Genomic DNA, 111,173 nt, shown 5'->3' on the forward strand with positions numbered 1-111,173 from the left:
AAGAAAATAAAAGATCCTCGTTTTCAAGTGAGGGCATTGCTAGAACTGCATTAAGGTACTGGATTATTAGCTGAAGGAAAAACTGATCTGACCTTCTGTCCTATCCCTTATACTGGAAATACCCCACCATGCTCATCCCAGACACACTTGTACATACAACCTTTTCTGCCATACCTCAGGCTGCATTAAACACACGTACACCTTCACACGCTGTACTGGACACCACCATGTCCAAATCCACTCTGCGTCTTCAGTTGTACCCCACACCATAGTCAATTTGCACGCATTCCTATGATACACTGTCAAAGTATGCACTTCCTATACTAAGCCTTGTATAACAGCAAATGCACAAAATGTACCAGTCCAATGGTGTTCACCTGTAGCACATAGAAGCAGAAGGGATTTAAAGGAGAGAGTGTTACACACTGTGCACTTAAAGTGTAATTCAACTCCCCACATAGGTAACATCTATGTAAAACACTGTGGGAAGGAAAGAAAAAGGAAGATGCATGCACGCATCAAATATGACACTTCACAGCCCTGGAGTACAGCCACTCCATCAAAATATAGTGTATCCAGGCAATCAAGAAAGAAATATAGCAAGATATACACCTGTGCACACTGTTTTTCACCCAGCCCTTAGGATATCATTTCTCTACTGCTGGGCAAAATGAGATGTGGAGGTGTGGACTGGCTAGCCTGAAGGCCACATAATGAATTACAAGTAGAGTTAAAAGTGTTCTTCCCCCTGATCTCTAGCACCTCTAAGCGCAAGAGGGTATTCATTACACAGTAAAACTTTAAATGTGGATTCTGTAGTATCTTTCAATAATGAAAGAAACTCTTCATTATCTTTGGAAACACAGCATTGTAACATTTTGATGTTCTGCCATTTGCAGACTAGAAAAGCTCTGATTTCTTTGCCAGAACCAGCAGCAAGAAGGTAGCTCCTAGTCTTGACATACTGCCAAGAAAACACTGCTGAATTGTCTTTGAGCAACAGCTCTCTTCAAAGCTCATGGATACATTTATCAGTGCCTTCTTTCTCTGAAACAAAATCCAAATCACAACGCAAGCCTGGAAAAAAAATGTGCATTTTCTTCTTGCCATTTGCATTTTGTTGGATTTTCTGGCAACTTACAGCTATTTAGTATCTGCTCCTCTATTCTATTATGAAGATGTTTCATAACATTTGCAAAAAGATTCAAATTATTTAGAAGGCTGAAAAGAATGGTAGTCATTTAGTAATCAGATCTTCAGGGCTAATTTCAAGTCTCATTCCTGAAAATGCTGTAATAAACAACACTGTAGCCACTGTTTTGTAGTATGTCTAAAGACATAGTCACGCAACTAAGCAGAAAGAAATATTGATGAGTTTGAAAATACACAGCTGTAGTTATCTAGATAAATATAAGACACTTGTGGAAATGTGATCTATTTGGGCTATCATTTCCTGGCTGCAAAAAAAAAAAAAAAAAGAGTGGCAGAGTGTTTCGCTGTTAGAGGAAAATGTCATACATTGTCCTAGGCTCATAATATGAGAAAGCACTTATCCAGTGGTAGCGTCTTACGGCTACCTAATATAATGGAGAAGTGACATGAAGTTAAGATCCCTGCAGTGACTTAGATATCTTATTTTATTATAAATGTTTCTAGCTGATTTTGCCCTGAGGATGTCCTGAAGAAACCAGTCACAGGTCAAAATAACTTTTATTAAAATTTCAACTATTCCAGAAGGCTGGATCAAGTGCATATTTGCACCAATTTCCGAGCTCTGGAAAAAAAATCACAAAGTTGGTAAGGCAGATTAGTATTTTAGCATGTTCTTATAATATATTATAGCATATTCTTCTACTGACACATTCTCCTATTTTCCAGAAAGCAGAAAACACAAGCAAGTAGTACATCCCAGGTAGTATGAGCTGCAATTCTCTGTAGCATGCTGACACTTCTTTTGACTGAGGTGCTGCAGCTGGGTTGCTCCCACAACATGGACATTGCCCCCTCATTCTGCAGTTGGTGTTAGGTTGTCCCAAATACAAAACTCTCCCCAAATGCACCTCCTTGAAAACGATTCCTGTTCAGGCTGAGAATGGATCTGAGCATGCCACCTGATCTAGCAGTGTATTCTTGGAAGATACGATAAAGAAATAATTTAAAAAGGAAGGCAAGTTGGATAATTTAGGGTGAGATAGCCACAAGAAAAGAACACCACTCAGTGACTGGAGGTCTAAGATTTATTTTCTAAAGGTGATTATATTAGCAGGTGGCTGGCAATTTCTAGCTCAGAAATGTGTCAGAATGAATGGCATCCACACATGGGATTATACACGTGAGAAGACACATGGAAAAAGTTGTTGCTAGGGTCATGGCTGGAGATGCTCTCTCATTAAGTAGAAGCTCTGTGCCAGAGCAGGGACACCCATGAAGGACTGTGGCTTGTGGGTGACCCACACCAGAGCAGAAGAAAATGAGTAAAAAGCACAAATGAGCAGAGAAAAACTTATGTACCAACCTCAGCCTGCTGCATTGCCCATGGCATCACTGAAGAGAATGGCAAAGACTGTGATGCATGACAAGAACAAGGGAAGTTGGGACCAGGAAGGCTTGTGAGTGGTGTTTGACTGATGTCGAGCTGGGGTAAGAGTGGGGAAAGGTGCTTCCCTAAATGTTTATTTACTCATTTACTTTTTTTTTTTCTCTCAGTATCCAAATCGGTAATATAAAGCTTGTGCTAATTGGCAATAAATAAAATTAAATAAAATTCCCCTAGTGCGACAACTTTGGCCATGACAAGTGCAATTACTCCAGCTGATGAATTGTCCAAATCCTGCCTGGTGACCTAGGTTTTACAGTTCCAGCTCAAGATCAGCCTTCTGCAAGATGCTGTATACTGGGGATGTAGTTTCTTCCCTCGACGGCAATTGTTTTCACTTTTTTTTACTGTCTAACTGTCTTATAAGTTACAAATCACCTCATTTTCCAGTCAGCCCAGGATGCTTTAGCTTTCTCCATGTGTTGAGCCAAATTACAGTCTTTTGCAGGGTCAGTAGGGTGTTAGGAAGATTTAGAGTTGATAAAGAATTCCTCTGTTCTTCTTTTTTCTTTCTGTTGCATACCTGAATCATTTGCAACAGGGCATATGTAGCTCAGAGCTTTGGCTGAGCTTCCCCCCTAACAGCTATTAGTGTTTTCTTTGGTTTTCCCAGTAAATATCAGAATCATCTAAAGTGATAAAGCCAGCAAAGTGGTTCAGGTCTCATTTTAAGTGATAGTTTGGGGCAAATTTCACCACATGACAAGCCTTGCCTCCAATTCTGAAGGCTCTCAAAGCAGTCTACAGAGTTCAATACTAAAATGGTCATCCATCTATGGAAAGGCAGCTGTTCTTTGAGCTGCAGAAAACAATCATAAATCAGCTAGCTACAGGGTAGAAGAAACAGAATAACCTCAGGTCTCTTAAGCAGAAGGTGGGGAGATTCTGTCTGCTAGAACTGGATCAGCACTTTCGACTTTCAGAAATACTGGATATCATTTGCTGTTATTCATAAGCTTAATCTGAAAATAATTTTGTATCTCCAAATATCATGGGGTTTGATTGGAAATATGAAAGATGTAACCCATATGTAGTGTGGGAATTTTAAAAGCAGAAAAATGGAAAACTAAATTATATCATGAAATAACAGAGAAAAATGATATCTGCTGGCTACAGTTTGGGGATAAAATGTTTTAAGAGGAGTTTTGTAGTACTTCTTAAAAAGTGCAGAAAAAGAGATAAGGTGAACTTGTCTAAAGCAGTGTAAGTGAGACAGACACCTCCCAGCTATCCCTATTTTCCACTTTCAGACAACGGATAGAAGAATTTTTTATTAAAAACTCATGTTTCAGACAAAGAATTAAAATATTCACTGTTTATGTAAGGTATTTATTTATCTACTTGATGAAGTGTGAGAGTTTTGAGTCTCCAAATTTTAGAACAGAGATTATAAAATCATCTGATGGGGCAAATTTAGTAATGTGCAGGACTGGAGACCACCACATTAAGTAGGTTTCACTGCTATGAAGTTTAGAGGCTGTAATCAAAACTGGACTCTTCTGGGATTACAATGTAAAGGAGAACAGTCTTATTCTTTCAGCTAGATAACAGTCCCAGTAACTAATAAACTCCTCTGAGGTAAGAAGTAGCAATGAGTCTCTAAAGGATAGGAAAGAGCATTAAAGGAGACATAACGGACTTAAACTGGAAGAAAAATATTACATATTTCATCCTGCTTCTACATGATTCCATGATTGTAAAACTTCAGTTTGATTTCTATGACAGCAGACTCTGCATCCAAAAGCAGGAACAAGATTCTACTCTAGGAGATATTTATGGCACTGAGATAGGTAGATTGCACAGGGTTAATTGACAATAACATCTTCTCTTGTCTGCAAGCGACACGCTAAAAATCTTGCTGCTTCTCCAGTGTAAGAACAAGTAATTTGATAAAAATCAAGTTTTCTTTATATTAAAGACTATTCTAAGCTACCTTTTTTTTTTTTTTTCCCCATCCTGGAGACTGTAACACTTTTTTTAACAAAATCAAATACACTTGCTTCAAAATACTAAGGAATCTCTTCTGCCAAACCTGTGCATTATTACTAAATATTATTCAATTTAATTTTTGTACAAGGAGATGTTAACAGATTTCATAATAATCTCATTTCAGTAGAATTTGCAAATAAAACCAGAACAACAGAATTAATTAGCAGGTCTGACTCATCTGTGTACATTGTTTGAAGACAACTGACAAGAATCCGGTCAAGGAGTAATAAAAAAAATTAAAATAGAATGATTTTAGCCTTCTGCTGAACCAGATGAAGAAAACCAAAAGGAAATTAATTAAAAAGTCCAAACTACAAATCTGCAGAAATATTATGCTTAATTTGAAATTTATTTGAAATAAATTACTTACTGTTAGTTAATTTCTGTTGCCAAGCATATTTTAAAGGTTCAAAGTGCTAAGAACTGCCAGATCTGGCAGAATAGTCCTCATTCACATGTGCTCCTGTAGGAAGCTGATAAGCCAGGGTTATTTTATGCACATGATATTTTCTTCTTCTTTCCAAAATAGATGGATAAAATAACACCTACTCTGAGAAGTTCTCAGCTGAAAATCAAGTTGAAAGTTGCACCCCAAACCAGAACCATGAGTAGTGAAATAAATTGATATTTTGCCCTTCCAATACCCAAACTGTTTTGTTTCCAAGCAGAAAAGCTGCTTCTCTCCAAAATTCAGGGAAAAAAAAAATCCTTTCTTTCTTGGTGGGAATGTAAGTGAACCCAAGAAAGCTTTGTGGTGGTTGTCTGCAGGTCTCCATTGAATGCTTCAGCATATGGATGGTGCCACTCTCCTTCGCTTCTCATTTCAGTGATCATCACATATATTGGGCTGGAAAATGTTGTTGAAAGGTGATTGATACTGGATTTCAGACTTGATAGATCACACTTCAGGGCAGCTAGCTTGAAAGAATATAAAGCGAGGTTGCAGTGACTTTGTTTTTGTGTTGTCAGTGAACCCAGCTGGGAAATGCAAAATTCAGAAAGGAAACTGGAGACTAGATGGGAAAAATAAACCAATCAAATGTTCTGATTGAACTGATATTTCATGACAGATCTTCTTGGCCAGCAAAGAAGCAGATATGAGACACTTGTCTGATTCTGACATATATTACCATACCATAGAATCATAGAATCATAGAATAACCAGGTTGGAAGAGACCCATCGGATCATCGAGTCCAACCGTTCCTATCAAACACCAAACCATGCCCCTCAGCGCCTCATCCACCCATCCCTCCAGGGAAGGTGACTCAACCACCTCCCTGGGTGGCCTGTTCCAGTGCCCAATGACCCTTTCTGTGAAAAATTTTTTCCTAATGTCCAGCCTAAACCTCCCCTGGCGGAGCTTGAGGCCATTCCCTCTTATCCTGTCCCCTGTCACTTGGGAGAAGAGGCCAGCACCCTCCTCTCTACAACCTCCATTCAGGTAGTTATAGAGAGCAATGAGGTCTCCCCTCAGCCTCCTCTTCTCCAGGCTAAACAACCCCAGCTCTCTCAGCCGTTCCTCATAAGGCCTGTTCTCCAGCCCCCTCACCAGCTTTGTTGCTCTTCTCTGCACTCGCTCCAGAGCCTCAACATCCTTCTTGTGGTGAGGGGCCCAGAACTGAACACAGTATTCAAGGAGCAGTCTCACCAGTGCCGAATACAGAGGGAGAATAACCTCCCTGGACCTGCTGGTCACACCATTTCTGATACAAGCCAAGATGCCATTGGCCTTCTTGGCCACCTGGACACACTGCTGGCTCATGTTCAGTCGTCTGTCAACCAACACCCCCAGGTCCCTCTCCTCCAGGCAGCTTTCCAGCCAGACCTCTCCTCGTCTGTAGCACTGCATAGGGTTGTTGTGCCCCAAGTGCAGGACCCGGCATTTGGCCTTGTTAAAACTCATGCCATTGGTCTCATCCCAGCGGTCCAGCCTGTTCAGATTCCTTTGCAGAGCCTCCCTACCCTCCAGCAGATCGACACTTCCACCCAGCTTAGTGTCATCTGCAAACTTGCTAAGGGTGCACTCGATGCCTTCATCCAGGTCATTGATAAAGACATTGAACAGGGCTGGACCCAGCACTGAGCCCTGGAAAGCCCCACTTGTAACTGGCCTCCAGCTGGAGTTAATGCCATTTACCACCACCCTCTGGGCCCAGCCATCCAACCAGTTCTCCACCCAGGAGAGTATGTGACTGTCCAGGCCAGAGGCTGACAGTTTCTGAAGCAGACTGCTGTGAGAAACTGTGTCAAAGGCTTTACTGAAATCCAGGAAGACCGCATCCGCTGCCTTTCCCTCATCCAGTAGTTGAGTCACTTTGTCATAGAAGGCGATCAGGTTAGTTTGGCAAGACCTGCCTTTTGTGAACCCATGTTGACTGGGCCTGATCACCTGGTTCTCTTGCATGTGCTTCATGATAGCACTCAGGATCACCTGTTCCATGACTTTCCCTGGCACTGAGGTCAGACTGACAGGCCTGTAGTTTCCTGGATCCTCCCTCTGACCCTTCTTGTAGATGGGCACAACATCAGCCAACCTCCAGTCCAGTGGGACTTCCCCAGTCTTCCAGGACTGTTGGAAGATGATGGAAAGGGGTTTGGCCAGCACATCCGCCAGCTCCTTCAATACCCTAGGGTGAATGCCATCTGGCCCCCTAGACTTGTGGGTATCTAGTCGGTCTAGCAAGGCTCTGACCACCTCCTCTTGGATCACGGGAGCCTCATTTTGCTCCTCTAGCTCCTGGGTTTGTACACAGATGGAACAACTTTCTTTACAATTAAAGACTGAGGCAAAGAAGGCATTAAGTACCTCAGCCTTTTCCTCATCCCCTGTCACTGTTGTTCCTTCTGCATCCAACAGGGACTGTATGGTCTCCCTAGTCCTCCTTTTATTATTTATATATTTATAGAAAGATTTTTTGTTATCTTTCACAGACTTGGCCAATCTGGTTTCTAGTTGAGCCTTAGCCCTTCGGATTTTTTCTCTACACAATCTCACTTCCCTCCTGTAGTCCACCCAAGAGGCCTGTCCCCTCTTCCAGAGCCCATAAACATTTCTCTTCTTCTTGATATCCCTCAAGATCTCTTTATTCAACCAAGCTGGCTTTCTCCCCTGCCGGCTTTTTTTCCAGACCACGGGGATGGCTTTTTCCTGAGCTGCTAGGATTTCCTTTTTGAAGAGCTCCCAGCCCTTATGGGCTCCCTTGCCCTTAAGTACTGTCTCCCATGAGAGTTTGCCAACCAGCCTTCTGAAGAGTTCAAAGTCTGCCCTCTGGAAATTTAATGCTACCGTCCTACTAACAACCCTCTTCACTTCACCTAGAACAGAAAACCCTATCATCTCATGATCGCTTTGTCCTAGGCGACAGGTGTTCACAACCCTCAAAAGCTCATCCATTAAGAACCACTGAAAAATGTAGCAGATTATTAACAGATGTCTGTGAACAGCTCTTGAGAGCATCCTCCTCTACATTTCCAAGCAACTCCCCCTTCAGTGGACATGCCTGCATAGCATTAACTGTCATAGGTGGTCAAAAGAAGTCAGACCATAGTGAAAAATTCTCTTCTGCCTTTGTGATTTGTGTTGTTAAACAAAACAGAATGCACATTCTAAAAGAGAATCAGGTTATCCAAACGTTTTTTTCTTTTTTTTTTTCTAGCCAGGTTTTTTTTCCTGACAGTATGTACATAGCACGACTGCTTCTAATTATATCAAATACTCTAAGAAAACTGCAGACCCTTTTAGGCATTTAACATACTGCATAGAAAGCTAACAAGGTTTCCACCAAGTCAGTCATTAGGAGACATTGTCAGATGGCACAACGCTTGAATGGATATTGTCAAAAAACATCAGGGTTTAGATGTCAGTCTTGCAAAATTACAAATAATAAGCAAGTGTGTGGTAGACCAACTTCCCATCTCCTACATGTCTGTAGCAGCACAATTCTTCTAACAATAGCACGCAACTGCTTTAGAAACCAAATGAACTAAATTTGTGTAAATCCTCTTCTGTGGCCCACCCTCTATGGGTTGGGAGCACTTTTTCTCAATATAGCACCGTCTTTCTCACACCGATACTTTCTTAAAATTCATTTTGATCTCTGTGGCCTCTGAAGCACTGTGTACTGGGGGTCATGCACTGTTTTAGGCACAGCTATACGCTTTCCTCAACGCATCCCTCTGAAAACCAGTGAAGCACCTCAGCAATGCACAGTGCTTTAAAGAGAGGCTACGCTAAAATATTTGGTTTTGTCTCAGAATGTGTAAACACTGGTTTTCATTCCAGTGCACAGATAATTTACAACCCCTCCAGTGCTGTCAATATAGTTTGTTGATCTAACAGTTGATTATGGAAAAGTCACTAGTGATATATTCTGCAAAAGTAACCCAAACACATTCCTTTCATTCCTCAGACTCTACAGGGACAACAGGGCAGAAATTTCATGCACTGAGAAAAGACTTGTGTATTCATGAGGTACTGTCATACATATTAAACAGGAGAGTGCTCCTCAGAGGCTGAAAAGATACCCAGATGAGAATTTACATGCCAAGAATCCTGCCTGATTTTCTTTATGTTCTGCTAGGAAGAAATACAGAAAACAATAGTGTTTAGGAAAGGGTATTTGAAGCCTCTCTGCTGTTTTTCTCACATACTGTGTTATGACTCAAAGTGAATAGCTATTAAAGCAAACAAATGAGCACAAATGAGTAATATATGCAATTTATTTATTAATTGCTTCTGAACTGACTGAGTTTTTAAAATAAACTCCATTTTTATGCATACAATAAGCATGGTCACAGAAGATTTCTCTCATTGGAGAGTCAGTTGCAGCATGTAGTGTAGGACTGAAGCTGCTGATTTTTCTTTACTGTAAGGCACAAAACATCCTGGAAGATTGCTGTGTTGGCTGCTGAAAATTTCAAAATCCTCATAAGGAATTAATATGAGTACTTTGCAAAACTAGAGCTTACATATAAGGAATAAAGGTCTCCTGTTCCAAAGGCAGCCTGCTATCCTATGTCGTCCTGTTTTATTTGAAATCTGAATCTTACCATAAAGAGCAAATAAAGAAATGGGCTTTCATTTGCTTCTCTGGGTACCCTCAGATGTGCTGTGCAGAGGTCTGCACTCAGAGGAGATCACCTTGCTCTGCTCTGGCTTCAGGGCTCCCTGTTGCTGTGTAACCCCCTGTCTGCCCCATCCCACCTTCTGGAAGCTAAGCAAATCCAGTCAGCTGCAGGGCAAGTGCCACCAGCTCTCTCCTCAGTGGGGTCCCCTTGACAGAGCACGCTGCGGCAGGGATGGAGTGACAGACCAGTCTTCTTGCCTCTTCCATTTCTGCCACTTGATTTACCTTCCTGTCTTGTAATCCATGGCACTTCAGCATACCACCAGCAGAGACTGCATATTGTGTGGCACCAGTGTATGTGGGTCTGGGACTACATTGGAGAGATTTCTAGACTCCCTGTCACTTAAAGGTAATACAAAGTCTGTATAAGGAGTGTTCCAGGCATCCTGAAACAAGGATTTCTTCTTCAAACAAATACCCCTCTGATATACAGAAATCTAGTTATGGTTCATCTCACGTGTTCACTTAATTCTCCAGCTGTGCCTAGGCTCCCAGCTCTACATGATGTGTGGCACCTTCCAATAGCCTGTCTATCCTCACCTTCCACATAAAGTTAGCCAACATGAGGATTGGTGGTGTCACATGCCCTTCTCACCTCCTTAGGTTGCTGCTTTGAATGGTTAGATAGCTTCCTGACAACAGTGTCCCAGATATCACCATTCCCACATTTCCAGTATAGCACTCTGCGGAGATTTCACAATTTCTCTCTGCTCACACCTCATGGACTGAACGAGAACGTGTTTACATCCCTGAAACTTTTCTAATTCTTGGAAACATTGACTTCTTTACAGGGAAAAGGAAATGTTAGCAGCTTTCAGAACTGTGAGGAAACAAACTGCCCCTCAGGGTGCATTTTTGGTGACTAGATCCCAGGGAAAGGACCCTGAGTCCAGACCAGAACCCGGATTTTTTGACTGAACTAATGATTCTCAAGGCCTCCTAGACAGAAAAAAATCAGGAAAGATATTCTGAAGGGAATATGTCCTCATTGATATCAGTGGGAAAAGTCTTTTATAAAAAACCACATCCTTGAAAAGCCACTTTTACTAAAGTCTTAAAAAGGTACATGAGGTATAGAAGAAGTAATACAAATTATAATTATGAAACTATTTGTGTTGTAAAATGTGCTGCACTGTACCAGTGTAAGGGCCTTGTGATATTTGAAAGTGCCTAGAAATGTTTGAACTCTTGAGAAAAGCAGCTGAATATATACCTAAATAGATTTTGCCAGAATGTATTGGAAAATCATTTTCTTTCTTCTTAGACAGGGACTGTGTTCTCCTTATGTGGGGACATCTGGTGTTGCTGTATTAATATTCTGAATAGCAAAGGGCACCCTGCAGACTTTCAAATTAGTAGAGAAAAGAATCATAGATACAGGCTGTATGTTATGAACTTTCACAGGATTTTCCTCACCTTGCTCTTTTGCTGGAGCTTCGCTTTTTTTGTGCTTATGCAATAAGCTCCCCCAAACTGGCACTCACCATTCCACTGTGCAGTCACTGTGCATAGCAGGAGAAGGTTGATTACAAAAAAATCCTCCAGGCAAAGCACTGAATTCTTTTGTATCATTCATAGTTTAAAAGTTATCACAGAATCATAGAATGCTTTGGGTTGGAAGGGATACCAACAGGTCATCTAGTCCACCCCCCTTGCAGAAGCAGGTACATCTTTAATTAGATGAGATTGCTCAGAGCCCCATCCAACTTGGCCTTGAATGTTTCCAGGGATGGAGCCTCCACTGCCTCCCTGGGCAACCAGTTACAGTCTTTCACCACTCTCATTGTGAAAAATTTCTTCCTCATACCCATTCTAAATCTACCCTCCCTTAGTTTAAAACCATAACCCCATGTCCTACCACTACATTCCCTGATAAAGAGCCCCTCCCCAGCTTTGCTGTAGCACTCTTTAAGTACTGGAAGGCTGCTTGCCATAAAGTCTCCCTGGAGCCTTCTCTTCTCCAGGCTGGACAACTCCGGCTCTCTCAGACTGCTCTTTTAGGAGAGGTCTTCCAGCCTTCTGATCATTTTCAAGGCTCTGTGATTGCTTTCACAGACCTATATGTGAAGATTTCTTTAAAAGCTTCATGGAACAATGGCTGAGAGCCTGCTCTCATTTCTAAACCTGGGTATCAAAAAAATGAATAACTGGTGGTTGCTTATTAGTCACTACAAACTATTTGATCAAAAGATATATTTTTGCTAATCCAGTAGATGATTGTACAGAAATTGTTGGTTTGGGGTGGAGGGGTTTTTCCCTCATAAGTTTTATAATATGAACATAAACGAACGAGTATAATAGAACATTGACATATTCTAGAGTGACTGGCAATTCATTCAGTAGTCAGTGTTCAAAACACATTGCTCCATCCTGGCAAATTTTAAAGATATCTGGTGTGGCATAGACTGTTTGGAAAGTTTGTGCATGAAAAGCTGGAATAATAGTCATATTTCTATACCTTATAAGAAGATGTGTGCGCATGCGTTTTGAAAAATCCTACTCCAAGTTCATCTTTGTTTTGTCTTCTTTTGTGATAATTTTCATTCCCTGCTTTTCAATACTTAGGATCTCACTGGTGTTTACTCAACCTGAATTTGATGTATACTCTACATACTATTTCTGCACTAAGTATTTACACTACAGCAAATGCTAATTAGTCATTACATACGAATACCGTAACTTTTTCATCCTTTATATTGACATAATTGGTTAAAGTCTCTCATTGTGAGATGCACCTTGTGAACCTCTATTAGATCACTTGGTTTCTCACTCTTTCAGATTAGTACTGGGGCTGGAATCTTGTTACAGTGTGTTCAAAATGCAAACCACAGAAGAATTTAGGTTAGAAGGGACTTCTGGATATTATATGAACGAACCATTTGCAAAAAGCTAGCTTTCAGCCTTGGTGCATGTCACCAATATTCACAAGAGAGAGAAATTAGCCCAGAGTTTGCATGGACTCATAGATTACAATCCCATCCCTCCCTGAGATTTCCAATGACAGGGCAGCATTCTTGTGACAGTGCTCACGCATCTCTGAAAATGACTTAGAGTGACTTAGAGAAATCTCTCCTTTCCCTTCTCTTTCATTTTTAAGACTGCCTGTCACTAGCCAAAGGCTATGAATATGCACATCACCAGTGGGATCCTGAATGGAGCCAGGATTACCACTCAGAACGTTTCCAGCTGCTTATGCCAGGGTTTTGGCTGCAGATGCATTGCACTCCTCACATTATGGCAGGTGTCACTGCAGTAAGGAACACAGCTAGGAACTCCCTCAGCGAAGCTTCTCGAGTCACCTTCACAGAGATCAAGTCTCAGCATAGCACTCCAAGGGACACTTCCCAACACAAGATCCATAGAGGTCACTGGAGAGTTTTCTTGCAGATCCATGGGGCAGGGACTTCACAGCTGGAATCATGGATGTCATCTTCCAGCAGAACATCACAGTTCTGCAAAGGGATGTTGGGCAGGATCCTGTGGGAGACATGGGCAGAGCACGCAAGCAGGGGGACATTAGAGAAGGATTCTTACTTTGGCAGCAGGATGAATACTTCACAGCTTTAGAGATAGGAGACTCACTGCAGCTGGACTTCATGACCTCATATCATGGAAGACCCATCCTGGGACACAGAAGGTCTGGCAGCAAGGCTTGCTGTGCCCAGAGCTCACTGTGAAACTTTCAGTTACTCAGTATTATTCTTGGATCTCAATTTGGCCTCTATTTCCCACCTGTGATGAGGGAAATGTTCTGTCCCACAAGGGATATTTTTTGCTCTTCCACTTAAGGTATTTTGAGATCTTGGGGCAGAGACTATTACGTATTCCAGAACAAACCTGTTGTATGGCTATGCAGAAGGCATATACTGAGGCTTGACATCAGAAAAAAAGTTTCACGGAAAGGGTCATTGGGCATTGGAACAAGCAGCCCAGGGAGGTGGTTGAGTCACCATCTCTGGGGGTATTTAAAAGACAGGTGGATGAGGTGCTGAGTGGCATGGTTTAGTGATTGATAGGAACAGTTGGACTCAATGATCCAGTTGGCCTTTTCCAGTGTAGTGATTCTGTGAAGGCAAAAGCCTCAGCTTCACTAAGGTTATCCAGTCAAGGGCCCTTTCAATGCTAACGAGATAATAAGGAAAAAAATATTTAAACAGAAATCTACAGAGATGCAAACTTGGTGCCCAAGAAATAATAGAGGCAGTGGCAAAGACGAAAAGTCTTCAGCCGCTAATTGATGGGCTTTAAAAAAAACTCCAGGCACAGCTTCACTGGTGTTAGTTAAAAAAAATCTCAGCCACTTGGGACAGATCAGCAGCACTCCCTGGTCTGGAAATAGGCATTTTCTCTGTTTCCCAATAATTGGATCAGGAAAGCAAGTGGAAAATTTTCTTATTTCTCCTCCCTAGAATATTCCTATCCAGGCTTCATTCAGCTTTGAATGACACCTGCCTTAGCTGTTCTGTATTAAAATTTGTAGTGATCTTTGTGACCTGAGGTGGGGGAGTGCCTTTGTCTCTGGCATGTGTCAGGAATTGCAACATGGAGATTTAAATGATAGGGTACAAGGAAGCTGTCTTATCCATATAATGCTCAGGTAATGCAGTGGCCATGGAAGACCTCAGAATCAAAGTAATCCTCTTGATTATCAGTTTTCAGTATATTTTTCTTTCAATGATCCCATTCCCTGAGACTGGGTGTGTATGCTCTTGCTCTGACTGTTGTAAAGCCAGAGGTCTAAGGTTAGTTTCTATAATAATTGTCAGAATAATCAGTTCTTATCATGACTCTGAGATTCAAGGACAGCTGCTCTAGCTCACGACAAAGCATTCTGAGCTTAGTGAGTCATAGCTTGAAATAAAGTGCCTCTGGCTGCTAACCCCTCTGTGAGAACCTCTATGAAGGACACTTGCCTGCCTTTACTTTAAATTTATGATTCTCCTACCACATCTGAAATTCTGCCTACAATGTTTTCATAAAATCATAGAATCGTAGAATGGTTTGTGTTGGAAGGGACCTTAAAGATCATCTAGTTCAAATCCCCTGCCACAGGCAGGGACATCTCCCACTGGACCAGGCTGCTCAAGGCTCCATCCAACCTGGCCTTGAACACCTCCAGGGATGGGTCATCCACAGCTTCCCTGGACAACCTGTGCCAGTGCCTCACCACCCTCAGCATGAAGAAATTCTTCCTAAAGTCAAGTCTGAATCCTCCCCCTCATCCTGTCAGTCCATGTCCTTGTAAAATGTCCCTCCCCAGCTCTCATGTAACCTCTTCATGTACTGGAAAGCCCTTACAAGGTCTCGCCAGAGCCTTCTCTTCTCCAGGCTGAACAACCCCAACCCTCTCAGCCTGTCTATGTATGGGAGGTGCTTCAGCCCTTTGAACATCCTTGTAGCCTCCTCTGGACCACCAGCTCCATGTCCTTCTTATGTTGAGGATTCCAGAACTGGACACAATACTCCAGATGAGGTCTCACAAGAGCAAAGCGGCAGAATCGCCTCCCTCGACCGCTGGCCAAGCTTCTTTTGATGTAGCCCAGGATATGGTTGGCTTTCTGGGCCCCGAGTGCACATTGCCAGTTTATGTCGAGCTTCTCATCAACCAGCATCCCCAAGACTTTGTCTGCAGGGCTGCTCTGAACCACGTCATCCCCCATCCTGTATTGAAACATGTGAAACATGCACAGGTACGGGATAGAAAAACAGCTGTTAACCAAGAATTTCAAAATATGCTCATACCACAGCTACTAGCAGCAGACATGTAAATACTGATCTTGATGTGAAGCTCTGTGTTTGCCTTCCCATGACTTTCTGTTTTTCATCTTAGAATTTTCCTTTCTTTCATTTTAGTTTGGGTGATGAACTGCTGTAACCACAGGCATCCTCTGCCTACTGTTAGAATCACAGAATCATAGAATCACCAGGTTGGAAGAGATCCACCGGATCATCGAGTCCAACCGTTCCTATCAAACACTAAACCATGCCCCTCAGCACATCGTCCACCCATGCCTTAAACACCTCCAGGGAAGGTGACTCAACCACCTCCCTGGGCGGCCTGTTCCAGGGCCCAATGACCCTTTCTGTGAAAGATTATTTCCTAATGTCCAGCCTAAAACTCCCCTGGCAGAGCTTGAGGCCATTCCCTCTTGTCCTGTCCCCTGTCACTTGGAAGAAGAGGCCATCATCCTCCACTCTACAACCTCCTTTCAGGTAGTTGTAGAGAGCAATGAGGTCTCCCCTCAGCCTCCTCTTCCCCAGGCTAAACAACCCCAGCTCTCTCAGCCGTTCCTCATAAGGCCTGTTCTCCAGCCCCCTCACCAGCATCGTCGCTCTTCTCTGGACTCGTTTCAGAGCCTCAACATCCTTCTCGTGGTGAGGGGCCCAGAACCGAACACAATATTCGAGGAGCGGTCTCACCAGTGCCGAATACAGAGGGAGAATAACCTCCCTGGACCTGCTGGTCACACCATTTCTGATACAAGCCAAGATGCCATTGGCCTTCTTGGCCACCAGGACACACTGCTGGCTCATATTCAGTCGGCTGTCAACCAACACCCCCAGGTCCCTCTCCTCCAGGCAGCTTTCTAGACAGACTTCTCCTAGTCTGTAGCACTGCATAGGGTTGTTGTGCCCCAAGTGCAGGACCCAGCATTTGGCCTTGTTAAACCTCATGCCACTGGACTCTGCCCAGCGGTCCAGCCTGTTCAGATTCCTTTGCAGAGCCTCCCTACCCTCCAGCAGATTGACACTTCCACCCAGCTTAGTGTCGTCCGCAAACTTGCTAAGGGTGCACTCAATGCCTTCATCCAGGTCATTGATAAAGACATTGAACAGGGCTGGACCCAGCACTGAGCCCTGGGGAACCCCACTTGTCACTGGCCCCCAGCTGGATTTCACACCATTTACCACCACCCTCTGGGCCCAGCCATCCAACCAGTTTTCCACCCAGGAGAGTGTGTGCCTGTCCAGGCCAGAGGCTGACAGTTTCTGAAGCAGACTGCTGTGAGAAACTGTGTCAAAGGCTTTGCTGAAGTCCAGGAAGACCACATCCACAGCCTTTCCCTCATCCAGCAGCCGAGTCACTTTGTCATAGAAGGCGATCAGGTTAGTTTGGCAAGACCTGCCTTTTGTGAACCCATGTTGACTGGGCCTGATCACCCGGTTCTCTTGCATGTGCTTCATGATAGCACTCAAGATCACCTGTTCCATGACTTTCCCTGGCACTGAGGTCAGACTGACAGGCCTGTAGTTTCCTGGATCCTCCCTCTGACCCTTCTTGTCGATGGGCACAACATCAGCCAACCTCCAGTCCAGTGGGACTTCCCCAGTCTTCCAGGACTGTTGGAAGATGATGGAAAGGGGTTTGGCCAGCACATCCGCCAGCTCCTTCAATACCCTAGGGTGAATGCCATCTGGCCCCCTAGACTTGTGGGTGTCTAGTAGGGCTAGCAAGGCTCTGACCACCTCCTCTTGGATCACGGGAGCCTCATTTTGCTCCTCTAGCTCCTGGGTTTGTACACAGATGGAACAACTTTCTTTACAATTAAAGACTGAGGCAAAGAAGGCATTAAGTACCTCAGCCTTTTCCTCATCCCCTGTCACTGTTGTTCCTTCTGCATCCAACAGGGACTGTATGGTCTCCCTAGTCCTCCTTTTATTATTTATATATTTATAGAAAGATTTTTTGTTATCTTTCACAGACTTGGCCAATCTGGTTTCTAGTTGAGCCTTAGCCCTTCGGATTTTTTCTCTACACAATCTCACTTCCCTCCTGTAGTCCACCCAAGAGGCCTGTCCCCTCTTCCAGAGCCCATAAACATTTCTCTTCTTCTTGATATCCCTCAAGATCTCTTTATTCAACCAAGCTGGCTTTCTCCCCTGCTGGCTTTTTTTCCAGACCACGGGGATGGCTTTTTCCTGAGCTGCTAGGATTTCCTTTTTGAAGAGCTCCCAGCCCTCATGGGCTGCCTTGCCCTTGAGTACTGTCTCCCATGAGACTTCACCAACCAGCCTTCTGAAAAGTTCAAAGTCTGCCCTCTGGAAATTTAATGCTACCATCCTACTAACAACCCTCTTCATTTCACCTAGAACTGAAAACCCTATCATCTCATGGTCACTTAGTCCTAGGCGTCCACCTACTGCCACATCCCCCACAAGGCCTTCTCTGTTCACAAACAGCAGGTCCAGGAGGGCGCCCTCCCTTGTCGTTTCATTCACCAACTGTGCAAGGAAGTTGTCTTCCACGCACTCCAGGAACCTCCTAGACTGCTTCCTTTCTGCTCTATTGTACTCCCAGCAGATATCAGGAAGATTGAAGTCTCCCACAAGAACAAGAGGCATTGATCTAGAGATTAACCCCAGCTGTTTATAGAAGAGCTCATCAGCTGCTTCTCCTTGGCTGGGTGGTCTGTAACAGACTCCCATCACAAAATCTACCTTCCTATGGGCTCCTCTGATTTTAACCCACAGGCACTCAACCTCCTGATCGCCACAACCCATCTCAACGGAGTCCAAGTCCTCCCTTACAAAGAAGGCTACCCGGCCTACAAAGAGGGCTACCCTGCCTACAAAGAGGGCTACCCTGCCTACAAAGAGGGCTAACACAAACATGAAGATTTTGAGTACATGTGTCCACAGTAAGACACAAATGATGTGTTAAGACAAATGAGACAACATGACAAATGAGAATATAAGACATTCTTGCCTGGTCTCAAGACATACCTTCGACAGCGTGCCACAAGTCTCCAAGTCTTAAGTGAAGAAAAGCAACCCTCTCACTATTTCATCCCTTACATTTTCCTAGACCTGTTCTCTGGAAAAGGAAAAAGAAGATATAATTGAAGCTCAGAGGTGGGCAATCCGTGCTGCAAGAAGACTACAGCTGTGGTAAGCCTGCCTGGGAACACCCACCACAATTACGTTGAGGGCAGGATATAATAGCAGGACTATCATCCATGAGTCTTGCTTCTGTCAAGTACAAGGCAAACACTGAGCAATCCCACTTCAAAAAAACCCGAACCAACATATGCCTGCAGGCCACAAACAGCCATCTGGAGTAACTCAGCATGTACAGTCAAACTATGCCAGCCTGAATGACAAGACTGGACAGGAAACAATCACCAGGCATCATCACCCTTTTATTTTCACAAATGGTGCTTTATTTCAGGTCCCAGTTTCTGCCAAAATGATGCTAACCATGGCTTAAAAGACAAATTTGATCCTGATTTCCTCATCTATCACCACAATACAGACCTGATTCCAGTCTGCCCTGTCCTCCTGCAATCCTCCCTGGCACCATCACCAGGTACCCTGGTTGCAGGGCAGTATCCCAGTGCAGGCAAATGCTCTCGTGACTTGGCAACTTTACTTCTGGAGTAAAAATCAGGCTCTGTTACAGGCAACAAGGTAACCTACATTGGAATTACAGTGTGGTGCCTGGCAAAAAATAAACTATCAGCTAGGGAGTTATTTTTCTGGTTTAATTTCTTCTGACTTAGTTCACTGAATTCCACAGAAGAGAGCTTTTTCACAGAATCACAGAATCACAGAATAACCAGGTTGGAAGAGACCCACCGGATCATCGAGTCCAACCGTTCCTATCAAACACTAAACCATATCCCTCAGCACCTCATCCACCCATCCCTTAAACACCTCCAGGGAAGGTGACTCAACCACCTCCCTGGGCGGCCTGTTCCAGGGCCCAATGACCCTTTCTGTAAAGAATTTTTTCCTAATCTAGCCTAAACCTCCCCTGGCGGAGCTTGAGGCCATTCCCTCTTGTCCTGTCCCCTGTCACTTGGAAGAAGAGGCCAGCACCCTCCTCTCTACAACCTCCTTTCAGGTAGCTGTAGAGAGCAATGAGGTCACCCCTCAGCCTCCTCTTCTCCAGGCTAAACAACCCCAGCTCTCTTAGCCGCTCCTCATAAGGCCTGTTCTCCAGCCCCTTCACCAGCTTTGTTGCTCTTCTCTGGACTCGTTCCAGAGCCTCAACATCCTTCTTGTGGTGAGGGGCCCAGAACTGAACACAGTATTCGAGGAGCGGTCTCACCAGTGCTGAGTACAGAGACACTTATGTCCTTACCTATTCCATGTAGACCAGTTCACTGAGTAATCTCATGGCTGTACTAAAGCCACATAACTCTGGATGTGCCCTGAGTCAGAAGAAACATACAGCTCCTCTCACTGAAGATGCAACTGTCATGTTTACATTCAGCAGCTCTTGGAAACAAAAGTTGGTTTAATTAATGTGAATCACACTAGCACCTCTTCCTACTCTGAATACTCCTGGAGGAGTTAGTCACATCATAGCAGATGTTACCTGAAGACAAATTATCCTAACACACGCTAGCATGAACAGATGAAGAAGCCAGATATTAAAAACTAAGAATGAAGAGGAAGCATTTTCCATATTATGTCCTGATTTAAGATTAGCGTGAAGAACAATTCCAATCCAGGTACTGTTCTAATATCTCAAATCAGGCAGCCATGCTGAAAATCAGTGCTTTTTGAATAAATTCAGTACAGTCTTAGCTTGACTATCTTGACATTACTACCCCACAATGGTGAGCTCTTCCAGGTCATATTCTGATATATCAAATTTTCCCTGAGCAGTGCACTAGAGAGCTCTAGATATCATTCCAGGAAAGAATATATCTCTCAGAGCAAACATGCTCTTTGTTACTAATGAAGACATAGGGAAAAATAAGTCCACAGTGATTAGCAAGAAAGCAGGAAGAAAGGCACAGCATGGATCTTGCAATGGGGCTTGGTCTTCTGCTATCATCTCAACACCACAGACCATGTGAGCTTCCTGATAAGCAGATCTGGCACCTTTGGAAAGTACTAGATGGAGCCAAGGGTCATCCTATGGCATCAAGAAGATGCCAAGTAGCTTCTTCCTCTGCAATGTACATCTCCTCAACTTCTTTAATCTCACCTGTGTTCTTCACTTCCTCTTCGAGAGTTTTTAAATCCTGAACACTGATGCTTTCACTTCTACCAAAAACCACCCCAAGAAGAAAAACTTCATGTTTAGAGCCTGGGCAGAAATCATTTTTTTTTGACCCATATGCACCAATTTACATTCTAATCTGAAGAGCATTCTGACACTTCATAACATGCCTTGTTGGTAGCATTGTGACTCGAGCCTGGCACTATTAAACACTGATTCCTCACACCACAGGTCTGCTACAAGTTTCCCAGAGTCGGAAGTAGTGATTATAAATGAAGCAGAAGGCAAAAACAGGAAGGAGAGGGTGAAGCAAGTTGGTTTGGTTGGAAGAGATTTTTGTGTTGACCAAGGTAATCCATCCATGGCAAAAAGATAAGTTTCCCATTTCCCATTTTTCTTTTTAAATTTACACCACAAGATGGAAATTGGCAGTCAGAGTTGAACAGAGATAATTGGAAGGGAATAATTTCTGTGAATGCAATTTGCCAGGTGATAAAACAGGACATGCTTAGAGGCAGCCTTCAGGAAGCTGGCTGGCTGCTGGGAATGTGGAGAGTTGAGAGCTGTATTTCTGTGCACAGGCTGGGGAACTCCCCATGCACACGTCCATGTCTGACAAGACAGTAACTATAAATACCATGATAGAGGTATTCTCAATACACAGAAAGAAATCTCTAAGACAGGACACTGCAAAAAAGCATCCAGCATTGCTACGTAAAAGAGCAGCAGGGGAGAAGAGTTTCCAGCTTAAATAATTCTTACCCAGGCACTCACTTGCCAGTGAAGCCTCCCCATTCATACTTCATCTGCAAGCTCAGTCAGTCATAAGAGCTCAGAAACAAGTCCAAGGTAAACTTTAAGCCTATCCCTCCAACGGGAAGAGGAAAAAAATCAGAGCTGAATAAGAGAAAATTATCAAACCCAAGAGGGAAGTAAGAAGGAAGATCCATGAGTTGTGAGACTCTTGGGACAGCTGGAGTCCAGAAATGTGTGCTTCAGATTTATAGGAAACTGTATGGGATGCATTTTGTAGAGAGATGTGTCATCCTTACTAAGATCCAGTGCTTCAAGACCTTGTTGCCTTGTCTGATACAATACGGTATTCCACATACCAATTGCATCCATGTCGGATTCACTCTAAACATACAGAAGCATGCAGAAGAAAACACTGTGGTTGTGCTTTCCACACAATATGTCTTTATCTCCTGTTTACTGGCTGCTCACCTATAGCTCAACCATACAGCAGGGATCTTACAACCCACAAAGCAACAACCATCAATGTTAATTTTAGAGAGGCTATAAAAGTAGCTGTGCAGCACAGCAAGATTTTAGTAATGATTTTCTGAACAAATTATTCGTAACTCTGGTGCATCCTGTCACTTACAACAACAAAGGCTAGGTCAGAAGCCATTAAACCATCTAGAATAGACAGTAATTTGCAATAGGGGATCATACCGGATTATCAGCACTTCTAACAGAGCAGCAAAGCCATGGTGGATAAGACATAACAGGTATTCAGGAAACATTCCCTAACTCCAGTTTATCACTTGGCCAGAAAAACTAGGTAGCTATTTGTTGTGTCTCCCAAATGATTTAATGTCACTGTGTCTTCCAGGCATTTTTATTTACCTGATATCTATCCTGAATCAGACTCCAAAACTATGCTGCCATAACAGATCTGAAGTCACCCAGAGCCACTCACATCTTTCATGCTGTATGCACATCTTCAAGAAAAGACTGTGATCTCCTCTCCTGGTTTCACTTGACTTTAGCACCTACATCAGTTAAAGTCCACTCTTTCTCTGCAGCCATTAGCTGCATTTAGCAACTTTTATAACCTTTGAACAGAAAACCTACTGCCACACAGAACAAGGCATGCAAGCACACATTTTGGCTCCAGACAGTATTTTAAAAATACCGGTTATATCTGCCCTACAAACTTTTTAAAGCTTTTCTGTTCAGTCTGTATGTGTTCAGTCTATTTTAACCACCTCTTCAGAGGATAAGACCTTCAAGACTTCTGCCTTCACTTCATTTTTGCAACACATTCCAGCAATATGTAATTACTTTAACATGTGTAAGTCCACTCATCAACTATACTAAGCCTGTTTCTCGGTCATCTTTGCTTTCCTGGTATGTTTTGTACATGAGTCTTATTCAAAAGTACTTAGATTACTGACAAGCTAAATGAAATCCAACTATTTTGCTGGGTATTGAATAACTCCATTACACTCCACTGGATTGTGCATGCCAAGCAAATTAAGAGTTACTGTATTTATGTGCATGATATCAAAACAAGTATTGTTCTGATAAAGTAATCAAGTCACTGTTGGTAAAACTCAGTGATAGCAGCTCAGGCTAACTTACTATGTACTCAAATGAGATTCTTGGGAACGGGTTCTGCAGAGGAGAATTGTAAGAAAAAAAGTTATGGAAATAAACTTCCAATGGCAAAATGGGGGGAGGGAGGAACCCACCAAACCCAAAACAAAGGGAAGTACAGCATCCTGAACAGAAATAATTTTTACAGCAGATGGAATTCGAGCTACATTATTATAATCCAAAACAATTTATAATAAGAAAACCAAGACAGCATTCATTGATATTTGGAAAAAAAGTACTGAATAACAAGCTGTAAGCCACAAAAGAGACATTTACATTAACATCACCAAACTGGCAATTTAAAGTTTTGCATATGAGTTATCAGTTTTTTACACAGAGCAGAAATCTACCAATGGCCAAAAGCATTTGTTAGAGAATGCTCCGCTGAATCAGTATGTATGTGGGACAAGCCAGAAAGAGAAACAGGAACAGCTCAATTCTTGCAGGAGTTTAGATGTGGCAGGCTTCATCTGAAGGCTCAAAGCATATTAGAATACAGATCCTACTGTTATCTGAAATGTATGAATCGGCTACGTATAGAGATGTTTTAGTTGTATTTAGATTCACAGTTGCATCTAAACTAAATTAGAAGCACAGTCAAGTCCTCCTCTTGCATCATAGCATTAATTCTAATTTTAAGGTAGACTACCAGAAGGAAGATGTGGTAAGGCCAGTCAACCCGGCCATACAAGTGACTGCAGCAACTGTAGGGAAATGAGGGCAAACACTGCAGCCTGTGAGACAAGGCTTAATTTTGTCACATTGCTTCCTGTGTCTTATACCAGAAACCATGCTGGCATCCTTTATGAACCTGTGTGAAGTAAAATCACCCATAACCCTGTAACAAGGAATTTTTTATATACATTTGGTTTGACACCTGAGAAACTTCCCTTGCCTTAGGGAGCACGGCTTCTGTGCTGAAGCATGACTGATCTTTGTTACTATGATGTTACCTAGGAGCAGCTATGACAGCAAGGGCAAAGAGCAAAATATGCAGGGTGATCACAGCAGGAGAAAGTAAACTGGATCTAAACTGACGGTGAAAAACTGGAAATAAGCTTGCAAGATGAATGAGCAAATAACTTCCAAGCTATGGTTATTATGTGCTTTGTGTGAAGCTAAGCTGACATGGAACAGAAGAGCAACACCTCTAAAGTAAAACAGAAAGCTACAGAAGTAAAATGCCACTTGCAGAAGTGGATGACAGTGAGACCTGTTTAAAAATGAGGAAAGAGGAAAACCTCCTCCTTTTGTCATAGGTAGAAAGATCCATTAAGCGTTCTGTAAATATGAGTCTAACTGATGTGAAAAAAGCCAGCACTTTTATGTGTCTTGGAGATTTTGGGAGGGGCATGTTTGTGAATTATTGCTATTTCTTGATGGTGCAGTACCTGCTACAAATAAAACCACAAGCTATAGGAGGCAGCATAAACAAATGCACTCTCACATCCTCATGACTAAATCACAGCCCTCAAAGCAAATCTGTGAGAACAGAAGAGGAAATGAAAGTATTGCAATATCTCTCTTCTATGTGTTTAAATGGGAATCCTTTGCTAAATGCTCACTGTAGCAAGAAAAAAGATTTGTGGAGCCTAGAGAGTTAAAAAATAACTCTTAGAAAACTAATAGCTTATCTGTGGTTTCGGGAATTTCCAAGCTTGTTGAAGCCAGATCGTACCGTGAATATTTAGTATCAGTCCATCCTGTCTGCTGTCACTTTTTGGTCTCTAACCTTTTTTTTTTTAATTATTCTCTGCATGCCCTGGACAGAAATTCCTTATTGTTAAGAAATCTGTTGCTTTTAATTCAGCTTCTCACTGAAAAGATGATCAAATGGCTGAAGAAGCAGGTGGCAGAGACAAACCTTTTACCTGAGGCAAAACATATGCCACATCTACAGCTCAGAACTACAATGAAACAATCCACTTGTTTTTAACTTTCGAGTCCTGTATAAGTAGGTGGATTCAATGCTAGTCAAATAAATACTCAGATGTATATGATTTACATGCTGTGGTGCTAAACTGTTTCTTCCTTGCTCTGTCAGAAATGAGGCCGGGTAAACACACTCTCAACTGAGCAGTAGAGAAGTGAGACAAATGATGCTGACCCCAATCCTTGCTACCTCTCAGCAGATCTGATCTGCTCAGGTACAGGTTCCCCCTGTCACAGCTTCAAATATCCAGGAGACAACAAAGCAACAGCTGTGTTGGTTCTCTGCCTTTGTTCCAGATGGAGGAATTCTTCTTCTAATGTTCTAGAAAAGCTTCCAGACTCATACCCAAGCCTTAGGGCATCACTATGTGGAAAGTAAAAAACTTGTTTTAAAGAAACAGGAAGCTTGTGCTTTTGGTGATGGAAAATAGTCAAATAGAAGAGCTGCATATCAGAGAGCTAAAGTCCAGGTGCAAAGGCCATTCTGTCAGTTCTGCAGGAATTGTGGGTCCTCTGCTTCACAATAAGCCAGCAGGGACTGAATGAGTTATATAGAGGGCCTGCCATCTTGGGGAAAATTTCAATGCAATAACAACAAGTCAGCATTTTTTGTGGGAACAAGATATTCCAATTAAAAAAATAAGAAATGTCTGTCATTGAAAATATGTGCTTCTCCACAATACAACTATGAAAAATTTTCATCAAGCCCTCAGTGGTTTCACCAAGGAGAAATTCAAGTCTGCACTGATCCTAAAAATTCGGATCTGTGCATGAGTGGAGACTACCACGTGGAAAAGATTTCTATATAGACTATTTTAATGAGCATGAAGTGTAGTAAAACTAAGTAACTCCACATGTAACTCCTTTTATGCCACTATAAAACTTAATCTGATCTAGATTCAGTCACTTCCAAGCCTATATAAGCTAGCCTGGAGAAACAACAGTTGAGCGAGAACAATAACGCTCATGTTGAGCTTCAAACCACTTAGTTGAAAGGAAATGAAACTTAGACCTTATCATACAGCAGGAAAATATCTTTCTGTGGAAAAAATCATAAACAGGGTCTTAGCACAGACTTGTTCTCAGGTGAAACTAAGGCAACTATTTTGTTAGTGGCTGTGAGGTGCTCAGCATCCTGAATCCCCATAGATTCCCTTGATTAAAGCTTTGATAAGAGAAACATAATGAGGATTCGTGTAAACCAGAACATTGCTTTCTGCAATATAACAGGATAGGGCACTTTGAGAACAGTGATTCATTTGTCCCATTTATCTCTCTGTTTAACAAAGCTCCCTAGGAACCACTGTGCATTCTTCATCAGGTCTGCAGAAGCACTGGGGATGCTCTTCATGGTTCTGAGATTGTATTACATATTTGAAACATACCCACCTTTCACTGGCAAGATCTTTGAGAATATCCTGTTCTTGGGTGGAAGGTTTGAACCAAGCATTTGGTTTTCTAATGAGTAATTCATTCACCAAAAAAATAATTGGCTGACTGGTAATTGTGAATTTGACTTAGATTAATCAGGTGTTCAAACCTGTTTTCAAGAAAGGGAGAGAGAAGAGGATGGTGTTATAAATACCTGTCCTAGCATTTTGAAAATAAGCTGTTTCAGTTCTTCAATCCAGATTTACGCCAACAGTAGGTACGGTTATTACTGTGGGAATTATTCAAAACCATAAGAAAAGTCAGAAAGCTAACTGAGCATTCTTTAACAGTTTGCAGTATTCCAGTACATAGGGTTACTTTTGTTTCTGCTTGAAAACGGTTTCTCATAAAGCCTAAGAATATATACATAGCAAGACCCACCATCACCTTCACATTATTTTGTATTTCAAAGAGAAAACTTATTAACATTGTTGTTGGAAGAAGATCATTAAATTTTCCTTGAAAATAGAATTAAAGTCATTTTTTTGCAGCCATATCTTTTTAATATCTAAGGTAATGGTTGAAGACTTCCTTCAGGGCAAATTCCCCTTTAGAACAGCTATCATTTAGCTTTTTTTCGCATCTTTTTTCAGCCTTGCATCCTGCATGGCTAACACATCTCATTTTGCCCTTGTTAGGATGCTACAGGCCTGCAACTTTTTCTGAAATTACCAGGGAGTCAAATACATAAAAGACTGAAACCCAATGGATCTGACTTCAATTGGCCTTTTGTGAGTCACTCTGCCCTTCATACATGCACAAGAGTCATGTTAATTGAGGGGTATTGAGTGAATCCACTCTTCACACAGAACAGGAAAAATATTCCTTTAATGTGCATTTCTTACTTTTCTTACAAGAACCTTTATTACTCAAAGTGCAAAAATAATTAGAGAAAAAAAAGCAAGGCACTGTTAAATCAGAAATCACAAACAATAGAAGGCAGAGAAGAAAACTTGTCTCGCAGATGGGTTCTGCTTATTTTGAAATGAAGGAAAAATGTTTGCAGCTTCAAGTGCCTCTGATTTTTTAAAAAGTTTGTGTATTCATTAAAATCTATGCCCAAAAATTTTCAGATAAGCTTTGTGTACCTTATATCATAAAAAAAAGAGTACTGAAAAAGCAAAAAGATCACTTTTTTTGGTTGAAGAGCCCTGCCTCTGCTCCAGGCAGGCACTGAAGACATAAGGGTGTATTTCCACTGGGACTTTGAACCCTCAGCTGTCCTAGGGCAAGGGGGTGAAGTAGTGCCTACGTCCTTAATAAAGGCATTACTGAATTGTGGGCAATAACCTCACAATAACACTCACAACCTGAATAGTCAAATTATGTGCACTAACATAAGTCACTAGTGCAACAACCCTAGTCATTAAAATCCTTACTGGAAACAAGTCTGAATCTCACATTAAAATGTATCCACTGATCCATGCATGGCATATAAATGGCTTACAAGAAAACTAAATGCATAGAATTTCTCATACTATTATTTTAAGCTGAATCTTGAGTTCATATTCAGCTCACTGGGCACAAACTCATAGCCTTCATATGATTACCGAAGTTATCTGTGAGACCCTGAAGTACTGTTACCACCACAATATTCACCAAATGCTACACTGTCACACTTGCCATAGGGCAGGTAACGTCCAATATCCAGAATCTCACTGTCAAAGCCATGTAGCAAAGGTGTCACTACATACATAAATACAGGCTATAGTATGTTCTTACCATAATCACACAATGATGTCACTACGCATGCTTGTTCTCATCATGTTAATGTAGATTGACCTTATTTATTTGGTGTACTCTTAACATTTCCATACTGTTTTCATGGTAGCTGTTATAACTATGGATAAGTGTCCCCCAAAAACTAAAATAACCAACCCAGCATTTAGCAACTCTAAAGATAAGCATATAAAAAATGACGTTCTGCTCAAAAGAATGATTGGTTAAGGATGATCTCTGAGAACTTCATGTCTGTAGAGACTTTTTCCTGAGATGAGGATAAGATAATATGCCTTTTGTCTTGGAGTGCTTGTCTGATCCGAAAGTTACTACTGGAAAGGTACCCTCTACATGAAAGGTGTTTTACATTAATGTAACACCTTCTACACCCACAGATATGCAGATTGGTCGCTTGTTTGTTTCTAAATACAGTACCCACTCTCCCATGGGAAGCTAGAGTACCAAGCACTGGAGAAATCCCAGATGTTTATTGAACACTTAAAAGGCAAGTACACAGCTGTCTTGGAATAGATCCTTAGTGAATGGACAGGAAACTATCCATTTGTACCCCCTACTCTGTACACTTTCTCCTAAAGGGCTGTGTGCCAGTAGCATTCCAAGACACCTCCTCTTTTGAATACCTAATTGATGCAGATTCCTGGGACAGAATGGATGGGGAGAGATTTCCAAGAAACCTCTATGTGGTATGTTGACCTTGGTGGGCCAACAGGTGTCTACCAAGCTGCTAAATCACTTTCCCTTCTTAACTGGACCAGAAAAATAAAATATGATGAAAAAATTGTGGGTTGAGATAAGGACACGGAGAGATCATTTACTAATTATAGTCATGGGGAAAACAGACTCAATTTGCAGAGATTAATAACTTACGGCCAATCAAAAGCCAGACTAGGATAATAAGAAATAAAATTAAATCTTAAAACACATTCTACCCACTCCTCACTTCTTCCTGGGCTCTGCTTCACTCCCAGTTTTCTCTACCTCCTCACCCCAAAGCAGCGCAGAAGGACAGGGAATGGTGGTTGCACACATTGCCTCTGCCAGCCCTTGCTCATGCTCTTCTACTGCTCCATTGTGGGGTCTCTCTCATGGAAGACAATCTTGCAAGAACTTCTCCAATGTAGGTCCTTTCCATGGGCTGCAGTTCTTCACAAACTGCTCTGGCATGGGTTCTTTCCACAAGGTGTGGTCCTTAAGCAACAGGCTGCTCCAGTGTGGGTCTCCCACGGGGTCACAAATCCTGACAGCAAAGCTGCTCCAGCATGGGCTTCTCACTTCATGAGGTGACAGGTCCTGTCAGGAGTCTGCTCCAGCATGGACTCTCCCCATGGTCACAGCCTTCTCTGGGCATCCATCAGCTCTGGCATGGGGTCCTCCACATGCTGCAGGTGGACATCTGCTCCAGCATTAACCTCAATAGGCTGCAGGGGAACAGCCAGCCTCACCACAGTTTCACCAGGGGCTGCAGGGGAATCTCTCTTCTGGTGCCTGGAACACCTCCTTCCTCTCCTTGTCGGACCTTGTGCCTGCAGAGTTGTTTCCTTCATATATTCTCACTCTTTTCTGGCTGCTGTTGCACAGTATCTTTTACCATTTTTAAAATATGCTATCACAGAGATGCTACCAACATGGCTAATGGACTCCTCTTCGGTCAGTGGCAGGTCCATCTTGGAGCCATCTGGAACTGGCTCTATCAGATGTGGGGGGATCTTCTGGCATCTTTTCAGAGTATCCATCCCACTACCAAAACCTTGCCATGCAAACCCAATACACTCAAGTTTCTCATTACATTTCTGACAGCTTTCTAAACCCACTTTGCTTTCAAATCACCACCAGCACAGTGGTATCAACAGGTTGATTTAAAAATACTGATGATAATAGTTTGTTTCAGCATGGAGGAGAGATCTGATAAATATAACGTGTTTGAAAAACAAAGGGATCCCTCTCAGCATACACACCTCATTCTGAGCTTGCAAAGTGTTGAAAAAGGGCAAACTCAGAGAATTCTCCTTTACCAGCATGTGAAAGGGTCCTTCAGAGTATAGTGTATTCACTTACTAGACTGTGCACAAGAACACCAGCAACACTAGCATAGAGTTCAGGCACCACTAGCTCAGGCACCTGCAGTACAGCATGATCATTGCTGGTCTTCATAGCTCTATTTAGGGATCGGATCAGGTCTGCTGGAGAAGGTCTGTTAGCTGCATTCCACTGCCAGCAGGACTTCATGATGCTGTACCTGTAAGATGGAGAAGGAAGCAGGCACTGAGAGTGAAAAGCATCAACACAAACTTTTACTACAGTCAAGTCATCTCATATCTAAAATGTCTGGAGACCTCCTCTTTTTCTGCTTCAGGTAAAGTTCTTTCTATGACCCCTTGAAGTTCATAACCACATAATAATGTGTGAGGCATGCAGTTGTTTGCCATTATGTCAACTGTGAGTATGGGAAAAGGGAAGAAGAGTGCTTGGGATTCCCTTTTGAAGCAGCAACTGGGAATTCTTATGGGAGAAAAAGCCTCTGAATATTGAAAGAAATTATATCTTCACAAGAGGAAATATAATGGCTTAGGTCTTCCCTGTGGATGGTTTGTTCATTTCAGGAAGAATCCAGAAATTAGAGGAGAAAGACAATAGCCTTGCACCTTGCAGGGAAGCAGCAGAGCAATAAATGCAAGGGTAGACATGGAAACAGAAACAAGACAAATTTTCAAACGCAGGAAAGAGAGGTTTCTTGTAGCAGAATCCAGTAAGGAGATGTGGCAGATAGGCGAAAGCAAGTCTCTTCAGCTAACAGGTTACTATTTTGTATATTTTTGTATATGCTATTTTGACTTAGAGATCTACTTTGAGATCTAGTTTTATCTGTCTCGCTTCTGTTTAGCTCTGCAGATCACAGGTTCAACTGTCCACAAAGCAAGTGGCTTACATGGCTTGTTGGCAGCTTGAGGGCTGCTTCATAATGTTCTGTCTCTGCAGGTATGACAAAATATCAGAAGGTGGCACCTCAGGATACGGTGGAGCACCTGGAAAGGCAAAAAGAATTAAGGTAATGCTTGCAGATAGCAGCTTCTGCAGAAGAATGCCTTCCTTCTCTACCAAAGCCTATTCTTACCCTGCCACAATTCACACTGACAAGACATCTAAAAGGAATTGTCGAGCCTTTGTAAGTTGAAAAAAACAGGATGCTTATTTAAATGGTCCAACTTTAGATTCTGAAATTGGAGACTTTGGGTCTTGCTAATTTGCTGCTTCCTTACATGTTTCTTACTATCCTTAAATCTTCTTACCTAATGTAATCATTTCATACAGTAGAATTCCAAAAGACCATCTGCAAAAAGAAAGGAAACAAAGTGATGTCAAGTTTCCATTCTGGCTGGCTAATTTAAAAGATACAAACAACAAGGCATGACCTGCAGAAATGAGAAGAGCAGCTATGAGCTGTAAAGTGGAGCATTACGCTGAGAATAGATATGTCTCACTGTGAACTTCAGGATGTGACATGATATATAAAGGAGTGAAAGAGACAGGCCTGACAGACAAATGAACTTTTAGTCCAAAAATCACATCATACATGTCTGCCTTGATGCTGGGGGATTTCTTCAGGAGCTGCTCTGGAGCCTGCCACTTGACTGGCACAGTCTGTGTGACTGAGTTGGCACCATATATGACAGTTTCATAGGCCAGACCCAAACCACAGAGCTTAGCAGTGAAGTTGTAATGAAGGAGAACATTCCTGGCAGCAACGTCACCATGGAACAACTTCTTCTGTTCAAGGTAAGCCTGAAGAATCAGAAAAGAAATAAACCATGGTCATTTTAAAAGGAATTTTAATTGATATAAATTTTCACTTAATTTACGCCTGTCTTCCATGCTGTGGAATAGAGGTACATGCTCACCAAAATAATCATAAAATATTTGGCTCCGTTTTAACAAAACACATCCTCGGTGCTTACGACAAGAAGATTTAGGCCACCAGGCAGACTTGTATTGCAATCCATCAAGAAAGGAAAAATGCAGTGAATGTGAGCGGACTTACCAGAGCTGCTGCAACTTGCTGTCCAACTTTATACACTTGCCTCTCTGTGAGGTCATAGGGGATACCATCCATTGTCATTACATCCTAGAAACAAATGAGCAGACCTTGATGCAAACAAATACCTTAGCAGTAGGGTACTGGGAATATTTCCTTCTAATCTAATAAAACGGGTACTGTCTAATCTTATGCTCCGCCAGATAATTTCACAGTTGGTCATAAATTGCCTGAAATATAAGTATACTTGGATGGGAGACGTGGATGGACGTGTAGATGGATGGATGGATGGAGTGCTGCAAAAGACAAGTACATGATAGACAAGTGGTGGGTAAATTGAAGGGAGGAGAAGAGTTGAACAGGTTAGACAGAAATGGGCAGAACAACAGTGGAGAATGACAATCCATACAGATTAATGAAACATCTATTATAAATTAGAATGATGAGTAGAAAAGCACATTTATAACACATGAATGATCATCTGGTATGAGATTAGCAGTGTATCTCCCTTACTACCCTGCCTGTAACAGTGACCCTAGGGGACACCCAGAAAGAGAATAAGGTTAGCATACAATGCTTACTGTGTAGTTTTCCCAGCCCCCAACTATTTTCAGCTTAAGGACTTCCTGAGAAGGTTATAGTTTCAACATGTTCAGTGACCTTTGACAGGTTATGGTCCATGAATGTATTTGTTCTTGTTTTGAACCAATGTAAAGTTTCAAAATCCAAAGCAGTCAGTGGCAAGGAATTCCTTTAGTCAACTCTCCACTTCATGAAGAACTGCCTGTATTTGCTTCTTTTGAACATGGCACTTACTAGCTATATTTGCTACCACCTTGTCCTGCTGAACAAGACAGCAAGCAATCTCTGTATTTAGCGTTCCAGATGTGGAAGAATAACGGATTTACATAGTGACATGGCAGAGTTTTATTTCTATGCCCTTCTTAACAACACCTAATATTTGGTTTCTTTTTGGCTTGAGTTAACATTTTCATCAGACTGTATATTTTCATACAATCAGTACTGTGATTTCAATACTCATCATCAATGGGTGGATATAAGGACATCATTACATATGTGAAGCTAGGATTACTTTTCTACATGGGCATCATTTCATTTTTAACTGTAGTGAATTAAATTTGTTCTTTTTATTGGCCAGTCTCTCAGTCTTGGAAAATCCTTCTACAATTCCTTAAGATCAGCCCTTGCCTTTACTAACTGGTATCATTGGCAACCTTCATCATCTCACCATCACCCCATTTTCTATGCTATTGATACATGCAAAGAATAGCACTAGGTCCTATCATAGATAACAGCAGAATTTCTCTGTGCAAGTACCATCCTTTCACGTTTATGCTCCAGTTCCTGTATTTGAATCAATTATTTGTCATTCAGTGACATTCTCCCTTGTTCCAAAACGGCTATGTTTTCTTAAAAGCATTTGGAGTGGGAAATTATTTAAAACTTTTCAGAAATTCAGGTAGCCATATCAACTCTCACACCAATGATCTGCAAAGTAGGACTTCACTTTACAAAAGTATGTCAACTTCTGCAAACTACTTGTATCAATCGAGATATCCACTAATTCTATTTGAGTTCAGACTTGTGTAAGATTTCTTTGGGAGATGGAAATAGTTTAGACTGATATAGATGGATGCATTAAGAGACAAAAAGAATCATCTATGACATATACTATGAGTTATGGATAGATATGTACCTAAGGAACTTAAGAAGATATTCTGCCATCACTTCTTTTGACTCACCTTCCGACATGTCCATAGAAATGTCAACAGGTCACCAAGTGACACATCTTCCATGATCATATAAAGTGGGAGCTGGTCTACACAGCATCCAATTAGTTCAACCAAGTTCTCATGATGGCCGAGATTTTGATGGAATTTAATCCTTCCCAGGAAATTCTTTACTTCCTGGGAACTAGCCATGTCTGAAAGAGCAAAAGAGAACCGCAAAACCAACTCCAAATCAAACAAAAAAAAAAAATGAAGGCAGCAAATAACAAGGTGAGTAGCTTTTAAAATTAACGTGAACGACAATCATCTTTAGTCCTACTGAGATACTTCTACCAATACACCTTTCTGACTAACTAACATGAAATTGAACACAGCCTGTTCTTGACCAGTAATGACTGCAAAGTTCTGTCCAGCATCATGCCTTTGATACAGAGATCTGTGGCAAAGTGTATCCTGGCCTTGTGCTTTACCTTGTAAGGCTTTCAATACTACAGTCTTAGTCCTCCCAGGGTTCCCAGTTTCCAATTGTGCTCTGTAGATGTTCCCATAGCGGCCACGTCTTATGAGCTGCAAAGTGCCTTGTGAGAGTTTCTCTCGTGGTATCTCCAGTTCTTTCAGAGTCAAGGATGCAGAATTTAGCAGGCTCTCCACAGATGCCTCACTCAGCTGGATATAGTGGTCCCCTGTTGATCTGGATTCCTGCTGATTCTTGTCATTCACTGACAAAAACAAATACACATGATGCATAAAAGCAGACAGATGAACTCTTGTAGTAGGTGGCAATGCTCTTTGATTTTTTCACTAAACTGTTTCAGAAATTAGGCCAAAGTACAGAACTGTCATTGTATCTTATTTATCCTACCCCTTGAAGAGGTAAAGGAATCTCTGTCCTACTCTATTTGATGAAGAGGCAGAATGAGTTTGGAGATGTCTATTATATTTAACTACGTAAACTTTCTAGATAAGATGCATTTGTACTGAATTCCCATGTGCTGTAGCAACAACCATTTTCTTTTATCACCAACTACCAGTTGTTATGAAAGTGACACGTACAGGGTGTTCCCACGAAAGCCCTATCTTTGTTCTTGTTTTCTTTTATATAGGCTGAAGAGGCCTTTTCTTCTACAATCCTAAAATCAGTTCAGAACTGGATTTTTATTTCTACACAGCAATACCAACAGAGGTTTTCCTACCCCCCACTAGCCCCTTTTCTATTTTCTGCTGTCCCCACAGGAAGCGGGAGACAGCAGTTCGAAATTAAATTTCTTAAATGAAAGTATAGAAAATGGATTAACTAGGTGTGATCTACATCGAAACGACTGTCATTCATAATTATCCCAGTGCAATTCTCCTTGCAGTAGCATCTAGAAGGCTGTTACATACACACACTTTGCAGACAGCAATTTATGCTACCATAGGACATTAATGAGCCCATTTGGTATGTTGCTTTAGGTTTCCTCAGATCCACCTGTATTACAGATTCCTCTATTACTACTGCAAGTGGGATAAATCAGGGTTTCTGGTTGTCCTAATGTTCACCAGATTGCTGAATACCATTCAGGCTCTTCATAAATGCTGTTGCCTAACAGCTCAAGCAATGGGGAAATGGGTTTGACTTCTGGCCACTGAAACCACATTCTTTCCTCTGGTTGAAATACTTTTTATTACCTTGCTCTCCAGATGATGATGATTGCTCTTGTTTTGCTCGCAAGCCTCGACAGTGGAGCCAAAGGATCACAGTTAGTACGATGACAAAAAGCCCCACAAGGATAACTGGGACAACAATCACTTCAGTCTGATATTCACGCACAACTATCAGCAGAAAAAGAAAATAGGAAGCCAAAGAATAAGCAGCACAGCCTGATGCGTATTGGTTCTGTATAACAAAGTAGTGACAACATATTTCAGCAATTTTCCACCCGAAAAGCATGTGTATCTATCCTCTGCTCCTTGGAATAGCTACTAAACACTGCTAGTGCTGCCAACCTATTTTTCAAAGGTGTTGAGTATCTAATCTGCATGAAACCAGTGGTGCTCCTGCACTTAAGGTCACTTATTTAGATGCCTTAATACATAGGCTAAGAATTATAGCCATGTCTATCATGTACCAGGGAAACAAAGCTGGCCCGGGCAGAGGGAAAGGAGGGAGATGGGAAAGGCTGAATATTGCCATGCCATTGCAAATACATGTGCAATTACAGGTTCAGCTCCTTCCATTAAAATTATATGGAGCATTTTAAGGAAAACACGGCATGGTTATCTGGTCTTGATTTCACCAGAAGAAATTGCCATTAACAAGAATGCTATAGGCAACTTATTTGCTTATATCCCCAGATTTAGAGGCGGTACTATCTTTGCATAGGGCAAGACCACATTTCAATTGCCAAAGATGATAGAAAGTCATGAAATCAAAATCTCATAAGACTGGTCCTAGCGACTGGTCCTTAGCTCAGACAGGGCTAGATTCACCTCCACGTGTTAGTGTCTCTGTGTTCTACATGTCCCTGATGTAGAATTTCAGCTGTTCTACATTATGAAGTCAGATTACTCCTGCGGATATTTGTATTTCAATTCAAATCAGTGTATGTCTTTTTGTTTATTCTATGGAGAACACATAAGACTTCTAGAAGACGCCCCACTGCTACACTAGGTCCTCAGGGAATCTTTAATGGCTATGTTATGACTCATTCAAAGTAGATACACTCTAAAATGGTTAAAATTATGTTAAATTGATCCCACCACAAAGACTGAATCCCCTAAGAAATTTCTACCCTGAGACACAATGCAAGGAAAGCTCAGACATATTCTTCTGTCTGGGCTGGAATGCAGGTAGAAGAGGTGAAAGGCCTCGGTCTCCTTTTTAGCAAAGCCTTCCTGCTCAGCATGTGAAATCTTATTACTTAAAGGAATCTGTGAATCTTACCACATAGCTTGTCATTGCTGTTGCATTCCAGTAGCATGCGTGTGAATCTTTTTACATCCCCTGTCATGTTCAATTACAAGCAAGTGGGTGTCCAGCCCCTGTCTTCTGTACAGACACAAGAATATTAACGAAATTTATCAGGAGGAAGGATGATCTGTGAAGCAACAAGTGACCCAACTTTCTACCCCTTCTGATCAGTGGCTGTGTGAAGAAGCAGCACTGGGACTTTGAGGCTTAGGGAATGATACAGGATATCCACTATCAAATCCTACAAATCACTGCATGACCAGAGAGAAATTAACATCCAACTTGCTCTACCAGTGCTTCATAAGCAACTGGGAAATCTTAGGCATAAAGGCTGGCATAGACACAAAAATTCACAGCCTTAAACTTCATTATATTTAAATGAAGCTTGAACCTCCCCTGGCGGAGCTTGAGGACATTCCCTACTGTCCTGTCCCCTGTCACTTGGGAGAAGCCCAATGACAAATGTTAATAACAATAATAGAAATAACTGGCATTCTTACAGATATTAGTATGGTTTTATGGAAGTTGGTGATGGATGAAACGCTAAGCGGAGTTTGTTCTCATACTTAAATTAACAGGTGGAATTATGTTTTATCAATTGCACAACAGAAGCAGCAAAAAGAAGCAAATAGGATATGTATGCACTTCAAGATATCACAAAAAGTCATTCATATTTTATTTCCTTTGATTCTTAATATGCTAGCAAATTCACCTGCTTTCAGCATGTGACTGTAACATGAACCCAGTCAAAGGAGCAATAATACAGCAACAGCACCAAGCTTTTCAGGCATACTCTGAAAGCAAGATCGCTAAGACAACCTGTCCTGTCTGTAACTCGTATTCACAAACACACTGGTATCACCACAAGAGGAACATTCCTAACTTCTTTCACTCGCAGGTACAGACAGATATGAAAGACACATATGAACAGACATGTCCGCATCACAGGAAAATAGACTTTAGGACCATGAGCCAGCAATCATGTTGTATAATCTGAGTCACAGACAGTCCAAGCTCCACCTTAACACTAGCTAACAGCTTTGTTCTGTACAGTTGCTCACTAGAAATGCACACTCACATTTAAATGATATGCATGCACAGGCACATATAAACACATGCATACCAACCTGTACTTATGCAGAAACACACTCATTCAGTCACAAAGATCCATGGGAAAAAGCTTTGATGCAGCAACCATGTCTATATTGGTCCCCTATCCAAACATTAAGTAGGCAAATGAATTGTTCTCAAGTCAGAAGACCTGCCATCTTGAGAGGCAAAGCTCACGAAGCAGAGCAGATGCCTGGGATAATTATGGGAATTTCTTTCACTTCTAGATCATCTGTTCTAATTCTTACCCATCTGGTAATTAATGTCTGGCTTGCAGAAACAAAAAAGCAGATACTGAGCCTTTCAAACTCTGTGGGCTTAGGCTGACCAAAAGATCAGCCTCAGTCTATAAACTACAGTTTAAAATCTTACATTAGTATGGTGCTTTATTAACATTGGCACTCCCATTATTTTTTGTTACTGGTTACAGAGCTGCACAGATGTTACCATGGGAAAGTCTGATTAAACAAGTCCATTCACACTCTATGCATCCATCCTTTTGTAAAACCCAGGTTGCACCAGTGCTACTTGCCAGGGGAGACCAAATGAATTCTCACACTTAACTCTTTCTGCAGGTTACTTGTCTAATGGTAACATTATTGCAGTTCCTAGATTTCCATCCTCAAAACAGCTCAGAAATACAGAGATCTCACTATATCCTTTTAATAAGTATTTCTTGCAATATACCAGTAGGAAACACATGGAGATCACGTGGAACTGACATCTTCAGTGTGTAGGTGCATACTCATCACATAGCAGAAAGCATATTGGCAGTGCTCAGGTACTTACTGTATCATATGAAGACAGTTCTCCAGTTTTATGCCAGGATAAGGGGGACAAAAATATCTTAAGAGGTTCAAACCCTGTACCTCACTGGTATTCTTATTTTACTTGTCCGTGTGTTATGCTGCACCAAGACCAATGCTGTAGAGGTCATAAGCACAGGCGAATTTATCCTGTGTTACACCAGTTTAGAATTTGCAATGGACAAGTTGTGTAATTGAAAGTAAATGTCAGCTTAGCTATACCACTGTTTTTTTAATTACTTTTTTACATCCACTAAATCTGCTCACTGGAATTCATTTATCTTTATTGTTTACTTGCAAAAACTTATTTGCATCAACAGTTTGCTCTCCTTGCCTGGGCTGATCTAATTTTTCAGATTATTCTGATTTTCTCCTCCTTCAGTTGAAATTCATTATTTTCATTGTTTAAATAAAATCCGAGACCTTCCTTTTTCTCTTGGACATACATCTTTTTTCATCAAGTCCTCTACTGTGCAGGACATACATGTGACTTAACACCTTATTTAAGAAAACTAGTTGGTGTTTCAATACAAAAATCAAACACAATACGTAATGACCACAGTACTAGGCTACTCCTTCTTCAGAATGCCAAGGCTCAAGGTAAAAGCAGTACGTTTCCACTCAGTTTCAGACTCCAAACCCTTCCTGAAAGACACCCCCACCTTGAAAACAGTAACCATAAAGCAAATCAACTTTTCTAAAACAAAGCTTCTCAACAAGACAGACTGAACGGGAGCAACAAAGGGTGAAGGTCTTGGTAAATGAGATTTGAAAAAGTATTTGTTCCCCTGACTAGAGATCAGGAGGTGGCAGGCTTGGAGATATGTGGGAGTTTTTGCTAAGGCAGAGAGAGGGTAATGAATATGAATCAACATAGATACAGTGGCCTAGGGGGCAATGCTCAATGTGTTATTAACAGCATTCAGATACTACACAGTTCCAAACAGACTGCAACCATGATTTGACTAATACTTGAATCTAAAGCCCCATATCCAACCTAAATATACAATGAAGATCACGGTATCTAGAAATACCAGAAGCAGTTGCTTTTAGACAATGAAAGCTACAAGGCAAAACCTTAGAAGCTACCCTACAGTCAAGAGAATGTTGAAACTGCTACTAGCAGGCTACTTGGTGAAGTACAGCAGTTTCACAGCCTGGTGACAGTGCCAGGCTAATTAGCCCCTATATATGCCCTGCACTGCCATTTACTGCTCCTCTGGGCACGTTTGCCAACAGGATGAACATTGGAGAAAAACATGGTGTTCTGTTTTCAGCCATGTTTGTTTGCTAAGCTCTTCTCCTGCGTTGCCAACTTAGACAAAGCATAGAGGACCACACAGGGACAGGAACAAGGAGGTAAAAGATGGCAATTGTGAAGGCTGCTCAAACCAGTTCAGGAAGCCCCAATACTGAATGTGGATATGGTTTTGTTAATACAGCAGAGCTGAATTAAGTGCTCATCAATGCCAAAAGAAGGGAGCATCTCTTCTCTCTGCTCTCTTCTCACTTCTTGTTTACCTCCCAGTAGTGCAACTAATCGCACGGTAAACTTACTCAAACAACTAACCTAGCAGGAAAAATGCACCATTCTTTTGCCATGGTAATTTCCTGTCATTTTAGTAAGTAGTATTTGTTCACCAATCAATTCAACAGATGCCAGTACAGTCTCGAGGAAGCGGCATGAACACACATACAGAAGCAAAACTGGGGAAAATAGATGTGCCACCACCCAGGCTGGTGAATGGCTAATTCATCTAAAGCTGTAGTGTGAAACCATTCCCTATGTCAGCACAGATCCACAGGTCTTGTGTGCCAGCGTAAGTCCTACTATGATTTTTCCAGTCCCATGTCATTCATTTCCACATGCACAATGTCCCTTTTGTGTTAGCAGAAGCATTCACATGGCAATGTCATAAACCAGATCAGAAAGGTGACTCGCCCTAAAATAATCAATCCTCTCCCACATTTTATGGACTTAAATTTCTCATCAGGCTCAATTAATGGTATTTAAAGTGCCAGAACATGGGTCAAGAAGCCTGGGTGACAAACTTGTGGTGAAGACTGAAAAGAAAGAGAAATATAAAGTCTTTAGTGTCCATGGAATATATGGGAAGAGATGGCTTGAGAACTGCATGCACAGAAACTGCATGCTGTTTGCTCCTGCCATGTTGAGGAAAATAAGATGTTATACATATTCACAGTAAATACACACTTTTGCCAGTAAACATGTCTGACTTGGGAACTAACAAATTGCCACCATTAGTGCAAATGTGTAAATCCTTGATTAGAGAATAGCTATTTTGTCTAAAGAAACAGCTGAATAAAATAATTAAATATGATAAATCAAAGGCTAAGACTCATTCGGATCTTCATTAGATCCAAGATTAGATTTTAAACTGTGCTATGAGCTGATGTGGAAATTAATATCATTATTTCTCCAGACTTCTGGCCTGCATTAACTGCACATTATAAAATACTATAAAAATATTCTTCCAGGTATTTTTATTGTAAGGACCGACTGTACTATGACTACAGGCATGTAAAGAACAGCTGAGTAATTACTCGCTTCAGTCCAGCATACTGTCTGACTGATAAAAGACAAAATACATCCTTTAACCACGATGCCTTCTACTTAATTTCTTTCAATGGAAGAACTAAACTCTCAAGCTTTTGCAGTCACCATTTCTGTACTGCTTTTATTATTTTCTTCCTCTTTTATATGACCTTTGAACATGGCCACCAGTCAAGGCTTAGGCAACATTTATGCACAAGTACACGGTCCTGGTTGTGCAGCTGAAAGGGAGGGGAGCTATCAGAGAACTGCAGGAACCAAAACAGCAGTGAAGTTACGATGTGTGGGCACAGGACGGCTGAGCAGTTGTGGACACTGAATGTGAGAGAAGAGGGAGAAGAACATCACAGAAAAGCAAACAGTGGAACAGAGATTTCTTCCCCTGTAATGTGCACCGTTTTACTAATGTCATCATCCAAAACAAATAAAAAACAAGTCCCACAGGTCTCAAACCTGACAACTTAATAGAATCATAGAATCACCAGGTTGGAAGAGATCCACCGGATCATCGAGTCCAACCATTCCTATCAAATACTAAACCATGCCCCTTAGCACCTCTTCCATACGTGCCTTAAACACCTCCAGGGAAGGGGACTCAACTACCTCCCTGGGCAGCCTGTTCCACTGCCCAATGACCCTTTCTGTGAAAATTTTTTTCCTAACGTCCAGCCTAAATCTCCCCTGGCGGAGCTTGAAGCCATTTCCTCTTGTCCTGTCCCCTGTCACTTGGGAGAAGAGGCCATCATCCTCCTCTCTACAACCTCCTTTCAGGTAGTTGTAGAGAGCAATGAGGTCTCCCCTCAGCCTCCTCTTCTCAAGGCTAAACAACCCCAGCTCTCTCAGCCATCAGAACATATTTCTGCAAAAAAGTATTTGTTTGTTTGACTACATATCCTGTCTCTTCTGCCTTCAGAAGACCGTAGTGACTATTTCCAATGGCCTGGAAAATTATCACATCTTTGCAAGGTTTCCCTGTCCCATTGAATCACCTGTAAAGCACGGTGGGTTACCAAGCAGCATTTCCAACTGTGTAGCATGGGAAATTCTAACCAATCAACCCAGGTTATAAAATACCAGAGCCACCTTACTTCTGTCCTGAACATGGATTACTGATAATATCCTGTGGCTTGCTGTACTGACTGTAATAATGTTTCAGCTGTAAAGATCTGGTACCCTAACTCACTTTTGCAACAGCTGGTAGGTGCAAAACACTGTGAGAAAATAAAGTGTTCCAAAAAATCATGTACAGTGACTCAAGATTTTCTCTCAGTTCAAAGTTAGAAGGGGTATCTGAATATCAAACCTAGGCTAGCTGCTACTAAAGTATATTAAAGGAGTGAAAGAAAATTAGGTTTTTTAAAGACCACTTCTGAAGAACTAGACCATGGGAAAAATAACAAATAATTAGGTTCGTGCTGTTATTTGAGCAATTGAATTACTTGGGGCAAACTGGGCTCCTTTGCAAGGGAGCAGAAAAAATAGGCAAAGTCTGCATTGAGAAATATCAGTCAAGACAATTCTATACTGCTGGCCTTTTATGTTAACAAGGTTTGCTAGAACTGGCACCATATCAGTGGAGATACACAAGTTCTCACCGTGCTAAGTTTTGCTTAAACTCAGATAATATCTCAAAAATTGATTTATTTGTGCAGCTTGAAGAAGTCCGAGTATGAAAGTCTGAAAACACAATCTACAAAATAAAAATTAAAATAATTAAACAAAAAAGTCAGGAGTACAACTCTTAGTGAGTTGGGAATATGAATATGAGCTGTTGGGAATATGAAAAGTCTAGAGGCCAAACCCTCAACAGCACACTCTCAGGTATGACTTCCTTTTGTGTAGTCAAAATCACACACTAGTTTTGAAAACATCAGCCATTCTGCCTCTTTCTTAACTGACTGACTTGTCATTTTGGTGGTAACTGCCAGTGTTAAGCCTGTATCAAACCCTAGCACAAACTTGATACAGATATTCTGAAAAACTGTGACAGCAAAAGCTGTGGCAGGGCAAAAGAAGAATGAAGGAGTTTTTCAAAGGACCATGTGTACATGAAGTTCTTGTAAAAAACACCATGTAATAAAAATACTGCATGATATCACATTGCTGCACGATGGCTTACAAAATGGAAAGCGAATCTGCTTTCATAAATGCACAGCCACAAGGAAACCGAGCTGAAGCCGTGTACACAGCTTTAGTTCCACAATTTCCCAATTTTTGGATGCTTCTTGGTGCATTTACATAGATTTTGTTCATAATTGGATCAATAGCTCATGCACACTGATATATGCAAACAGGTAAACTCACAGAAAAATCTAGATATATGCAGCACTTTGAATTAGGGTTGGCTTCTTTACAATCAAGCAACAGCAATGGAAGTTAGATGTCAACTAGTTTTGACGTGTATTACTTGACCAAATACTCAGCATATTATACACACATGCATAAATCACCCTGCGTTGTTTCAGTTAACTGAGTCTAGTTTTATACGAAATTTATTTCCTTTGTCATTTCCTTCCTGTTTAAAACACGCCTACAATTTATTTTGTTTAAATCAGCCTGCATGTAGAGGACATATGTCTATTCTTTTTTCCCAAACCCCAACACTATTAGGATCACAGAAATCCCTATAACTTCAATACAAGAAGTAAGTACATGCACAGATGTATATACACATATACACAGTCATACAAACATTATGGTGCAGCTGTATCCTAGTTTAGGTCACCTTTATGCTAATAGAAGTCTTTTTAATAAATTAAATATTCATTAATTAAGCTTCCAACAGTGTTTTCTCCCACTTACCTGAATTAACACCACTTCTCTTGCCCTGCAGTTGTCTTTTCCCGAAGCTCACCTGCTTCATTACCCGAAGCACCAGGTTCCTGGTTTGTCTGAGGTCACTCCTGATATCATCAATGGTTACCTTCTGCAGCGGCAATTCTTATGACTAAGTTCCTTCTTACTTATATTCCCACCCCAGACCTTCCCAGCTTCAGTGCTTTACTCCTTAAGGTCTTCTCAGCTGTCTCCCCACGGAGATCACTTGAGTGCATATCCAACACATGAGCTGAGAGGTAGACACACACTTGTAAAACGGGTCTGCCTGGCTTCCACACACCTGCTGCTCACCCGCCGATGACATACAGGCAAAGCAAAGAGTCCTCGGGTGGGGACTTGAAACGTAATTTCAAAGGCAGACATACAGAAATCGAGGCACAGGCTAATGTAACAAACAGAAATCGTACACTTCAGATTACAGGTTCACATTTAGAAAAAAAGGGTTCTTGGAACAGAAAATCTGTACTAAACCCTTAAGACTCCTGATGCTGAAAAAGCTTTCTATCCAGAACACAATCTGCAAATGAAGAGAGAAGAGATTAACAATACTAAAACATGTCACAACAGCCAGCAGCAACACGGGCTTTTTTTCACATTCTGACTTGCTTGTTTGTATCCCTCGTGTCCTTGCATCCTGCCAGAACTTTCTAGCCCTGCCATCAGCTCTCCCTTAACCTTTTGTCCCACCAGTTTAGTCCAGAACTCCCGCATGGCCCTGGCAATGACTGTCAGACTGCATAATATTCTTGAACTTGCCCTGTGAGTTTTTCATGCTGTGATGCCCTTGGGGTCACTGCTGTTCTCTGCTGAGGTGCAATCTTCATTGCACTTCATCTCCACAGCAATTTAGTTCTGGGGACTTTCTTCCCACCCAGCAAGTCTTGGCTGTTGGCGTGCCTTCCCCCATCACTGAAAAAAATTGTTAAGAGTTTCAGATTCCTGAATCCTGGTTGTATAAGTCTGTACAAGATTATTTGCTTACCTACTTCATGCAGTTAGAAGGTAGTTGTATTACAAGAGAAAACAACATCAAACTTATCGCCGAGAGGCAAAGTTCATTTCACAGTCAACAACATGACACAGGCGGCTTTGTGAAGATGTAGGAGATGGTGTGATCTCTGCCAATAGTTTGGGCAAAACTTACTCCTGTTAACATTTTCATACTGCATATATAATTTTGTTGTGCAAAAATTTTAGTTGCAGTAAAGGCAATAGCTTTAGATACCGAAATACAATAATTAGTTTACCCATAACTGAAACTATCTATCAACATATTTGTACACCAGTGCATCCTAAATTTCTCTCTGGGATTATTCTTCCAGCTGGCATTTACTGTTCTTTTGTGCAAAACAGTAAAAACCAGGAGTGGTTTTCTTCATTGCTTGATCTCTCCATAGAGACCGGCAGAAGTGGGTAAAATAGTACTAGTGAAACAGCTCTGTGATGTGGACTTTCATCCCCTGAGAAACCAGAAAAGACATCTTCTAGACTGAAAATTTTCTTGAGTTGGAAAGATCACTACAGCTCAGACTCTGGTTTCAGCTTTACTGTTATTCTAATACTAACTCGCATTGACTCTCTGCAGTATTTTTTTCCAGGAAGGTGTAGAGGATATGTCCTATACCTCATTTCCCATTAAAAATTGTCTAAAATTTGAGGGACAGTTACTCATAAAAACAAGTTCTTTACTGCAATGTGTTACTTTCAACAAGCACCTTGCCCAAGAGCACCTGAGGAAACCTACTCAGATTCATGATTAAAAATGTGATAATTTACAATCTTCTTCCTTTTGCTCCTTCTTTCACAGTTTCTACAGCCCCCAACTGTAGAAGAAAGACTGGGAAGGCAAATGGTTAATATTCAAGGTGTGCATATGCAAAAGCAGTAACTGCTGCTGCTTTTAGTTTCCTCAGTCAATCTCTCTGCTGTGCTCCCAGTCTGACTGGTCGGAGAAGATGTTTTATGGTTCAGAGTTCAGGCCTCAGACTATCTAATCTTCCTTATTGATCCACAATCCCCTCCCCCCCCCTCCCCCCTGTTTAGTTAAGGGGTAACAGTCATTTATTGTCATGTTTTGCCCTGTGAAAAACAAACTTCTGCTATGAGGCTTCTATCCTGTGCACATCCCTGAATAATATGACACCTGATTAAATGCCTCTGTCCTTCTCTCTCTTTTTTCTTTAAGCAAGTATGATTAGGCACACTGAAACACAGCAGACTGGTGGCCTTATTAAAAAAAATGTCCACACACAGCAACCACATAAGCTACACACAGCTGCCCAGGGGCCTCAATATACATTTGTGGGACTACACAGCAATTGAACCACTGATCAATCAGTCATTGTCCTGTCTGCAGGATTGTTAACAAGGATGCTAATTTTACAGTTCAGTTTCCAGAAGGTAAGCATGCTCCAAGCAACTGCTGCTAGTCCAGAAAAAGGCAAGCTTCAGATTCAAGTATCCCTTTTTGAATGCCACTGTGCTATTCATTTTTTTCTGCAGTAATTTAGAGGCAATGAGGTCTCTGGCTTACTTTTGCATCCTAATGTAAGATTTTAAACCATGACATACAGCAGATAGGCTGTGGCTGATCTTTTGGTCAGCCTAAGCCCACAGAGGTTGGAAGGCTCAGTATGTGCTCTTTTATTTCTGCAAGCAAGATGTTAATCACCAGATGGGTAAGAATCAGAATGGATGATCTAGAAGTGAAAGAAATTCCCATAATTATCCCAGGTCTCTGCTCTGCTTCATGAGCTTTGCCTCTCAAGATGGCAGGTCTTCTGACTTGAGAACAACTAATTTGCCTATTTAATATTTGGATTTTTCTTGAAAATGTTAATTGAAGTTCAATTTTCAGTTCATCTCCGCAGTTTTTGTTATTTAAAATTTCCAAAGGAGCAAAGGCTAGGAGGAGCTAGTATTATATGAAAAGGAAATAAAGGAAAAAAAAAACTTATGAAAATGAAAAAACCAGAATGATTATACATCAATCTTCTTCAGCCAGTTGAAGGTCCAGGAAATTGCTGGCACTTCTTCTATTCAGAGTTGGGCACATCTAATAACAGTCTTTTCCCTCACCCAGTCCTGCCAAACTAGACCTTATCATTCCCAACTCCTTTCTTAAATCTAAATGGAAATTTCATTTGCACTGTTTCATGCATATGCTGGCCTGATCAGCCCTGCCTTATCAAACCAGATGCTCAGGAAAAATCCCAAAGGTAGGCTAAAGTACTGTTTTCCCCCTTTGTTTCTTTTGCAGATTTTTCAGGCGCAGAAGCTGGGATTCATTGAACACAGCTGAATGAAACTGGTTGCCCTGCATTTTCTGTATTAGTAATACAAGGTCATAAGAACTTCTGTAAAGCGACTGAAGTACTGAAATCCTCTCTCCCTAACACTGACATCATGGCTATAAAGGGTAACCTAGTTCTTGATTGGCATGTCTTGCTCAAATGTCAGAAGTTAGATGTCATGCATTTGGGCTAACTTCCACTGTCTTCCTCTTCTTCAAAGAAATAACTTTCCTGAATGGCAGCTTTTTGGGGGTCCCCAAATCGGTACTTATTGACAGCATAACTTTGTAGCTTGGCCACAGGCTGTCCCAGAACTCCAAGGTTGACAGATGAACTGTTAGACTGCAAGTCAGATGCAGCTCATATCACATGCGTTCAGTTCTACTCTGTCCAGTTCCCAAGTGCTTTATCTTGAGCACAGTATGTCTGCGTATTTCTCTGTTACTTTTAGCTTTTCCCTTTCAGTTTCTTATATTCTTTTTGTTAAATAAATCTTTTCCTTTTAAGTTCCTGCTCTTTGCTACCATATTTTTACACTGTTCACATTTTCCAGTGAGAACCCAACAGCTCCTCTTGGCAAAACCTAGAAAATGGTGAACAGAGCTGAAACATACAGTTTCAGTATGGAATAAATTGCGAGGCTTCACACAAAAAGAAGCAGATAAGCCAGGTAATCCCTGGAAAGGATGCCCACAGAGACCTCAGAACTAGAAAGTACATGTGATGGACTAAGTCTGTGGTTTGGGTCAGTATGTTATCACCAAGACCTGTAACACCATTACATAAAAGCGTATTTGAGGACTATTCTATTTAATAATATAATTTTTACATCTGTAATTCACCGCCTAACACATTGCTGTGTCATAATTACAGTAGAGAAGAATCTCAAATAAGCCACAATATGTTGTAACAAAGCACACTCATGTCTGCTAGTGTCACTGGAAATTGATTTTAACACATTTATTATTATGCAATAGCATGGTGGCTGCTAAGCTATTGGAATTACATGGATAAACACATGGTATTTCCCGCCCAGTTTTTCATACAGTAATGGAATAGTATTTAAGAAGCAACACCACTAGACCAAGAATCAGCCTTCTAACCACATACACACACAGGTATAGCAGAAGGCACCACCTGGCAGACAGCTTAAAGGCACAGAATTTAGGAGCTGGGAATTATGTAAGAAAATGACTGTGTCACCTTGAACCATCAGCCTAGTACTATGCCTCAGGCAGCTGGCAGTGGAGTCCCTAGGGAAATGAAAACCTCTTAACAACATAAAATGATATTTCCCTTAATACTCCCCCAGGTCTCCAGCAGCCTGTGGTTCAAGGTTTTATTTAACCAAATGCAACATTTTTTTTCATACATCTTGAAGGATTTTGTTCAACTGCTTTTGAACTCCTGCAAAACTTTGGCAACACAATGTTCTGTTATAAATTCTGCAACATTCATATAACCTGGGTGAATTAATACTTCATTTTGTTTGTTTTGAAGATGGATTGCCATTTTCAGATCCTCTGTTGACAGTGAAATGGGTGGTGATAGCAAGAGATAAGTAAGGTTCATGCACAATAAGAATACTAATATGCTCAATCACTTAAAAACAGGATAAAGTATGAGTTTGTGTGGCTGGGAAAGGAGACCAAGAGGCAGCCCAAACTATTTAAGGTTTGGATGTTAATCTGGAATGGGACACAGTCTGGGGTATGGGCAATTCAGAGAAGATACTTGGTTCTCACCATTCCCAGTATCAACAAACTCGACAAACTTTGAGTCTTGTTGCCCAGTCATCAGAAAAATTGCAACCCTCCTTCACCTACTCTTACAAACAACTTCTCTGTTCGTTTTAACATAAAGACAAATATCACAGAATCACAGTGCAGTTTGCTGAATCACAGTTTCCCACAGAATCACAGTTTGGGTTGGGAAAGTCCTTAAATAACACCTGATCCATGTCCCCTGCCACAGACAGGAAAACCTTCCACTACATCAGGTTGCTCAAGAGTTTCATCCAACCTGACCTTGAACACTTCCAGCAGCAGGGCATCTACGACCTCTCTGGGCAACCTGCACCATAGTCTCATCACCCTCATGGTAAAGAATGTCTTCCTTATATCCAATCTAAACCTTGTCTCTTCTAGTTTAAAATCTGTTGCTGCTTGTCCTGTCAATATGAAGTCCCTCTCCATCATGCAGGCAGGGTGACGAATCCCCAAAGAAAAGCAGCACAATCACCACCCAAGACTTTGGGCTCAAGAACTAACTTCTGGGTTACTTTTAGACCAATTCCCGAAACAACAGGTTGTGACACAGCCTGTGGTGACTTGGAGCGGGCAGAGGAGGAGGGCGAGGGTGATACTGAAGATGCCAGCAGGTAAACTCTCTAAGGCTCATTTTGAAGCAAAGCAAGCATCCTTCATCAGGGCTGGGCAACACAAGGAGCAATTTCCATCAATCATGGGCAGCAAGACGGGAGCTGGGACAGAATGGACATCCCACTTACATGCATGTGGATAAATTCTCCCAGAAATCTTATGCATATTCCATTTCTTTCCAAGGGCTGATTTGCATCTTATGATGAACTTCACAACAGCCAAATCTCTCGCTGATTGGAGCTTTGGAGCCACCTCTGCCCGACCTTGCATTTGAGACAGGGAAAAGCTACAGAGAGAGGGGATCAGAGGAGCAGACACCTCTGCTCAGAACAGACCACACTGAACAAAAGGAGCTGCCACCTCCAAATAGCGAACAGCGGCTGGAAAAACAGTTTGAAGAAAAAAAACACATGCTATCAGAGAGACGTTCTGCCTCACTTTCAATAAAACAAAAAAACCAACAATTACTTGGATGAAAATGAACTCTACTTTAGCTTAAATCAAAACTATTCCATTTTTTGTAGCCACTCCTTGTGCAGGGGGCCTGCGAGGAGGGTACGGGGTTACCTCCTGTTCTGCAGCCTCCGGGCGGGACTGAGCTCGGACGCGCTGGAAGGAGCGCGGCGGGGCAAATCGCGCCCTTCCGCCTGCGCTGGCCTGGCACACAAGCGCTCGTTTTTGCGAAACACAGAATCAATCGGCTCCGCCAGCCTGGAGGCAGAGCGGGCGGGGGGGGCTGATGGGGGAGGCCAGAACACAGGTTTTTGCGTGTCCCGTCCCCGCCCGCGCCGCTCCACAGCCCCGCGGCGGACGCCCCTCAGGGCTGCGGGAGGAGCGGGGGCGGGGGCGGGGCCTGGGAGCGACTGGGGTTGTTCGGGGCTGTGGGGGTAAAAGCTCGCCCAGTGGAAACGTGAACAAGCCTCTGAGCGCCCAGCGTCGTCACAAGGCTTGGCGTTGCTTTAAAAGTGCTGTAAAAGCCTTACAAATCCCTGTGTTCCTTTAAGAACGCTGAAAACGGCGTTGTAAGACCTTGCAGGCATTTAAAAGCGCTGTAAAGGCCTTACAAATCCCTGTATTCCTTTAAGAACGCTCAAAAAGGCGTTGTAAGACCTTGCAGGCATTTAAAAACGCTGTAAAGGCAATATAAATCCTTCTCTTCCCTTAAAAAACGCTGTGAAGGCGTTATAAATCCTTGCATTCCTTTAGAAATGCTGTAAAGGTGTTATAAGTCCTTGCGTTCCTTGTGCTATAAAGAAAACCTGGCCTTCCTTCCACATTTATTGACAATAAGAAATGTAAAATTGATAGCCACTAGCTGAATTTGAGAAATCCACTGTAAAAAAAAGGAGAGTAGACCAAAGCTATGTCAGCTGCATGGTGTGTGCTGTCTGTCGCTACAGCGAAGCTCTTCGGTCTCCTTCCTCATAGTTTTGTCCCATCCATTGGTGGTTTTCAGGAAAGGAAATTTAAGGCCAGGCTCTATGTTTTAATAGGCAAAAAGCAAAGATGTGTGCTTGGTATTAACCATTTTTTGGTATGCAGTTAAAATGTGCAATTAAATGTTTCATAACTTTGATATTAACCATATTTAGTTAATTTATTTGGTTAATTTGGTATTGATTCAACCAATTGATATTAACCAATTGGTTAATAATTCTAATTGTTATTAACCAGCTGGTTAACATCAAGGTTTTGAAACTTCTAATTGCATTTTTTTTTGCCCCAAGCATTTTTACTTCCTGAAGTTTTGCTGCCTTCAGCTTAAGCAAAGTTAGGAAACCATAAGCACTTAGCTGCGCCATATAATATGGTGACAGAGCTTAGTGTGTGTAGTTAAATGGCTGTAGCATGCAGGTGTGAAATATGGAATACAAATGGGGATTTTACAACTAACTTCGAAAATTCAGAATTGCTCTGCATCAGAGTAGCTGGGAGAGAAGCTTGAGGACAACTGCAACAGGATAATAGATAAAATTTTCTTATGACATGTTCAGCACAGTGATCTATTACTGACACAAAAAGCTTTACTTGGCACAAACACAGCATATTTGTGTGTGATTCTTTCTACTTAAGTTAATTTCAAAATGGATTGAAAGTAGTATGCAGTAACTTAAGGTCATGTTCTCAGTGAATTCATATGTAAATTGAACATTTATAGACATACCGTTTTTTTAAAAACTTATGACAGTTACTTCTTCTTAACTGTGAAAATCAATCACTTCAAAATAAAACAAATCATGAAATTCCTGTTTTCCTTGTAGATGGCTGAATCAGAACCTCAGAAAGAAAATTATGATAACATGATAAAGATGGTGGAGGACCTGAACAGGGACTTAGAAAAACTTCTGGAGGAAATGGAAAAACTAACAGGTAGAAGGCTTTATCAAGAATGACATGGATTTGTCTACTAGAGAAAAGGTTTTTAAGATTTATTATTTATATTTATTGCTGTAAACTTCTGTGTGCTAGAAATGTAAGTGGAAATCATCACCATCAACTAGTGCCCTAATGTTTATAATTGGGAGAAAGCATGCAAATAATCTAGGTCTGAGATAGCTCGGAAGAGAAAACTAATAGGTGGTGGATGCTCAGTTCAGAGTGGTGGTAGAAATCAGAAATAATTCTAAGATATTTAATTTACAATTATTAAAACATATGTAGTACCTTTAAGTCAGTGCATGAGGGGTTTAATACCCCAACTAGAATAAAGACTCGTCTGCAAATTTAATCTTAGTCCTGTGTATACGGAGAGGACTGCATACTCCTCTCATGATCTCCAAAAATTCCATCACAAACCATGTGCAACTAACAAGATTAGAAGAAAATTGTTAATTAAGCTACTTGTAATTAAACACAATTTATGACTGCCATTGAGGAAAGTACAGTCAGTTTATGGTGAAACAAAAGGGAACGTATTAAATAAGTCCTAATGCTATTTGCTTTACAAGATACTCATTATTTTGAAATCAATTTAATTATTTAAGTTGTTCTTGTAACCTTTATTCTCTGTCCTGCTGTCTCCTTGATCTTATTCTCCTTCACCTAACACAGGCCTCTTACTGTAACTGGTCTATAGAGAGGATTCTTTGATTGAACTTTTCTTTTTTATTACCTATTTTGTTGTAATTTTAAGGTTAAAGTACCTGTCTCCCTTTTGTAACTTACGTTCTCTGAAACAAGATCTGAACCAATAATAATTCATGTTCTGCATTTGTTTGGTGAATCTACTATTGCTTTTTTTTTAGCCAAAATTCCTGGCTTAGCAGTATCTGTTGGGTTTGTAGTGCAGGCAGCCTGGATGGCATATGACATGGTAGTCCTGCGCACCAACCCAGACCTGGCCAACTCCATGAGGCATTTGGAAGATGCCTTCCTGAGTTGCAAAGAAGAGATAGAGAAGAAATGGCAAGAGGTGCTAACGAAATCTGAAGGTGAAGAGCAAAAAAAGGGATAAATGTAATTCAGTCATGCTTGCAGAACTACATTCTTTGAAAAATCAGGCCAGACTTTTTGTTCGCCACCTATGGAGGTTTCACAGATATTATGGGATGTGGTTTGGCTTTCACCTTGCTAAGAACTATTTATGTGTACACAGCCATGGAAGAATTTTAATGAGATTATACATATATTTATGTATTTATATTGTTGAAGGTAAAAAGTAACAATGTGTCTATTTTTATTATGCTCATTGGTAATTCTTATTGTGTGTGTACATACACAACTTACATGCTTTCTGCGTCTTTCTTCCTGGAAGATCATACTCACTTCATTGTCAATGTACATGGAATTCTTTGACACCTGAAGAAAGGGGAGTGGGTGTGTGTACAGTAAGCCATCGGACTGGGATTGCACTAGCATATTTCAACAAAAACTGAAGAATTGCTTTTTTTTACAAATGAGAGACAGGTGACATTGGAGATTTGCAAACAGATTGGGTTAGTTTGGTTTTGGATTGCCAACTAGGTGTTCAGTTCCAGAATTTTATTATTCAGATAGCTCATATGTAGTTGTTTCATTTTGTTTCCATGGATTTTTATCTATTTCTTTGGACTGGGTCTCCCAGAAAAGATCATGCTTCTCAAACCCTCTTAAGGTAGCATGCCTAGTTTAAGAAAAAATTGTTTACCGTTGTAGACTGCAATGTGTGTGGTGTAGTCTGTGGGATTGCCGCAGAAACCAAATTAACGAAGTCATAAAACATGCTTTGTTCCTACTGTGCAAAATTAAAAAAGGAAGAAAACAAGATTATTTTTCTAGTGTAGTCAAGATATGGATTAAGAGCATCACCTTGTGGCTTGCAATTAATGCATAAATGGAAGAGAAAATAAATGAGATGGAAGTCAGTGCAAGTTTTGAGAAGGAACTTCCCTTTCATTAAAATCAGTCTCTTAACTAGAAAGCAAGCACTATGTAGCAAGTAAGAGCATCTCCATCTCCTCTGAAGAGGCATTTAATGATTTAGGTCACATCTCAATGATCTGTCAAAAGTATGCTAAGTATTAGACTTAGTATTCCCTCGAGACTGATCTCTCTCAATTCAGAGAGAATGTTTATCCTGCTGAAGGGAAACACATGTACGCAATTTCACTTTTTTTGGGTTTTTTTTGTTTATTGCTACCAAGTGTTTCTAGAGACACAAATGATAAAGTACATAAGCTTTGAATTCTGCTTTTCATTTTCCAGCAGGTAGGTCTTCATTCCAGCCAAGGTAGGGCAAAATGGCAGAGCAGCATGAGGAAACTTCACTTTGATTACCTCCAAGCTAATCCTTTCTGAGGGATTTTTAATGGCATGTTGTCACTTTGGTACCTTTGATTACATTGTCTTCATCTTTTCAGTGTTTTAAAAACTGAATTTTTTGATGTAGCACTGTTTTTAACAGCTTGTGTAGGAATGTACTGAATTTTGTGATTTTGTGTGACATTTTGGCCTTAAAGTGCTAAATACAAGTTGGCTGGAGATTTTCCAGAAAGCTCAGTTTTCATTTGGACATTTGAACAAAAAAAACCCCCAACAAACCAGACATGTTTGTTTTGAATCAGAGAGTCCCACTAAGAATAGAGAATGCTCTAAATTTCCAAGTAATTAAATTTGTCATTCAGTAAAACTGTATCTTTTTATGGGACCTTGAATCCTATTTCCTATTTCCTTGAATCCTATTGGAAGGCTGCAGTAAGTGAGTCTCACAAAATACTGTATTTCTCCAGAGCAAAAGGCCACAATCAAGAGACTGTAAAGAGAGGAGGCATCTGGTAACATTTTTTCAGCTATTAAGTCTCATCACTTTGCAACATCTTGCTGAATTTTGGAAAATGGATTATTTTTCTGTATAGCCACCAAGGCAGAAGGCATTACAGAACCACGAACAGAAAGCATTAAGAACATGTTAATTTCCTCCTCATCAAAAAGCAGACAAACAATAGGCTATTAACCACACGGCACCTGTTTGACAGATAAGTGGTTAAACTAAGGTATCATGTCACCCTGCTGTGAAGTGACTGAGTTTGCGGGAGGGCGTTGGGGAGTACCTGTGAACATTTATCATCTCTGCCACGGTTTTTTTCACGTGTGACCACAAACACGTAATGATGATAAGTGGTAGTGACAGAAGTTGGGGACAGAGAACCACAGGTTACGGCTGGGAGCACAGCATGTACTCTACCTGGGGAATCTGGCTGGCTAAGTATACTGGGTCCGCCTCTTCTCCCCTCAGGATTTTCTTCCCAGCTATGTGATGACAACCGGAGGAGAGTTAGGGATGTGCATCAGCATACAGCACAAGTTCCTTAAAATAACATACAGCAAGGTGATTATACTTTTCCTTTACTATTAAAATAATTAGTGTTTATTTTAAGTTGGTTTTCTTCTTTTAGTTTTGCTTCATGCATCTCACCACCTAGGACGCTTAGGTCCAGCTAGAGGAGTTAGACTTGCAGCAGAAACCAGGTAGCTCACAAAGAATGTGGAGAGACAGCCCCATCTAGTGCCTACATAACTTCAAACTGTAACAGTAGTCTGGATTGCTGGGTCTTAGTCTCCAACCAATGAAGATTTCTGTAATAAAAACAGCAGCAGCAGTTTAGCTTTATGTTCACTCTCAGCAAACTCCACTTCGGTGATCTGAACCTGGACAGCAGTTGCTCACAAGTCCTTCCTGTACTGTGTTTTAGGCAAAGCACACTTCTGCAAAACAGCTACAGAAGCAAGAGAAGTTGGCACCGCTGTACTGCCAATCTGTACGCCCAAACACGTCACAGATCAGTTGAAATGTTTTTGGTTTGGTTTGGGGTTTTTTTTAATTTTTTTCTGGTTTCTTGGGGTGTTTTTTTTTGGTTTTTTTTTTTTTTTTTTGTACTGCAGACACCTGCAATGGTATTGGAGTCTTTATTGACCCTGGTTCATTTTCCATGAACAAATATAGGCCAAGTCTTCTTTTCACTGTTGGATATCAGCTTTAATGAATGAGTAAAAGAAGCTACAGACTCGACCCTTAATCACCCTTAAGGGTGGTAGATGCTCTGGTGTTTAACACTGCATTGCTTTTACTGTCCTTGTCACAACATTTACCGATCCGAGTTATGTACTTAACCTATCTGCAAGACAAGAGTTGGATGCCTAAGCACAAACTACCCAAGAGTCAGATGTTGTCTGATCCAAACAACCTGCAATGCCAAAAGTTCAAAGCACATTCCTCTTCTCAATGTAAAAATCTATCTTTACTATAAAATATAAGTGTGCAAGGTGTGGTCTTTTTTCCTAGTAGCTCAGGTGCTACTGCACTCATCACAGCTGCCTGGATTCTTTAAGCTGTCTAGTTTCCATTAACAGCTTCTTCCCAAGAAACAGATGGGACTTACTAAGTCCAATATGTGGCTTCCCAGGAAATGTTGATGGTTGAAACTGTGCCCTTCTCTTCAGTGTTAAACAACTGAGAAGGGGCTGTGGACATTCTGCATGTCCACTTAGGTATCTTGTTCCTTGTCAGTAGGTAGCCCAGAGCTTTGTTTAGAATATTTATTCCATTTCATATTAGTGCTTTCCAGTTCTTGATTATTATCACCACAATTCAGATTACCTCAGAAAGGCTCAAGAGGAGAATCCATACTCACTAGCTCTTTTTCTTTTTGGCATTAATGGTTTCAAAATTTCAGTCCAGATGCTTACAGCAATTTTTCTTGAAATGTTTACAGAGAGATTATTTGAATCTGTAACAGCCCTATTTACACACACACTACTACTAAAATAAAGTTATTTTTTGCTGGCATTTTTAGCAAAGTGCTTATTGGAAAGGGGGTGAACATTATTCTTTGAGTCATTTCCGCGAGGACAACTATGGTGCCTAGGCACTATCCGCATGAAAGCAGCAGTACATTTTCTGTGTACATTCTGCTAGTACAGATTTTTTGTAGCACTCTCTCCTCCTTGCTTCTGCATCACTGGGTAACACGTTTATATTTTTTCAACAAAAACATATTAGGATATTTTCTCATTTTTCTGTTTCTTACAAACTACTGTCTACCTCACTTGCCTGGTTTTCGCTAGGTGCTATAGGTTTCAATCACTGGAATACGAACGTAGGTGGTAAGATTACAAAGTTTTGCAGTGATGTGTATTTCAAAGGAAGAAGGGCACAATTTAAAGGCTGTTAAAAACTGTCACAGACAAAACTGAGTATTGTACAATATCAGTGAAAATAATGGCTAGACCAACACACTGAACAGACACACAACAGACCTTCCAAGCTTCTGGAAACAAAACCAGACCACTACAGGTACACTATAGAAAGTATATTTTGACCCTTACCACGTAACTGATGTTACCTAATATGTTAGATCAGCAGAAGTTTGACTCTAACATGATGTGCAGCTGAAATTGTATTAGGGTCAGCCTAGAAGCTCAAGGCACTTCTCTGAGTGAATTCTGTATGGATCTTCATACACTTAACCCACACTCCAAATTCTGTGAGAACAGACCTTTCTGTACTACAGACACATACTTTATGGCCAACCATCCTTAGAAAGGCACTGTAAAAGCAGCTCCTGACTAATTCTGAGGACTGTGTGATCCTACAAAAGTCTCAATTTACAAGGCAAAACTTCAGACTGACAGCCAAGCATTGAAGAAAGATGCTTTCTGACGACAGTCCAGAAATATGAAGCAGCTCAGAACTCAGTGACAACTTTCTGTAGGTCTTTCCTATGACATTTTAAAATCTTAAGATACTAGTGCCACCAGATGATAATTACTTTTAAGTTATGCAGATCCATTTTCTGCATTGCTGTCATCTATTTTTGAGACTGAAAAATATCATGTCACAGCTACAGTGCTGTACCATTGTCAAAAGCACAGAAGGAAGAGTTCAAGCTAACACTTGTTTGACATGGCTTCCAACATCTTATTATCCCTTTCATGCTTCCTCTCGAAGTATGTCTGAATATCATGGAGCAGATGCTTGCTGTCTACAGAAACACAGTGATGCTGAAGGCTACAGACTGAAGAGTTTGAAAGCCACTGTTCTAGAGCTATTCAGGTTTCTACCATTCTCGCTATCCAGATCCCATGCAAATTCATTATGGAATTCTCCAGTGGATTCTCAAGCATGTACCCAGCATGAAATAAGCATGCACAGAGCTTGCCATAAGGGCTGTGAAATCAAGATCTATGTAGCACAGGCTTTATTTCCCAAGTTACGCCAACTGCGGCAGAACTTCTGTTTCACTTTCCAAGGCATTTGTTGCACCTCTGCACAGTCCTCCCCTGGAAAGAGCTGCAGGTGGATATAATGTTGTTCTACACAGTTCACAGGATACCCATTTCTCTGAATCTCTTTATAGCAAGACTTACGCTTAAGTGAAAGTGCACATACAAATGCCTACAGAACTTTCTTCTTCCCTTCTTTATCCTCCTCAGAAGATCACAAGCCACAGGGAATACTTTTACAGCTACGTAGCAGTAGACTACAACCTTCACAAGCAAAAAGCCTGGTTAAAGTCAGAGTATTATGAAAACACTGTAAAATGATTACACTATAGAAGTGTAATCTGCACTCTGCATGTAAGCTATTGTAAATGCTTATGAAAGGGTAGAATGTTGGAATGAGAGAATGAACATAGCATGAAGGCAATGGCTCCAAGTAGGTATAAAAGCATACCAACTGCTCTGCAAATTCAAAACTCTTGTAGCCAAAAGTATTTAAAAAAACCAACACAACCTAAGCATTCATCTGAAACTCTGCTTGAGGCAAATAACCCATAGCTTTATTTAGAGGTACACAAAGTTCTTCAGTCAAAGTTCCACTAACAAGAGAGCAAGTGGCCTAATAAGGGAACAGTTTATGCCCTGCCTGAGACATCTAAAATGTAATTTTAGTTTAGTAAGTGCTTTAGACTTGTTAGAGTTGACCCTATATTTTTGTAAGCAGGAATTCAAGTATGAATGACGTTACACGAGTTACAAGCTTCAGATCTATGCAAAGATTCTTCTTATCATAAAGGCTGAAGTAACAAAAAAAGCAAGACACTAGAACCCTACTTGCACCTCTCCTTCAATTTCTCCTTTCATAAAATAAAGGCAACCAGTTAGGTTCTTTTGTTAAACCAATACAGATCTGACCTACATTTCAGCAGAGATTAAAAAAAAAAAAAATTCTATTTGGACTGTTAAACTTCACTTAAAGAAAACACACTTGATTTTGAAGAACTGAAGGCAGTCCAAGTAGTTTTTATACTGTGGTAACTTTTCACTATTCATTACCTTACATCTGTTTATACTACAGTGAAACTGCCAACCTTGCCCTAATCAGCCCAAAAAAGATTTAGTTCTGAACAAAACTAAAACCTACGATGGATTAGCCTGCTAAAGAATTTGAAAAAGGTCCATTAGTCAAGTTTTCCTGATCTTACTAGATTTTTTTCTTTTATCAAAACAGCCATACACTTCATTTTCCAAACACAGATGATATAACACTGTCCATCTCAGCATCTTTCCTAGTCTACAGCTTCCTAGATTTGATGCAAAACCAAGTCTCACAGTAATCCTTCCTATCAATGTATTTTCATAACTGCTGAGTAAGTGATCCAGTGCTGCAATGGCACGTTGCACTACATGAGCTTGCAAGGAATGCAGCAGTGTTTGTACTCCAGGCAGTCAGGAGCAATTTCCTTCCAGAGCCAAGCCTGTTTCACATCTCTTAATAAGACTTCCTAATTAATTGCAGAAGCAAGTAGGAAATATCCATGACAGTCTGCTGCAGACTTACCCTACTCTCCCCTACCAAGGCAATTTCTCACCTTCCCAGAAGCTTTGGAGCACAATTATCCCTCACACTCCTCCTATTCTTCAGTTCCAGAGAGCCTTGTATATTTTTTATTAATAGTGTGCAAGAACAGGGAAACCAGGATACAAGGACAGAAAGCACCTACCAAGAATCTCTGCTCTCATTTAGTCCTACATGTGTACAGTTAGCATTGCTCCAGACCAAGGGAGTTTACACAAAATATCATTCAGTAAAGGCTGAGTAAAGGTCACACAGCTACACAAAGAGATGTTTTAAGGTAACAAATACATTGTTTAAGGTGTGGATAACAACACTGTTAGACAAGAACATGAGAAGTGTTGGACTAGCAAATGAAAGACACAGTAAGATAGCTGAAGAAACACACGTATTGAACAGCTGGAAGTAGACTGATAATGTTCGCAAGACATCTAGGTTTTAGGGAGGAACATTTGAAATACACACACATTAGTAAGAGTTAAGTACTTTGCTCATTAACAGAAGATGATACATGTACAAAGATATCACTGGTTTCAAGTGAGGAATTATTTGCCATTATTTGGAACAGAATGAAGTGGCAGTTACTAAGCACTCTTTGTCTTTTTTGAACAGAGAAGTCTCAAAGTTCAGATTCTGCTGTTTACAGAACATGAAAGCCTAGCAAAATGGATAGGGAAAATATCCTAATAACCCACTCCAAATTCCTAACACTCCTGCCACAAGATCATAATAGAAAAACCATTAATTAAACTTCAGCCAGAAAAACAGAGAGAACAGTGTAGGTTATAACAGTGTTGTACAATTTCTTTGCAGAAGTTGTTTTAAATTAAAGTTGATCGACCTAACCTAGCTACGTTCTTGCACGTAACTTTAGACAAGATACATCATTCAACAGAAAGAGGCAACTCTCATTCTCCTAAATAAATGCTGAAGTGGCAAGATTAAAGTTATGAAGGATTTTAGAAGGTAAACATGAACAAACACACTAAACCAGATTTGTTTTAGTAGTGGAAATCACTTTTATTTATGAGGAACGTCATCCATGCTGCAGTTTCAAATAGATCTTTACCAGGAAAAGTGGTTTCCCCTCCCCATATCCTGCAGTGAGCAGGTCTGGCACAGAAAAAAAACCCTCATCACACTTGGGAGGTTTAGCACCAGCATCCAATAAAAAAAAGCATCTGATTTCAATTTCAGTTCTTTGGTTGGGTTTTTCCCCTTATCAGTTTGATACCAAAAAAAAAATTGAAAAATTCATATTCAATACTAGCGAAACAGTGAAATTCTTAAAAAAAAAATTTAAAAAAATCAAACCTAAACACCCACAGTTGCTGTTGAAACTGGGGAGGTTGCTCTTTCTGAATCTCACTCTCTTTTTCTCTCTTCATGCATCTATCCTGCAGGCGTTCCATGGATCTCAGCTGCTGGTAAGTTATATTTTTTCTTTTAAGTTCCGATGTTTCAAATCTTTGCTTTCATCATCACTGTTGAAAATTTATTGCTTGTGTTTCTTTGGTGTTACTTTCGAGTTGTATTTTAAGACACCTGTTGAAAAGCCACATTTAGAAAATGCAGTTTACTTTAAGTTTCATTTTCCTGTTCAAGAGGCAAGATGTCAGGCAGAGAGGGACTTATCCATAACAAACAGGATAAGCATGACTGGTTTATCTTGTCCGTAAGCTGAGAGTACAGTATCTTCCCAAGTCAAAACATAGCAGATACTATATAGGCCAGATATACCCCCCTGAAAAACCAGGCTGATAAAGCAAAATTTACTTTGTGACAAATACATAGGCAGAGGAAAGAGAGCAAGCAGCAATCAGTTCCCTGGTTTGCCTACTCAGGTTTGCATTCTCAGAAGTCATCAGAAACATCTGGCCTATGCATAAGGGCCAGAGTCCAAGAAGTATACACAATGCTGCTTCAGCTGGAGAACAGGAACTATAGCCCTTACCTGAAGGATGGTAAAGGTGCCTGGGGAGCCAGCCATTACTCAGCACCACTCTGCTCGGTCACTGGAACAGGGTTTTCAGCAGGCATTTCAGTCACCTTTGTCTGAGACACAATAAACCTCTGCTCAGTGGCAGGGCCAGCATAACCCAGGTTTTAAAATAATCAAGGAAGCTGAATCCTCAGACAATATTAGCAATAGGAAATATGCTAAAATAAGTATTACACAACATTCTGTCAAAGGACCACCTCAAGCAGGTAGAGAATGAGAAAGTCTTTCCTCATTAAAGTAAAATCTGTGTTTACAAACAGTTCCCTGAAATCGCCTGATTCAAGCAGTTCAGGAAACAGACCCCAAGCTTTCAAATTTCTCCCTCATACTACACAAAGACTGAAAGTTTGAGGAAGCTAGAAAACACAACTGCTTCTCTCCATTTCAAAAATATCTGTTGTAGTCTGACCCCAATCAACAACTATGCAGAGGCAACACCTATGCTGCTGCTGGTTCCATTTAAGACATGAGGCTTGTTCTCAAAGTTCACAAGAAACAGGAAATGAAACCAGCTACCTTCAACCACCAGCAATTTGGACTTAGCCATCAGATTCTTTCAGCACACCAACAACATGCCTGTTATACCCCCCCCACAGGACAGAAGGTCTTGAGTGTTCACTCCATCAAAACTCAGCCTCTACCACAGTTTGCCAGGAGCATGCTTACCTCCTTCCCATCCTGAGCTGGAGCACTGGGTGGACGAGGTCGACGCCGGTAGTTGTATGGGCGCCTATAGCCACGGCGAAGCGGCTGCTGACTCATAGTATTGGCCTCATGATGGTTCTCTTTGTTTTCAGCCTCTCCAGCCACCGGGGCAGGGCGTGGACGTGGAGGACCTCTGAAGAGAGGAACAAATGTAAGTTAAGTATGACAGAAGCCCAAGAAGGTTAAACTACTACAATTTTAGCCCAACTAAAACCTCTTGGTCTCTAACTACCTGTAACAATTTTGAACGCCAGCAAAGCACTGCTTCAGAGTACATCTGGAATACAGCTGAAAGGGAAAGACTCATTTCATTCAGTTAGAGAAGCCATCTGGGTGTCTCTTCACTGCTAAGGCTATATCACAGCATATTCTACTGCCTGTTGTACAATTGTTGGCTAGAAGGAACAAGCCAGTGGAGGCCATACTGACTGACACTGCCAAGCTAGCCTTGCCAGCTATATGCCAGTCCAGTCCTCTTCATAATTAAAGGTGTGATCCCCAAGAACTATAATTCCACCTGTAAACCATACCTGGACCTTCCCTCTGCCTTATGTTTGCCATGGCGAAGTAAGTTACCCACCTTGTGATTCACCCACAACAGATATAAAAGCTCAGATACCTCGCTGTGCTTGGTATGGTGCTACTCCTGGCTTCCCAGTGCTAATGAAGACTTACAAGAATCAAAACTTTCTCTGCTCAGATCCCTATACACAGCAGCAGTATCACCCCATCTCCTGCAAACTAGGTAAGAGGTCCAACTTTAACATGCACTGACAGAAAAGCTCAGAGTAGAGAAAGGAGGCAATAATAAGGGACATCTTCAATGAGATCAGGTATCTTAGAGCCTCATCCAGTCTTCCAGGAATTGTTGCCCAGAGGGGTGGCAGGTGCCCCTATTCAAGTGTTTCACCAACCGCAAAAAACTTTTTCCTTACATCTAGCCTAAATCTACCCACTTACTTTAAAACCATTACCCCTTGTCCTATCAAATCATAGAATCACCAGGTAGGAAAAGACCCAACGGATCATTAAGTCCAACCATTCCTATCAAATACTAAACCATGCCCCTCAGCGCCTCGTCCACCCATCCCTTAAACACCTCCAGGGAAGGTGACTCAACCACCTCCCTGGGCAGCCTGTTCCAGGGCCCAATGACCCTTTCTGTGAAAATTTTTCTCCTAATGTCCAGCCTAAACCTGCCCTGGCAGAGCTTGAGGCCATTCCCTCTTGTCCTGTCCCCTGTCACTTGGGAGAAGAGGCCAGCACCCTCCTCTCTACAACCTCCTTTCAGGTAGTTGTAGAGAGCAATGAGGTCTCCCCTCAGCCTCCTCTTCTCCAGGCTAAACAACCCCAGCTCTCTCAGCTTCTCCTCATAAGGCCTGTTCTCCAGCCCCTTCACCAGCTTTGTTGCTCTTCTCTGGACTCGTTCCAGAGCCTCAACATCCTTCTTGTGGTGAGGGGCCCAGAACTGAACACAGTATTCGAGGAGCGGTCTCACCAGTGCCGAGTACAGAGGGAGAACAACCTCCCTGGACCTGCTGGTCACACCGTTTCTGATACAAGCCAAGATGCCATTGGCCTTCTTGGCCACCTGGGCACACTGCTGGCTCATATTCAGTCAGCTGTCAACCAACACCCCCAGGTCCCTCTCCTCCAGGCAGCTTTCTAGACAGACTTCTCCTAGTCTGTAGCACTGCATAGGGTTGTTGTGCCCCAAGTGCAGGACCCAGCACTTGGCCTTGTTAAACCTCATGCTGTTGGTCTCAGCCCAGTGGTCCAGCCTGTTCAGATCCCTTTGCAGAGCCTCCCTACCCTCCAGCAGACTGACACTTCCACTCACCTTAGTATCGTCTGCAAACTTGCTAAGGGTGCACTCAGTGCCTTCATCCAGGTCATTGACAAAGACATTGAACAGGGCTGGACCCAGCACTGAGCCCTGGAGAGCCCCACTTGTAACTGGCCTCCAGCTGGAGTTAATGCTATTTACCACCACCCTCTGGGCCCAGCCATCCAACCAGTTCTCCACCCAGGAGAGTGTGCGCCTGTCCAGGCCAGAGGCTGACAGTTTCTCAAGCAGACTGCTGTGAGAAACTGTGTCAAAGGCTTTACTGAAGTCCAGGAAGACCACATCCACAGCCTTTCCCTCATCCAGTAGTCGAGTCACTTTGTCATAGAAGGCGATCAGGTTTGTTTGGCAAGACCTGCCTTTTTTGAACCCATGTTGACTGGGCCTGATCACCCGGTTCTCCTGCATGTGCACTTCATGATAGCACTCAAGATCACCTGTTCCATGACTTTCCCTGGCACTGAGGTCAGACTGACAGGCCTGTAGTTCCCTGGATCCTCCCTGCGACCCTTCTTGCAGATGGGCACAACATCAACCAGCCTCCAGTCCAGTGGAACTTGCCCAGTCTTCCCGGACTGTTGGAAGATGATGTAAAGGGGTTTGGCAAGCACATCCACCAGCTCCTTTAATACCATTGGGTGGATCCCATCTGGCCCCATAGACTTGTGGGTGCCTAGCTGGGCAAGTGAGTCTCTAACCGCCTCCTCTTAGATCATGGGAGCCTCATCCTGCTTCTCTAACTCCTGGGTTTGTACACAGAAGGAAAAACTTTCTTTACAATTACAGACTGAGGCAAAGAAGGCTTTTCCTCATCCCCTGTCACTGTCGTTCCTGCTGCATCCAATAGGGACTGTATATTCTCCCCAGTCCTCCTTTTATTGTTAATATATTTATAGAACGATTTTTTTATCAGCTTCCACAGACTTAGCCAATCTAATTTCTACACACTGCAGTCCCTGCTAAAAAGTTTGTCCTCATATTTCTTATCAGCCCCCTTTAAGCACTGAAAGGCTGCAATAAGATGTCCTCAGAGCCTTCTCTTCCCAGAATGAAAAACATCAACTCTCAGCCTTTCTTCAAAGGAGACAAGTTCCAGCCCTCTGATCATCATCTTGGACATCCTGTGAGCCTACTCCAACAGGTCCACATCTTGCCTGTGCTGAAGATCCCAGGTGGGGTCTCATGAGAGCATAGCATAAAGGGCAGAATCACCTCCCTGAACCTGCTGACCACAATTTTGATGCAGCTGGTTTTCTGGGCTGTGAACTCATGTCTGCTCATGCTCAGCTTTTCATCAACCAGCACTAAGCCCTTCATCCTTCAGCCTGTATTGATATCAGGGGTTGCCCCGACCCAGGTGCAGTACCTTGCACTTGCCCTAGTTGAAGCCCAGGACGTTCACACAGGCTCATGTTTGAAGCTTGTACAGGACCCTCTAGATGGCATTCCATCCCTCATGCATGGCAACCACACCACTTAGCTTAGTGTTGTCTGCAACCTTGCTGATGGTGCACTCAATCCCACTGTCTGTGTAACTGAAGAACTGAACAGCACTGGTCCCAATACAGACAGCTGAGGGACACTGTTTGCCACCAGTCTCCATCAGGACATTGATCTGTTGACCACTACTCTCTTGATGCAACCATCCAACTAATTCCTCATCCATTGAACAGACCACCCATCACATCAGAGATATGAATGCTTCCAATTTAGAGAGAAGGATACTGCGGGGCACTGCACCACAACCCTTTACTAAGAAGACCAGTGAAAATAATTCAGTGTTGATTTTAGCTTGGCTTCTTGTTTTATTGTGGAGTGACAAGAATGTGAAGAAGCTTTTCCACCTAAAGCAATTAAAAGTGATACAACCTCTCAAAAAGTATGACAGTCAGACTATTTTACACCGACAGTTTCAACTGTACCAAATTCCTCAGCTATGGATTTGTTCCCTTGGTATAGAGGCTGGAAGCTGGATTGACTATGTCAGAACTAATGCTGGAAAATGAAGGAAACAATCCTACCCTTGCCAGTTTAAAGTATGACTAACTGATGACCTGTCAGCTTACTCCACACACCCCACTGGAAAGCCGTGTTCATATGAACTCCAAGCGATCTTACTAAGAATCTAAGAATAGCCTACTGGGGCTTCAAGCATTCATTCCCCAGTTGTACAGTTCCCTAGTGAAAAATTAAAGACAAAGTCTCCCAGTCTCCAATTGCTTTCCATGCTGGGGAATTCCTGAGCAAGACAGAATTTACTCATTTATAGACATCACAGAAGTGTTCTCTTCTCGTTACTTGACCAGTCTCCCCGGAGCTCATGCAAGCTTTAGTATTGCCGACATCCCACGGCAAAAAGCTCCAGCAATCGGCTGTGTGCTTAACAACCCGAGTCAGCAACCTGAGCACAAGTCAGCATGCTGCTGCAGCAAAGGCACACTAGACCCCTGGCTGACTGTGAACATCCACTGTTTTTTGACAACGAGATGGCCTACCCAACACCAGGTTTACAGGTATCAGATGGGAACCACCTTCCTCAAAGTGGGAGGAAAGTCTGCTCAGGAGCTTGCAAGGCTCATTGACAGGGCTTTAAACTGGATGTGAAGGGGGAAGGGGGATAATATCAGGCTTGCCTGTGACAAGAAGCAGAAGAACACAGTGGTTGGAGGGATGGGGTGCTGGTATGGGCCCTCCACCTGCTGCCCTGGGACATGCTGGGGATGCTGTGGCACAGTTGCCCTGTGGAGATAGACAGAAGGCTCCTGAGGTAGTTAAGTGTCAGGAAGAAACTTCCACAGAACACCTTAAGGTAAATAAGGGGTCTTCCACTAAGAAGGTAATTCAGCCAACAGCCTGGCCTCTATACAAATGCTCAAAGCTTGGGTAACAAACAGGAGAAGCTGGAAGGTACTGTGCTACTAGAAAGCTATAGTCTGTTTGCCATCACTGAAACTTGGTGGGACGAATCCCATGACTACTGGAGCATGGCTATCAATGGCTACACATTGTTCATAAGGGACAGACTAGGTAGGAGGGGTTGCCCTCTATCTCAGGAGAGTGATAGAATGTGAAGAGCTGTCATTGAAGAGCAGCCTCAAACAGGCTGAAAGTATGTAGGTCAGAAAAAAAGATCAAGGAATCAACAGGAACCTTGAGCTTGTTGTATATGCTACAGGCCACCTGATCAAAGACAGCCAGCCAATGAAGCCACCTTCTTCCGGCTAGAGGAGGCTTCACACTCACAAGCTCTCATCCTACTCAGGGCCTTCAACCACCCTGACATATGCTGAAAAAGTAGCACAGCAAGCTGTAGGCAATCCAAGAGACTCCTAGACCACGAAGATAATTTCTTAACCTAGGTAACAGCCAACCCTGCCCAAGGGGATGCAGTACCAGACCTGATGATCACCAATACAAGCGAGTTCATCAGTGACATCAAGATCGGAGGCAACTGGGGCTGCAGTGATAATGCGCTGGTGGAGTTCAAGGTTCTGAGGGATATAGTACAGACAGGACTCTACATTTCAGGAAAGCAGACTTCCAGCTCTTCAAGGAGTTACTCAGTAGGACCCCCTGCAACATGGTCCACAAGGATAAGGGAGCACAACAGAACTGGAAAATATTTAAGGATGCTTTCCATGAAACACAAGAGCACTCAGTCCCCAGATGTAGGAAGTCAGGCAGAGAAGGGACGAGACCAGCACGGCCAAGTCAAGACCTGTTGGTCAAACTCAAGAACAAGAGGAAAGTGCACAGGCAGAGCAAGCAGGTACAGGTAACCTAGGAAGTGTGTAAGGACACTGCCTGGCTGTGTAGGGATGGGGTCAGGAAGGCCAAGGCACAGCTGGAGCTGACCTTGGCAAGAGAAGTGAAGACTAACAAGGGCTTCTACAGGTACATCAATCAGAAAAGGAAGGTTAACGAGAACGTACCCTCACTGATGAATGAAAACAGTGACCTCGTATCAATACACAAGAAGGCTGAGGTACTCAACTTTTTTGCTTCAGTCTTCACCGACAAGTGCTCTCCTTCACCCCTCCTGAGTCAACAGACAACAGGATGGGGACAAGAGGGGTAAAATACCTCCCATTATAGGGGAGCATCAGGTTCATGACCAGCTGAGGAACCCGAATACATAAGCATGGGGCCTGATGAGGTGCATCCCAGAGTCCTGAGGGAATGGGCTGATGTGGTTGCCAAGCCACTCTCCGTAAGATCTGAGAAGTCATGGCAATCAGAAGTCCCTGGTGACTGGAAGAAGGGTAACATTATGCCAATTTTTAAAATGGGTAGAAAAGATGGCCCTGGGAACTAATGAACTGTCAGTCTCACCTCTGTGCCTGGGAAGATCATTGAACACATCCTCCTAGAACCTAGGCTAAAGCACAGGGAGGTGCCCCCGGTGAAGCCATGCTGGCTACCACTAATCAAGTCCTATATGACCAACCTAGTGGCTTTCTATGATGGGGCAACCACAGCAGTGGACACAGGAAAACCAAGGGCTATGATCTATATGGACTTCTGTAAAGCCTTTGACATGGTACCCCACAACGTCCTCCTCTCTAAATTGGAGAGATATGGATTTGATGGGTGGACTGTTCGGTGGATAAGAAATTGGTTGGATGGTCATAGTCAGAGAGTAGTGGTTAATGGCTCAATGTCTGGATAGAGATCTGTGACAAGTGGTGTCCCTCAGGGGTCCATGCTGGGACCAGTGCTGCTGAATATCTTCATCAATGATACAGACAGTGAGATCGATTGCACCCTCAGCAAGTTTGCAGAAGGCACCAAGCTGAGTGGTAGTTGACACACAGGAAAACAGGATGTAATCCAGAGGAATCTGAACAAGCTGAAGAAGTGGGCCTGCACAAATGTCATGAGGTTCAACAAGGCCAAGTGCAAGGTCCTACACCTGGGTCAGGGCAATCTGCAATTTCAGCATAGTATGGGGGTTGACGCGATTGAGAGCAGTCCTGCAGAGAAGGACTTGGGGGTGCCGATTGATAAGAAGCTCTACATGAGTCAGTAACGTGCGCTCACAGCCCAGAAGGCCAACTGTATCCTGGGCTGCATCAAAAGAAGCATGGCCAGTAGGCTGAGGGAACACCTTTGCTATGCAGACAGGCTAAGAGAGTTGGGGTTGTTCAGAAGAAGAGAAGTTGGGGTTGTCTGGAGAAGAGAAGGCTCCACAGAGGTCTTACAGCAACCTTCCAGTACCTGAAGGGGCTACAGCTGGAGAGGGGCTTTTTACAAGGGCATGGAATCACAGGATGAGGAGGAATGGCTTTAAATTGGAGAGGGGCAGATTTAGACTAGACATTAGGAGGAAATTCATTACAATGAGAGTGGTGAGGCACTGGCACAGGTTGCCCAGGGAAGTTGTGGATGCCCTCTCCCTTGGAAGTGTTCAAGGCCAGGTTGGACGGGTCTTTGAGCTGCCTGCCTGATCCAGTGGGAGGTGTTCCTGCCTGCAGCAGGGAGGTTGGAACTGGATGATCTTCAAGGTCCCTTTCAATTCAAACTATTCTACAATTCTATGATCCCACTCTACTCAGCACTTATCATACACACCTAGAGTGCTGTGTCCAGTTCTGGTCCCTGCAATTCAGGAAAAGACAGGATACAGTCAAGAGAGCCATAATAAAAGGGCTGAAGAACCAGCCCCACAAGAAAAGGCTGAGGGAGCTGGGACTGAAAATGCTTGTGAGGTGGAACTCACAGTATTCCAGTACTTAAAAGGCAAATACAAAGAAGAGAGGCGCTCTCTTCACAAGAGGCCACACTCAGAAGGCAAGGGGCAACAGGTATATGTTGCACTAGAAGTTCTGTCTTGATGTAAGAAAGATTTACAGCGAGAACAATAATTTACTGGAAAAGCCTCCCCAGGAACGCAGAAGAGTCCCCATCACTGAAGTCTTTCAAGATATAACTGGACAGGGTGGCAGACAATCTTATTGAGCCTCCCCTTCCCATGAAAGGTTCAGCCAAATTATTTTTTGAGTTCCCTTCCAACCTGGGCAGTTCTATGAACCTTCCTGTTTTCCAGCATGTGCCCCACTCCCTTAATTTGAATGCTCCTCACAGTGTAATTTCAGAAGAAAAAAAAAGAACACAAACTGCATCCATCTTTCCTGTGTCACTTACTATGCTGGGGACCTCTATAACCTATCTTCATTTGTCTCTTCTCCCAGCCTCAGTCTTCCACTGCTTCCACTGTTCACACATTTTTTCCCCTTCAATCATTTTGATGATTTTCATCACGTTATGGAAGCTCTCCAGTTTCTTTAGCACTCCCATTCTACAAAAGTTCTAGCAAGAGTAACTAATAATCCTATTTTATTACCTTCTCTTTAGGAGCCCTCCAAAATTTAAGTTTTGACTGACAGCAATTCCTCCACCAGCCCAGGATGCTACAAGGTAACTACATCAGACAACGACTCCTGTGGCTCCCCTTTCTCCCTGTAATTAAGATGCTTCTCATTGTCCTTATTTGCACACACATTAAAGCCATGGAATACAGCTTCCTCCTCTTTGTGAGGCCTACATAGATCACAAGAGCACCAAAATATAACAATGACTAAAGCAAAGAGTACAAACCTGCGATAGCGGGGACGATAGGTGGGATTCCTATGGACTTGTTGATTAAGTTGTCCTCCTTCTGCAACCCCATCCTTGATCTCTCCCTCACCACCCTACAACCAAAAGAAAAGAGACAAGTCAAAGATGAAGTGTTATCTTACTTAACGGGTAGTATGTTAATTACTAAGCTCAAGGATATGAATACAAGTTCAAAAACAGTCTATCAGTACAGAAACACCAGCATATAGGTTAAGAAGCAGATACTCAGAAGGCTTCAATTCCAACAAAGAGTAGGACAGAACAAAAGGTAATAATGCTGCCCTTGACCCTCACAGTAACAGACTAAGCTACCTGACAATACCCCCCTCCCTGTATGCCACAAAAAAATGCTGCATTTTACACAAAGCCCTATTGCACAGAGAACTTACACATAAACAAGAAATTTAAAGGTTGAAAAACATCATGTCAAATACTCTGCTTCACACTCAACATCATTTTCAGCTTTCCAGACACAAAGTGGTCATCTTTCCCCTTCAGTCATTAACCAATAAAGCTGTATTTCAGTTTCGATATTTTGGGGTTTTGGGTTTTTTTTGTTTGGTGTTTTTTTTTTTTTTTTTACTACTCTTCCCTTCACAAAGAGGTCTTTAACAAGATACAGGCTTCTGTTTCCAGATCTTCTGGTTCTGGAAACAATATTATTGTTTCAAGTTATTGCAGGAAACTAACTATTGCTCCTAAGGAACTGAGTGAACCTTACCAACCAAACTGGAAAATTTTCTCTTCACACCACAGTGAAACCATTAATGCATTTGGTGGGTATTTTAAGTTCTCTTTGTGGCTTTTCAAGTTTCCAAGAAACAGAGGCATAGCCTAAAGGCACCTGGAATATTTCACCTGCTGCACCTAAAGACGGCTATTCCAGCTATTCTGACTGTGACAGGGTCAGCTGCTAAGGCGAGCAGAGAAATCAATTCAAAAAACCCACAATCAAATAACACTGTCCTCTCATGTTTAAAACTGATCAGGATAATTAAATATCAAAAGGAACTCCCACTGACTAAGTGTATAGTTACAACAGGTAGCACCTGATGGCAATTAAGTATTTGAGATACTCAGAAACAAAGGGAAGTCACACCTTGAGCTTACAACAGCATTATACTACTTATAAATACTTTGCAATAGCAATCTGTCCTGTTTGTATCAGGATGTTTTGTAACACATAACCTTACAGTTTAATACACCCATGATGGTGTATTAAACAATCCTGAATGTGCTCCAGCCTAAGCACCACTTCTCTTCTCCAGGACTTTCAGGCAAACATGGGTGGAACCAGTGCTCAGTTCTGGCCATGCAATGCCAGAGATACAGAACCACAAAGGCCTAGAAGACCTTATCTGAGGGACACTGCCAGAAGCTAACAAGGCATCAGCCAGCCTGACTGTAGGGAGGGGCAAAGCAGTATTTTAATCAGCCAAGGCTCTCCTGTAGCACTTTATAATCAGCATCCCACTCACAGCTCTCTAAAAATCAGTATTGAATTTCTACATGTTTTTAATGGCACAGCTCAAGCCCACTCCTCCCTACAGAGGCCTGCATTGGAATATCAGATAAAAGACTCCATCTCCTGTAGTGACAGAAAGAATGACTAAACCTGATAAAGCATTACTCCAAAACAATACAAACATTCTATTCATCTTGAACCGAATGTTGCTATGTCAGTATTTTAAATGGGTTTGGCTTAAACAATCAGTTGAAAACAGAGCAAAGCAACCAAACTGCTTAGTCCAGAAGTCCTGATAATTTCCTGCATCTTCTATGGTATCACAAAAAAAAACCAAACCAATTAACACATTAAATTAGTATCACTGTCAATGGATCTAGATCTATTGGCCGGAAGTCAAGTGTGGCTCCAGAATACTGCTAGAAGTCACCAAAAGAGGTGCAATTTGACCAGAAAACAAAACTTGAACCTTAAGGTCTTGTTTTACTATACTGACAGCAAGTATACTGGATTCATTTATTAAGAAAGCTTCATTTGCACTCTTAAAAGCACCACACTATTTAGCACACACATGATCCTGTTCACTCAACCTCCTCCACAGAAACCTTCCAGCTCAGTGTACTATCTTTTAACAAAACTAAGTCAATTCACATATCACAGCAAGCACACAGGGAAAGACAAGAGTATCTGGACAAGTTTGAGCAGTTTCCACGACCTACACTAGGACAACTCCAGGGACTGTCCCTGCAAAGACATCCTTGAAGTGGAGCTTTGACTTCTTCAGACAACTAACAGGCAAGTAAGAAGGCCCAATACAACTAGTTGCCCCTCAAACTAGTGCAAAACACACTGAAGGTCCATCACAACATGCAGAAAGTTGACCAGGCACAGCAGAGCAAGTGTGCCTGAACAAGGAGCTCCTGACTCTGCTAGAAGATGAAAAGGAAATATTGCTTAAAACAACTCTTACATAAGTAAGACTACACAGGACACATTCGATAGCATAGATGCAGCTAGCCAATGTCACTGCCTAGCCAGCACCGTCTTTGAAAGGTGATAGCAACCATGGAGTTCACCCTGCTACCTGTTAGAGTGGCATGCTAAGGGAATGATACTTTAAGGTCACTATCATCATTGCATGAAACAGAATTTACATTTAATTTTCATAGATGATAGCAGACCAAATCATGACACTGAGCCCCTGCATCTTGGTTGGGGCAATACAGGCTATCGATACAGGCTGGGAAATGAAGTGATTGAGAGCAGCCCTGCCAAGAAGGACATGGCATACTAGTGGATGAAAGGCTCAGCATGTGCCAACATGTGCACTCACAGCCCAGAAGGCTGACAGTATCCCAGGCTGCAGGTCAGGGGCAGTGGCCAGCATGGCAAGGGAGGCAATTCTGCCCTTATGCTCTGCTGTCATGCAACTTCACCTGGAGTCTGGTGTCCAGCTCCAGAACCCTCAGCACAGGAAAAGTCATGGGCCTGTTGTAATGGATCTACAGGATGTCCAAGATGATCAGAGGGGTGGAACACCTCTATGAGGAAAGGCTGAGACCTAGGATTGTTCAGCCTGGAGAATAGAGGCATTGTGAAGACCTTACTGCAGCCTTTCAGTATGTGAAGGGAACCCATAAAAAAGGTGACCACAAAATTTTTAGAACAACCTGCTGAAATAGGATAAAGGGTAATTGTTTCAAACTAAAAAAAAAAAAAAAAGGGTAGATTTAGGCTAGATACAAGGGGGAAATTCTATGATAAAGAGATATCTATGACAAAGTGACCCGACTACTGGATGAGGGAAAGGCTGTGGATGTGGTCTTCCTGGACTTCAGTAAAGCCTTTGACACAGTTTCTCACAGCAGTCTGCTTCAGAAACTGTCAGCCTCTGGCCTGGACAGGCACACACTCTCCTGGGTGGAGAACTGGTTGGATGGCTGGGCCCAGAGGGTGGTGGTAAATAGCATTAACTCCAGCTGGAGGCCAGTTACAAGTGGGGCTCTCCAGGGCTCAGTGCTGGGTCCAGCCCTGTTCAATGTCTTTGTCAATGACCTGGATGAAGGCACTGAGTGCACCCTTAGCAAGTTTGCAGACGATACTAAGGTGAGTGGAAGTGTCAGTCTGCTGGAGGGTAGGGAGGCTCTGCAAAGGGATCTGAACAGGCTGGACCACTGGGCTGAGACCAACTGCATGAGGTTTAACAAGGCCAAGTGCTGGGTCCTGCACTTGGGGCACAACAACCCTATGCAGTGCTACAGACTAGGAGAAGTCTGTCTAGAAAGCTGCCTGGAGGAGAGGGACCTGGGGGTGTTGGTTGACAGCTGACTGAACATGAGCCAGCAGTGTGCCCAGGTGGCCAAGAAGGCCAATGGCATCTTGGCTTGTATCAGAAATGGTGTGACCAGCAGGTCCAGGGAGGTTATTCTCCCTCTGTATTCGGCACTGGTGAGACCGCTCCTCGAATACTGTGTTCAGTTCTGGGCCCCTCACCACAAGAAGGATGTTGAGGCTCTGGAGCGAGTGCAGAGAAGAGCAACAAAGCTGGTGAAGGGGCTGGAGAACAGGCCTTATGAGGAGTGGCTGAGAGAGCCGGGGTTGTTTAGCCTGGAGAAGAGGAGGCTGAGGGGAGATGTCATTGTTCCCTATAACTACCTAAAAAGAGGTTGTAGAGAGGAGGGTGCTGGCCTCTTCTCCCAAGTGACAGGGGACAGGACGAGAGGGAATGGCCTCAAGCTCCACCAGGGGAGGTTTAGGCTGGACATTAGGAAAAAAATTTTCACAGAAAGGGTCATTGGGCCCTGGAACAGGCTGCCCAGGGAGGTGGTTGAGTCACCTTCCCTGGAGGTTTTTAAGGCACGGGTGCACAAGGTGCTGAGGGGCATGGTTTAGTGTTTGATAGGAATGGTTGGACTCAATGATCCGTTGGGTCTTTTCCTACCTGGTGATTCTATGATTCTAAATTGTTTATGACAAAGGTGGTGAAACACTGGAACAGGTTACCCAGAGGAGCTGTGGAAGACCCATCCCTGGAAGTGTTCAAGTCCCGGTTGGATGGGGCTTTGAGTTACCTGATCTAGCAGAAGGCATTCTTGTCCACTGCAGTGAGGTTGGAACTGGATAGTCTAAGGTTCCTTCCAACCCAAACCATTCTGCAATTCTATGAAATCCAGACAAGAAGTCAATGCATTGATGGGAAGACCAGACATTCAGAGGACACTCTACAAGCTAAAGAAAAGAGCCAAACTTCATGGTAAACCAACAGCCAGGTTCATGTCCTACCGCAAATTACCATTCACAAGATCTGAGTACTCACAATTCTTCCAAAGCCTGAGATCCCAGAACTAACAATATATTTTACGTTATGAAGTGAGAGACTATTTCATGGGACACCAGGCACAACAGCTAAGGTCTGGTACCCACACCAAATCAATCCAAGGACTCAGCTAAGCAAGCCAAAAGGAAAACAGTGCAACATCACAAGTTGTTCCCCTTCTGTACATCTTCAAGTACCAGGATCCAAGTGCGTTACAGCATCATAAGCAAGTCTGATTTTTAGCTGCATGAGTGTGCATTAGACATCCAAGAAAACACTTCCGAGCACAAGTCCCCAAGACTGAATGTCTCCCATGTCCAGGATGGGATTATCACTCTTCAAGCAGAAGGAAACAGCTGCTTTTCATACTCAGCAGTACACAGTGTTGTCTAAGCCTTGGTATGCCTGCTCATTTAAAGTCTGAAGTAGCTCCAAGACAACACCAATACTACCAACTAAAGCATCCACTCTGAATAAAGACCACTGAGGAAGACTTTAATCTCAGGAGAGCAAATGGAATCAATACTGGAGTAGAGCTGGTGGATGAGCTAACAGGCAAGACTGGAAGCTTCAAAAAGCTGAACTAAATCAAGTATCCTAGTTCTTTGCTACTTGGCACAAAAGCTGAACTGCAAACAGTATCACCACAAAAACATAGACATACTCAGCAATAAGCCACCAGTTACCAGCACCAAATTCTAGCAGTCTCCGAAGGACTTGGAAAGAACACCTTTCACATGTTTAATGCTCAGTGGTGTCCAGCAGATTAAAGAAAAGACCTCATGATCACTAGCATGAGTGGCTAGGCTTTAAGGAAGGATTTGACCACACTTGTTCTGTTTTCTTCCATGCTATCAAGTCTGTAGAACGAGATAAGAGAGTTATGGTGCTTGGGTGAGACTTCCACCAAGGCTCTCATATCGGATCTTTCATACATTCCTGCAAGTGATGATCACTGGTTCAACTATTAAAGGAAAGACAGTCAAGCCTGCAGTATATTCCAGCTTCTTGGTTCGTTCCAGTCACCAGTTTTAGCACAAGCATGATGTGGATAGGAGTCAAAACTGCTACAGTCAGAGCCATGGACCTCATACTACTTCTGCAAAAACTTGCAGCAAAGCCACTTAGGAAGGCTGGCCAATGTTACAAACAGCGGTGCATGGCTAGTTTAAAGATAAAATTACATTACCTTCACGCTGTACTGCTGTAGGCAGAGGCCTATGAAGGGATGATACATGGAGGTTTCATTGAGCTGGTCAGACTACCACCATGCCATGCAAAAATGACAAACTTCTAAACAAATCTGGTTTTCCAAGTAGCCCTTCCAAATTATGGTCGTATTACTTAAGGCAGTATAAATACTTCCCCTTGCTTCAGCTAAATGGCATGGTGAATCACTTGGGTGTCTCACTCCTTTGTGTTTACACTTCAAATAGATACTGTTAACACACAAAAACATGCTTCTAACACACTCTAGAAAGACATGCTAAGGAAGGGCCTACAGGACACCCAGTAATAGAAAAATATCTGTATCAACATCAGTGATGTGCTGGAGGAACCCAGAACATTACTAAGAATGCTTACAACTTAAGCAATGACAGTTTACTTTATGCCAGTGCTGAACCTGTAGTCCTCTCCTGAGGGGGTTGGAAGACTGCTGAGGAGGTAGAATGACCACCACTAAAAAAATTAAACTCACACTTCGAGGAGGTCCACGGCGTCTGCCAAAATAGCCACGTCGGTAGCGGCGCCGGTCTGCAGCATAGCGGCTGCCTTCTACAGGGACTCCATCTGGACCAGTGACATTAGCTGCTTCTGCACCCTGAAAGGCCAAAAGAAAGTAAGCCAGAGTGGTGTGAGAAAAGAACCACCAGGTGCAGGAAAAAGGGGAAGGGAGAAGACAGAAGATGAGACAAAGAGGTTTGTTTGCATCAGTTCCAAGCTATAGACTCCTTCCTTCAAGGAATGGAAAAGCAGGTCTGTTATTTTCAACCCTACAACACAACAGTAATAATCAGCAGTTAAGACCCACTTCAGCCAGACAGTTCAGAGGAAAAAACGGAAGTAGTAATCAATTTAAAAAAAAAACCTCAAAAAAACTCAGAAAAAAGTCAAAAACTGTTTGAGAAACTAGAAGCACAAAGAAATTGAACATTCTTACAGTTACTAAGCTGCCAGACTCCAAGACAAGTTCTTCAGGGCAATACATGCATCACTTAATGCTTACTAGTCAGACTGCAAGTTTCAAATGTTCTATTAAGTAAATAATCACAACTTCTAGGAGCACTAGGATGTAGTTAAACTAAAGTTCTGGCACATATCTGGAACACTTCATAATGAAACCTTTAAAAAAACAGATCTACCACAGGAAAGCTGTATGAATGCCACCCACTCCAGAGATTAACACAGCAGACAAAACAACCAGATGCACAGCTAAGGCTGTGTTACTCGCTACTAGAGAGATGTTAACTTTATGGGACCACATCCCTAAGACTCCATAATCTCTCACCTTTTCTCCCTCGACCACATCAAACTCTACAGTCTCTCCATCACCAACGCTGCGCAGATATTTCCGGGGATTGTTTTTCTTTATTGCCGTCTTTAAAGAAAGAAGATACAGAAAAATACATTAGTTTATCTTACTCATCTTACACATTCATAGCCCTATAGAAGAGGCAAGGACAGTATTCTTCCGCTACAATCCTAACTGGTACTACATCAGTTGCCACACCACAATATTTCAAATACTTAGATGTTTCAAGCACTCTTATTGCACGGGCTCTCCAATACTCAGTCAGGGTTTACTCATTCCTCAATACTCAAGTTTACAAATCAGCCATTCCCTCCGGATTCCCCATTAAGCTTACTAAATATACAGATCATTACATATTTCTGTATGAACAGAGTTTACACAGGGTTTTTGATCTCCTGCAAGCTGTACCAAGGCAGCTCCAGCAGCAAGTATGATCCATGCCTTTGGTCATTAGGAAACCTATAGACCATCTACAGAGATCTAAGACCAGAAGCATTTTTATAGAAGACAGCACTAGCTACAAGTTATCATTGCAAATCATAGTAACTAGAGAAGAATTCCTGTAACTCTGGTGTGACAAATAAGTATTCTACCCAAGTACTGTAAGGGAGACCCCAAAAATTAGATTAGTTCCTAAAGAACAGAGGAATAGTACCAGAATGGACATTCAGTCATCTTCTAGAAGAGACTTGAAAATAGTATTAACAACTTGGCTTTGGATCAAAACCAGCTGAAAGCCTTCTCAGAGAGGAACACTCAAACTCCTGAAATGATTTTCAGCCTGTCAACTACAGATGCCTTTCACTCTGTGGAGTATTCTAGGATTCCACAAAAGGCAGTTACTAAGACAAGCCTACCATCTGTTGATTAGTTAACTGTTCACAATCTGGAAGATGCAAGGGGAGGGAAAAAAATCCAACCAAATGCTAAATACACACACTATACACACACACCAATCTATGACCCAGCTTTTTACTGAAGTTCTTACATTGTTAAAGACCAATTCACATTAAGTTTCCTGATACAGGTATATTTTGTTAGCATGAAAGAGGCAAGTGCAGATCCAGTTGACAGAAGCACACAAGAAAACATAGGGCATAAGTCTGGCTTAAGAAACAGGACACAAGATAGAAACAAAAAAGACTGTTGTCATATCTGTAGTTCAAGAAAAACAGGCAGAATGAAGGTCAGTTGAGTTGTTGCCCATGTGTGGCAACTATATTAATTCTGTCAACAACAGTCTAAAACAATTCTGACTGAAGGAAAGTTCTAATCAGTCTAAAGTTGAGCTTGACCAGTTTAGGAGAAGTATTCTTTGTTGCAGAATACAGTCCCTTTTGTGTTTCAGGCAACAGGCCAGCATGCCCTTTCAGCCCTAGATCTAGCCACACCTTTCCCTGTACCCTGCATCATCCCTGAATGGCTTAAGGAAGAATGCAAGAATGTACATATTGCTACCAAAGCAAAAATCACCCAAGAGGGTGTGGGTTTTTGTTTTGTTTGGTGTTTTTTAAATACAGGAAGAGAATGAGTTGCTCAATTGAATTCTTCTGGGAATTGCCTCAGCAAGCAGAGACTCCCACCATCAGCTGAGACAGCTTTCTGCTGATCTATTAGTGTAACTGCCCCATCTCCAAAATCAGCTGGAAGTACTAGCTTTTCTGTAAATGCTATATACTGATACCAAAATAATTATCTTCACTCAGATTAAGGATTTAATTCTGTCACTACTACTTGTACTGACACAACTGACAAACTCAAAAGACTTTTGCTTTGCATATGACAGATGTCAACAAACTATTTCAAACTCCTTCCACTTGCTTTTAATTGCAGAGGGAAAAAAAAAGACTACCCGATATCTTTTCAGCAGAGGGTGTACTTAAGGCTACTTAAGCTCCTCAAACATCCTCCCAGGAGACTAACAGAAGATTAATTCAACAGGATTCCACGTGTTCTGTTCCAGATTTATGGACACAAACTTCAAAAAAAATCCACACTTAGAATCATAGAATAACCAGGTTGGAAGAGATCCACTGGATCATTGAGTCCAACCATTCCTATCAAACACTAAACACTCCAACATATCCAACACTCCCTGTTCTCTCTGCTCCATCACTTGCAAATGAATAACCTGCCCAAAGGTGACAGAGGCTGCCACACAGCAGGCTGGCATCTGTTTTTAAAATGCAACCAGGAACATTTTTGAGTAAGTCACACAATTCAGACCTAACACTAAACAGCTTTACTACTTACTACTTCAGCTGCAGGTAAACATTGCTGAAATAAGCCTCTAACAAGCCTAAGCTTTAAGCTTGATGAAAAGACTTTTACTCTGTATATCCAGACAGGAGAGAACATTATCGTCCCTGTCACTGTTCACCAGCATCCTGCAGCCTCCAGCTTCTTTAACTCAGAAGACAAATGTTTTACATTAACACAGGCAGCATTCAACAATTAACACAGAGCCTCTCTTTTCCCAAGGGGACACTGATGAACACACAGCTGTAAGTGTTCAGAACTAGTTTTTCCATACCCCCATTATATCACATCATGGGCACATCCAACTGTCACAGCAATAGCCAAGATCTGTTACACCTGCTACTGGTGCACATACACCAGGCAGCGTACAATGAATACAATCCACTGAAGAAAAAGGAAGACCTGTGCTTGTTAATTTAAACTACGCCTAACTAAATCAGACTTCCCTGGTTAGTGACACTTTCAATGGTGTTAAATTACAAGACCCAGTTTACATTTAGGCAAGCAGTCGTTCCATAGGTAAGGGAGAAAAAACAGCAGAGAAAGGGTGAAGGCCCACAGCAAGCTAATGTTGAGTCCCCATAGGCAGCTTTCCCAACAAGGATTGATGTTATTCATATCTGTCATCAGTACAACCGCTTTCTGGGATATCTTCTCACAGGTCCCAAGGAGACCTTGATCATCTTCAAGGCAGTGTTATAGTGCTGCCCATCCAGAACCTGCTTCTGCTACCAGAACTCTTCCTATCCTCCTCCAGACACAATCCCATCGAGCTGCAGATGCAGCATCTCTATCAGCACACACATAGCAGACTGCCAATAAGGAAGGAGTGAACATTACAAGTTAATGCATACACTGAGAGCTCTTGCTCCAAGTCCACCAACTGAACCAGGAATGTATACTACACACTTCCCCCAACTCAGACATCCCGCCCCACAAGGTGGGCCAAGCTGTACTACTCACACCACTCCTAACTGACAGTGCCCTAGACAGCACCTTGCATGAACCAACTGGGCAAGGGTACAAGCAAGACAAAGCAAGTGAAGAATTTCCCTTCCCCAAAACACTGCCTTAGTCCCCCACAAGACAAAGGGTTAATTCAAGGCAAGCCATGCATGCCCTAAGGAGAAAAACATTTTAATCTGTACTAGGTTTATAAATAGCATCCCATAGCCAGACACAAAGAACTTAACCCCCATTCCAATCAGGAGATCAGCCTGTTCCCTCCCTGCTGCTGCAGGGGCCAGGAGGAGGCTGTATCTATTCAACTAGGTCAGCCTTATTCTGAAGGGATTAGGCATGTAATCCAGCCCCACCCAGAACAGGCACAGGGAGGAGGGGCAGAACCAACATTAACCATGGAGAGGGAACTAGCAGCAGGATGTTTGCTTACACGGGGGATTAACCTCCCTCACTGGGCAGGTCCCATCCGCTGGCCCTGCCAAGCCAAACGCTCAGGGAGGAACTCCAGAACAAGCACATTCACATACAGGAACAGCTTCAGATGGAAGAGCTGAAGAACATACGACTGCAACCAAGCCAGGCCAGATGCTGGAAGCATCTACTCTGCCATGCACAACCCACCCACAGGGTTAATCAGATGCAAGCTTTCATGTGATGTGGCATTTCTGAAACACCAAGCCAGTTCTGCCAAGTGCTCACTCTGAGAGTATTCCAGCCACAGTAGATGGGAAATACAATTCCCTCCCCTTCCAGTTTGCATTTAGGCAAGTAGTCGCTCCATAGGTAAGGGAGAAAAAACAGCAGAGAAAGGGTGAAGGCCCACAGCAAGCTAATGTTGAGTCCCCATAGGCAGCTTTCCCAACAAGGATTGATGTTATTCATATCTGTCATCAGTACAACCGCTTTCTGGGATATCTTCTCACAGGTCCCAAGGAGACCTTGATCATCTTCAAGGCAGTGTTATAGTGCTGCCCATCCAGAACCTGCTTCTGCTACCAGAACTCTTCCTATCCTCCTCCAGACACAATCCCATCGAGCTGCGGATGCAGCATCTCTATCAGCACACACATAGCAGACTGCCAATAAGGAAGGAGTGAACATTACAAGTTAATGCATACACTGAGAGCTCTTGCTCCAAGTCCACCAACTGAACCAGGAATGTATACTACACACTTCCCAACATCATCTTCACTCAATGCAAGCACTAGATTTATTGCCCCTCCTAACTTTACCCATTTTTGGTTAATCAGTCTACATCTCCTGACCCAGAGAAGCAATTATCACAGGCTGTTTAGTCATGAAGCCACAGGAACTAAGCTAACTCTCAACACCAATCAGCATGTTTAATGCAGCTGCATACACAGATATCCTCATCCTCTGTGATGAGCTCAGTTTCCTGGTTACATTTGATGGAAATACTTAAACTTATGCCACAGAGAAAATTCATGCTTTTAAGGATCTCATGAGCCTCTGGGCATTTCATATGGCACAAACTCCAGGCCCAGTATTTCATTTTCTGGTGAAGTAAAAGCGTCAGATGATGCAAAATCAGATTTAAGCCAACTAATCAGTTTACATCAGCATGGAGACAGCAACCTCCATCTTCCCATTAGTTGCCTGCAACTTAAGAGTTGCAGTATAAACTTAGAACAGCCTACTGACAGCTCAAGGAGAGTTAACCAATGACAAGCCATCAGGCAACCTCTCTCTGCTTGGGCACACTTGGCACACAGCCTTCCTCCTCCTCTTCCTAAGTGCAGCTGCCTCATGCAGCAACAGCTGACAGCAACCCAGGCTGGTCAAGAGCCAGACTAGATCACTTTCTCTCCAATACCAGAGAGGGCAGACAGAACAGACCTGCAAACAAAGAGGGTAGGAAAAAACAGAAGGCACAAGGAACACGAGAAGGTAGAGGCAGGGGTGGGCAGGCAGACAAGTAGCAAGGTATTTACAAAACAGAAGAGCCACCTTTCCCCAGAGAGGTGACAACCAAAAATGAAACAAAAACACATCAAAAAACCCTTTAGCATTCAAATCAGAGCATACAAAAGAAAACATGAATGGGTTTAATAGCTTTTCCTTCAGTTATAACTCCAGGGAGAAGGAAAAGAGCCTAATACTCCTCCCTGAAAATTTCAACATACATCTGCCAGGACAAGGTTGGGTGGCTATTCTAGGAAGTTGCACTGGAAGCCTATCATAGTGCCCATCTCTAAATACAATTACTGCTGTCTTACCTGATGAACAAACACGTCTTCTTTGGTATCATTTCTGTGAAAAGAAAGACAGAAGTCATAAGAGTTTAGACTAAGAGACTTAAATAGAAATTCATGACTTCACAACAGAAACCCTCCTCCCCCCACCCTGTAGTACATCCCCTGGATTCCATACATTCTGTGCCAGCCTATGCTACCAAGATCCTGCTCTGAACTTCCAGGACTGTATATACCTGACAGCAAAAAGGACCCCCCCCCATTCTCAAGGGTAGGGGGCAGGGGGAGGTTCCTCATCTTCTGGCAAACATTCAGTATTTTGTTTTGACACAGGGCAGGGTTAATGACTGGACTGCTTGCCTTTCACTATTCCACCCTCAAAAAATCTTCCACAGGAGCTGCAACCTGAGCTGTTACCGCAGAAGTTAAGCAAGACTATCAACAGGACTGGCCACAGCTGTTAATAGGGCTCTCCTTTCAGTGAAACTCAGGGCAACCATGCACATGAGGTGTTAGGAGATCCACTGGAGGGGAACTCAGACTGGATTAGGCCAGCCAGTTCAGGCTTCCACATATAAAACATGAAGACAAGTCCAAGGACTTAGTTCTGTGTTCCCAAACTAAGAGCCTAGATTCTGCCATATGTTCACTCAATTCCTTCTCTGCAGAGGGAACAGGTGAGTCAGGGTTTGTGAAGATAATGCATAATCCAAAACTGGTTGTGCTGAACTAAAGTAATAACAGACTTCAGTTTAACAAGAAAGCTAACAAGTTATTACACCACATGCAGCTGAAGGCTCTCGCATCAACTGCGATGAAAGACTTTAAGTGTACTTCCTAATTCAAGCTTTTCTTCCAAGCTTACACAACACTAGAGAGCAGACTCCAGAGACTGGGACTAATACTGTACCAGAACTGGCTTTAGATCTGTGGAACAGGGCTCCTCTACCCATTTCTATGGTGTCTAGCTTACCCAAATCTACCTGCTGTGTAACAACTCAAGGACTTGCAGGACATATTAACTTGCCAGGTATGTCTTTTGCAAGACAAGCATTCACCAGGAAGGAGCTTTTTCATAAAGCACATAAGACATTTAAGCCCCTCAACCCCACAAATATTCCAGTTTGTTATCCATATCACTTACAGCTACTTTGTTTATCGATGCCACTCAGAGGCACATTCATGTTCAGAGGAAAAGAAACAAAGATAGAATTCCTGTGAATCTAGGCCTGGAATATCTTCAGTTATACGATCCCTGAGAATCTCTATGTGTATTTAGAGTAGGTATCTTGACCAATTAGTTAACACTTGAATTTTTATCCAGAAGTATTTCCTTTCATCCTCTAACCTTATTCCCACCTTTAAAAAAGGCAGGCAGGAAAGAACATACAGCTCATTACAACTGTAGTATTATAGTTTACAATTATTCAAACATGAGAAACAAATTGCAGACCAAGTTTCACCCTTTGTTTTCTCCCCATATATATATCAACTTCAGGGAAGTGGGGGCAAGGAGCAGAAGGGAAGGTCCCCTGAGAGTCATTTAAGAGTTTGTTGAAAGCCTGGCTAAATCTGGCTGTCAACTGCATGAAATTGTAGTAAGGTCATTGGTCTCTGCTGCAACTACTAAATGCATGGCACATTATCTGTACTATGAGTCTTTGTACAGTATAAATATGACTATCATAAACTAAACATACCTGTTGATAAAGCCATATCCATTTCTGACATTGAACCACTTCACAGTTCCAAGAACCTTGGTGGCTGAAAAGAAGAAGTTAAAGTTGTTGCTCTAACACAATAAAGAACAAGAGTATTACAAAAATACTTTTATACCTGCACACTAAGTCACAACCAGAGCTACTCTGTTCCCTCTCTCAAATTATTACTCTCATCTCTACTTGAGTTTATACTAACACAGTAGCAGGAAGCAGTGCTTTAACTTGCTGTTCTTCACCCAGGAATTTACCACGCTGCATTTCAAACAAAGTCCAGCTTTATCTTCAGAATTAGCCATGCATCCCTTCTTTTTCAATTTCTTATCCCAGAAATGAGCAGTAAAGCCAAAAATCCCTTCAGCTTAGTAGCTAGATACAAAATATAGAAGAAAGCTGTTTGAAAGTCTCCTTTCACTCGGACTCATCCTTCCTTTCTTCCTTGGAAACCAGGACTGACCAAGGAAGCAGTATTAAGTGCCATGCAACTCTCAAGCAGAGAAGCAGCACATCCTTACTCTGGACAGCTTGCTCTTGCATTGTCAACATCACTAACTAAGCAAGACACCACAAGATGTTGTTCTTTTTTATATTCCTACTCCTAAAGATCTATGATTTACCATCTACAAACAGATCAACTTTACATTACAAGGCTTTTAGGATCAAGAAAAGGCCCTGTCTCACACAACACCAAAACAGCATCTTTCTTAGAAGCCTGTAGTGCCTTATAGGATCCGGCAAAACCTGTTCCTCCAACACAGAAATGTGTGGGAGGAACTCTGTGACAGAGGTAGTTCAACCTCTCTTTCTCTCTTGGCAACTGGGTGGAGACCACAGACTTGTACTTTTCAAGCCTGTAGGAAAAGGAGAATTTGGGACTGTAGACATTAATAGATGTTACTTATCACACAGCATGACCACAACTACCTAAGCAGTCTACATAGTGCTTATTTGAAAAGGGTCTAGTCACCAATATATGACTGCCTGCTAAAAACCTGACATGTTTGAGGGGTGGAGCGAAACCCAAGAGGCAATTAGAAGGGAAAGAGTCTAGAGACAATCTCCAGTTAATAAGTCCAAGCCAGTCTGCTAGAGGCAAAAAGACCACATGGCAAATCTAGTGGAAGGTGTCCCTGCCCATGGCAGGGGGGGTTGGAACCAAACCATTCAATGATTCTATGATCGTTACCATCATAGACTCTACAACTACATTCTTGCCTAAACATCCACTAGGAGATGACAGAGCTGGACAGACCTAGCCTCACAGTCTTACCATTCTTGTATACTCCTCTGATAGACAACAAAAACAACCTCTTCCTCCTCTCCTGGATACAGAGCTGAAATAACAGTGTTTGTTGATAGCAGTCCACTGTAGTACTGTTGCTGTTATTGAAAGTAATAACAGGCCACTCCCCACTGCACTTTAAGAAAAGTTTTTATTTTCTTTAATACAACTTTTTAGCAGAGAGCATTCTTATTTAGAAGAAGCAAAACAATGTTAAAGCTGAGACAGTTACTAGAGAAAAGGGCTGCCTAACTAGTACAGCATCCATTCCCAAGTATTCTTGTTTACAAAGCTAAAACACAAGGTTTCACTGCCTAGTACCAATTCAGTAACAATAACAGCCTTCAAATTGAAAGTTATGCTTTTAGGTTTAGTTTCATGGGGACATCACTAAGTACACATTCTTATTGCTACCACAAAGGCACTGGCTACATGCAAGAGCTCACTGCAGTAAGATAAATCAACAGGGTAAGAGGAGGATTAAAAAAGAACAAATACACCACTGAAGCAGGTGCCAATGGCACATGCAAGTTTTTAGCCTACCTTAAGAAACAACCCTAATACCACCAATGCCCTCACCATCATACTTTCCTTCCCCCTCAAAACAGCAATTGAATCTCTTGGCCTATTTCAATCAGATTATGAAAAGGGTGAGAAACCCAGGAAGCCTGAAAAAAAAAAATCCCTCAGGAGTCAAAGCTGGTGGAAGGAGAGGTAATCAAAACTCACTCTACATGTCCAGCCGACTGGTGATAAATGAAGTCCACAGACAGTTTCAGAGCAACAGTACTCCTTTTCCACAAGCTGCCAGAGGAGAGTTCCCAAAATATTCCCTAAGACAGTGTCCCGAGGAAATACCATTCCCTACCCACATTAGTCTTACAGTCTCCCCTAAGCATTACAGTGGGAGGAAGAATGTCAGACACAACAGCATTACACCTGCCATGGAGTGGCCACTGTTAAGCCTGAGCTGTCACAGCAAGGAGATCAGGCAAGGAGGAGGACAAGCCCAGAAGAAACCTTCATAACCTGTTTTACTGATGAGACAGAAGGTGGTTGATGTGACGACACCCATACCAAAGTGAAAGCTCACGTATTTCTACAAGACACTATACTCCAATGTTGTCAGAGGAAATAATTATCAGTCACTCCCACCCACGACAAAATGTCTTTCCATTAGTTCCAACAAGGAAAGCCAAAGCCTCCTGTAACCAAAAGAGAAAAAAAAAGTTGACTAACCTTGAGTCTTATTCCTAGAAGTCAGACATTTGGATGCCCTGGGCAATCCTCAGACCTTGCTTCTAATGGGATCTTCACAAAACAAGACTTAAATGAACATAATTACAAGATCATTAACAGGGACATTTAAGTTGGACTTGAATGCAAGTCCATTTTCAAATAGTATTTTCAATGATCATTTTCCTCACAACTCCTGCTAAAAAGCTTCCCTAACAATAAAGGCCAGCATGCAGAAGCATCACCATAGTGGCTTTCTTTTTCCTGCTAGACGAGGAAAGGCACTTGTGCCTTCAGTTTTCCCCCCCAACCATCCTTCTTCAAGCAATAGCAAGAGGTAAACAAGATAAAACCATTACCAAGAATGAAACAAGCCATGTTAAGGCAAGAACCAGACAGACGTACTAACAGATATGGGTGTGTCTTGACTGACTACTGATGAATCAGACACCAGGAAAGGGGAAAACCACAGAAACCATACCTCCAATTTCTGTCCTCATAGAATGGTTTGCGTTGGAAGGTATCTAGTTCCAAGTTGATCATCTAGTTCCAACCCCCTGCCATTGGCAGAGATGCCTTCCTTTATACAAGGCTGATCAAAGCCTCATCCAACCTGGCCTTGAACACTTCCAGATACAGGGATCCCATAACTCCTCTGGGCAACCTGTGCAAGTGCCTTGTCACCACACAGTCAAAAACTTCTTAATGTCTAATCTAATCCCCCCTTTCAGCTTAAAACCATTAAGCCTTGTCCTGTCACTGTGCTCCCTGAAAAAGAGCCCCTCCCCACCTTTCCTGTAGCCCCCTTTCAGTACTGGAAGGCTTCCATAAGGTCTCCCCTGAGAATGCTCAGGGGAGCATTCTTCTCCAGGCTGAAGAAGCCCAACTCTCTCAGTTTGTCCTCATATGGGAGGTGCTCCAGCCCTCCAATCATCTTCATGGCCTCCTCTGGACTAGCTCTAACAGGTCCACGTACTTCCTGTGCTGAGGACTCCTGAACTGGACACAGGACTCCAGGTGAGGTCTCAAGAAAGAGTAGAGGGGCAGAATCACCTCCCTCGATCTGCTGCTCACGTTTCTTTTGATGCTCTGCTAGAATCCCTCCTAGCTCAGCTCCACAGAGATCCTTTACCCAGCTCCTCTACCTGCTACAAAGTAAGGAGAGAAGGGAAGATGCTGATTTCCCTAGCGAAGTTCAGGACTCCACACTAGTATAGGCCAGTAGAGCAGAGTAAGGCAACCCCAGCTTTGCTTTCCTAACCTCCTAAAGCCACACAGCCATAAAAAGCAGAAGCAACGTCTAAAGTCTGTCCTTTTAAGAGGTTGATCCTGTTTAAGCACAATAAAAAACCGCAAGCTACGCACTGGGCTCCAGCAGCGCGATGGCAACTCAGCATTTTGACAGAGTAGAAACTAAAGCAAAACACGATCCTAGAGGCGTCCAGGCAGCATTTTTTTATTAACCGGAAAGTTGCACAAAGACTTTATACAGGGGCACGGAGGGTTGACCGGCAGCCCGTTTGCCAAGGAAGATGCCCTAGCAGGACGCGAATCCATCAACATCGATGCATTCCCACGCTTTATTATCCCCGCACGGATCCGGAGAAGCTCCCGGGGGCGGCCCCGGGAGCTTCTCCGGGTCCGTGCGGGGCAGTGGCTGCCACATACAGGTGCCCGACTCCGAGGGAGGAGGAGGCACAGCCTGACTCACAGCGCGGCGGGGGGGTCGGAAGGAGCCGGGCTGGGCGGTGACCATGTGCTCCATCCATCCCCCTCCTCCTCCTCCATCCTCTCCCACCGCAGACGCCCCCATCCCGGGGATGCTCTGCCACTCACCCAGCACCTTCTTCTCTGTCTCGGGCGCGGCGGCAGCGGCAGCACCGGCTGCGGCTTCTCCCGCATCCGCGGAGCTGGTGGGGCTCTTGGGGTTGGCGTCCGGGGCGGCTGGCGCTGCTGCTGACGCGGTGATGGTGGTGGCGGTGGTGGCGGCGGTGGTGGCGGCCGCCGTGGTGGTCGCGGTGGTCTCCGCCGCCTCGCTCATGGTGCCTGGGCGGGATGGAAAGATGGGTACGTCTCCCTCTGGCCCGCGGCTGGGTCTTACTGCCCCCAAAATGGCCCCGCCGAAGTTTTAACACAGTCAGCGGGGGCCGGCGCCGGGCGTTGCACCGCCCCGTTCGCATTTAAAGGGAACGCGGCGGAGCCGGGGCGGGGGGGCGCATCCCGGCGGAACGGGGCAAGATGGATGGATGGATGGATGGATGGATGGATGGATGGATGGATGGATGGATGGATGGATGGATGGATATGTGAATGTATGTATGGATGGATGGATGGATATGTGAATGTATGGGTGGATGTGTGAATGGATGGGTGGGTGGACGTATGGATGGATGGATGGATGGATGGATGCATGGTTGGGTGCATGAATGGACATACGGATGCGTGGATGCATGCATGGCTGTGTGAATGGGTGGGTGGGTGGACATATGGATGGATGGATGGACGCATGCATGGATGGATGGATGGACGGATGGACATATGGATGCATGGATGCATGCATGGCTGTGTGAATGGGTGGGTGGATGTATGAATGGATGGATGCATGAATGGATGCACAGATGGACGGATGCATGGCTGGATGGACATATGGATGTATGCATGTATGTGTGAATGGGAGCATGGATGCATGTGTGTGTGTATGCATGCATGGATGGATGCACTCCAGCTGTTTGTGCCGATATATCCATGCCTCTGTATCTGTACAAGACTGTGTGTACATGCCTGGAATGGTGGCACTGGGGCCACATACACCTGCGTGACATAATGGTCAGAGCTTCGGGTGGGAATGTCCCTGTATGTTTGGGGCATGTGTGCATGTGTGGCTTGTGGGAGACGTGAGTGTGTTGCTGAGTGGGGGGCTGTGTGCACTGGTGGTGTCACTTCCTTTTCTTTCCTTGTCACCTTTTCCGTGGAGTGCTTTTTCTCCTATGTTGTCCTCCAGTCTGCACTCCTGCGGCATCTGATTTTCATGCCTGCTGTCCCACCGATTCCTCATTTCCTTGCCACTGCCCTTAGAATCATTGAGGTTGGAAAACATGAGTCCAGCTGTTAGCCCAGCACCACTGTGCCTACTAAACCATATCCCAAAGTCTACATGCTCTCAGAATACCTCTAGGTACGGTGACTCCACCACTTCCCTGGGCAGCTTGTTCCAATGCTTCACTGCTCTTACAATAGGTAATATCCAATCTAAACCTCCCCTGATGCAACTTGAGGCCATTTCCTCTTGTCCTGTTGCCTGTCGCTTAGGAGAAGAGATCAACACCCACCTCACCAAAAGCTCCTTTCAGGTAGTTCTAGAGTGATAAGTCCCCTCAGCCTCCTTTTCTCCATACTAAAAAATCCCAGGTCCTTCAGCCACTCCTTATGTTCTCCAGACCCTTCACCAGCTTTGTTGCCCTTCTCTGGACATGCTCCATCAGCTCGATGTCCTTCTCGTAGTGAGGTGCCCAAACTGAACACAATATGCAAGGTGCAGCCTCACCAATGTTAAGTACAGGAGGACAATCACTTCCCTATCTCTGCTGGCCACACCATTCCTGATACAAACCAGGATGCTGCTGGCATTCTTGGCCACCTGGGCCACTGCTGGCATTCTTGGCCACGTGGGCCACTGCTGGCTCACGTTCAGCCGGGTGTTGACCAATACCCCCAGGTCCTTTTCCACCAGGCAACTTTCCAACCACTCTTCTGCAGGTCTGTATAGTTGCATGGGGTTGTTGTGATCTTAAAACTAAAGCTTCATGCACCTGGCCTTCTCTGCTCTCTTAAGGTCCTACACTGCTTGTCTCTATTCCTGAATAATCAAAGAGCATGGTCCTGTGTGGTTTTCACTTTGTGGTCCTTCCAGATCTCTGCTTCTGGACAATTCCTTGACAATTTTCACAATGAAGGGAACGTCCTGCCAGTAGCAATGCCAACATCATCTTCAAAACAGCCTGAGATGAGGTATTCACTTGAAAGTCACACCTTGGGGTATAGTTTAAACTGTATGAGGTCTTACCTACTGGAACCCCTCAGGAACCTTGAGCCTGGGTTAGATGGGTGTCAGAGCTAAAAGTAAAAGATATTACAACTCCGTAATGTGAACCTTCCAAGAGCTACAAACAGACTGCTCTAGAGACCGATAAAGAACCAGTGAGCTGTTTTGAAATTCGAAAAGCTTTTGGAGAATTCAGAGGTATTTCCACCCACACAGGCATCACTGCTCCCAGTTCAATTTTCTAAACCCTGGATGGAAATTATTATTGCAGTTCTCATCATTGCACCCCACTGTCGACATAGAAAAAAAAAACCCAAATATTTTTTGTCCCACAGTGTTTAATCCTCCACTCTATGTTAATTCTATCATTTCAAGATTATGTCACTTTGTGTCTTTTTACATTATCAGGGTACATAAAAATTTCTGTGAGTATGCTAATTTGAATGAATTGTGAAAGGAAGGTTTAAAATGTGAAGTCAAATGCATTATCACAGTTCAGACACTGACATGACCTTGAGACATCAAATACATTTTCAATGAAGTTGTTAATTTTTCTTCCTCAAGTTAATTTTAGAGCTTTATTGAAAAGCCTGTTCAACAAAAAAACTGCAGTATACAGACTGTGGAAATGTACTGTGCTTTATTCCATTCCTTTGTGGAACATTGGCAATGTTTTCCTCTATTTTTTAAAATTATTTTAATAATGAGAAAATGTAAGAATTATAGACTTCTATCACTTTTCCTTTTCTTGATGACAACTGCTAATACATTTCCTCAGCTCAAGTATTCTGCCTTTTTTCAAAAATGATTTTGGAAGAAATTAATCCACCAACTTGGGTAATAAAAAAATGTGACTTGCATGTGGAGATTAATTTCTACATCTCTACATTTTCTGAATTCTTCCTATCAGCTAGCTACAAATAACCGTTTTATAGAATTTAGAACAGTAGAAAATCGCAGATCGGTTGAGATCAGCATGGCCCTCTGGAGTTTATCTGGTCCAACCCCTCTGCTCAAGCAGGACCACCCAGAGCCCAGGACCATGTCCAGGTGACTTTGGAGTACCTCCAAAGACAGAGACTCCACAATCTCCCTTTACTGTGAGTCAGCTTTGCTGTAAAAAAGTGTTTCCTGATGTTCAGAAGGAACCTCTGGTGTTTCAGTTTATGCCCATTTTCTCTGATCCTGTTACTGGGCACCACTGAAAAAAGTGTGACTCCATCCTCTTTGCATCCTTCCTTCAGGTGTTTATTCACATATAAGATCCACCTGAGCCTTCTCTGAAGTCCCAGCTCTCCCAGCCTTTCCCTATAGGAGAGATGCTCCAGTCCCTTCTTTATCTTTGTGACCTTTTATTGGACCCTCTGCAGAACGTCCACGTTTCTCTTGTATTGGAGAGCACAGCACTGGACCCAGCACTATAGGTATGGCCTTACCCACGTGGAACAGTTACCTGCTAGCAGCACTCCTCCTAATGCAGCCAAGGATGCCTTAAGTCACCTTTGCCACAAAGGCACACGGTTAGATCATGTTCAACTTGGTGTCCATCAGGACCTTCGAGTCCTTTGCTGCAAAGCTGCTTTCCAGCTGGGTGGCTATGAACATGTTCTAGTGCCTGAGGTTGTTCCTCTCCAGTTGCGCTTCTCCATATTGAACTTCATGAGGTTCTAGTCAGTCCTATGTCTCCAGCCTGTCAAGATCCCTCTGGATGGTAGCACACCTCTCTGGCTTCTCAGCCACTCCTCCCTGTTTTGTGTCATTGGCAAACTTGCTGAGGGTGCACTTTGCCCTGTCATTCAGATCATTAACAAAGATGTCTAACAGGATTGGACTCAACATTGACCTGAGGTACAGCACTAGTTACTGGCCTCCAACTAGACTTTGTGTTAGTGTTCATCACTCTCTGGGTCCAGCTGTTCAGTCAGTTTTCAATACACCTCACTGTCTGCTCATCCAGCCCACAGTTCAGCAGGTTCTTTGTGAGGAAGATAGGAGTGACATTTGCTTTCCTGCAGTCCTCATGCACTTCTCCCATTTGCTCTGATCAATCAAAGAGTATTGAGAGTTGCCTTGCAATGACATTTGCCAGCTCCCTCAGGACTAGTGGGTGCATCCCGTCAGGGCCCATGGGCTTACACATGTCCAGTTTTCTTGAGTATTCCCTGACCTGATCATATTTCACCAAAGTTACATCTTCCTTGCTGCAGCCCTTCCCTCTGGTCTCTGGGGCCTGGGATTCCTGGAGGCTGGTCTTGCTAGTAAAGACTGAGGCAAAGGCATTCAGTATCTCAGCCTTTTCTAGGTTGTGTGCCATCAGGTCTGTGATCTCCTTCAGCAGCTGGGGCCACATTTTCCCTAGTCTTTTTTTTTTTTGCCACCCATGTATTTATAGAAGCCCTCTTTGTTACCTTTGACACCCCTCACTAGATTCAATTCCTTTTGGGCTTTGGCTTGCCATAACATCATCACTGCATGCTTGGACAGTGCTTTTGTATTACTCCCAAATTATCCATCCTTGCTTCTACCCTCTGCATGCTTCCTTTTTAAGTTTGAGTGGGCTTTTTCACTTTGTGGGCCAGGAGCCTCTAGTTCATCCACATAGGCCTCCTCATGTTTTTACCTGACTTCCTGCTCATCAGGATGGACAACTCTTTGAGTTTGCAGGAGGTTACTGCTGAATATCAACTAGCTTTCTTGGGTCCATCTTGCATTCAGAGCCTTATCCCATGGGACTCTTCTGAGCAAATCTTTGAAGAGGCCAAAGTCTGGTCTCTCTCCCGGACTGTGAGCTTGCATTTTGCCCTGCTCCCTCCTCTCAGAATCTCCACAATCCCACAGTCACTGCAACAAAATCTGCCCTCAGCCTTCAAACCCCTAGTGAGCCCTTCCTTGTCCGTGAGTATGGGGTCCAGCAGAGCATCTATCCTCATTGGCTCCTCTACCCCTTGGGACATGAAGTTGCTCTTCATGACTAAAATTCTCCATGCGGACAGAGCCTGGGAATGTAAGGCTGCTCCTGTCTGTCTGCACAAGGTTTCATCTGCTTCTTCTCCCTGGTCAGGTATCCTATAGCAGCCATCCATTACAATATCACCCGTACCGTTCTGCTCTTTAATCCTTGTGTTGCTCGCATTCTGGTGTTGGCTCATCACCCATCCCCAAGTGGAGCTCTAAGCACTCCAACTGCTCTCTCACATAAAGGACAATTTCTCACAGAAAGGACAGTCTTTCCAGTCTTTCCAGACTGTCCTTCCTAAAGAGCCTGTATCCCTCCATTGCAATGCTCCAGCCGTAGGAGCCATCCCACCACACCTCCATGAATCCTGTGAGACTGTAGCCCTGCAACTGCACACTTGTCTCTGACTCCTCATGTTTATTTCCCATGCTGTGTGCATTGGTGCACAGGCACTTCAGAGAGGCACCCCAGCATGCTCCTTTCCCTGAAAAGGGTTTGGGTTTTTATTCCATAATGGTGCCTTGTCAGCACTTCCTTGCTTATACGGAAATGCTTGAGTTTGCCTTAAAACTTGATTTATTGAGTTTGTGTTCCTTTTGGTTCACATCATCCCAGCTCCTTTTCTTATCAGCCCTGTGCATCGCTGCCTCATAGGGCTGCTGGTGACTGCCCCTCCCTCATCATTCCTAGTTTAAAGCTCTTCTTTATCACATTAGCCACCCTGCTGGCAAAGCTCCCATCTCTCCTAAGCAGATGTTGATCCTCAAACAAGGTCCAATGAACATAGAAATGCAAAACCCTGTCTTTGACGCCAGCTTCTCAACTAGGTGACACACAGCTGTCTCCTTTTCCCCTTTACATCCTTTCCCCTCACCAGCTGCTTTGAGGAGAACACCACCTGGGCCCCCATGACCTGAATATTGCCCCTAGAAGGGACACTATTTGCATTGCAGAAGATGTTTTTTTTTTAAAGTGTCTATTTTCATGTCTCCCTTTCCTAATTAATATAGCCATAGTACATCAACAATATCCTGATATTGCAGGTGGTGGAAATATCAATCTAAATCACTGTTCAGAGTTGCTCATAATTTGGCCAAACTGTCATAGCTTCAACTGAAATTTGTACTTCTCATTTGAAAAGTTCTATATAAGATACTCAGTCCTGACAATGAGATGAGGAAAAAATACTTTGTTTTCCCTCATTTGAATTTGTTTTAGGACTTGGCTTTATAAGTTACAGTGTTTCCATGCTTTTTACTGTAAAGTTGAAATTTAGATGTCATAGAGGTACATGGTTTACAGTTCCTGTTTGGGGGGAGAATAAAAAGCACCCCTCAAATCTACTAGCAGTCAAATTTCACCAAGTAATGAACTTCCAAAAAAACCCCATCTTTAGCACGTGGTCAGTAGAGAAGTCAGCTGAAGGTGCCGTCTGGAGGTGCACTGAGCACACTCCAGTTCTTGTCTGCTGCTTGAATCCCATGTCTGTCACACCTGCAGGAGCACCACAGGACAGTCCATCTGCGGACAGCTAAGCAGGTCATCCTTGCAATTCCAGTTCCTCTGTGTCATTGTGGCATCAGTCACTGGTGTCTGGAGAGAGAAGAGTGTCTGTTGATGCTCTTCCATGTGCCTCCTTCTACCTCAATTCTAACAAAGGTAGGAAGCAGGGGATGGCTGGGGAGCATGAGGTATACTGAATCCAAGACTAGGGACTGAAGCATCCAAGGTGAAGATATTTGTCAGAAGTGGATGAAATACTGGGGGCAGAAGTCAAGAGAAATCACTTGCTGAGAGAAAGCCTGGTGATGGGTGTTTCTTACCCTTCTGATCTGCACGCCATGTGCTTTGCTTGCTGCTGCTCTGGCTCCCCAGGTAGAAGGTGTCCGAGGTGAAGCCCTGGGAATCTAGACCTGCTTCTTGCTTGGATTAGTCAGAGTGGCTGTGTGGGACAAAAGGGCTATTCCCCAACCTGAAGTTTATTGCTGTTTTACTTTTGGAAGGGAACCAAATCTCCTTTGACAAAGGACAGTAAAGCTGAAAAGAAAAGCAAGGAAAAGTTAAGAAATACTTAATACTAGGTTACTTGTAAACTTACAATTCAGTCCCCTTTGCTGTAGGGATAATTATATATTTCTTGATTAGATGATCACATATTCCCCTTCCCACAGGATCCTGCCTTTTTTCAGCAAGTGAGCTGTTTTTCAATAGGCCCTTTCATCCTCTTCACTTGATGTGCAGCTCAAGATGTTACATAATGCGTATTATATAACACTGAGACCAGATACATAACTATTCATTCCCTTCTTTCTTCAGGATCCTGTGGGGCTTCTACTATTATGTACCTGTGGATCACAAGCATTGATGAATGTATTATATCCAGCCTCATGTGCAAACATCTGGGATTATCATCTCCATTCTGGGAATGGACAATGGAGGCAAAAGAGAATAATACTAATCTTTTCAAGTATCTGCTGATTCTGGTTAGCTGCCTTGACCATACATCTGTTTCTTTCCTAGGGAACTTCCTGTTTTTACAAGTTGGGTAGGGCATGAGGTGCTTGCATGAAGCTGCAGCATGCAGCATGAGAGCAGGGGAGCTATTTTATGCCCATGACTTCAGGGGAAGTTGCTCCTGCAGATCCCGAGTGAGAGGAGTTGTCTCATTGTGGCATCAAATCAGCAGGCAGACCTTCTTGGAGAGGTTGGGTTTAAACCCCCACTCATATCTCACCGTTTCCCACCAGTGAGTGTAGGTTGTTGTTGATGATGTCCTGTGAATTTCTCTCCTTCAGTGACTAATCTCTCCCATGCTCTATGTGGGCACCCCAGGCACGCAGCTTCATCTTCTGAATCCACCAGGGACCTGCATGAGGTTGCACAGCTCCTAAAGATGAAATACTTTGTGATTTTTATAACAAATATCAGATTTATTAGTGGGCTCTCTTTTGCCGTCCTAGGCTATTAAGTCCTGTGATAAGCTGAAAATCTATGCTTTCACTTCTTTGGATAGCACCTGCTTGCTCCATGCAAGCTGTGCAAAAAGATCTCAAAATGTACTGTTCAAGTCTTAAATACCATAGACAGATCACAAGACCTAAAAATCATCATTGTTCTCAAAATTTCATGATTTTAAACCAACCCCAGTGAATTTGAACTGCTGTGAATTGACAAGAGTATGCCGTAAGAGCTGCAGATTAGGTAAGAAGAGTGTATTTGGTGGTTTATGGATAGGAATAACATTTCCCACTTATAAAATAGTGCTTTAGGAGCTTCAGGCTTTACTGAGAATGCTGAGGGGGAAACAGAGTTTCTGAAGATTTTACAGGGGTGATGATGTGCAAGGTGGGTGCATTCACCTGTCTTTTAGAGGACACAGGGATCCAATAGGCTACTTCAAAGAGCCGGTTGACTTAACAGATTTTGTAATTAGAAAATATGTTCACTGAAGAGGAAACTTTTGACAGACACAAATCTATTACAATAATTGTATTTCTTGGAAAAAATTGAGGTAACCTCTTCCTATTGGAAATGGAAAAGATCTGTTTCAACAATTGTGGAAGCTGACATTTCAATATAGTATTTTCAAATGATTTTGTGTACTGGAATTCTTTGATGTAATAAAAAAGTATTGTTGAAATGTGGTTTTTTTACAATAAACAGTATTTTTCTGGGGCTATATATTAGAAAATACAGACATTTAGAAATTCTCGTTTTTCTTCCAGGTTTAGAAGAACATTTAAAGCTTCAGAATTTCCATTAAAATGGAAAACCCTGGTATTCCCAGGTCTTGTTGGACAAGGGTCAGCCCTCTCCATTTCTATTTTCTGGATGCTCCCTTGTTTTGCTGATCCAGCTGAGGTTTCTTGTGATGACTTACAGGTTAAGGTGACATAAGGCAAATGCACAATAGGCAGTGTTATTCTGCTGCAGTATGAAGTACTTGGACCATGCCAAGATAAGGAATTAGCTCACTAGAGCACTAAATTGTGTAGTGAGAGTCATTCCGACTTGCTTCCCTATCTTTGTTTATGTACCATTTAAAAAAGACCCGATGACAGCCAGTTGTTGGCTCTGTGAGATGGCAAAGGAACAAGATGTCTACATTGGCAAAGGATTTTTCAAGTTGTAATTTGAGTTATAATGACAAACAAGTAAAGAACAGTACTTGAATTTCAACTCAGAAAATTATTCCTCAGCCACATACACCACAAACCACACATTCACAAATTCAATTGCACATGTAACACAGAGAGAACTGTCACAGCACATCCTTTCTTAGGTCATAGACAAATGTTTATTTGCCTGCACCACAGAACAAAAACTCAGACTGGGAGAACCCCTCATAACCTGCCCTGCTTGGCCAAGGAAGAATGAACTGAGACTAGCCACCAGAGGGTGGTGAGCTGCAGATCAAACCCCAGGCAGAGGCTTGGTGTGAGCAGCTCAGCTCAGTATGGCAGTGAGGAGAGTCAAGGTTAGAAAGTAATGGAGAGCTGTAGAATCTGCTGTATTGCCTAGGGGACATGATAACTATCTTGTGTCCTCCAGCATCTCTTTTGTAAATGGTTTTTCCTTTGCGTTTCAAGGTTATTTCTGAAGCCATGAGCATTAACTGCCTTCATAATCTTTTCTGAAGTGGTAATCTTCGTCTCACTATGGAAAATACAATGGCAGGAAGGATCAAAGGGTTATGAGTTGAAAAGTCTAGCAGGAATGTAAGCTGATCTCTGACATCAAGTAAATAGCACCCTTCTCTAGCCAGGAGTATCCCAGCACTTTGTAGCCAGGAGTATCCCATGCACTTTGTAGAAAAAGCATTATATGTTAGTGCTACACCAAGATGAAGAATCCTGAGACACCCACCTACGGCACTGAATTCTCCTTTTGTCAGCTCGTGGTGGCCAAAATTCCTTCTCAGTTCCTGACTATGCTATCAGCTTTTTTTCTTTCACGTCCCCAGGGAGTTTCATGGAGAAAGTATGTGTCAAAGCAGACTTGGACATCAGGATTCAGTTCTTAAGTTTGGTGCCTTCTGTTCTCAAACAAGCTTTGTCCTTTTTCTCTGAGCCTGGTCCTGGTCCCAATAACTGTAATGTAAGATGCCTACAGGGAAATTGGGTTGGGAGATACGTTGAGCATAGATAATTCGAGGTTTTACCGCAAGTCATTAAAGATTTTTTAAAGGCTGAAAATGGCAAGTGAAGAAGACAATTGTCTAAGGCAGTGTGAAAGGTTTATAATTAGGAAGAAATCCACTGGAATAAAGAAAAATTATCCTGGCTTGCAGGACAGGTATCTTGCAGGCAGGTGGCAGAAGGAGACATGTTGATAGTTAAGTGGCTCAACACTTTGTTCATAAAAGCAAGTGTCAGACTCTGTGGGGAAGGCAAAAATCCCATTTAATTTAAACGTATGTTACATTAAAGCAAACCAGAGCTCTAAAAATAGATTATAGAGAGGAATCCCACTCTGCCAAGCAAAAAGAAAAGTGTCTGAGGTGTGATCTAATACAGTGCCTTTTCCATAGGCATTTATAGGACCCTGTGAAATGCGTATGCTCCAGGAATACCTGCTGTCCAAATTGCAACATGAGCTAAATGCTGTTGGATTCACAACAGCTCCCAGTGGACTGACAGCCCAAGACAGCAAGGCTGTTTTCTGAGAGGTTGTGTTGTATGGAAGAGGTTGGTTTTGGAGCCTAGCCTCCTGTCCTGTTCTGGCACTGGAAGCACTGGTGCATTGTGGTGGGCTTACCTAGTGGTTTTAAGAGAGATATTAGAGGGGAAAAGAAATCTATCAAGGGACAACCATAACAAATATTCATCCAATCTTACTTTCCTTTATCAACAGCAATAATCAGATCATTGCCCTTTTCTGAATGATATCTGATCATTTACAAGACACTAATTGAAAAATTATATTACCTGCAGCCAGTTTCCTGAAGCAACAAAACCAGCCAATACCCAAATGATGTTGTTCTGTGACAGCACATACAAAGAGGGGCACACCACAGGAAGTGGTTGTCCAAGGATACAGTTGCTTTCCTTCTCCTGAAAAAGCTTCAAGGTGCTTCTTGCAGACATTTTATTAGTCCTGGCTGCAGGTTAGGCCACAAAGCTGTAATGCTCTGAGATTGACACTCAAGATGCATTTTGACCCCTTTTATAGGCCATGTTTTAAATTAAACTTCAGGAGTATTGTAGGGGTTTTCATAAAAAAAACTTGCTTCAAAAGGTATAAACGGTATATTTATGGTATAGAAGGTATATTTACGGGTATAAACTGGAGAGGAACAGATTTAGATTGGACATTAGGAAGAATTTCTTCACCATGAGAATAGTAAGACACTGGAACAGTTTACTAGGGGAGGTTGTAGATGCCCCATGCCTGGAGGTGTTCAAGGCCAGGTTGGATGGGGCGTTGGGCAGCCTGATTTAGTGGGAGGTGTCCCTGCCCATGGCAGGGGGTTGGAACTAGATGATCTTTAAGGTCCCTTCCAACCCAAACTATTCTATTCTATGAAAATAAAAAATAAAATTTCTTTGGTTTTAGAACACTGAAACGCAATACTTGGTTTCTCTGGATTGTCTTCTTTCTTTAGCCATAACTTCACCCCAGACACAGCACAAGCTTGCCGTTACACAAGTGCCGCGTTTCTCAGTTAATCCATTCCAAACCCCACCTCTGTGAGTCCCTTGCTGTTGTGCTGCTGTTCCATGCAATATGAAGTGCTGCGCATTGCACGAGGGACCCTGCTAACAGAAACAATTCAATTCTCCTGCCCTAGCCTCTGATGATTTGTGATAATTAAATTTTGGGGATGAATTCCAGCCATCCTCATGAAAATAAAGGATACTTCCCTACATTCCACCCTACTGCTGGAAGAAGATGTGAGGTGGTGGTAGAATTTGTCTTCCTCTGAAAACATGACGTATTCGGCATTGCTTGGGGTAATAAAAAGTGAGATGGTATCTATTACAGCAGATCCCATTCCCCTTCTCTACACAGCTAGTTCTTTCCCTTATTTCTTCCCAGGAATTTCTGAACTCAGATAGGAATCCTGCAAAAAGTGTCATCACATGCAGAAAGTGCTATTGCTTGCACTTCTTCCCTTTGGAGCCAAAAAGCTTTTTTTTTTTTTTTTTTTTTTTTGCTACGAGTAACTCAATTTGATATATCCCTGTTCAGAAACTAACAGGCAACCAAAGAGATTTTAAACATAACACAAACCTTCCAAGACCAGCATAAAAAAATGTTTTATCAAAAGTTATAACTCTCAAATAAATGGAGTAAAACAGGAAGAGGTTTATTTCACGTCCAACAATGAGTCTATCCAGTTGTAGCCAGGAGATGGCGGTAAAAGACTGGGATGAGAAAGATTGAACCGGTAATTGGGAAACAGCAAGTGGTTTTGCATTTCACTGTAGGGATTTCATTAACCTGTTGCCATACTCTGTTTCCAGATTGAAGGCATGGTTTCTTGGACAGCCATTGTTTCCTTATCTGCCATGCCTTTCTCCTTAGCTTCTTTAGATGCACAGGAAATGCCATCATATCTCTACAATAAATATCTGTTTTCACAATTTAACCCCTCATATCACAGAATCAGAATAACCAGGTTGGAAGAGACCCACCGGATCATCGAGTCCAACCGTTCCCATCAAACACTAAACCATATCCCTCAGCACCTCATCCACCTGTGCCTTAAACACCTCCAGGGAAGGTGACTCAACCACCTCCCTGGGCAGCCTGTTCCAGTGCCCAATGACCCTTTCTGTAAAGAATTTTTTCCTAACGTCTAGCCTAAACCTTCCCTGGCGGAGCTTGAGGCCATTCCCTCTTGTCCTGTCCCCTGTCACTTGGAAGAAGAGGCCAGCACCCTCCTCTCTACAACGTCCTTTCAGGTAGTTGTAGAGAGCAATGAGGTCTCCCCTCAGCCTCCTCTTCTCCAGGCTAAACAACCCCAGCTCTCTCAGCCGCTCCTCATAAGGCCTGTTCTCCAGCCCTTTCACCAGCTTTGTTGCTCTTCTCTGGACTCTCTCCAGAGCCTCAACATCCTTCTTGTGGTGAGGGGCCCAGAACTGAACACAGTATTCGAGGAGCGGTCTCACCAGTGCCGAGTACAGAGGGAGGATAACCTCCCTGGACCTGCTGGTCACACCGTTTCTGATACAAGCCAAGATGCCATTGGCCTTCTTGGCCACCTGGGCACACTGCTGGCTCATATTCAGTCGGCTGTCAACCAACACCCCCAGGTCCCTCTCCTCCAGGCAGCTTTCTAGACAGACTTCTCCTAGTCTGTAGCATTGCATAGGGTTGTTGTGCCCCAAGTGCAGGACCCGGCATTTGGCCTTGTTAAACCTCATGCCATTGGACTCTGCCCAGCGGTCCAGCCTGTTCCGATCCCTTTGCAGAGCCTCCCGACCCTCCAGCAGATCGACACTTCCACCCAGCTTAGTGTCGTCCGCAAACTTGCTCAGGGTGCACTCAACGCCTTCATCCAGATCATTGATGAAGACATTGAACAGGGCTGGACCCAGCACTGAGCCCTGGGGAACCCCACTTGTCACTGGCCCCCAGCTGGATTTCACACCATTTACCACCACCCTCTGGGCCCAGCCATCCAACCAGTTTTCCACCCAGGAGAGTATGTGCCTGTCCAGGCCAGAGGCTGACAGTTTCTGAAGCAGACTGCTGTGAGAAACTGTGTCAAAGGCTTTACTGAAGTCCAGGAAGACCACATCCACAGCCTTTCCCTCATCCAGCACTTCACAGAGAAAGCGAAGGCTACAGCCAGCTGACATGCAGAGAGCCAGCTGAAGTAACCCAGAGCCCATTTGTCCACAGAAATGTCTGGTCAGCATTTGGATTATCAAATTGAATATGGCAAAGAAAAACCATCCCACAACTTTCAGCGAATGTTGTGGTCAAAGCTCAGGCTGTGCACTTTAATACAAAGCAAAACCTTGTGCAGCAGAATGCTGCGTAGTCCTGCATTATGTGAGCTGAATGAAATGCCTAGTATTGTGATTTGTGTTCTAGGGCTATTAAAATACTTAAAAACTCTACATATGAATTACAAAATGTCCCGTTCATATTGGAAGCAGATTGACATTTTTCACAGAAAATGCTTTCTGACAAGTAAAAACTAGTTCAAAGTTCTTAAAAATCTAAAACCTTTTCAGGAGGCAAAACTTTTCAAATAAACTAAAGTTTTCTCAGGGAAAAGCTGCTTAATCAAAAGCTATATGTAACACCTAAAGGAAACGGCATCCTTAGCTGAGTCACCAGCAACCTCAAAGAGTCCCTGATTTTATGTTCTGGACCTGTCCCTGCTGAGAGTGAGAGATCCTTCATGTCACAGCCCTAGGAGGGTTTAAATTAAACCAACCTCACACACATTGTGTGAGACTGAACTTAATTTAATGACTTCTGTCTGATATCCTAGAGGGATAAGTGTTCTCTGAAGACATTTCAGCAAGACCCTTTGGTGAATTCCAATTTGTTTGAATTTCTCCTTGAAATGTACTATTGTTCCTTTTCCTCTCCTTTTGACAACCGTTACTGTTTTAGAATCACAGAAAAATTTCTGTGGGAAGAAGGTCATCTACTGCTGCTCTCTGCTTAGAGCACAGCTGGATCCAAAGTTTGATAAACTCGCTCAGATTTTCTTGTAAAGCTGAGAAATCTAATAAAATCCTGTAACTAGGACCACCAAAAAGGTCATTGAATGGCAAAGAAATTCCTAGTCCCAGATCTTTAGGCTGGAACTGAAGGTATTCACTGACACACCGTTACTAATAGTTATGTGGCTCTTGTTACAGACTTTGTGAAGAACTAGTATGAACTGCAGGACTCCTGTTCTTGCTTTGTATAAAAAATCATGACTACTTTGCATCGTGCTTATATAAAACATAAGTTGCAGTGTATAAAGCAGCAATGCTCTGGGATGACTAGACAGGTATTTCATGCCAGTAGCGACTTGTCTACTGTTTAACGCCATGCCTGCTGTTACCAGGAGTTGCCTGCTGAGGAGGGGGCTTGACTTTACCATGTGCTTTCTGAAGTTAACTTTGGGCATCATCTGTCCTCTGGAGGAGTGTGAAAAGTGAATACCAGATTAAGGTATGAATCACAGGAAACACTTGTGGGGCTGAGCTACAATGAATAGGATCTGCCTGGGGATAACTTCACAGTGTTGGGAAAGAAATACCTGAGACAAGGATTTTGACTGAATGGTAAATCCTAGCCTTAAGGTTCTGTAAGTGGCTGGACAGCTAGAAGAAACAGATACCGGATACCGAAACCTTCTGGTTTTGATCTACATTTATATGTAAACTGAGTAAACACACTTTTTCGATTTCTGTACACACAGAAATGAAATCTTCACACAATGAAATCTTCTAAGCTCTGCAGGCAAAGCTAATTTTGTTGTCCCAGAATCCTGTGTAAGGCCCAGACTGTTCCTCTCTTGGGAAGTGGAATGGGGAGGCAAAGGGTAGATCTGGGATGGAAAGGTGGGCGAGAGAGCCCAGCAGGGCTGTGCTTTGTCATCCTGCTCTCCCCTGAGCAGGACGGCATCTGCATCCCAATTGTACAGTCCTCCAGGAAGCAGATCAAAAGTCTGTCCTCAAGTACAGCAACAACGAGCCTGGTCTTCCCATGCTGCAGCAGGGGCAAGAACTTTGGCTATTGCCACTCCTATGCACACAGAAATGTGTTCTCAGCATCTGAATATAGTAAATGCTTCATGTCCTTGCTTTTACTTGAGTGCTTATGTGCTCTAAAGGACGATTTCACAGTGGTTGATGAGGGGCAAGGCATTGCTTTCCTACAGGTGAGGGAAATCTCTACATGGAGGTGCAGGACCATCTCCCCATCATCCAGACTCACCAGTACAGGATTCAAGGATATCAAGACTTTAGTGAGCCCCAGCAAGCAGGGTGGGGAGCTGGTGAAACAGGATGTTGGGAGTCTTTGATGGCCAGCTTTAGCCAAATGCTCCTTGGTTCTTCTTCTGAGACCACAAATCCCAAGGACCTCTGGGAAGATTGTTGCTCCTCTGAGGATGCAGTTCTCCGTATGAATCTAATATGTCACAGTATTTTCATCAAGATTTATACTTTCACTTAGGAAAAGTGCTGTCTAGAAAAAGTGGTTTCTAAATGTTCTCTTTGAAAAGAAGCCACAGGGATCACATGAAGAACTGTCCTTGATCTCTGGTAAAAGGAGTGTGGGTGGGTTCAGTCCCTCGAACAGTCATGTACGAAGGCATCTGGGATGAGGTACCTGAAGGCTAGAAGAAAGACTGAGGTTATATAAAATGGCTCTAGATGTCAAATTCAGATGTCCACCTGGATTACTGAGGGTTGGGTGTTGATTGTTCCATACTTGAGCTATTTGTAGGATATCTGGGCTGCCTGATCCTGTACTGCAAACATGACCCAGACCCTTGTACCTGAGCCAAAGCAGGTAAGCTCTCAGTGACCAGGGCAGGTAGGAGCTAGAGGGAAAATTAAATGTCTGGAAAAAGGAAGGGGGAAAGGGAGAGTAGGACTGGATGAAGAACTGCCCTATGTGTGAATGCAATGCAACAATCTGTTCAGTAACTACCACACCCTGCTATGTCCTAGAGCTATTTTTATCTGATGACACTTCTCTGCTGACTCATCTCAGTACTTAGCTTCTGACACATGCTTATGAACCACCAAGCAAAATATCCACCTATACTCATGCTTTATTTCTAAACTCATTGTTCTCCTGCTGGTAATGCAGTGGTGCATCAAAGTAGGAAAAGAGCATCCCAGGCTTTCTTTTTAACAATATCCAATGGCATGCAAATACCCTGTCATCACAGCACAGTGATATTATCTGTCAGCTCCTTAGGTAATTACGACATGCTTAAATATTCCTAAAATTACTGTCAGTGGGAGTAATATCATGTGGAAGAGGTAGACTTCTGCAGTACAACCAATACGATCCTAAACCATGGCTCAGCAGCAGCAGGTCACAGCGTTAACTTCAGGTTCCTGTGCTGAAAGTCTTAGTGTTAGGAAAAGCAACTGAACTGAGAGGAAAATACCTCACAGAGACTGAAAAATCATATTTGAATTGCCTTCCCTCCACCAGATCTGTCAGTGCAGACGTTCTCCCTCCCGGGCCTGATTCACTCGCATTTTAAAAGACCACCAATGATGGTGGGCTTCCTACCACAGTTAGCTACCACATTATAAATTACCCAGCCTGATATTCCTGAGTGTCCAAAATTATCAGAGTTAGTGCAATTGAATCATATTTCCTGAAATATGACAGCATCCTTTCTATCATCAAAGAAACCACAATGGAACATTCCACTGATAAAACCTTCTGATTCTGATGCCTTTCTTTCACTCTTACCTGCTAGTACCTGCTGTAACTGTCATGCAGCCTGTTTTCTGTAGTGTCCAGAAATAGTCTTTTCCTGCAACTACAGGCTCTAAGTACAGGCAGGAAATAATTGACAAGTTCACCCCTTGGTTATACTCTATGTTCTTCAGCGGTCCCTGAGCACTCCAGCCAAGAGGGATCACAGAATCACAGAATCACAGAATCACAGAATCACAGAATAACCAGGTTGGAAGAGACCCACCGGATCATCGAGTCCAACCGTTCCCATCAAACACTAAACCATATCCCTCAGCACCTCATCCACCCGTGCCTTAAACACCTCCAGGGAAGGTGACTCAACCACCTCCCTGGGCAGCCTGTTCCAGTGCCCAATGACCCTTTCTGTAAAGAATTTTTTCCTAACGTCTAGCCTAAACCTTCCCTGGCGGAGCTTGAGGCCATTCCCTCTTGTCCTGTCCCCTGTCACTTGGAAGAAGAGGCCAGCACCCTCCTCTCTACAACGTCCTTTCAGGTAGTTGTAGAGAGCAATGAGGTCTCCCCTCAGCCTCCTCTTCTCCAGGCTAAACAACCCCAGCTCTCTCAGCCGCTCCTCATAAGGCCTGTTCTCCAGCCCTTTCACCAGCTTTGTTGCTCTTCTCTGGACTCTCTCCAGAGCCTCAACATCCTTCTTATGGTGAGGGGCCCAGAACTGAACACAGTATTCGAGGAGCGGTCTCACCAGTGCCGAGTACAGAGGGAGAATAACCTCCCTGGACCTGCTGGTCACGCCGTTTCTGATACAAGCCAAGATGCCATTGGCCTTCTTGGCCACCTGGGCACACTGCTGGCTCATATTCAGTCAGCTGTCAACCAACACCCCCAGGTCCCTCTCCTCCAGGCAGCTTTCTAGACAGACTTCTCCTAGTCTGTAGCACTGCATGGGGTTGTTGTGCCCCAAGTGCAGGACCCGGCATTTGGCCTTGTTAAACCTCATGCCATTGGACTCTGCCCAGCGGTCCAGCCTGTTCCGATCCCTTTGCAGAGCCTCCCTACCCTCCAGCAGATCGACACTTCCACCCTGCTTAGTATCGTCCGCAAACTTGCTAAGGGTGCACTCAATGCCTTCATCCAGATCATTGATAAAGACATTGAACAGGGCTGGACCCAGCACAGAGCCCTGGGGAACCCCACTTGTCACTGGCCCCCAGCTGGATTTCACACCATTTACCACCACTCTCTGGGCCCGGCCATCCAACCAGTTTTCCACCCAGGAGAGTGTGCGCCTGTCCAGGCCAGAGGCTGACAGTTTCTGAAGCAGACTGCTGTGAGAAACTGTGTCAAAGGCTTTGCTGAAGTCCAGGAAGACCACATCCACAGCCTTTCCCTCATCCAGCAACCGAGTCACTTTGTCATAGGAGGCGATCAGGTTAGTCTGGCAGGACCTGCCTTTTGTGAACCCATGTTGACTGGGCCTGATCACCTGGTTCTCTTGCATGTGCTTCATGATAGCACTCAAGATCACCTGTTCCATGACTTTCCCTGGCACTGAGGTCAGACTGACAGGCCTGTAGTTTCCTGGGTCCTCCCTGCGGCCCTTTTTGTAGATGGGCACGACATCAGCCAGCCTCCAGTCCAGTGGGACTTCCCCAGTCTTCCCGGACTGTTGGAAGATGATGTAAAGGGGTTTGGCCAGCACATCCGCCAGCTCCTTCAGTACCCTAGGGTGAATCCCGTCCGGCCCCATAGACTTGTGGGTGTCCAGTCGGGCTAGCAAGGCTCTGACCACCTCCTCTTGGATCACGGGAGCCTCATTATGCTCCTCTAGCTCCTGGGTTAGTACACAGACGGAACGACCCTCCTTACAACTAAAGACTGAGGCAAAGAAGGCATTAAGTACCTCAGCCTTTTCCTCATCTTCTGTTACTGTTGTTCCTTCTGTGTCCAACAGGGACTGTATGGTCTCCCTAGTCCGCCTTTTATTATTTATATATTTGTAGAAAGATTTTTTGTTATCTTTCACAGACTTGGCCAATCCGATTTCTAGCTGAGCCTTAGCCCTTCTGATTTTTTCCCTACACAATCTCACTTCCCTCCTGTAGTCCACCCAAGAGGCCTGTCCCCTCTTCCAGAGCCCATAAACATTTCTCTTCTTCTTGATATCACTCAAGATCTCTCTGTTCAACCAAGCTGTTTTTTTCCCTTACTAGCTTTTTTTCTGGAACATGGGGATGGCTTTTTCCTGAGCTGCTAGGATTTCCTTTTTGAAGAGCTCCCAGCCCTTATGGGCTCCCTTGCCCTTGAGTACTGTCTCCCATGAGACTTCACCAACTAGCCTTCTGAAGAGATCAAAGTCTGCCCTCTGGAAATTTAATGCTACCGTCTTGCTAACCACCCTCTTCACCTAGAACAGAAAATTTTATCATCTCATGGTCGCTTAGTCCTAGGCGTCCACCTACCGCCACATCCCCTACAAGGCCTTCTCTGTTCACAAACAGCAGGTCCAGGAGGGCGCCCTCCCTTGTCGTTTCATTCACCAACTGTGCAAGGAAGTTGTCTCCCACGCACTCCAGGAACCTCCTAGACTGCTTCCTTTCTGCTGTGTTGTACACCCAACAGATATCAGGCAGATTGAAGTCTCCCACAAGAAGAAGAGGCATTGATCTAGAGATTAACCCCAGCTGTTTATAGAAGAGCTCATCAGCTGCTTCTCCTTGGTTGGGTGGTCTGTAACAGACTCCCATCACAAAATCTACCTTCTGGTGGGCTCCTCTGATTTTGACCCACAGGCACTCAACCTCCTGATGGCCACAATCCATCTCAATGGAGTCCAAGTCCTCCCTTACAAAGAGGGCTACCCCGCCTCCTCTCCTACCCTTCCTGTCCCGCCTGAAAAGCTTATACCCCACCATAGCCGTACTCCAGTTATATGAGTCGTCCCACCACGTTTCCGTGATGGCAACGACATCATAGGCCCCTTGCCCTACGACAGCTTCCAGCTCTTCCTTCTTATTCCCCATGCTGCGTGCATTGGTGTAAATGCACTTCAGCTGAGCTGCCAAGCCTTCAGCCCTCCTAGAGGGAACAGGGTTCGTTCCCAACTGCCTGGTAACTGGAGTAGTTAACACCAGAGTGCCTGCATCTCCCTTAGCACCCCGAGGTGTGTTTTCCCCCACTTTCTGTGTGGTGAGGTACTGGTGGTCCTCACCTGCGCACCCTCTCCCAATCACCAATTCCCCACGTCCAGGCTCGTTCCTGTCTAGCCTGGGCTCAACCCCCTCCCCCTTCACATCTAGTTTAAAGCTCAATTTATGAGCTTGGCTAGGTTTCTAGCAAGGGCTTTAGCCCCGCTAGGAGACCCATGTGTCCCACCCTTAGCAAGAAAGCCTGGGGGTGCGTGAGCCCCCCATGATCAAAAAAGCCAAAGCCCCTCTCCTCGCACCAGGCTCGGAGCCAGGTATTAATCGAATTCTTCATCCTGGCTTCCCGCTCCTC

General features: G+C 43.0%; 3 protein-coding genes and 1 long non-coding RNA gene across 6 annotated transcripts; 2 read left to right on the forward strand and 2 right to left on the reverse strand.

Annotated features, from left to right (window-relative positions):
* Positions 1-27,242: 27,242 nt before the first annotated feature.
* Positions 27,243-50,033, reverse strand: STYK1 (serine/threonine/tyrosine kinase 1). Of its 3 annotated transcripts, none has more exons than XM_069864589.1 (10): positions 50,014-50,033; positions 36,856-36,960; positions 35,601-35,744; positions 34,403-34,651; positions 33,945-34,126; positions 32,188-32,271; positions 31,723-31,931; positions 31,439-31,479; positions 31,078-31,174; positions 27,243-30,387 (listed from the first exon to the last, which is right to left on the reverse strand). In XM_069864589.1, exons 2-10 carry the CDS (start codon positions 36,920-36,922, stop codon positions 30,183-30,185), a joined length of 1,278 nt encoding a protein of 425 aa, XP_069720690.1. In that variant the 5' UTR covers positions 36,923-36,960; positions 50,014-50,033; the 3' UTR covers positions 27,243-30,182. The 3 variants fall into 3 exon arrangements, with proteins under 3 accessions (XP_069720690.1, XP_069720681.1, XP_069720697.1); XM_069864580.1 differs by lacking the exon at positions 50,014-50,033 and adding an exon at positions 44,176-44,250; XM_069864596.1 differs by lacking the exon at positions 50,014-50,033 and adding an exon at positions 38,010-38,028.
* On the forward strand, positions 49,491-50,349 carry LOC138724961 (uncharacterized). Its single transcript, XR_011338149.1, has 2 exons — positions 49,491-49,604; positions 50,069-50,349. It is a non-coding gene; the product is annotated as an uncharacterized lncRNA (long non-coding RNA).
* A 1,743-nt stretch (positions 50,350-52,092) lies between these two features.
* SYCE3 (synaptonemal complex central element protein 3) lies at positions 52,093-53,530 on the forward strand. Its single transcript, XM_069849866.1, has 2 exons — positions 52,093-52,255; positions 53,170-53,530. Exons 1-2 carry the CDS (start codon positions 52,147-52,149, stop codon positions 53,337-53,339), a joined length of 279 nt encoding a protein of 92 aa, XP_069705967.1. The 5' UTR covers positions 52,093-52,146; the 3' UTR covers positions 53,340-53,530.
* A 7,623-nt stretch (positions 53,531-61,153) lies between these two features.
* Positions 61,154-90,424, reverse strand: YBX3 (Y-box binding protein 3). The gene is made up of 9 exons (XM_069865007.1): positions 90,151-90,424; positions 85,779-85,842; positions 84,103-84,136; positions 78,620-78,709; positions 77,810-77,932; positions 71,309-71,403; positions 62,827-62,998; positions 62,113-62,213; positions 61,154-61,703 (listed from the first exon to the last, which is right to left on the reverse strand). Exons 1-8 carry the CDS (start codon positions 90,353-90,355, stop codon positions 62,148-62,150), a joined length of 849 nt encoding a protein of 282 aa, XP_069721108.1. The 5' UTR covers positions 90,356-90,424; the 3' UTR covers positions 61,154-61,703; positions 62,113-62,147.
* Positions 90,425-111,173: the final 20,749 nt, after the last annotated feature.

The sequence above is a fragment of the Phaenicophaeus curvirostris genome, chromosome 1, assembly GCF_032191515.1.
Source record: "Phaenicophaeus curvirostris isolate KB17595 chromosome 1, BPBGC_Pcur_1.0, whole genome shotgun sequence".
Taxonomy (NCBI): domain Eukaryota; kingdom Metazoa; phylum Chordata; class Aves; order Cuculiformes; family Cuculidae; genus Phaenicophaeus; species Phaenicophaeus curvirostris.

What these genes read in the sequence shown, in the direction of transcription:
- STYK1 (XM_069864589.1), bottom strand. Translation starts at nt 36,922, where the DNA reads ATGACAGGGGATGTAAAAAGATTCACACGCATGCTACTGGAATGCAAC. An exon ending in ATCATCATCTGGAGAGCAAG is followed by an intron (nt 34,652 to 35,600) that starts GTAATAAAAAGT and finishes TGTTTTTGTCAG; the next exon opens with TGAATGACAAGAATCAGCAG. An exon ending in TCAAGCTGCCAACAAGCCAT is followed by an intron (nt 30,388 to 31,077) that starts GTAAGCCACTTG and finishes TCCATCTTACAG; the next exon opens with GTACAGCATCATGAAGTCCT.
- YBX3 (XM_069865007.1), bottom strand. Translation starts at nt 90,355, where the DNA reads ATGAGCGAGGCGGCGGAGACCACCGCGACCACCACGGCGGCCGCCACC. An exon ending in AAGACGTGTTTGTTCATCAG is followed by an intron (nt 78,710 to 84,102) that starts GTAAGACAGCAG and finishes CTTTCTTTAAAG; the next exon opens with ACGGCAATAAAGAAAAACAA. An exon ending in CAGCTCAGGATGGGAAGGAG is followed by an intron (nt 62,214 to 62,826) that starts GTAAGCATGCTC and finishes ATTGTGTCTCAG; the next exon opens with ACAAAGGTGACTGAAATGCC.
- SYCE3 (XM_069849866.1), top strand. Translation starts at nt 52,147, where the DNA reads ATGGCTGAATCAGAACCTCAGAAAGAAAATTATGATAACATGATAAAG. An exon ending in GGAAATGGAAAAACTAACAG is followed by an intron (nt 52,256 to 53,169) that starts GTAGAAGGCTTT and finishes TTGGGTTTGTAG; the next exon opens with TGCAGGCAGCCTGGATGGCA.